The sequence below is a fragment of the Lepidochelys olivacea genome (genome assembly GCF_965140295.1).
Source record: "Lepidochelys olivacea isolate rLepOli2 genome assembly, chromosome: 7".
NCBI lineage: Eukaryota > Metazoa > Chordata > Testudines > Cheloniidae > Lepidochelys > Lepidochelys olivacea.
This window is the reverse complement of record NC_140417.1, coordinates 8,885,826-9,030,004: the sequence shown is the minus strand read 5'-3', so window position 1 is coordinate 9,030,004 and position 144,179 is coordinate 8,885,826. Positions and strand designations below refer to the sequence as shown.

General features: G+C 43.1%; 1 protein-coding gene across 3 annotated transcripts; it reads left to right on the top strand.

The window, feature by feature from the left end:
* Positions 1–26,812: 26,812 nt before the first annotated feature.
* TAFA4 (TAFA chemokine like family member 4) lies at positions 26,813–139,186 on the top strand. Of its 3 annotated transcripts, XM_084632833.1 has the most exons (9): positions 41,221–41,308; positions 42,066–42,318; positions 45,892–45,986; positions 63,155–63,290; positions 68,175–68,290; positions 120,464–120,619; positions 130,120–130,244; positions 134,744–134,813; positions 137,216–139,186. In XM_084632833.1, the coding sequence occupies exons 4-8, from the start codon at positions 63,211–63,213 to the stop codon at positions 134,765–134,767; spliced, it is 501 nt and encodes a 166-aa protein (XP_084488959.1). In that variant the 5' UTR covers positions 41,221–41,308; positions 42,066–42,318; positions 45,892–45,986; positions 63,155–63,210; the 3' UTR covers positions 134,768–134,813; positions 137,216–139,186. The 3 variants fall into 3 exon arrangements, with proteins under 3 accessions (XP_084488958.1, XP_084488960.1, XP_084488959.1); XM_084632832.1 differs by lacking the exons at positions 41,221–41,308; positions 42,066–42,318; positions 45,892–45,986 and adding an exon at positions 26,813–27,188; XM_084632834.1 differs by lacking the exons at positions 41,221–41,308; positions 42,066–42,318; positions 45,892–45,986; positions 134,744–134,813 and adding an exon at positions 26,813–27,188.
* Positions 139,187–144,179: the final 4,993 nt, after the last annotated feature.

Below are 144,179 nucleotides of genomic sequence, written 5' to 3'. Positions count from 1 at the left end.
TAGGGTGACATCAAGCACCGGCACTGAGATTTCCAAAAACAGCCGAAGGGAGTGAGGCGTTTAAATTGGAATGAAATTCAAAACCTATTCCCTTGTCAGTAACACAAATGCTACACCTTTAGGTTATACGCAGAAAGCATGAAGGGATCGCCGATTTGCAGAAAGAGTAGTCTGCACTTAGAGTACAGTGTAACAAAAAAAAAAAAAAATCCAGCACATTTTGCATAGTATTCATGAAGAAATTTAGCATGATATGAGTCAGTCCCTTTTCATCCAATGAAGACAGTAACTTTAACATTATCCTTTCTTGGCTGCTGTAGTCTAACAGGTATTTGGATGCAACACACTCACTGGAAGGGGATTTATTGCCAGCCCTCCCGCTGCCTACTTAGTAGCAACAGGAGGGAGGCAGAGTTCATTTGGGGGGCTACCTAGCTGGTCATTGATTTGGGTTATTTAGTCTGGATGCTGAATGCCGTGGGCCAGAGTTCTTTTGCTAAGTTTTTTTTTTGCTTGCTCTTTGATTATCATAGCTCTGAGCATTTGGGGGGCAGGTAAAGTATACTGTTTGCTAATTTATAGCAGGCATGGAGACCAAACATTGGCTTGTCTGCAGCAAGGGAAGGTCGTTCCCAGGGCACAGTGGCAGGTGTATATTTTGTGCATAGGGTATGCTCCTCAAGATGCTCTGGGAGTTATTGTTTTCTCCTGGTGATTACAGGAGTTAGGCCTGAAAGGGGCAGCACTTGGCATGAAATGGCGAGGCCACCTTGAGCAGATTCTCACCAGGTGTATATCATGATATTTCCACTTATATCCATGGAACTGCACCTATCTTCATCAAGTGAGGGACTAGCCTTGATTATTAATCCATTTGGGTTTGATGAACATTCATTTGCAACTTTGGTGGAGGCCTTAGGTGGGGGGGTTCCTGTTTTGATAAGTTTTGGGGCCTAATGATAATTGCAGGGTGGATTTAATTGTCTGTAATGTTGAAACTTACTAATAAAGATGCAGCCTCCTTCTCCTGCACTGTGCTGCTGCCCACCGATTCATTTCGTGGGGCTTATCCGTGAACAGAGAACTACCATCTGTTAGGTGATAAAGGAGCAAAGTGTGTGCATGACAATGATTGTCATTGGACATCATTCATTATTCCATCAAGAATGTAGTGTTGGTCAATAAAAAGGCATGTTTATTGAGTTGACTGCTCTGAATTGTTTTTTTTCACCACTTACCATGCCAAGGCCCTGATAATATAATGAAATATGCCTTTTACCTCTCATTTCATCTTTGTCAAACTGACCATACATTCTCAGTTTGTCATAATTAAAAGTACTTGAGCAGCATAAGAAAAATAACAATTAATTATGCCTTACTGCAGAGGGATCTGTGGAAGAGTCTGAGAGAGTCAGGACAGATGTTGCTAAATGAAGGTTTTCAAGACCAGATGAAAATGTTGTGTTGAAGAACATTGGTGAAAGGGTGAATCCCAAGCTCACTCAGAGCTGGGGAAAGTGTCTAGTGATTTCTCCTCCTTAGCCACCTTTACATGAAGAGTTGTATTCAGCCTCTCATCATTTATTTATCATGATGTTAAGTTACTCTAAAGTATTTCATCTTCCCTTTCTGCCCTCTTACATATACATCCTTTGATGCATCATAATTCATTATTTAAGAAGCATGGATTCTACTCAACTTCTTAAAGCTATTTTCCGCCCTGTAGCTTAATGTTGTTGGTCATTTGTATAATTATGTCAACAGCATTTCAACAGGCGACAAGTGTTGATGGTTAGTAAATCCCTCTTTCCTGAATTCCTCAACCCAGTTCCCATCCCCCACACACATCACCTGATGGTAATGAGGCATCAGTGTAGGCTTTTGAGAACTTTTAAAAAAAACATGGAGGAAGGGCAGTGGGCCTTGCATGAGGCTACCTCCGGTGCTGAAATATGGTCAGTAGAGCACCTAAATATGTGCTTAACTTTATGGAGGAGTGCAAGTGCTTTGTTGAATAGGGATTGACTTAAGCACGTGCTGAATCAGAGCCCAAATGTTCCTCTACCAAAAAAAAAAAGATGGAATGGGTTAGTGGTGAATGCACCAGAGTGGGAATCAGGAGATCTGGGTTCTATATTACTGGCTGTGTTGGAGACTTTCTTGGTCAAAATCAAACCCTGCACCTTTGGTCAAATTAAACCTTTTTGTGCCTTTGTTTCTCAATCTGTGAAATGGGGAAGTCTTACCACACAGGAGTGGTTTGAAGCAAAATGCATTTATGTAAAGTGCAGTGGAATCCTCTGATGGAAGGTATTGTCGAGTACAGAGTAATCTCTGTTGACGTTGTTAATTACTAATTTGGATAATAGCTGTCAACAGAAAAAATCGCAGCTGAAGAATGCATCAGCACATCTTGAGGACTGAGAGCAGTGCTATAATGTGAACTGTGGTGAGTAATCTATGTGTTCATTGGGTATAGTGCTTGAATGAATGCCAAATGTAGGCATTTGGTTTGTGTTTTTCTTGAAGCTTTACATGAAAACTCTGTGGGACGTGTGTGCAACAGGTTATCGTCTCTTCAAAGCGGATCTTAATTGTTCACCCTATGTCTTTTTCCTGACAAGAGAGAACTGCAGAATTAATCCAGTGCAGAATATTAAACATTTCATTAAAATACTGCTAAGTAAATCAAGAGTAACACAGATGCTCCAAATCTCCTTCCGGTGCCCTTGGTTGCAATACTGCCTTTGATATTATTCAGCATTTTTAACATTCAACCCTGTGGAAAAAAAATTGGGAACACTAGACTTTTTAATTCATGCTTCAAAGAAAACCATTTCTGAATGTGATGTAATAAATCAGTCATTACTTACTAAGTAACCTTAAAGCTTTCTTTTTGAAATCAAGAATCCAGAGGAGAAATAGGGATTTTAAAAAATTGACAGCTTTCTGGGCATTTGATGTAAAGCCTGTTTTATTGATCAGATTTCAAACAGTATTTGATATTAGTGCCATGCAGTGACATCAAATCAGAATGTTGTTCTCGCCTTAGAAACAACAGTAGAAAATATAGAATCCCTGTATGTCCCAGAAGCTTGATCTTTCTACAGAAGGGACTTATGGTAGTATTTGAGTATTTCTCAAAGTATTCCACTGACTCAGCTGTCCACAAGCCAACATCTTTTCCTTAGTTTTTTCTGCAATGCAAACATTAGATTGTGAGTTTCTTTTTTTAGGGCTTTTGTGGATAGCCCCATCTTGATAGACCAACATTTACTCGTTCAGGATCTCTTTCTCTCTCGATTATCTAGCAACACATCTACACTGTTTGCATAACCAATATTCTTCACCTTCTCAAATTAGTCAGGTTTTTTTCAATACAAAAATCCATGTTGAAATGTCATAGAGCCATGAAGTTTAAGGCCAGAAGGGTCCACTAAATCATCTAGTCTGGGACCTGTATATCACAGGCTGTCAACATCACCCAGTGCACTAAACCCAACAACCAAAATGAGACCAGAGTAGTCTCCTATGGGCTGTAATACACTATTATGTGCCACAGACAGAGAAGTTGAGGTATCAAGGTGTACCAGTGTCTGTGTCCCCCCCTCAATGGAAGGGAAATTATTACAGGAGATATATCCAGATAATCCTGGCAAGCAACCCAGATTCACAGGCTGCAGAGGAAGGCAAAAAATCCTTAAAGTCACTGCCAATCTGACCTGCCAAGACTTTGGGATTTCTGTAGGATGGATACATCCATGGATTTAGCAGCCTGTACCGTAAACTCTTGCTTGCACTGGAAAATAGATCCTTTGCTGGAAATGCTTTTCAGCAACACTTCCCCCTTAGTCACTTCCAGTGCTGGCTTAAGCATAAGGCCTTTTCTGTGTTAGAAACTGTAGAAATTGTGTTAATTAGCCTAACACCACTGAAATCTGTATTAGGAATGGTGGGATTTTTTTCTAGAACTTCCCACTGTATACGAGGCTTCAAACTAAAGCACACACATCCATTTTAATAGTTTCACAGAAATGTACTGGAGGCTGGCCTTAAGCCTCCGTTTTGAAATGGTGTTAAAATTAATTTTGCCTGCTCTGCAGTTCACATTTAAAATGTGTTTGATCATTTTCAGCAATCGTTATTGTAGTGTAGACGAGGTTTAAGCAGCCAGGTGTGAGACCCTCAACACCATCCTCTATATTATTGAACTACATCTCTTCACACTCTGAGATACAAGAGTACTGCTTTGATTCTCAAGCCTCTTGTGCGTTACAAATTTCCAACTGGGAAACAGAACCTAAATCTACAAGCTGCTATTCAGCATGGTATTTCCAGTCTATTAAAATGGCATTTCTCGTGGCTGCATCTCAGCCAGATGGGTTTCAGAACTCGAAACACTCGAAACACAACAAAAGTCACTTTTGTCTACTCAGAGAAGGCAGGGAAACAAAGTGAGTACCCCAAGTACCAGAAAGAAAAAGCCAGGCAGAAGAAACGCATTAAAATTATATACTATTAGCTTGAGGTGGGTTTTTTTTTGCAGGACTAATTCTATTTTCACATACCATCTGTGGTACAGGGGAAAGAAAGCCTATAAGGGTATTGTTGTCTGTTGGATATGAAACAGCATACTCAAGTCAGATACAGCACACGGTTTCTAAGCCCTTCAGAGCATATCATTCAGATCAAATTCTGCAATGTGGGTGTCTCTTCACAGCTTCATGAAATGTGATAAACAAGCTGGAGCAGTTCAGATCATTCCCTCGCATTTTTCAACAATGAAAGTTGTCTGCCTGTTCACCTACTTTGTTGGGTTTCTTTGGAGTTCTTCTGTCTTCTCAAATCTTTATCACATACTTTTCACCCCACTTTTCCAGCTCACTAACGAATGTATTAATCATTAGTGCAAATCATTTGGGCCTCTTCCCTCTTAACCCTTTTTCAGTGTTGAAAACAGGCCATTTATACCTCACTCTTTGTTTCTGTCTCTTAATCAGTTTCTGATCCACAACAGTACTTTGTCATTCATACCATGGCTGCTTAGTTGTATCAATGGCCGCTTGTGAAGGACTTTGTTCGAGACTTTTTGAAAGTCCACATAATTTATATCTACCACTTCTCCTTAACCACTATTTGGGGGTACACTCAAAGAATTCTAGAGTGGAAGCCACAATTTTCCTTTTACAGAGCCTAACGCTGAGTCTAAGGGTTTTAATTTACTCAATTTTGCACTTAAGGATTTCTTGATTAGCTTCCTCTTTTCTTTTTTTTTAATTCCCCCTTTCAAAAGTTGTCACCATACTCCTTTTTAGCACTATCCCTCCCACAAAGACATTGAATTTTATTATATTTTTGTCACTATACCTTGCTGTCACTAATACTTTAATTGCCCAACGGTAGTTATGACTTGAACTGTTTCCCATCATTCTCTCCCCGGAGAAAGGGCTGGTTGGGATACTTCAGTTCAGGACTGAATTCCAATGTTTGGGACTCTGAAGCCTGATGGCAACTCACTAAAGGATGGGATCACCCTGACCTGGATGTGGGTAGTGAGTTTTTCTGTGCATTGGAGTTTAGTAAAGTTCTAGCTATTCACTGAAACCATAGTCAGTTGTGGGGAGAATTTATTCCCCAACCTCTCCATGGCAGCACAAATGATAGAAAGGCTGAAGATGTAATGACGCTTGTAGTAGTATAAATTATTTACCGAACAATAGATAGGAGAATGCCATCTACTGCAGTGTGCTTAACGAATCTATAGCAAATACTTCTATAGTCATGCAAGATCATTTTAAATGCAATTTTTCCACCCAAGCATTTCTTGAAATATTTCTCAAGAATATTTTGTTTGCCAGGAAACCAATTCCTATCATACTCTTAACATGCTGCTGGATATGACTGTTTATATGTATTGTCACTTTGAGGGAGGCTTGTGTCGTTGTTGCTTTTTAAATAAAACTGGTATATATTTTGTCTTAGAGACCTTCATTCTTTTGGGCACCCGTGTATTAAGCTTCCATGTTTTCTGGCATGTGCTGTTTATAGAAGTTCATCAGTTAGTAATAAAAAGGCACGAGGAAGAGAAAATATTTGGTGTTAATTTGTAATAGATACAATGCAAGCTCTCCTCACTTTGCTGACATTCTACTGTATCAGTTAGTGAGGTTAGACTAAGGGGATTATAAAGGAATTCCTACCATTGGTTTTCCTGGAATAATCTTCTTTATGCAAGGGTCAAAAAGGATAGGGATTAATAAAGCAATTAGGAATCAGATACAACATGCCATTCTGTTTGCCTACTGTTTATAGAGTCCATTAAAGTGGAGGAGGGGGAATAAATCTAGACTGAAAAGGAAGGCCATTTACCTTTTTAAATTGAACATAGTCACTAGCACAAAAAAACCCACAGCTGACTCTGTGGACTTCAGCACTTTTGCTGACCGTTAAGGGCTTGGTCCTACTCCCACTGAAGTCAATGCAAAGACACCTCGGGATCTCAGATCCACCTGTTGATAAAAAATAACCTCAAAATTAAACGTCGACAGACTTTTTAATGTGTCTCCCCCAAGAATGCAGATCGGCTGAGTATGTACATCTCTCTAGAGAGAGTTTTACTTTTTTACGTATGGAGCACGAGGTGTGGCCCCTCAGTTCTAATTTTCCTTTGGGTGTGCCACAAAGAAAGGGTTTGGCAGGACTTCATTAGCAGAAGGATTGTTGACCTGGGTGATGCTGAGCAGTCATGCCTATGAGGAAAGACTTGGAAGGTTTGCTATGAAAAAAGGGTGTACAAATATTTGTCCTGGCAAATAGCTTTTTTAATATGTATTTGTGTCACAGTATTGAGTAGAAGCTCCCATCAGCGTCTGGGACACCTCTTTGTGCTGGGCACTGTGCATTCACATAATGAAAAGATGGCCCTTGCCCCTAAGAGCTTACACCCTAAAGCCCTATCCTGCAAAGACTTTTGCACGTTTTTAGCTTTATGTGCTCCTTGTGGTTCAGTTGACTTCAGTAGGACTACTCCTTTTCCACCAGATTAATCACATATGGTGTTTGCTGTATTGCCCTGTTGGAGCTGTTAAATTTCAGGGCAACTGCACCATTCTCTAGTCCAACAAGGGCACCCAGTGTAGGCTCCTGGCTCTTCAGCCTTCACTGTCTTGCCTCTCTCTCTCTCTCTCCTGACCAGGGTAGTTTCAGGCTGCACAGCTCCCTGCCTACACTGTGAATTCCCCAACAAAGTCAGACTCCTGAAGCTGGCCTGCGTTACTTTTTTCCTCAGAGATGGTAAACAGTGCAATTGCCCCTGTTAAGTTACCACCTTCCTAAGCAAGCACATTTATTCTTAAGGTTAAAGCATTACAGAGAAAACACTAAAAGAATCTAGAGGCCTGCTAATGAGTTTACCAGCCAGCCCCGCCCCCCACGCTAGCAAGGACTCTGGTTGGTGACCTTCAAACCTCACATAAGGGTTTCTCCTTTAGTCACAAATTGAGCCTTTGCTTGGAACTAGCACAAAGATGGGCCAAGTCCTTCCAACCCTTCCCAGGAAGAACTGCTCCCCCGCCTTGGACTGAAGGTGCTGTCCATATGTGAGATCAGAAGGGGGCCTTGAGTCAATTTAAACTCAGGCTACTTATTCAAAAGCCCTTTTCTTTGTATACTGGTCTCTGGAGAATCCAGTTTGAACCAGTAGATGCAAGTCTCTCCTGGGGGTGATACCTCTCTAGAGGTGTTACAATCTGAGTGAATTTGCCTAATCACCCCCCACCATTCTTAGTTCCTGGAAGGCTGTGGTCTCCCTTCCCATGGAATTACAAACAATCCCTGGCCCACAAAGATGCATAAATATTTGCACTTTTAATACAATGAGCTTGTAAAACACTTAAACTTAATTCAGTAAGATTTAATTTAATTTACTACAGTTAGTCCAGGGTATTGTGGGAAATTATTATATCTGGCACCGGGGCCTAACTCAATCACCTGTGTAAACAAACTTCCTCTGTCAGAATTGTTAGCTGCCCCGCTCTGAATTAGAACGGAAGTGCCAGAGGCCGTGCTCCATACGGGGGAACAAAGAGTAAGTCTAATACTGGAGAGAGACCTACACAGCACTCTGCACATTGCCTTTGGTTGCAGGCCCCACGGCCTGAAGGTGAATTTCACCCAGAGTGCTGTGTCAGTCGTTCAAACAGATCAGCAGTGCAAGGCCAGAGAACTGAATTTTAGTTCTGCTGCACTGACTGTGTTGTTATTCATAAAATGATAACATACAGCAGCAATCCAGATTACGCCTAGAAGACACAGTAACTGCACTAGCTTTTGATTATGCCCACTCTGAGGTGCTTCTGTGCTAGAGGATTTTCAGGTTCTAGGAGGTTGGTATTAACCGTGATATACATGCAGATGGTCATATAAAGAAAACATCTGTTAATAGTCTGTACTAAAAGCATTGTTACTTGAGTTAATTAAAAGATAATGTCAGTGCAATTGGACTGGGTGACTGTCTCCAGCACGAAGATAAATACTAAAAGAAAACCAAGGGGATTCGTAGAAAATAAATGTGGAAATGGTAGAATGCTTGTTTTCAGAAGTAGCAGGAGCCCACTCAGTCACGCTGTTACATGTCATTAATTATATTAATATTCCATATGATGTGCAGCATATCTAACAAGAAAGAGTGAATGTGGCCCTTTCACTAATCTGGTGGGTTACTCTACGTTTAAGTGGAGAAATGGGCTCAGAAAAGCACATTCCTTTTTGGTTTCCAGAACAGGTAAGTCTATTTGTGGGGAATATGGACATTTTTCACACATGGGTGTTTACTGTGTCCGTAAATGCCATCGGGTGTTTGGTGCTAAGTTTCATGCCCAAAAGAAAGTCTTTGGAGTTCCCTAAAAGTAAAGATTGACTTGTCCTTTTTCACTGAACCTGATGCCTACAATACAATACACTCAGCATTTCCTAAGGGGAAAAAAAAAACTGGGTCCAAACACACACCTTGTAATTTACAAACATATCATATATAATAAACGAGCCCTTTCCTCTGTGTCCATTTAAGTGGGTTGAGGGCAAAAACTATGTGAAATAAAGCTCTCTGGAACATAGAGACTAGACAACACAATGGAACAAAATCATGTGTGAAACTGCCTGAAAATGCTGACTAGGAGTTTCAGTCGATAGAGAGCCTTAAAGAGGAAATATCTCAGTAGCTGATAAAAGCACCCATTATCTTATGCAGCTTCTGACCTAGTTCTCGGAGTCCTACCTCTTCCTAAAAGGGATGAACCACACTTGCTTCCACATCCAACGTTACAATAGGAGCCATTTCACCCCGGCATGAATGTCAGAATGGCTGTCTCCAAAGCACTACGCACCAAAATGCCAAGCAGTTTAACCTCAGCCACTGCCGTGGCAGGAGGGAGCAGTCCTGCTCTCATGAATCCATGTGCTAAAGACCCGGTTACTAGATAAACTCAGGCTCACAGGGAGCAGGACCCGGAGCTTTCATCCCCTTTCAGTGGTACAGAGCCCTCACCACCGCTGTGTAATAGCTGTGTGAGGGGAACATGACACAGTGCCGGTACATGACGGCTATGTGACATTGCCCTGTCAGTGAACGTCAGAGCGGCACAACAGAGTAGCAGCAATCGGTTGCTTAACTAGACACAGCTGCAACTTGGGCTGATGCTATGCCAGCCTGAGCAAGCAACCCAGAGAAAGATTTTTATGTAGGAGAGAGGAAAGAGGTTGTTGAATTGCTATCTGGCCGCTGATACCCAGATGGGTCTGAAGTGGTTCCCCCAGCATAAGAGGTAGGGTCCTTAACAGTACAGTACCCAAATAAGGATGCATATTGATCACACTGCCTATCAGTTGAGTCAGGGCAGTGGTTGAGAAGGGCCATTGCTTCAAGGCCAGTTACTGGGGCTTTCTTGTCATCTCCACAGCATCCTCCAATTTAGGAGTAACTAGTTGTTCCAATAACAAGGTGACCGGCGTGGGCTGGAATTCTGGAAGTGACTAGTGACTTTGGGTGCCAGCTGTTTACACCCTGAACATCTGCATGGGTCAAGGGCAAATTTAATGGGTGTTTCTTGGTATAAATGTCCATTTTACAGTAAATACAATTATTCAGTATTGTTGAAAATTGGAAGTTATATTGACCTGTATCAACCTGGAAGGGCTGTGCTTTTCAGCTTCTGAAAAAAGTTCTCTATTGCTCTGGTAAAATGTTTGCTTCATAGAATCCCCCATTTGCAACAGCTGTAATAAATGTGTTTTAACGATTGTATCTCCTGATCATTCTCTGCAACGATTAATGTCTTGTTTAGCCCTTTGATAGTTTATAACGTGCTATTTTCATGCTTTTAAGACATATCTGCAGCTGCAGGTATTTTTAAAGACACTATTCCTTTAAAAGGTCGTTTTAAAACACAGTTGGCACTGGGGTGTGAGATGAATTTTTAATAGTTAAAAACCTAGCCAGAGAGCAAAGAAATGATTTAATGTTGTAAATAAATCTCTTTGTGGGGTTTAATGTGCAAAAATGGACAGCAACAACTTTAAAAACTTTCCACAAATGCTTAGATCTATACAACAGTACACGCTGTATATGTATATCCCTAGCCAGTAATGGTTTATTGTATCTTTTTAGTTTTCAGAGTAACAGCCGTGTTAGTCTGTATGCGCAAAAAGAAAAGGAGTACTTGTGGCACCTTAGAGACTAACCAATTTATTTGAGCATAAGCTTTCGTGAGCTACAGCTCACTTCATCGGATGCATACTGTGGAAAATACAGAAGATGTTTTTATACACACAAACCATGAAAAAATGGGTGTTTTATCACTACAAAAGGTTTTCTCTCCCCCCACCCTACTCTCCTGCTGGTAATAGCTTATCTAAAGTGATCACTCTCCTTACAATGTGTACGATAATCAAGGTGGGCCATTTCCAGCACAAATCCAGGACCTGGATTTGTGCTGGAAATGGCCCACCTTGATTATCGTACACATTGTAAGGAGAGTGATCACTTTAGATAAGCTATTACGAACAGGAGAGTGGGTTTGTTTTTGGGGGGGGGGAGAAAACCTGGATTTGTGCTGGAAATGGCCCACCTTGATTATCATACACATTGTAAGGAGAGTGATCACTTTAGATAAGCTATTACCAGCAGGAGAGTAGGGTGGGGCAAGAGAAAACCTTTTGTAGTGATAAACACCCATTTTTTCATGGTTTGTGTGTATAAAAACATCTACTGTATTTTCCACAGTATGCATCCGATGAAGTGAGCTGTAGCTCACGAAAGCTTATGCTCAAATAAATTGGTTAGTCTCTAAGGTGCCACAAGTACTCCTTTTCTTGTATCTTTTTAGGTAGTGAAGAAGGGTACGAAAACAATGGTTTCCTCTATTCTTGCTATGACAAAGTTCCTCCTCTACCTTGGTGGGTCTTGCGCTTATTGGTGGATTTGCTTGCCTTGGAGCTTCACAGCAACCCTCAGTTTGGCTGTTTTCGTGAACCCACAGTCCAGGTCAACTCCTCCTGTGTCTGACAAGGAGTTGGAAGGCTTTGGGGGGAACCCGGGCCCGCCCTCTACTCCGGGTTCCAGCCCAGGGCTCCGTGGATTGCAGCTATCTAGAGTGCCTCCTGGAACAGCTGTGTGAAAGCTACAACTCCCTGGGCTACTTCCCCATGGCCTCCTCTCAACACCTTCTTTATCCTCACCATAAGACCTTCCTCCTGGTGTCTGATAATGCTTGTACTCCTCAGTCCTCCAACAGTACATGTTCTCACTCTCAGCTCCTCACACGTGCACCACCAACTGAAGTGAGCTCCTTTTTAAACCCAGGTGCCCTGATTAGCCCGCCTTAATTGATTCTAGCAGCTTCTTGTTTGGCTGCAGGTGTTCTAATCAGCCTGTCTGTCTTGTCTCCAGAAGGTTCCTGATTATTCTGGAACCTTCTTTGTTACCTTACCCAGGGAAAAGGGACCTACTTAACCTGGAGCTAATATATCTGCCTTCTATTACTCTCCTGTAGCCATCTGGTCCGACCCTGTCACATTGCATAATAACCATTAGGTTTGGAGCAGCTAGTTTGGATCGTCCAGGGAATGTTCATTGTGGTTGGAGTTCATCTCTCAATCCTGGGTTCTCAGATTGTGGCCTGTGCATTACTGAGAGGGCCACGTACCCCTTCTCGGGAAGCCATTCTGAGACTCACATAGTGGAGGAAGAGATTGGGAATGTTGGGAGGGAAATTGTGAGTCCGTAGAACACCCTACTTGTACAGCATGATCCATAGGATTTAACACTGGAGATCTCTGCCCTGGAATAAGCAACAAATTGATACAAATCTGTGGTCACTATGACCAAATTTCCAGATTAAAATAGATGTTCTGCTACATTTCTGCTAAAAAAACAAAAAAACTCCTTGTTATCGGTGACATTAGCTCATGGCAAAAGGTAGAGAATTCCTTGAGGAAGAGGTAATGCAATGAAATTATTCGTGTAATTGATTAGCATACTAGTTTAAAATGAAGAATAAAGATAACTTTTTTTTTTAATTAACCAAATGTATTGGGCTGCATGTAATGTACAGCTCTGCCTAAGTTTCCTGTCCATGAGAACCCGGATTTCTGTGCTCTGTCAGCACAGGTTTCTTCACTTTCAGAGCACACGGGAAATCTATCTTTCCGGCCAACCCTTCCTCTAATCTAAGACTCTGTATCTTCACTTTTTCTGAGCCGTATTAATTCTTGTCGCTAATGGTGATGAATGTAGATGCCACAATTATAGTGCTATTGTAAAATAATAGATAAAACAATATAATGAAAGTTAATAGGAATTGTGCTCCTAAGTCACTTTGTCACTTTTGCAAATCCCACTGGTGTCTAAAATAAGGTTAAATATGAATTATTAGTGTGTGTGAGGTAGAGAGAGAGTTTTAAAAAGGAACTGAAGTTTGGGGGACTTTGTTTTTGGGCATCCACTCTGAGACGCTTTAAAGGGCAACGATTTTCAGAGGGCAACCGCTCAGCAGTTTTTGAAAATCAGGCCCTTTAAAGTGTCTCAGAGTGGGATTGGATGCCTAAAAATGGAAGCCTCCAGAATCACTAGTCACTTTTGAAAACACAGGCCATAAAAGTGTGTGTGTGTGTGTAAGTATATGTAATATATTAACTGGGGGCATGAGGCAAACTTAGCTATAGGAATCATCCTGTGCTTTTCCTGTAATATAAATATAAATCATTACTGTGACACTTTGGAGGTCAACTCAGACCAGTAAGGGGTTCTGCACCACCTGCCCGTAACCCTGGTGACCGTGTTGTGCAGCTTTGGCTCAGAGCCCTGAGACCACAGCAGCACAGTGGCCTCAGGCTGAATTCCCTCAGCCTGGTTATTCCTTGCAGGGTGACACCAACAGCCCTTCCATTCCTGAGTCTCCCCGAGACTGTCAGCCCTGCCATGTCCAGTGCCTCTCACTGGAACACTCGCAAAGCCTTATCTGGTTCACTGCTCCTTTAAAGAGACAGAAGGCAGCACCCGCCTGTTAGTGTGGCTGAGGATTTCACTCTTCACTTTGAAGCACAGCATTGAGATGCTTGTGCAATAAAACAAGAGTAAATGAATTAACAAAGAACAGAGCTTTCAGTGAAGAATTGGGATAGAAATGGCTACTTGCAACCAAAAGGAAAAATACATTTCTAAGACTTAACAAAGCTTAGCAAACTAGAGGCTTTTGTTCAAAGTAGTTTTCTCACTTCCCGTTGGGGCGGGAAGAGTGGGGGGGGGGGTCGAGCACCCCCTGGCACATCGGAAAGTTGGCACCTGTGAATGGGACTTCCATTGTTTTGGTTCCACAGTGTTTAATTTACATTGCCTTCCCTCCTGTCTGGCAGGAAACCTGTTTCTCCCTTTGTTTGGTCTTCGGCTTTCAGGGCTCTGAGCCAAAATGGCACAGCAGAGAGGCCCACAAGGTTACAAGGCAGGCGGTGACAGAACACCTTACAGGTCTGGGTTGACCCCACAGTGCCACAGATCCCTAAAACAAAACTATACTAACAAAAGCCATATACCAGCTAAAACAGAAGAACCACCAAGAACCAGTTAACTAAATTGATATAATTTTTTCCACCCTCTGCCCCCATCCATCCCCGAGATAACAAACCCAAATAGTTTGGGGTCCTGCCCTGCTTATGGAAGGCACTCTGCCCATCCCTGTGATATCCATGTTATGAAAATCTAGACAGAAATATAAAATACCAAAGATGCATGCTCTGGCTTACGTGGAAGCATAATCTCAGCCCTCGATAGAGAAGATATGAAATAGGTCCACCCTTGTTGACCTTAATTGCCACGGGACATAGATTAGCAGATGGTCCCATGGATAGACTGCTGCTATATTATTTCATTTGGAGTTTCTATAAATATCCCTAGTTAATTTATGCAAATTTATTCTTTTAACCTCCTCTAATGTGTCAATATCTTCCTGGCAGTCAGGTATCCAGAATTTAATATAATGTACAAGGTGTGGTTGCACCAGGGCCAAATTAAGGCATATGCACTATAGGATTTTCCCTTGAGCCTCAGGTCCTGCATCACGTGAGTACATCACAATCTCAGCTCTCCTTGAAGGAAAAAAGTAATTCTCTAGCCCTCATGACTGAAAAGAAAGAAAAGAAAGGCTTGAGAACTTGACCAGAGCAAACTGAAGCCAGGATGTTTGCCTGAGTCTGCAAACAACCTGAAACAATAGCTATGAGAAGAGTAAACGGGACCATGCATCTGAATGGCGTCTTAAATCCAGAGCTCCACCAGCAAAGGACTCTGTATGTGACAAGAGGAAAACACTGCAGCAGACCTACTCACCTTTCCAAGCAGATATGCCCTGGCTGCTGGGTAAATACTGGGCACACCCAGTATGTGTGTGTTTGGGGGAAAAGGGGGGGCGCTTGCACCTCCTGGGATGGAAATGAGACCCCATGTTGCTACCCTTGTTTCACTGATAGTGACCCCTGCTATCACCATTCCTAGTGAGAGGCATGTTCACACGGAGGAAGTGGGGTCACAGGTGTGCAGCCAAAGGGTTCCCAAATTCTGGTGTGTTTAAAATCCTGGTTTGCCTTAATCCAGCTGTGGGTTGTAACAATATTCTACAGAAACCTCCTAGCTCTGTGATGTGTGATTGTTTTATCTGCTGCATTCCCAAACTTCATCAGCCTTTTCTGTTCAATGTCCTATTGCAACCTTGTGTCCAATTTGCTGTCCACTGTCACCTCCAAGCCTCATCCAGTGGCACCCTTTTCCAGGGCTGTCCCTCCTGTTGAATATCTGTGTCTCAGATTATATCTCCCGTGGGTGGATTAACTTCCATTACTCGTGGCTACATCTCACCTTATTTTCTATGTGTTTTTTTTTAACCCTTTCTGCATTTTTGCTGTGTAGTTGATTCTGTATCGTTTGGTCTGGTCACCTCCTTGCTCTTCCATTTCCATTATAGTCAGATTTTTGGGACAGTCCTTTGTGAGGCCCTGCTGGCTGCTGCTCTTTGTTCCTTGCATTTGTCTTTTTCAGAGGAATTGCCGCCTATTGCACCATAACTACTAAATCATCATTGGGATTCCTGAGACTTCTGCCATACTGGTGGATTTCTGTCCTTCCTTTTATTACCACTGCTGCTTTGTGCATGTGTCACCTAACCCACTGACCTCTCACTGGGGCTGGGACCTGCAGCACCAATGTTCCAATTCGACAAGGTGCTTAGGCATGTGTCTAGAGCTGAGCATATGAGTAATTCCATTGAAGTCAATGGAACGACTCACATGCGTAAGTAACTTGCTGAATTGGGGTCTAGGGCTATAAGCATCAGCTTCCACTGATTGAGCTAATGGAGTAACTCCAACAGTTGGCAGATTTAGTAGGCTCTTATCCTCTAATTTCAACCAGACAAAATGGGGACAAAGACTCATGGTCTTCTTGTGTGGGATTCATTGATTCGAAGTCCAGAAGAGACCACTGTGATCATCTAGTCTGACCTCCTATATAACATGGGCCATAGAATGCCCCCACAATAATTCCTAGTGCAGATCTTTTAGAAAAACATCCAATCTTAATTTAAGAATTGTCAGTGATGGAAACTCCACCACAACCCTGTGTAAATAGTTCCAGTAGCTACCCACACTGTAAAAATTTAAATCTTATTTCCAGTCTGAATTTGTCTAGTTTCAGCTTCCAGCCATTGAATCATGTTATACCATTCTCTGCTAGATTGAAGAGCACATTATTAAATATTTCTTTCGCTTGTAGATACTTACAGACTGTAATCAAGTCACCCCTTGACTTTCTCTTTGTTAAGCTAAATTGAGTGAGTTCTTTGAGTCTGTCACTATATGACATGTTTTCTAATCATCAAATCACTCTCATGGCTCTTCTCTGAACCCTCTCCAATTTATCGCCCTCCTTCCTGAATTGTGGGCACCAGAACTGGACACAGTATTACAGCTTCAGTCGCAGCAGTGCCAAATATAGAGGTAAAATAACCTCTCTATTCCTACTCAAGATTCCCCTATTTATGCATCCCAGGATCTCATTAGTTCTTTCGGTCACAGCGTCACATTGGGAACTCATGAGTCAGCTGACTCCCAAATATTTTTCAAAGTTGCTGCTTCCCAGGGTAGAGTCCTCCATCCTGTAAGTATGGCTGATGTTCTTTGTTCCCAGATGTGTACATTTACAATTAGCCTAATTAAAACACATATTGTTTGCTTGCGCCCAGTTTACCAAGAGGTACACATGTGACTCCTATTTCTTTCAGTGCATGCAACAGCAGCAGGATAGGGCTCCAGATTTCTTAATTTCCCAGATTCTTTACCTTCTTGGCATTAGTACCATGGTATTGCAGCTGTCTGTGAAATAATTCCTATCATAGGAGCTCATGTCCCCTGTTACTAAACTTCCCTGAGTCTCTCATTCAGTTCCGCTATCTGGGGGAAAGCCAGGATGGCTTCTGTGGTAGAAGCATTTACTTTTTGGATTGTAGATTTAGCTTCTATGTCATTTAGGAGCCTCTTGGAATCATGTTTGGCTGTAGCTGTTACCCAACCATCCAGTAGCAGACTCTTATTGACATTTCGCTTTTTGCTTTTCATGCCTTGTGTTTCTTACCCAAATAATTTTCCCCCATCACTGCTCTTGAAGCAAGCACATCCATCAGCATGTGATAGTTATCATTACAAATAGGTTAAGTTCAGGGAATCTTTAAGTCCAGTTTTCCCCTTGTAATCCACTAGAAGATCCAGGAAGGAGTAAATAATTAATTAAAGCATTTGATAAACAGATTAGGCTGGATATTTGAATATGGGGGAGAATTTCAGGTTTATTTATACTAGGGTACCATCCAGAGGCCCTAATTAAATATCTGGGTCCCATTGTGCTAGGCATCTATATGCATGTATAAGATAAATAATAAAGACTTGCAGAGTGATAGTTTTTGAATCGTTATGTATCCCATCACTGGATCAGAAGCACATATTGAAAGACTAAGGTCCAGATTCTTCTCTCAGTTACTCTGGAATAAATCCGAATGAACTGCATTCACTTCGGTGGAGTTGCTCTGGATTTACAGCCATGTAACAGAGCAGACTTTAGTCCCTGTTCACTGTCATTATACTTTTCCATCCAGAAAGGAAGATTGTTTCCAATCTTACTTAAACTAAGCAGCTTTAATCATTCAGTTTGGACAGCACCAAAACTGGTGTGTGTGTGTGGGAGAAACAAACACCACAGACATGAGAATCCTATAATCTTTGGTTTAGTTGTAATGAAATTTTCCAGAATGAGGAGGAAACAGATGGATTCTGATTAATTTCTTACTGAGAAAATTAAGTATAGACCTCAGCATCCAATGCTGACATCAGTGAGGTGCACGAATGTCACTCATGCATCCAGAGTACAGAAAATATCACCATTAGACTGTATTTCATTTGCCTGTTAGATGCTGAACTCCGAAGTGCACAAGGATCCTATGCATTGCATTTAGCCATGAATTAAATATACAGACATATGTAATCCTTTCCGGTATGCCAGGTTGCTTATCAAAATTGAACTTGATGAACTGAACGAAAGCTGTATAGCTGCCATCTTTTCTTCTCACTATAGAGTCATTATTTACTGATAGACAGAATATTAAGACAAGATGCTCCTCCTAGAGAGAATATTCAAACGTCTCTCTATAGAGTTTGAGTCAGGAAAAGTAGCACCACTTACTCAACTCTGTCAAACGATGGGACATTAGCTTGTAGGGCTATATTTTGATCTCACATCAGTGTAAATCAGAAGATAACTCCACAGTGGCTTCATTGGAGTCATTCTGTGGTTTCACTCATGTAGTCTAACCCAGGGGTTCTCAAACTTCATTACAGCGCAACCCCCTTCTGACAACAAAAATTACTACACGACCCCAGGAGGGGAGACCTAGGCCTGAGCTCGCTCGAGCCTCACCACCCAGGGCTGAAGGCCTCGGGCTCAGGCTTTGGCCCTGGACCCCAGCAAGTCTAACGCCAACCCTGGTGACCCCATTAAAATGGAGTTGCAACCCACTTTAGGGTCCCGACCCACAGTTTGAGAACCACTGATGATTGCAGTCAAGTGCAATTAACTAAAACAATGTAAGTTAGTCATAATGAACATCTTTCCTCAACATGGATCAGGTCTCCCTCACTTTACTAACATTGTATGGTCCCCCGACTTCAGTGGGACCACTCATTGAAATAAGGCAAGCAGCTGTAGCCTCTTATATCCATCTGGCTTCAACCACATCCTAACAATTGGTGAATGAATTACATTTTCTTTAACAAGTATGTTTCTTTATTTAACATATAAATACATGTTAAAGAAAATGTAATTAATTTGAGGGAAACTTGAGGGACCCCTGCTTCAGCCCCACCGTGTGTTGTTAAATGTCTGCTCATCAAATGTATACATGTCCCCACTTCTCTTTTGCAGGATGCTGCTGTAGATCAAGATTTTTTGAAAAGATTCACATTTTGTTGCAAGTGAAATAAGTCTTTCATTTTTAGAAGCTAAACTTATTCTAGAGGCTAACTTCTGGAAGTAGAATAATGGCTGTTTTACGGTGGAGAAAAATTTAACAATCCAGGTTTGCTGCACTCGTAAAATCACTGAAGTCACATCTTTTAACATGGAGTGTTTTGAAAATCGCAGATGCACTGAATCTTGAGAATAGCCCTGAAATGACACTACTAAATGGAGTCCATCTTTTAAAGTCATAACCTTTATTTTAAGTGAGTCGTGCAGTTTGGGAAAACCTGACCCTGAGGTTCTTGGGGTTTTGGTTGTTTGACCAGGTTTTGCCCTGTGCTGACATATCATCTGTTCTTTGTCTGTGAGATACAGAGGAACTTTTCTCAACTTTCATGCTCATTAGAGTACAACTGATGGTTTCTGTGGCCAGAAATATGTAAGATTCTAAAGAAGATGGAGATTGATTTTCAGAAAGTTGAGGTTTGATACACAATCACATGTGGGTTTTGCACACACAATTAACAAAATGGCGTGTACACCCAGGTATTCATACCCATTTATGTCTGAAGCTGCCATGATTATGTGCCCAAAGATGGTACACAGCTTGTGCACCTGCAAACTTTCTGAACAGCACCATTCTCATTAATGATCTAGGCCTGTTCTCACTTCCTCAGTCGTTTCATAGTGCTCGATTGATGATTGATTGGAGATCCAATGCTAGACACTCTTAGACAAACAGCTTCCTGTCTTACATCCTCCTTTGACTTCGTTGCTAGTGATGAGAGGGCATGCTGCCCTTTCATTGTGTCACCTGTCGTGGTGTCCCGGGAGTGGCTGATGGCCTCTTTTGAGACTACACATTATTATTATTTATTGCCCTGATAGTGTGATAGGCACACCCACACAGGTTCGGTTTTGGCCCTCCAAACAAAGTCAGAATGTCTGTCTTTCCCTTAGAGAGACAAGGTGGCTGCGGTAATGTCTTTTATTGGACCAACTTCCATTGGTAAGAGAGACAAGCTTTCGAGCCACACAGAGCTCTTCTTCATATATTTCCCTTATTTATTTTAATCTATACTGGCAACCTACGTCAGTCCCAAGCTCCAGCTCTGCACTAAGGCTCCTAATTTAGGGCCTGATCCAACTCTCATTGATTTGTGTAACCTGATTTATGTCACTTACCATTAACCTTCCACATATTCTCCCCCCCCCAACCCCCCTCACAAGAATATGCCTCTCTTTGCAATGACAACCTAATCCATTCTGGCTACCTAACAGCCCTCTCCCTCTTTAGATAGTGTTTGCTGTCAAAGCTTTTACTTGAGGCTCTTTCACTCTGTGCCAAGTCCAGGTGGTACCCTGCTGCCTTCTTCCTTTGTTTTCTCTCTGTGCACCACTTAAATCCCACTCAAGCCCTATTTTGAGGATTTAAAAGGTGCATTGGCTTTGCTGCTGGACCTCTGACAAGGGGGAATTTCATCCTACTAGCAGAACGGCCATCTCCTACCACAGGCTGCACAATGCTTTTCCAATTCAATTACTGCGTTGCCTCAAGACCTCAGATGCTCCCAGCACTGTCCCTCCAGGATACAATACTTTATTAATGACCTGATTTACCCCATTGCTAGACACAGCTTTCTTGTGCTTACGGTCCTTCATTTGCCGTCTTTACAGATTATTTTTTCACTGAAAAATGCCTGGATTTTACAAAAACTATTATTTTTATTGATTTTTTTAACCCCAATTTTGGACCACTCAAGTACATGAAAATACTGATTATGTTAACAAAATGCAATACGCTACAGTAGGTAGATGTGTTTATATTCATCTATAGGCTAAGTGTCAATGGGAGGCTTTCTGTTAAAGTAAGGCAATGTAGTGGAAGATACACACACACACACATGCATGGACTGTTAATGAACCGTTCATGAAATAAACCACAGCATTAAACTGCTTTTACTTTCAATAGACTTACTTTTCTCTATTTGTTGCTTTTCCGTCCTCCTGTCCCCTGATATTAACCCCAACATGTACCCAGAAAACAGTGAAATTAATTTTTTGCACTGATTTTCATCTTCTTTAAATTTTTGTAACAAGCGCTGATACACTTCTAGGAAATTTTAAAGAAAATAAAAACTGAATGTGAAGGACCTTGCTCACGCTAGAGATGTGAAGTAATGCAAACTCAGAAAAAGAAAGATCCTGCTCACAACAGCAACACATAGGCCTGGGGAAGGATGTAAAGGAAGAAGATGCAGAGCTGTTAGGAAGAGGTGAAATCACGTAGAGAGACCAGAGGTGGATTTGTGATGAGGCTAACATTATGGGTGTGGAGCTTTTAATTAATTAATTTGTAAAGTGATCGTGCAATCGAGTATTCAACAACTACAGAAATGGGTCATGACTAAAAATAGTTGAGTAAATCAGTTAAACTGAGAATATACTTAGTCAAGTGTAGCCATTTCCAAGATAGAGAACGATTAAAATTGGACGTGAGCGTCAAGTCGCTTTTGTCTTGTTATGTAAGTGTCACACCTGAAAGACCCAATTAGCACTACTTCCCGTGTACAAGCAAGCCACTTTAGATATTAAAATGAGGTATAATGATGAATGAAAGTGTGGGACGTGTCTTGGTTATCCTAGGTTCATAACATATAATTGAATTATTTTTGTAAGCCTATTTTAAGACCTTTGATTTCTGGCTTCTGTTTTTAATTAATCAGCCTGCTCTTGCCCTTGTGCATTATTATGCTGTTCATTAGCATTCCATGAGACTGCAGAAGTTTGACTTCTGAATAAAGTAGTGTACAAAGAGAAGGGAGGCTTTTTATCTAACCACTTAATAATTTAAATGGAACTCTTCTTTAATCATTGTTTAACTGCACAATAGCTGTTTATTTAAAATGTGCATCAGCTAATTTTGCAAGCAGAAATAGAAAAATATGGATAAACATTTTAGAAATAATGAGCCTTTTAACTATTCTAATCATCAAAAGACTTAAAACGTATCCAGGACTTACTCTGGCTCATCTTGGTGAGACAGTCATAGAGTTCGGTGAGGTGTCAAAAGGTACAAGCCTACTTCTGTTCGAGGGAAGCAGTGGACCCTGGTAACTGAAAAGCTAAAAGCTGATTGGCAGCGTGAATATTGTTGGCATGGCCTCCAGCTGTGATGATTGGGTCTTGTGAAAGAGGAAGAGGTTGTTTGATCACAGGACTGGGGACTGGGGACAACTGAGTTCTAATCCTTTCCTATAGGTTTACTATAAGAAAAGGAGTACTTGTGGCACCTTAGAGACTAACCAATTTATTTGAGCATGAGCTTTCGTGATCTACAGCTCACTTCATCGGATGCATACTGTGCAAACTGCAGAAGACATTATATACACACAGAGACCATGAAACAATACCCCCTCCCACCCCACTGTCCTGCTGGTAATAGCTTATCTAAAGTGATCATCTCATTGGGCAAATCATGTTGGGCTAGAGCCAGCAAGGACTTTCCCATTAATTTAAATGGTGCAGGATTAAGACCTTAATCCCTTTGTGGGGTTCCCATCTGTAAAATGGGAACTATAATTCCCCTCACAGGGATGTTTTGCAGATTCAGTTAGATAGTATTTGAAAAGTGCTCTCAATATACTAAAAACAGTAAGCATATGTTCAGCATTTGTATGTTGAAAATGTTTTACAGCCATTACCTAATTTATCTGAACAGTACGCCTATGAGATAGGTATTAATATTCCCACTGTAGAGGTGGGGAAACTGAGTCAGGGCGAGAGATTTGTTCAAAGGCAGAGACTTCATCAGAGCTGGGATGAGTTCACAGGTTTGTCTCATGCTCAAAGCGCCTCCCACACAAATGCTGTGTATAACCTAGTACTCTAGTACTTTGCATAGGGTAAATAGGTCTGAAGCAGTGCAGACTTATACAGGGTGAAGTAGCAATGAGCTGAAGTAGTAAATTGCACACAGCCTAGCTATAAAGAAATTAAATTATAGCTCTGAGCAGCCAACAATTGTCCATATGGCTGCTTCACACTAAGAGTGAAATTCAGCACAAGGCCTACATGGGATGTAAGCAGTGCATGGGTGTGTGCTGTTCCTCTGGGCAGGGGTGAATTTTACCTTAACAGGATAGTAAGGACACCACAATACCACCTCCGCAGCCTAGAGAGTCTGTATGCGTCTAAATTTTCAAAAATGGCTAGTGATTTTGAGTGCCACCATTTTTGAGTCACCAATGTAAAATACCTTTCAAAGAGGCCTGATTTTCAGAGGGTAGGTGGTCAGCACTTCTAAAAAGCAGACCCCCTTTAAGCTACCTCAAGGTAGGCACCCAAAAATTGGCCTAGCCAAAATCATTAGCTGCACTTGAAAATTTAGGCGTGTCAGTTTATATCTAGTGCACCAATCACCATTGTACCTGTGTAAGAGTATTGGATTGAAATGTGTGTGTCTGTTTAAAAAGTAACTTGCAATTAGGTGCAAAGTGCATTTGCACTGTGCAGACCATAAATGTCACTTTAATGTTTTCTGTTGGAAAAGCAGGAAAAACGTTTAAACCGAAGATGTACATTCTTTCTCTATAAAATAGTTCACCTAGAACACAGTCATAACACAACAAATGCTCTTACCACTCCCCAGCCCGGATATTTGGAATTTTGCGCTGATGTGCAACCCCATTACAGTCATGATTATTTGTCAAATGCTGCCAATGAAGCTGGCACTGTATGAGCCAGAGGAGAAGATGTGGCTCTAGCCCCGAAGAGCTGACAACAAAGCAGGAGGACAACACAAAACTCACAGATAGAAGCTTCCTCTGGTTCTATCTCAAATCTTTTAAAATATGTATAATGGGTGATTCAGGGCATTTTTCTTGATAGGTTTCAGAGTAGCAGCCGTGTTACTTTGTATTTGCAAAAAGAAAAGGAGGACTTGTGGCACCTTAGAGACTAACCAATTTATTTGAGCATGAGCTTTCGTGAGCTACAGCTCACTTCATCGGATGCATACTGTGGAAACTGCAGAAGACATTATATACACAGAGACCATGGTATATAATGTATATACCATGTATATAATGTCTTCTGCAGTTTCCACAGTATGCATCCGATGAAGTGAGCTGTAGCTCACGAAAGCTCATGCTCAAATAAATTGGTTAGTCTCTAAGGTGCCACAAGTACTCCTTTTCATTTTTCTTGATGTTATTGTCCGAGGGCTTCACAAAAATTTGGAGGCAGGACTGAAAGAAAAAGAGAGTGGGAGCACTAAGCTAAGAATGGAGTCCCACTCACAACGGGCAGCATGGAGGAAGAAATGAAATCTGACACTAAGGGCTTTAGCCTGCTCCACTTTAAGTCACCATTAAAACTCCCATTGATTCCCCCTCCTTCGTAGGAGTCAGATTGGGCCATAGGGGTGAGGGGAGGCAAGGGATTTATTGGTGGAACTGGATTTTGTTGGACCCTCGCTCTCATTCTCTGCAAAATTATCTAAATGGGTTGCATTTGCCGCTGTAAATTTAATAATACAACAGATTGCGCTAGAGAAGGTAGAGTGATTTTTAAGGTCTTGCATATAGTAATGCTGGAAAAGTTAGACAAAGGTCAATTTGAAGGACCATACTTGGTTGAAATCCACAATATGAATAACTCTTCAGTTTTACTCAAAACACCTGTGGTGGTCCACTCAGTTTATCCACTATCTCTTTGCATTACATGGTGACGATGGCTGGTACTGCAATAGCACCTGAAGGCCCCACCCAAGATCAGGGTGCCATTGCACTATGCATTATACTCACACAGTAAGAGACAAATCCTCCCTAAAGAATCTGGAGTCTAAATAGACAAGGCAGGCAAAGGGGGATAGAGGAAAGTGAGCAGTGGAGTTGCTCAAGGTCACCCAGTAGGTCAGTGACCCCAAGTCCAGCCACTAGAAAACTGCCAGTAAAACATCATTTTTTATTAAATGTCATTGAATTTTAAATTTGACAGTCCATTTTCTTATGGATGCAGTATATTACTGACCAGACCTGTGACCAGAGGAAGGTTGGCAGGTCAAGCCTCTGGCATGCTAAAATGCTTGCCAAGTTGCCAGTGTTTTCAAAAGAAGACGCTGACCATATTTGCAGACCAACCCTTTGCTTGGGAATTGGCTTTATCCTCTTCCCCCAGCTAGGGCATGCCCAGCTCTCTGATCCTAGCAGTGAGTCTGCTAGACAGCGAAAAGCTTGGGCTGAGTGGGAGAGCTGCATGTGCTGTGCAACCTGGGGAAAACATCCAGATCTTGCACTGCAGCAACTTGAGTTTCCTCACTTGCAGGCCCTGGAGATGCAGCACGCATAGGATAGGGCACTTCCCAGAACCAAAAGGCATCTCCACTTGTAGATCGGCACTTACTGTGCGCTGTCCTGTGATGGCAGGGGCAAGAGGAATTGGGAACCATATGGAGTGGAAAGAGGGGGAAAGAAAGAGAATGGGGTGCCTTAGGAAGATGCTAAAGGAAGAACAACAGGTCCTGTGCTTCCTTCCTCCCTCTGAAAAGGTAGCAGGCAGAGGGACCCAAGTTTAAAGGAAGGGTTAGTGTATTTGGGAAGGTTGCTTGGAGCCTTTGTGGGCTCAGCTGAGCATCCATCTTCCAGGATGCTTATCTGAGCTCTGAGTCTTCGGAGTTCCCACATCCCTCACTGACCCAGGAATTGTTTGCCAGACTGAAAGTGGAGACTTCTTTGCCAAGGGGCATTTGCACTCAGGCATCACTCTTTATGTTGCAGGGGCCACGTAATGGAGAATGGGACTGCTTGTCAAAATGCGGACATGGTCCTACTGTAGGGTGAGGGAAAATGCATCCACCCTGACTAAATTGGCCTTCAACCTTGGTTCTCCACTTGTAAGGTAATTCCCTTCTCTTCATGTGCCAATATATATTTATGCCTGTATCTGTAATTTTCACTGCATGCATCTGAAGAAGTGGGTTTTTTACCCACACAAGCTTATCCCCAACTAAATCTGTTAGTCTTTAAGGTGCCACCAGACTCCTCATTGCTTTTGTGAATACAGACCAACACGGCTACCCCTCTGATACTTTTTGGGTGAGGAAAATTAACTGGAAGGCGGAGAAAAGGGGAAGGGCGTAGGGAGAAGATGATTTCTGAGGTCTGCTCCCTTTGGCTGGACCTGTTGCCCATCAGCATGACTTGCACCGCTATTCGACACGCCCCACGAGTGTGGGTTCTTGGGTCTCTCTGTCCGCGTAAGAGATCAGTGAGTTTGCAATCGCTCCCAGTTAGTGCCTTAGCTCCGGCGGCTCATGCTTTTCGCGCAGACGGCCCTGGCCCAAGGCCGGCAGCATCCGCAGTGTTGGTTACACCAAGACCCCCCCACCCCAGGATTTGCACGGGATGGGGGACAGCGGGCGCGGGTAGGTCTCAGGACTCAGCTCACCTATGAAATCTCCCCCCCCCCCGCGCCCCGTTATGAATGATCTGGGGTTCCCTTCTGGGGTTCCTCTTCCTTCCTCTTCTGGGGTTAAGGTGGCCACGGCGGGGCTCCAGCCGGGCGCCCGGAAAGCACGGGGAAGGGCACGGAGACCTGGGGGCCGGCCGACTGCCCCCCTCGCCCCAGTTCTGCAGCCAGCGGTGGTGACTCGCCTCCGGCGCGGGGGCGGGAGCGGGGCTGGCCAATCAGGGCCGGCTGCCATGGCCAGGGGGGTGGCTTTCTGGGCCACTCTAGTTTCAAACCGGAGCTGCTGCAGCCTCCCCGGCTGAGTCTCCGCTCGCCGCGCTGGGGCTCGCCCGGGAGTCGGGCGCAGCTGGCCGCTGGGGGGGAGTCCCCGGGGGGGCGCGTCCCTCCCCTCCCCAGCCTCCCGGCCCCACCGACCCGGCCGCTTCGGAACGTCCTTCCTCCCTGCCCGGCTCCGGCGGGCGCGCTCCGCCCGGGCCATGGGCGATGAGCCTGGGTGAGTGAGCGCCGGGACGCGCCGGCCGGCTGCAGCTGCGCCCCGGAGCCGGGCTCGGACCCCGCGGCCCCATGGCGAGCGCCCGGCTGCCCCAGGCGCACGGCTGAAGACAGGCCGGGAGAGGGCTGGGTCCGTCGGTCCCCGGAGCAGACAGACAGACAGGCAGCCCGGCTCCAGGTGAGGCCGGGGGGCGCCCCCCTGGGTCTCCTAACTTTCGGGGCAGGGGGAGCGGGCGGCTCGCCTGCCCTGGGTCCTCCCCTTCGGCTCCTTGGGGGTCCGGGGACCCCAAAGTCTGGGGAAGGGGCTTGTTCCGAAAGGACCCCGGAGCGCCTGTCCCCCGGTATCCTGTGGCGGCGGGGCTGGGGGAACTGGGCTGCTCGGTGCCGGCTCTCTGCTTCCCGGGGGGACCCCGGGGGGAAGTGGGGTGTATGTGAGCGGCCCCGAGCAGGGGGAAGAGCGTGGATCTGCGGGGCGGGGAGCGCCCCAAGGCGGGTCACCCCATCGGCCTCCCTCCGGGGAGAGCCCTTGCGAACGGCTGCCCGTGAGTTCGAGCCCGGAGCCCGAGCTAGTGGCTGTCGGGCGAGCTTGGTGAGGCGGCAGGGAAGAGGCTGCCTACGGCTGGCGGTGGGCTCTGCCCTGGCAGCAGGGGTAGGACCCCGCCGTGCCGGGGAGTTGATGCGACTAGCGGGGCACCAGCGGTGGCCGGTGGGAGCTGCCCGGGTGCAGCCGCGGCCGAACGGATCGGGTTTGCTGGGGGAGGGCGGAGACGTGCCGGGGTTTGTGGGGTACAGGAGGAGGGTCCCCCTCCTTCCTCCTCCAGCCTATTGGCACCCTGCAGCCGGGCCCGCTGAGGAAGCGCTGCTGAGGTCCCGGTTTAATCACGGGGAATTTTATCGGGGAGATAAGCGCCTCGGCCCCCAAGTCCTGGGACAGCCGCGATCCACCCTCCTCCTGGCCCAGAGGGCAGCGCTGGTTAGCCGGGCTCTCCTCGCTTGTCTGCTCCGCTTGTTCGCTTCCTCGCCTCTTCCTCCGAGCGCTCGAGATGCAAGACAGGGAAGCCCTGGAAGGGGCCGAACAAAGTTTCGGTCCCATCAGCCTACCGAGTTCAATGTGGTTACGGTTCCTCTTGCGGTTCTGCTATTGCCCGTCTCCGGAGTCCTCTCCCGGCCACTACGCGGGTGATCAGGGCTCGTGTCCGCAGCTTTGGGTTTACTTTTGATCACTTGCGTTTGAAGGGCTACAGAGCGGAGCCTGCCCTCGAATGAGCTTTCAATCGCTCCTAACCACAGCTGGATTTGTTTAGCCAGAGGGATTGCTCTGATTCTGGGAGACTCCAAAACCCACCCAGCGCCGGACTGAAATGTTCCCTCCCCTGTCCTGAACGCGTCCGCATCTGTCCGCTGCGCTCCGTTTTGTCTGGCAGTGTGTGTGCAGACGACAATATGTTAAAAATCCACAAAATCAGAAGGTTCATAGGATTTTTTTATATTGCCAATTTAAACTATATTTTGACTCTTTCTCACTGATTACTCGTGCGGTACAAAATGAATAACTCTTGACAGCATACTCCCCATATGCCGCTCAGAATCCTCCAAGGTGCATGCTTAATCATTGCATTACAACTTGAGCACAGATGTGTTTTGAAATTGCTTTGACATGTATGTTTTTCTGACAGTGTTTCATAGCATGCACTATGTGCATATTTCTGTAACTATAATTGCTATGTATAGTTAAAGGGCACAATAGGAATTTGCACTTCGCTGATCATTTAGTGTAAAAGTGTTATTAACAAAGTGCAACATTTGTTCTGCAAACCGGTAGTAATACAGTTTAATCCATGAATGCAATTATCAGAATCATTATGGATAAATAACGATTTATCTGTTCCCAAAGTGACCCTCTGAGTATGTGCAAGCTGCATCAATTCACCAATCAGGACCTCCATTACTTGAAGGTAGACCTAGCATTTTACAATGCTTTTTTTTAAGTACATCTGCCTTCAGATTTGACTCGTCTTGCCACCCCCATAAGAAAGTACCAGCATGTCAATTTACATTACTAAGAGTATCTATATTTGATGTAAATAACATACTTTCATGGCTGTTCTACCTGTGAAAATGTCATGAGCAATCAGAAAAGCTTATTTTTGCAGATGTCACGGTTACATTTTTGTTCCTGAGAAATGGATTTGACTTCATTTTGCTAAACATTATGGTTCCTGAAATAGTTTTTATTTCCTGGACCAATTGTCTCACCGCTGGCAACCTCTTAACATTTTCAAATGGGAGTTCTTGAACACATACTTTATTTTAGCTAGGGATATTACAATCCCCATTCCTCTCAATGAAGCAGGCATTCTTTGTTGACCCCATTCCACTCTGAAAATAAAAAGCACCCCATCCTCTCTCTTTCAACACTGTAGCTTTATTCTCTGCTCCAGTGATTTACTATATCACTTACACTGATGATACTTGCTATGTAGATGATTGGGGTAATGTGCATGATGTTAAAACTGCAGTCAGTAGGGATTAATGCATGGGTATGACATCACCAGCAGCCAATCAGGTGACTGCTTTGGACACACATTGACCAAAATTGTATTCTAAAACTGATTTAGTGATTCTGCATTGCTTCTGATGACTAGGGCAAGTGTTGACAGAATGGACTGATTCTTAACAAGTTTGGATTGCCTTTCCCCTGTCCCCAGAAGGAGTTGAAAAATACCCACTTTTCAAAGATTTCGGGTTAAGAGATCGGTTGAATGTTGATACCTTAGTTTTCAATAAACCAGACATTAGTACAGTGTGCTACTGCCTGATTATTAAAATAAAAAAACCAACTTGATGAGGTCTCAATCCAGACCATGAGTTGTCATCTGAACAATCATGTTTCTATACATCCTATATTTGCAGTTGCAGGCACTAAATAACATTAGTGCTCTGGATGTGATCCTACTGCAACCTTTATATGAGTAGCCACGAAGGGTTGCAGACCTGGGCCCTATCTTTTTATTACCTTGCTATACTCCAATTAAAAAAAAAACAACAATAGCTTTCGGTAACTTTTGCAGTATTGGGCCGATATTACTGAATCTGACCCAACTTTTGTAATGCACATAATGTCTATGTACAATCTGTTCTCTTCCACTTCATGACACTCACTTAAACATTATTGTTATGTTATCATTTTGGGCCTGATCCAATGAAAAGATTTTGATTGACTTCAGTGGAATTTGAATCAAACCCACGTGTGGATATACCAAATACGGTCTGCTTGTAACTGGTGTACATTCCTTTGTTACTATTTTTTTCACATTCCCTAGAGTTCACACTTTTGAGCCGATTTAAAAATATTTTGTGCACCAGGTTCAATCACTGGAGTGTTTAATTTATATTGTTTCTTAGCAATTATTAAATAATCACTGCAGTTTTCATATGTAGGAAGTATTAAATTTCAGTGACCCGCATGAAGTATTCCCGCATTGCCCTGATGCTCCCCAGGAGTGTGTGTTCTCATGCCTTGGCTACCTGTAAGAGGTGACAGGATACATTTAATGAATTACCTTTTAAATTAGAAGGCAGTAAACAACTCATTATTTGATTAGAGCAATATTAAAATTAGTAGAATGTTATAGTCTTTTCATATCCTGTGGCACAATTTTACTAGCTAGGAAGTGACATGAGTTACTGTAGAGAGGGGAAGTCTCTAGAGAATTGTAATGATTTTCATCTGTGTGAAATCTAATATATATATATATATTTTAGTTGATACTATTGCAGAGTTTTTGCTTTCTGGTTTAAATAAATACAGTTTGTTATTTTGAGTGAATTTAGCGCTTGTGAAGGGTGTTGGGTAGACAGCCTTGAAGGTTGAAATCCCCTAATTAGAGAACAAGAACAGCTTCGGCAGTGCTAAAGCAAGTGTGATAATGGTCTTCAGTTCTGTTTTGAGGGGTCCTCTGCCTTCTAGAAATGAGATGGTAGCTCTGTCCCCAGCCTCACTTAATCTTTGGCCTCTATTCAGGCTTCCCGCCTGTGGTCACTGTGGTTTATGTGATGTGCTTAACTGCCTGCTGAGGTCATGATCCAAAACTCGTTGAGAAGACTCCATTGATGTCAATGACCTATGGAACAAGCCCTAAGAATGTCATTTCAGTTCACATACACCACCAAACAGGTATCACATGGTGACATGGGGTGGATTTGAACTGGTGATCAGTAGCAGTGAAAGTACGTATACTGTCTTCATTGATTCTCCTCTGCCAATTTTTTTATTTAGTTAGGGTCAACTCCTGCAGTCCTCACTCAGTCAGAACTCCCATTTTGCCGGAGTAAAGAATGACGCTCTCAGGATGATTGTGCCTGAGTAAGGACAGGCTCTATCTGATACTGCTTCTGATTTTAAAAACATGTGTGCAGGTAAACGACAACGAGGTGTTTGGTTGAGGGTGGTTAATGACGGTAAACAATTTTCAGGTTCTCCTTGAAGAAAGGTCCCTATAAAATCTTGAAAGTGTTCCACTCTTGGAACTCCCTTTGACATTAATGCGTGTTCTTCCTGCTGTAAAGCCACTGCAGGATCAGGTACTTCATTTACAACTACGCTTAATTTTATTTTACCGTAAGGGGTGTATATAGTTAGTAACACCTGGATGCTGCAAAGCAAACATTTCATACTTCTCCTGCAGCGTATGTGTCCCTGCCTAAGCCATTGTATTAAAGAAATTTCCATGAGCCAGGAATGCTAGAATCTCTGCAGCATATATTCACAGAGCCAGCTACCATCCCTGCACTGGCTGGATGGTGTTTTCAGCTGTAATGCATGCTGAGCGCTTGCAAACGAGGGGGATTTACTTTGGATTTGTGCCACTGTAAGCAGAGTGTCCGTGCTGCTCTAAAGAATCCCAGGAAAGCCAATAGGAAACGGCAGGTTATTGCAGATTTCCACAAGCCACATCACTGAAACGGAACACTTTTTAAGTGATTGCTTTGTAGCTCCTTTATGCCATGGGCCTGATTCCTTACAGGAGTTACTCTATTGGAGTCCATGGTTTTATGCCAGTGGACAACCCAAATGAGGGAAAGTAGAATTAAATTTCATGGTGGTGCTACTAATTTTTGAAAAATGTAATAGTAATTGAAACACAATGGAAGGGAGAGCTTTGACCATAGAATCTTCATGGTCAAGTCTGTCTTCTTGTAGAATATTTTCCTCAACAAAGTGCCCACACAAAGAACGTCTCTCTTTCTTGTTTGAAATGACAGCTCCTGTGCTCTGGGAGACTGAGCAATGATAAATAAAGCAAGCAACGGTATTTATAAATCATGCTTTGCATGCAATGCTGAAGGTAACAGTTTGGTTAATATACCTGGTAAAAAAACCAAACAAACAGGTTTGGGCTTTGTTGCCTTTGTTTTCTGAACCACCAGCTGCAGTACAGGTTTAATTATGTTGGTAAAGTCCTGCTGATAAGAAGTGTGTGTTTTCAGTTGGGCTAAGCCTGGCCATCCTAATTGTGGGAACAACTTACACCTGGTAAAGGTAGGTTGGGACACTGACAGTTTGGTTCTTAAAGGGACAATAAGCAATTTTTCCACGCTGTATCAAGAAAAACGAAAACATGATTCCGGTTGTCAGAGCAAGCCCTAGGCATGGATAAAGCAACTAACAGATTTAACAATTTTGAAATGAATTGCAAACCTCTGGCTCATGTTTGTACAGTCCAGGATATCAGAAACTATGCTTGCATTTTACAAACTATGCACCACATTCTCCTTGGACATAGATTTCAAGGGTTACTAATTATGTAAGTCTGCGGAGAATTTGGCCCTTTGTTCAGTAGCTTTAGTAAGAGTGAGGGCCAAATCTAGACCTCTTGGAAGCAGACAGAATGGCACTGAATGTTTAATTCTTTGCAAAATTAAGTTTTGGTTTTTGTACTGAGATGCCTTTCAATGGCAAACGTTGCAATGCACAGATAATTGTGATAGCTTGAGAATCTGATACAGCAATTAAACAGCAGGATTCTGTTCTTCCATTTGTTGCAAGAGACATGGATGTATTAAGAATTCAAACCTTAGCATAAGTTATTGATGTGTCAATGGACTCCCATATTGTTACCCACCTTAACATTGTGGAGGTTGTGGTATTTTAGGATCAGGGGATGTATGACTGGTTGGGTCTAGTTACCTCAGGATATCTGTGGTGCTCCCATTACTCAGTGAAAAGTTTGTGTTTCTGGTAGTTTGATCAGTGAATAGAAGTACATTGCAGACGTATTTATGTAGTGAAGTGCAGACGTTTTCATTACTAAGGAAGGATTTATCTTGTTACAGTAGTGAATTTAGGATGCTAAGCTGTGATATTTTTCCTGTTTCTAGAATGTTATGTTGCATTAAAATCAAATCCGGGTGACCATCCTTTTCAATTTAAACCACTACAAGATGCTAATAACGTTGGAGACAGCAAGTTTCCAACTTCAGAAAAGAGCATCATTTATTATTTTTCCTGGTAAAATTCATTCAACCCGCTGAGATTAACTGTAATTATTTTTTAAAATAAAAGAAACTTGGTTTGGATCTTCAGCACCAATAACCCTTGAGGATCCAAGCCATGACATAGTAAATCCATCTTAGTAAAATTAGATTTTTGGGTCTCCCTAATCCCCCCTGCTTCTGGAAAAATAAAAGATCCTAGAGCACATTTAGTGGGTACCCCACAAACCCTTTTCATTCATCCCTGCCTCCTGCTCCCAGTCACTGGGAATGATGAGTGAAAAAATCTTTTTGGACCTGGCTACTTTCTGCTGTTGCCCTGTACGCCGCAGACCTTCAGGCTGGTGGGGGAAATTGGCTGAGCCATTCCCCCAGGTTCCTACTATTGCTGCTCCAGTGGATGGTTTCTGATTGAGCACCAGGGTTCTGAAGTTCCTTCTGCTCTCTTCTAATGAACAGAAGAAGTGGGATGCTTGGCTTTGCTGGTCTACATGTGCAGCTAACTACATGCCTTGCCCCTGTTGCTGGAGGCTTCACTAACTGCTCTTTAGAGGAGCTGTGTTTCAACAACAGGCAAACAGCTGCTGTTTCTGGATTTGAAGTGGTCCGTAGAACTTCTTAGGAGGTCTTTGTGGCTGGTAGGGCCTCCACAGCCACCCCAGCCTCGCTTCACGGGTGTTTTGGGAGGAGGTGGGTTACGAGGCTGCATGCTGGGATATATGGGGTTTAACTCATGGTGGTTGTTGCTGGGCCTGACTCTTGCCTTTAGTCCTGTGGCGTAGTGCCTTACTCCCAGGAGTAGTCACACTGATTTCAATGGAACTACTTATGGAGGAAGGATGCAGCATGAACACAGGTGTACAGGACCCATAAGGATTATCTGCTGCGCTTGCGTTAACAGAATTTGAGCTGTTTGATATGTTAATTTTTGTATCAAATATTGTGTGCTTAATTCCTGCGAAGCACCTAGAGTGTAAGATTGGTGCAGTAAAATTTAAACAAAACACAGGTTCAAGCCCATTTGTATATAAAAGTACTCGGGCAATTGAATCTGAAAATGGTTTCATAACTTGTTGGAATATGGAAGAATTGCTGTAAGGGGGTTCAACAGATGGATTCACTTCCGTTATTTCAGTTCCTTAAGCAGCCGTTCTGAAACTTCAGGTGAACATGCATTATTCTGAGGAATCGGATAAGAGAACACTTGAAACTTGCATGACTGAAGCCGAAATATATTTCAGGTGGGTTACTGGGAAAATATTTACCAATTGCAGGGTTTGCTTGATTCCAGGCTACAAGGGAAAGAAATGGGAAAAACTGAGTTTTTTAATCTAACATTGACTTTTAGTCTGGTGCTGGATATTTTATTATTTTTGTTTAGTTTTATAGGTTTTAGCATAAATGAGTAGGTATTAACATAATCCGAATATCTTCACAAACACCTACTTTTAAAAATCTGCAGTGAGTCTACTATTTAGGAGAGTCTTACCTGAGAAGGAATCTTCCCCCAATTTCTAGATGTACCTGACACAGATAAATGCAGGGAGGGATGGTTTATTTTATGGAAGGATTAATGGAATGCTCCAACAGAGGAATGGATCGCTACGTTGCAAATAAAGTATGTTTTAAAAATGAATGGCATTCAGGATGTACTCATAAATTAAAAGCACTTCTACCAAAAAAAAATCTATGTTCGTCTTACTGTGCATGTTGTTAATAGTTCAGGACATTCATTATTTAGATTTAGCAATAAAAAGACCATACAGAAGCTTTGAGCACCTCAAAAATAATTAAACTTATCATAACAATGATAACGTGTATATTAACTTCAGCCTGCTTGCAGCATTAAATAATTCAATGGAGATAATTTACCTCCGTCAGCTGATAAATAAATAAACTCCCCTCCCACCCCCACCAACCTGGAAAAATCCCCAGAACATCTCTTTATGTCCATCCTGTGCAGAAGCATACCTGTTCTACCGCCCACCCCGAACCAAAACCCTGAGAAATAACATCAAAGTTATTGTACAAATGTGAGAGCTTATTGCAAACGTTGGGGAAATATTCCTTCCAATGACTTGTTACATGACTTCCAGTTCTTAACAATCTTGCATGGGCTCCAAGCCAACCAATAATGTATCCAGAAATGTCCAAATTCCTGCATATGATACTCTAAATCAGTTTTTCAGCCCCATTTCATTTGCACTAGTCCACCCCCCATGCATGTATGTAGCGAAACCAATTAAAAGGGCTATACAATTGTTTAGGATTTAAACAGTTAATTACGGTATAATCCTGCATCCCCCTAGGTATCCAGTACTCTCAGACTTTAGCAGAGGTTACATATGTATAAGGACAAAAAAATTCTGACCCTGTTTCTGTCTACAGAACCCTGCAACCAGAATTGGGTTCTGCAATGGGACTTACTCGCATGAGTAAAGGTGAAATGATCAGGCCCATAATTGCTTCATCTTAAGAAGTTGTATCTAAATTTGAGTATTTCTCAGATAATGTTAATTTATTTGAAAAACTGTAGATCACATTTGTTCTCTAGTCACAATCTATTCTCCAGCTTTCTGTTTGTTGTTTTTGTTGGGAGGATTAAGGGGACCAGCATTTAACCAGCCTCTTTGCAAAAGGCCATGAAAGCCAGAGGAAAATCAATGTTTTTAGCACTGGTAGGCTTTTGAAGTGTGGAAGTTGAACATATTTCCCAGTGAATTGGACTTTATCAGCGAATAAGCTATTAATGTTAAATCTTGCTTAGGACTGTAGCAGATGATGGCAGCTATATGTAATAATTGATTGTTACCAATTTGGTTCTCCTCTTTGCTAAAAACACCATACTAAATAAACCAATTTGTAATGTTGGTGTAAGTACATTTTTATATACAAATAACATGTTCTGTTACAGTTATGTACTGCAGTCTTTTGTTTAAAGTCTTTTTTTTTTTTTTTGCTACACAGCGGGTTAAAGCAAAAGATGTAACAAAAGTTAAATTTTGAATACTTTACTAAAATTGCTGCTGGTTATGAACAGTAAGGTTTAAGAATAACATTATAAAATGGGGTTTTGAATGGATCTTTCTGTATTTCTAATTGGAGCGCTAACAGTAAAACTGTACCCTCCATATAATACATATGCAATTTGTTTTTAAATGTCAAACCAATTTTTGCTGCTACTTTAAAAAAAAATCACAAGAAAATAATTCTGTTCAAGTTCCCCTTAAATATGACCAAAATGACAATGACATTATTAAGGAGAAGGACCAGACTAGCTGGAGGATATGCATTCGTCACATGAGTTTCACAAATAGATGTTGATTTAGATATTGATAGTAAAGACACGTTCTAGTCATTTTATAGAATTAACAATTGATCAGCTTGTTATGTCCTAGTCCTTCGTTACAGCGTGTTTATTCATTATTGTCATTACAAAGTGGAAGTAGCTGAGATCATGATGATTAGCAATGCAAAATCTAAAAGCAGTGAAATCTGTTTTAATATTAAAACTTTTGCACGGATACACCCTTTTGAGTAATGTATTGATTCCTGCATTTCACAACACGACTTAACTTAAACATCTTTGTCAATTTGCAGTTCACTTACATTTTTCAGAAACTCAGGCCTATGTGTTTTCACAATATCAATGAATCAGGCTTGTAACAGTGTAATGTGTAGTGTAAAACATTCTTTTCAAATTATATTAGGTTATGTCTTGGTCTATGTAAATATACATAGATATATAGTTACAACTGATACACTTAAATATGCTGGCATAGGTGAATGCAGAGATGGTATTGCAGCAAATATATTCATGATTGTTTGTTTGCTTGTTACTAAATGTGTCATTTCTTCTAAATCAGCGGTGACTTAAGCTTGGGCAAACTTCAGAACAAAAATACCCAAAGAGGCTTCTCCTGGTATATTTGACTAATATATTGAAGAAGATAAATAGTTATTTTTAAAATGTATTACACAGTAGAACTGATCACAAAGGGAAACCATTTTACAAATCTGAAAGTTAAGGTCACCCTGAGATGAAAAGGACACTTACGGTGACTAGAAAACCTCTGCTTCCTGAAGAAATTGAGATTCAAAGTTTACTCTTTTCACAGTTTCTTTTATAAAGCTTTGGGATCCCAAGTGTAAAAGCAGAGTCTGTTTTGATGTTCAAATATTTCAAACTATATAGTACATGGAAAATAAGATTCTATCTTCCAGCCAATGCTATAGATTAGTTTTAGTATCTTAATTTATCTCAGTGTATCAAGCTCTAATGATGAGTTTTATAATACAATATCATACTGTTTTACAATAAAATTGGTAAACATTTAATTTAAAACTTTTAACCAATACTTCCCCCCCATCTCTTCTTTACCTTTCCCAGATAACCCTTCTTGTTCTAAAAATCCAGCATATATTTTAGTCATACACATATCACGGAGCAAATAATGCATAATTCACACTTCTTGTGTGAGTATGGAGGTATGCTCAACAGCATTTTATTAGGATTTGTTAATTACACTAATGAATTATTTTCTGTCTGACTGTCTCATCTTAGCTAATATTGCTAACCTGTTTGAGCTGAAGCAAATCAGGACAACATTGATATATATATTTTTGAAAACTGAATAATGGTAGATCTAGACTCATAATTTTTTAATTAGGTCATTTATCTTCATCTATGTTTATCAGTGGAAAGTACTAAGATGTATTAGCAGTTTTTTATGACATGTTTACATACATAACAAAAGTTAAAATGTAACCGAGTTGTGTATGGAATATTTCTGATTTCTTCTTTAATTTTCAGCACAACTTTATAGTGGTTTTTTGTGTACTAGAGGGGTTTAATTTGCTGCTTGTTTTGCTGTTTGCAGTAGTATGGCATGTCATTGCTTATACAGTAGTTTAACTTAGGGTGTAATTAATATTTGAGTTCAGACTTTGAGCCTCATCCTGCAAAAACACTGCAATGCTCCTTACTGAGAGTAATAATACCTATCTTTTTGTTTAGTGCTTTTCATCAGCAGATCTCGAAGTGGTTCAGTCCTTTAATGTATGTATCCTCACAATCCCCCTGTGCGGTAGGAAGATGGTGTTATCCCTCTCTGACCTTTTACAACTGAGGCACAGAGAGGCTAAGTGACTTGCCCAAGATCACATAAGAAGACTGTGGAAGAGAAAGGGATTGAACCCAGTTCTAGGTTAGCACCTTAACCACTGGACCATCCTTCCTCTCATAGTCCCTTTCTGGTCAATGGGACTGCTCACTGTCGTAAACACAATATGGGTTTGATCCTGTGCCCACTGAAGTCAACAGTAAAACTCCATTGACTTTCATGGTGCAAGTAAGCCTGGTCCTGTTTCTAGGACTGGGTCCATAGCCATTATGTTGTGGATGGTATTTCACTGTACAGAAACTCATATTCTGCTCTTGGGTAAAATATACTATGAATGTTAATGCTGGCAAAATACAGGGCCAAATTCTGTTGTTACACTTGTGGAATCCCATTGACTTTAACCCATGCACTCAAATCCATCCTCATTTGTTTTAGTAAATAAAAATATGAACAGCTGAAAAATTTAGGAGATATGTGATCTCTCAAAAGCCATTTAAAATATATAACTTGCAAGATCAACTTGAAAAAAAAAGACAGAATCCTGCACTCCTTATTAAAGCATAATTCCCATTGTCATCTCTGGGAATGTTACCTGAGTAAGGACTGAATCAGAACGTGGGGTTGTATTTCCTATGTGCAGTTGTATGCAAAACAAACCAACCAACCTTCCACATCAAAGAGACTGGATTATGTAGTACTGAACTGCTGCGGTATTTTTACACATGGGAATCTCAAATTTGAAGCCGCCGGCATTTTTTTAGGTTTATATTTACCTTATGTAAATTCCTTCCTACTATATGAATTAAATGTTTATTTGTTGTGAAATGGAGGGGTATAACTATTCAGTAGGGGCCTATTCTAAAGCCCATAGAAATCTAGGGTAAAATTCTGGGGAGAGGAGAGTAGTAGGCTGACAGGACAAATTATTTATAGCTGGTCAAAATGTTTTTCAATTTTTGATTGGAAAAAGTGCCAATTATTTTTTTTTTTATGGGAATCTGCATGAAAACCATTGTCTGACCAGCTCTGCCAATCGTACCCGACATGCTGCCATGCTAAGGTCTCAGTCTTGCAGTTGATGTGGTACCGCCTCTGTATCAGTGCAGAGACCCACTGATGTGAATGGGGCTCTGTTTGGGTGCAGGGATCCATCAGTGCTGGCTTTCATTATGTCAGAGTGGCCATATACTCCTGTAAAATTGTCTGCTGTCCGTGGCCTTTGTTCTGGCAATGTCCGTCACTGGAGAGGACCACTGCCCTAGTGAACAATAGCTGATCTGATCTGCGTTTCTTTGACAGAACGATAGAAGGGGATAAGGGCATATTGCTCATTGTATTTTTCATCTCACTTTTGTGTGGCAGCCAGAGAACTTGATTCTGTGGATGCCCTCATGGGAGGAATCCCATATACGGTACAATGCCGTGAACGAGAAAGCATGCTTAAATTGATCTCCTCGTCCTTAAATTTATCAAGAAACTCCCAGGTCATGGTGGTTTTCAAAGATGAAGATCCCATTGCCCAGAATAGGATGTAGCTATATATGAAAATTGGGACTAGAGCAGTTTAACTCCTTGTACTTCAGGTCAGTGGGTCACTGCCCCTGTTGTTATAGCATTGTCCAAAAGCAGTGTTGCAGTTCAGTGGTTTTCATCCTCTCCAGACAACTCTATTGCTTCTCTAGCACGAGACCTCAGCTGGCTCCCACTGCTGCTTATCCAGTTGTGCTTGGAATTGTGCTTTGGCTTCTCCTGACACCAGTCTCCCAGCTGCCAGTCTCCCAGCTGCAACTCAAGCCCAGCCAACTGGAAGTGGGGACGTCTCAAGGCCAGGCACAGAGGGTCATAATTACAATGGCAAAGGGACCCTAGAGTACCATTCACAAAAAGCCTGAGGTAAGGTGCTAGCACTGGTTTGCCTAGCAGTGGTAACGAACTGTTGCTATAGTTGAGTAATAAGTTTAGGGCCAGTGGAGCTCTTGGCTGATGGTGGGCAGGATTCGACCCTTGATAACTTTTAGACTAAAACTTTCTTTTTCAGGAAGTTGAAAAAATGGTCTCAGCCAATGACATGGAATATCTCTTCCCTTTCTAGGGAAATACCTGCAGGAGAGGGTCTGGGCTGCACAGAACTATGGGAGGATCCCCTTTTAGTGTTTTCCTAGGGTGCATGGCTTGTTCTCCCCACCCCTTATAGGTGGTCATGTCATCAAGGTTTCCTTTGCCTCCGTTAAAACCCAGGACCATCTTTTAAGGTGATTCCTCCAGGATGGAGGAGCTGTGATGCTCCAGTTGGCAGTAAATCTCTGCCAGTGTTTCTGTTGGGCTTCTGTATGAGCAAACAGTCCACGCCTCCTAAATCCCCCTATCTCAGAAAAACATCCCCATATCCTATAGAGTTGGATGCAATTCATCCCAATTACTCTCTGTGGGGTGGGGAGAGAACCCTCTCCCCGAGTATTACTGGTAGCTATCTAAGTGTAGCGGGATGAGTGTTGGCTCAGACTCGGCTTTGATTTTTCTCACTTTTATTGGTTCATCTCAAACTTTAATTTTACTCATTTCATCCACACAAATATTCTGTTTAAACACCAGCCACGTTATGGACTTTGCTACATTCGAAATAACAAAACGGGAGCTGGTGTTCCTAGTTCAGAAGAGGAAAACTGCCAGAAGCAAAGAGGTAAATTAGAGCTGATGAAAATTAATTGCAAACCTGTTCAGTCTGGTCTGTCTTATTGTACCATTATTAAATGGTGTTCAGAAGATCTTAGTCGTAAAAAAACAAAACAAAAACACGTGCTGACTTGTGAGAATTCAGCAAGCAACAGGCTGGGACTTGAATTTCCTTCAGATGTTCCCACTTTGATCTTCACTTTCAATTTTTCATATTGTTTTGGGGCCTTATTGTACTGTGAGAAGAAGACCCAGATCTTTGTAAGCTTCATGCTGATAAGTTTCTATTGAATACTCTCCTGAGTGGTTGAGTTGCTTGTGACTGTGTAGAGGGGCTGAGGGGTGTGGTCCTGAAAACAGATGGAGCCCAGGGATCTATGGGGGAAAAAAAGCTTCAATCTAAGGGATCCCAAGATCTTTACACTGTGTCCAGACCCCATTCCTAGGTGTCTCCCTAGAACAGGGGTTTTTTCAACCTTTTTCTTTCTGAGGCGCCCTAGACATGCTATAAAATCCCCCAGCCCATCTGTGCCACAATGCCTGGCTTTCTGCATGTAAAAGCCAGGGCTGGCATTAAGGGGTAGCAAGCAGGGCAATAGCCCGTGGCCCCAAACCACCAGGGGCACCTAGAAACTAAGTTTCTCAGGTTTTTGCTTCAGCTCCACTTGGCAGGGCTCTGGGCTTCAGCCCCATGCTGCGCGGCTTCGGCTTTCTGCCCTGGACCCCAGCGAGTCTAATGCTGGTCCTATTTGGTGGCCCCCCAGGGACCCCTGGATGAGAACCACTGTCCTAGAAGATGCTCTGCCATTAGCTGCCCTGACAGGATTGTGCCAACCTACCTGAATGGAGAGAAGACTGCATGAAGCAGAAGTTACTACGTATTTTTCCTAGTAGTATTCACTTTCGCTGGACATTCCATTACCAAGCCAGAGACTTTTCATAATCTTCAAGATTAGCTGTGGAGACCTTGGAGGATCAAAAGAATGTTGACTATTCATGAGACACTGCTACTCAAAGGTATTAAGTTGATCAGGGCTCCTGCCAATGGAGAAATAATCAGGAAGATCCTTATGTATTTGAAAGGCAAAATTAAACAGCGCAGAAGTCTGGGTTAGGAAAATGAACATATTTGTTGTGGGTAACCAAAATTAGCCAAGATCATAAACCACATCCATGTCTCCCAATGTGAACTGCATCTTCTGACATACAGATGCTAGTGAATATTTCATACTTGCATGTGCAGGTCCTCACAATGGTGGAATATGTACAGGAGTTAGAACTGACTTTTCAAAGATGCAGCAAAATATTTGGCTTATTTCTAACCCCCCACCCCTTCCGAAAACCTCTTTTCATATAATAGGATTCAATATTGAGATAATGCAGCTCTGTTTGACACAAGCAGAATCAGTCTGTTCTCAGGGTCATCTGATACTGTGTACTTTTGATTAGCAAAGTGTGAAGGAGCACGTGCACACAGAGTGTTTTATGTATTGAAAATGTTTGCGCTATTATAAACATCACAGTCCTCTGCTGAATCTCTTTCAATGATCTTGAGGTAGCTTCTCCCTTTGATTCTTGCCATTGGTGCATCACATTGTCGGAGTATGTCAGGGTGCATCACATTGTCAGGGAGGGGTTTGATTTTTTCAGAAGGCTTAAAAGAACAGTCCTTGCAGTAATGTGGAAAAGGAGACTTTTGTATGTCCAGAGAGAGATTAAAATAGAAGCTTTGTGCTGCGGTGTACAGTGACTTACAGAGGTCTTTTGACTTTATTTGAGACTAACCTTCTAGTGAAGAAAAGGCAACAAGAAACAAGGGCATAAAACAGAAAGCAAGCTGCATGGGCGTTGCATACAACCTCTATTGGAAGGGAGTGGATTAGAGAGTCCTCTGATCAATTTGAGCAGCATTTGGGAGTTTGACAACTAAGCACCTGACAGTTGTTCGGGTGGCAAGCGAATCGTTAAGGAGTGGGAGATATGGGAAATCTACAGGTTACCAGGTGAACTCATGCCAACTGCATATCAGAGAAGGCTGATGACCGTTCTGAACTAAACGCTTCCCCTCCATTTTTGAATGCAGTGACACCCTCTGCTGAGTGAAGATTTCATTATCTGCAGGCTGTCTTCTTATTAATCTTGGCCAAGTAGTGTGTCATTTGTAAGGGGATGTTTTCATTTGGAAAGGGGGCGGGAAATCTAAAACTATTTTCCTCATTGCTTTTTGCATCTAATTAGTAGCCACTAGTAAACTAAAAGACCCTAACAAATTTCTGCTGTGGTCCCTGAGACATGGTGCATTTCTAATAAGAGCATGTTTTCATTAAATAGTCCTGTTATATTTCTTGCTAATGGCCCATTCTCCATTTGTATATCTGCTCTGCATATTACAATGCTATGGAAGTACGGCATGCTATAAACCTAGAATTGGAATCGGTGACAAACTCAAAATGCCTTTTAAAAATGTCTCCCATGGAACTTGTACAGTGAAGGAAATTCAGATGGGAGCAGTTAAAGTGAGTGGGTTTCACTTTTGTGTTCCAGCTCATCAATCATTAAAGAGATGCTGGCAGGTCAAATGGGCCTAAAACTGATTGATTGATTTATGAGAAGAATCCTTTTTTTTTTTTTTTTTTTTTTTTTTGAAAGAGTCTAAATCTCCAAAGTTAAATTAAAAACCACAAACATCCATACATTAGGGTCCTAACTAGGGAGTGATTAATTAACTCAAACCGCACCTGTCCATTAAATCATCTAGTCTGACCAGTTTTTCACAGAACATTAAATTTCTATTTGAGCCCAGTAATGTGTTTGAGTAACACATGCCTTCCAGAAGGGCATCTTTCTGTGTTTGGAGAAAGGTGTTTTTTGTTGGTGTCCCTAGCCTCTGTTTGCCAGAAGCTGGGAATGGGCAACAGGAGGGATCACTTGATGATTACCTGTTCTGTTCATTCCCTCTGGGGCACCTGGCATTGGCCACTGTGGGAAGACAGGGATACTGGGCTAGATGGACCTTTGGTCTGACCCAGTATGGCTGTTCTTATGAGAACCTCCAAACCACAACCTCAGCTAGACACACACCCTTTCCCTGTGACCTCCTGCCAAAAGCAGTGCATTGGCTGGCCTGCACCTCCACAGGACCTGGGCTGCCACGTCTCCCCGGCCCAGAGGCCAAATACCTATTTAGAGATTTGTTCCAGGATGCCGCTGCCTCTCTGGGGAGCTGTGGATAGTGCCGTTACCAGATCTCATTTGCTTATAGATGAACTTCAGGGATATCCAGTGTCTGGGGCTAGATGGGTGTAAGAGCAGGGTGGAAGTGGATGAGGAAGTGGGCAGAGGGTTTTCACAGGATGACTGATGGGGACCAGTTGGGAGAAGGATGTCCCATTGGGAAAACTCAGAAGGCTTGCGTACTTAGGGACCCATGGAGGTTTTGTACCCATTACAAATTCTAGTGTGAACAACTTGTGCTGCTCTATGTACCTGGCTTAGCACACGTGCGCTGGTTCCCTTGAGTTAGAATGCACAGATAACCCATCAAGTGAGGTGTAAATGACAGCATGGGATTAGGCAGGCTTCTGAAAGAAGAGTCGGGGAACGCCTAGATTAATGTTAGGGATGTGAATGGCTTCAGCAGTTTGTTTTAAATTGACGGATAGCCCAGGTAATAGCTAGTCAGCCCAAGCTCTTTGGAAATATTTGTCATTAATCAGAGCTCCTTAATGCAGCTCCCTTGGAAAGGGCTCCAGAAATGCAGTCCCAATTAGAGCAATTGTACTCGCTTTATTAGCTCCTTCATCATGGGCACTACTGCAAACAAGCAAGAGTAGGGATGGGAGAGTGAGATCCTGCTGGTGCAGTTCTAATTCCGGAAGCTGAGGAGGGAGGACCGTGCTACTGGAAATCGGAGGTGAAGTGAGCTGTGGCGGGGAAGCAGAGTCACTCTGGGTTACAGGCCTGAGGCAGTGGTCTCATTGCACTGGCAGGTGGAGGGGGACTTGCACAAGCTCCTCATTAACAGAGCCAGGCATCTGGGCCCCACAGGAGAATCTCTCCGCTTTTATTTTATTTTATTTTTTAAAAAAACCACCCCAAAGGTAAGTTTCTATCCTTTTCTCTTGTGAAGAGAGAAACCCATGCAGCTTGATTGCTAGGGCTGAAAGGAGCAAGAAGCTGAGCTCTGCTGCTCCAGCTGGAGGCTGGGCATTGGGGCCTAAAGCTGTCTTCCCCCGCTGCCTCAACATGCGCTTGTGTACACGGGATTTTCACTGTACTGTGGCAGTGTCCACATGGGATGTCATTGCGCGGAGTCATGCCCTGGCTTGTCCTGCAGTAACTTGCTGTGTAGCCCAGCCATTAACGTAAAATGAGTGAGTGAAGGATCACTCTCGCCTGTTCCTACTGTTTGTTTGCAGGAGTGCCCATGGAGTAGGAGCTAAAAAGGCAAGCTGCCAGCGCGCACGATCTTTCCATGCGCCTCGCCGTTCTATTGTTTGTAATAAAGCCCTACCTCCTGGAGGCATGTGGTTGGGTGAGAATCTCACATTTAATGACAACAACAAAGTTTTTTTTTTTTTTTTTTTTAAGTCCTCCTGATGGTGGAGACAAGCTTGAGAACATGACCCACATGCAGCCTCAAAACCAGAAAGTGAACAAACAGAGCCCACAATTACATTTTTAAAGTAAGTCACAATTTTTTTAAGGCAGTCACGTGATTTTTGAGGGTCTTGACTCATGGTTTTTGAATGCTTAGTGTTGGCAATACTATGTATACCAAAGAATCTTCTCGCTGACTTCCCCCGCGCACCCCCCATCCTTGGTAATAATGTGATAATGAAATTAGCTATGGGGTGTATATGTTGGGGGAACTTACCCAGGCTCTTTCCAAACTATTAGGCCTGGCTTGGCTTAAAATTTTAGCCCTCTCTGAGCCTGGGATGCATCTGACTGCCACTCACTCAGGGCCTGGTTTCACTCTCAGGGCAATAATGGGAGCTGGCTCAGACCCTCCGTCGTCTGCTACACCGGGGTGCACCCGCTGCAGCTGGAGAAAGTTGCTTTTGGCTCCCCTGTCGCCTTAGGATCACATGGGGAATGTGCCGGTGAGACAGTGCTGAGGCCTGACAGGTGGGGTCGGCTCTCTGATGGCTATAGACTCAATTAGCTTCCCCAGTGATGGCTGCAGCCAGCCTCCCCATGCCAGTGCCTGCCTGCCCATCCTCAGCAAAGGGCTAGAAAAGCCAATACTGGGAGCAAGCCTGGAGACCCTCCTCACCACCGATCCTTCACCAGCTAGTTGAGGCCCCCTTGCGCCACCTGAAAATACACCCAGACAGGGGTTCTCACAGATCTTTACTTATTTATGGATTACCAGCATCACAGTGGATAATAATGTCTAACATTATACAGGTGCTTTCAAAACCAACGGCTTACCTTAAAAAGGTGATTTGTCTTTAATCCTGAAGGAGGGGTGAGCAAACAGGTAATGGGAACAGCTGATGTAACGCGGCAATTGGGCATTCAGGATGAATACTGGACTTGACTCGGTGCCCTGCTCAGGACCTCACTGACTTCAATTAACATTGGACAAGGCCATTGTTGCATCGTGTTCATGCCATGCTGTTCTGTCACTGGAAACCTCATCAGGACTGGAAACCTCACCAAGACTGGCTAGGGACGACCGCCCACAGTCAGAGGATACTTGCCTTCCCCAGAATAGATGAGTGTTTCCCTGCTGACTGCCGCAGGGGGCTTGCTTCCCAGCCATCCCACTGATGGCAGGGCACCCACCATGAGGAACGGATGCTAGGTAGGTGAGCTACATAGAACAGCCTACATGGGACCAGAGGAAAGTGCAGGAAATGAAGGGGAGGGATAGAAGGGTCTAGGAGTTTGCATAGAGGAGGAAGAAGGGGAGGGAGATTTTGTTTTTATTGGGGAGGAAACTGTATGGAATTTGCAGGGCTCCTTGGGGTGGAGGGGGCGTCTTCTAGGACATGTCCTGAATCTCTCTAGTGGAGGTGGAAAATGGCAATGCTTTTGGCAGGGCAGTGTTGGTGGCTGGCTTGAGGGGATATCCTTAAACTAGTCCCTCACCTTTCCAGTCATGCTGCCATCCTCCATACACCCTATCTGACTTCTCAGCAGCCTGTTGCTCACTGCTAGGAAACCTGATGAGGTTTCCAGTGACAGAACAGCATGGCATGAACATGATGCAACAATGGCCTTGTCCAATGTTAATTGAAGTCAGTGAGGTCCTGAGCAGGGCACCGAGTCAAGTCCAGTATTCATCCTGAATGCCCAATTGCCGCGTTACATCAGCTGTTCCCATTACCTGTTTGCTCACCCCTCCTTCAGGATTAAAGACAAATCACCTTTTTAAGGTAAGCCGTTGGTTTTGAAAGCACCTGTATAATGTTAGACATTATTATCCGCTGTGATGCTGGTAATCCATAAATAAGTAAAGATCTGTGAGAACCCCTGTCTGGGTGTATTTTCAGCCTTTTAACTAGGAAAAAGATTGGACAGGATTGGGATAATCTTTTAAATGCAATTATTTATTGATCTCACTTTGACTCATCCTACTAGCAGGAATGCCCTGCTAACCTATTAGCAGTATTTTGCTTTCAGTCAGTGATTATTGAACAATGAGGAGTGGAGTTTAACAAACCCTTTTCAGGAATAGTTGTTGAACTGCAGGATCTGTAGAGGGAGGGAAACATGGGGCTTTCCCCATTTCACAAGGAACAGCTTTTTAAAAGTGCATTCACTCATCAGAATAAATTTTATGGACATGCTCCCTTAGGTTAGATGAGCAGTTTTTTAGGCCTGGCAGCAGAATGCTTTCCCATTTGGGGGCACTACTGTCCCCCCCAAAAGAACCATTTTAAAGGATTTCTAGACAGAATGCTATTAGGATGCTGAGGGTTGAAGGTATAGCCATTTGACCCTATGCTTCCCTGACTTCTGCATATTGCATTTCTCATGGTTATTTAATGTTTATTTTTGCATAAAGCACCATGTATATCTTTGACGGTATAAACAAAGAAATAATCCTTGGTTTCTAAGGATAAATTTTCAGCTAGTCCCAAACTGATCTCATTGCAATAGCTGCTCTGCACAGAGATGTGGCTGTAGATCTGTTTTGGACCAGGTCCTGCGTTCCTTACTTGAAATGTACTCTGGCAAAACTTCCACTGAAGCCAGTGCAGCAAATAGGGTCCTTCATGCATGCAGAGCATGTGGTTGGGTGCCCAGCTGCCCTAGCTGAATGCACTAATTAGCTCAACAGCCATTTTTGCTGGCAGGTGCATGTGCAGAAACGGGTAAGCTGAAAATGTCTGGGCTTGCTATAGATTATGGGGACTGGTGCGTTAAGTGGTGCAGTGGGCTGTGAGAAATGAGATGTTCTGTTGCTGGCCACGTTCATGCTAACATGGCTGCCAGAAATGTGTGTCCAGCCTGTAATGACACTTCTGGAAGTTTAGCACTGCATTTCTGAAATGCTTTCCATTACTTTTTTGTAACAATTAGCTAATGAGTCCCATGTGGCGTGATTACCCCTCCGCAGCAGAGACTCTGCCAGTCTGACTCTCTTGCTCAGAATGGATGCATGCGTTCGACAAGCACACGGTGCGGCGTTTGCACCTCGAACCGTAGCTATTGCTGGGCTTTTCTCTCCTTGCATAAAGTTTTAAGAACTTGGGACAAAATGAGCGGCGGGCCCAGGTTGAGACTCTGCTTGGGGCTACTGAATGAGGGAGGCCATCAGGCTCAGCCCTGGTCCTGGTCCCAGGGTATGATACAGCAGCCTGTGTGAGGGCCATGCCTGTGGCAAGCACCTCCTTGCCCCGACACTCCCCTCTCCAGAAGTGGGGCTGGTTTTGGGGATAGCACAGGAGTAGGTATGTTGGCGATGTGACATCAGAGAGCTTCCTTCCATTAAGAGAATTTTGTTGAACTGTCCAGATCTTGCCACCAGAGAAGCATTAAAAGAGGCCTAAATACACCCAAATCGTGGCCCTGTCTCTGTAACACAGACTTGTTGTACAGTGGCCATTCACTCAGCCTCTACATTCCAGCTCCATTCCTCTACATACCCTTGCTGGGGTTTCCATGGGGCCATCTTTCCCCTTCTCTTGGCTTTAGGATTGAGTGTTATCCTCCAGCTTATTCACAGCCAGTGACCATCCACATCTTGTTTGTGATGGGCATGGCTAGGAGGAAGCCACTGGAAGACCTTTACTCCTTGAGCCATGGCTTGTCCTAGCAGCCCCCACGCACCCACTGAGGAGGGCTGCATGCAGCTTCCTCTACAGCCCACCACCTCTGCCTTGCAGGGCCGCCTGGAGAATTCAGGGGACCTGGGGGCAATTCAGGCATTGGGGGGGGGGCACTGAAGGACCCCCCCGCCACCAAAAACTCTCGTGGAGGCCCCTGTGGGGCCTGGGGCCTGGAGCAAATTGCCCTACTTGCCCCCCCCCCCTCTGGGTGGCCCTGATGCCTTGCATGTCTAGCCGCAGAGCAAGGCAGTGATGTGAGGGGACCTCTCCCCCGGGAGCTGCACTGGGACACCAAATGGCTGCTGTCTTGAGGGTCTCAGGGCCCACACTTGGGTCTGCAAGTGGGATAGTTCACCGAGCGGCCACAAGGCTGCAGGTCAGCCATGCTTTCCTTTAAAGGGAGGGGGAATCTCGCTGGCATTGCTTCCAAACCATGGATATGAACCGGCTCATCCTTTTCAACCTGAGTGATGACTGCAAAAGCTGCTGACTGGGCTACATCATGCCTGTTAGGCAGAGCCCATAGTAGGGGCCAAAGGGGAGCACCAGGAGGCATCCTGCTGGAAGGAAGCAGAATTCCTCTTTTGCGTGCAGAGGGAGCATGCCCATAGGTGCTGGAACTTAGGGTGCGGGGGGTGCTGCCGCAGCCCCTGGCTTGAAGTGGTTTCCATCATATACGGGGTTTACAGTTTGGTTCCATGGCTCTCAGCACCCCCACTATACAAATTGTTCCAGCACCCCTGAGCATGCCTGCATTTCCTTATGTACCCCAGCCCTGCTCTGGGGCCAGTGTGGAGTGGGATGGGGGCTTGTTTCCTTTCTGCCCTCTCTAGGTGTAGGAGAGGAGCAGTCCCTGTGCTTCTCTGAATGCAGGGACTGCGTTTCTGCATGGCCCTTTTGTGGGCCCTACAGCTGGGGAGTGGGGAAGGGTTTCTGAGCCCTTTCCCGCTCTGTAATGGCCAGGTCTCTTGACAGATCTCCTGGGGGAGCTAGGAGCTGTATTTATACTTTAATGGCATGCTTCGCTTTTCATTACCCTTAGAGTTCGTATTAATCCTGCCAACTCAGTGTAATTACAGTCTGATTCCCTGGATCCTTCCTGGGATTCCCTGTGGGATAATGTAGTCTTGGCTTAGACTCAGCACCTGTCTGGAGGGAAACACGTCTCCCGCTGGATCACCCGCGCCACTTCCTGCGGCAATCTACGTTTCCCTGTAACACCTCCTAGCCAAGCCCTGCTCAGCGCGTGTGATTGGCTGGAAGCACTGCCCAGGAGCGTGAGGCTGCAGAATAGCTTTGCTTGGCTCTCTGCAAGTGGGGGGAAAAAAAAATCTCCCTGGTAAATCTCAATGAAAGACTTGAAAGCTTGGACTCTGAGAGATTCTCTGCCTTTGGTGTTTGCGTAGGGAAGCTCTGATTTCTGGCTCTGTAGCCTTCCCAGTGGAGCAGCGTTATCTGTGTTACCTCTCAGGTAGGATGATGATGAATAATAAATAACGCTATATGAAGGAGGAGCCCTATTCTGACTCCCATCCTCACACTGAATTGCACTTTATTGTATGAGTCGTGCTGTTGATCTTCATGGGATGACTCATGGAGTGAAGGCTATTCCACGAGATCTGAGATGGAAATTTTAAAATTTTTCTACCTGGCTTGAGAAATTTGGCTGTTTGTGGATCTTTGCAGGGAAAAGGGGGATGGAATCCTCTTCATCTGGCTGCAGAGTGGCTCCTCCAGGTCTAATGTGGTCATGCTGCAAGGGATGGTGGCTGATGCATTTATACAGTGGTAGACCCTCAAGCCCCAACCTTTATCTGCTCCAGTGCCTTGCATGACCACACACAGGTGCAGCACCCATGGAGCAAGGGAACACACAGGACATGTGTGTGCCTAGCATAGACACCCCTGCTCCAAAAAATAAATCTTGCTCTGCTCCTGTAGGTGAAACCTTGTTGGCCCTCTGCGCCATTGGACAGAGGGGGAAAAGGATTTCTCCCCATGCAAATCCATGATTCTATAATATTTTTGACAGGCTGTAACTTCCGATTGATGCCTTGCTGAGTAGCTGGACAGTCACTATAATATCCATATTACTTGGTTTGCCTAAATCCATGATTCACAAGCTGGAAGAGGTAGGTTTTTGACCTTATGGATGATGATGTGGTGTTCAGAGTTTGTTTAGGGATCATACTTTAGTTAGAAGGCTTTCTGTTGCATCCATCATACGGAGAGACTAAGCTCTTAGAGCGAGCAATAGTAATTTCTTAATGGTGTGTACGCAGAAAACACGTACCTGCTCAACTGTTACTAGGCCAGTTCCAACAGCCACACAACTTTTGAGTCCCAGCCTCACTCTTTAGCCCCAGATTCTCTCTGCATTCCACTTCTGCAATTTTAAAGCAATGAGAACAGCGCCATATTTCCCAAAGGACTGCACAGATATTAGCTGGTCCTTACAATGCTGCTGTGAGGTTGGTAAGTAGTATTGTCCCCCGTTTTCAGTTGGGGAGGCTTTGGCAGAGGGTAAAAACCATTTTCATCTTTGGGGCCCTCCATTTGTGCGTGCCCAACTTGAGACCGCGTGGGCCTGATTTCTAGTGGTACGGAGCATCCCACAACTCCCACTTGTTTTAAACTGCAGTGTGTCAGGCTAGTACGTTCAAAAATCAGGCCCCAAATGACAAGACTGAGGCCAAAATTTTCATAAGTACACAAGCGACTTGATCCAAGGCTATGCCAGGAGGTGTCAATAGAGATGGGATTAAGAACTCAAGGTTTCCCAGGCTAACGTCCAGTCCCCTTGGCTTCATTGCCCCTAGTGACATTCAAAGCACAGAAATGACCTCTACTAAGAGCCCTGTTGTGGTGTTTAGTCACTGGCTCACGTTGGGAGTGGCGTGGAATTGCACCAATTGTACGGGCCGCTAAGTGGCACAGTCCAATCCTGAGTGGCCTGATATGTTGCAGGACCCTCAAGATGGTGTTTCCTTGAGCGCCCCCACACTCTGTGTGTAGCTGGGAGCTGTGATTTGTGAGTGGCCCTTGTGTGGGGTGTGCAATATGTGAAAGACTTTTCGCCCACGTCCCCATTCCACAAGGGCCATACTGGTCATAAGTGCTTTCTAATATATGCAACACTTGTAAAATGAGCTGATTCAGTCACTCGGTTAACTTGGATTAAATACACTACCTTGGCTTGATAGGAGCCATTTTGGTCTGCCATGTTGTAATCCAGATGTCTCGTTTTTCCTGCTAGACTTGTGCAGTAATCTGAATCTTCAGGAAATTTTTCTCTGAATGCATTTCCAGGCACTCAGCAACTTCTTTGCCTTGGTGTGGGGAAGAGAGAAGTCATCCCTGTGCCCTTTGCTCCTTCTCTTAACCCCTCTGTGGGCCTGTGTAGCGTCATTCCAGCTGAGATGTGCACAGAACCCCTTTCACATGTGTTAGAATGCTCCTTCATCTTCCAGAAGGAGTCCACACTGAATAACACAAAGCAGCCTCCTATCTCCCAGGGCTGAAGCACGCCCAGCCCCCTGCTAATTTGTTCTGTCTAGACAAAAGCAACTAGAATACTCCACAGACTGCTGCTGCCACTGTTGTTTCGCTGGGCATGGTACCTTTATTGCATCACTGGTCCCGTTCATTTGCACAGGACTGCCTGAGGAGTAAAGTCCTACTCAGGGTGAGTAAGGGTGACACTGGGAGCTGGCCATGCATCTGAGTACAGGTCTTCGTTATAAAACTCTTGAATGAGTGGATCTATAGGGTAAACACTAGCAGACCTTTCTCTGTAGCCGTGCTAATGGTACCAGGAGTTATTTAACTGTATTAGCTGTTTCCTTGCCTGCCCTTGGGGGCATCTTTTTGTCTTCAGAGGCTGATGCTGTATTGGCCTATGTTGGGGCTGGGTGCTCGGCAAAAAGGAGACTGAGGCACCCCGGATGCAGGGTATTTACTCTGTATTCTGGGCACCCAGTGTTTGATGCTCCTGCTCTGCTCTCTACACCTACCAGGATTGCGCCCTGGAGACAATGGGGCAAAAAGGGGATTGATTAGAGCCAAGCATCCCTGTGCTCGATTTTTGGCTCCCCAACATGAATTCACAGAGACCATTTCCCACCTAACAAATAACTTGCTCTGTTGCAGAACTAACTACAGACACATACCGGAGGCAGTTGGTAGTGACTAGGAGGGGATTACGGCTGCTCAGGTGTCTATCACCCACTCCCCCTCCCATAATCTTGAGAATGAAGAGTCTTCCTGAGAGAGAACATCACATGTCAATGAAGACAAGAGCAGGTGTTTCCACACAAGTATATGGTATGCGATAACGCAGCAGTTCTCAAACTGTGGGTCGTGACCCTGTTTTAATGGGGTCACCAGGACTGGCGTTAGACTTGCTGGGGCCCAAAGCTGACGCCTGAAGTCCCACCACCTGCAGCCGAAGCCCAAGGGCTTCAGCCCTGGGTGTCGGAGGGTCAGAATACAGCTCCCCGCACCTGGGGCTGAAGCCTTTTGGCTTAGGCCCCCACAACCGGGGTGGCAGGGCAGACAGGCTCAGGCTTCAGTCCGCCCTCCTGGGGTCATGTAGTAATTTTTGTTGTCAAAGGGGGTTGTGGTGAAATTGAAGTTTGAGACGCCCTGAGATGGCATATATTCTGTGTGAACAGCCCGGATGCCACAGGGATGGACACCTCAGGGCTCTGTATAGATAATCCCATATTCTATGTGTAGCGTGCACTGATGGGCTGGATGGCTTTATTTTATTTAGGTCTCGTTAGTATTGTCTTGTTTGTTCCCCCAGTCGTTGTTAAACGGGGCTTTGAAATATTCCAGTGGAAAGGGCTGACTAGCTGTGACAGGTTGAAAGGCTGCCAGCGGAGAGTGAATGTGACGTCATTAAAAAGCACTTTGAGAGGGTTTGTTTTGCTTAGAGGTTTTAAAAATTGCTAGTAAAGCCTGTTGTGTTCCTGCAGAAGTCTGAAAGGTGCTGGGAACTGTCTGCAATCTCTTTGTAACTGAATTTTAGGCCGTGTGCCTAGTTTTTGTGTGTGTTAATGTTAACAGAACATTTGTAGCTTCTATTACCTCACTGTCTGAAGAGCTTTCTTACTTCAGTTAGATGTAAGGTAGGCAGTTGGAAGTGATAAGGCCTGACTTTCTCCTCCTGTATTCTGGTGTAAATAAGGGGCAACTGTACTGAAGTCAATAGTTACCTGGTGTAAAATGAGAAGAGGATCAGGCCCATTGTATGAAGGGTACGGTGCTCTTTTTGTCCTCTTGCACACACAATCTCCAAATCATCTCAGTATTTATTAAAGGCACAACCCTGCCAGCCTCACCCATGCGGGGTCATGTCTTATTACACAGGACCTCTCATGTAGTAAGATACTACTCCGTGAGAGTCCAGTTGGCAGAATCTGGCCCTTAAAGGGCTTGCCTTTTACAGTGATGGGATATTGGGGGAATGTCTTGGAGTTCAACTAAGGAGATGTTACCCGAAGCAGAGTCATTTCCGTTTTCCTTTAAAGAGTATTATAGCACCATCTGCAAGGGACTTAAGGGTCATGGTAGCAAACCAATTCAACACGCTCTCTAGTAGCTTAGAGGACTTGCGCAGTCATTGGACGGATGAGATGGGGAATATCACGTAGGAATAGGAAGGTGTTATTACTGCTGTATATGGCATTAGTGACCCACTTACTGGAATGCTGTGTCCAGTTCTGGAGTCTGCCCTTCAAAAAGGATGTTGGAAAGGTTGCAGAAAAGAGGTACAAGTGTGGAAAACCTGCCTGACCGGGAGAGACTAAAGTTTGTGAAAGAGAAGTTTAAGCAGTGACTTGATTCCCATCCGTAAGTACTGACATGGAGGGAAAGATTTCTGGTAGGGGAGGGCTCTTTAATATTTCAGAATAGGGCATAATGAGATCCACTGGGTGGAAGTTGAGGCTGGACAAATTGAGCATAGAAAAGGTGCAAATTTTTCATAATGAGGTTAATTAACCACAGGAACGACTTATCGAAGGATGTGGTGAATTCTCCTTCACTTCAAGTCTTTAAATCAATAATTATAATAGACTGTCTAGCTCTCATCTAGCATTGTATGGCTGTCTTTCTAAATGCTGTGCTCTAGCTCTAACAGAAGTTACCGGCCTGATGCAGGAATCACCAGGTGAGGCAGGAAGTCAGACTAGACTAGATGGCACCTTCTGGCCTTAAAAAAAATCTATGAAATGTGGTTGGGGTGGCTACAGGGGGCTAGATTGTGTCACAAGAACATGGCCCCTAGGAAAGGGCGACATGTTGCTTTTCCACTCCAGGAGCATAACAAGGAAAGAATTGTGGCTCATGGAGCCACAGTCCCCCTGCCTGTTTCACCCTTGCTTCTGGGTGGAAGGTAGTAACAGGGCTGGATTTAGGGCCAGGCAACCCAGGTGACTGCTTGGGGGCACCGGGCTTGGGGTGCTCTTTTAGTTGTTAGCAACAAAAGGGAAAAGAGAACTTTTTGAAGTAAAATGTTTCAGGTATTCCGTATGTGGGTTCATTTTTCACTAACCTCCTAGAATGTCCTGGACCTTTCTAGAATCTCATGGAACCTTCCAGGCGTTCTTAAAATTAAAAAGCTTCTATAGAGGATACAATTTTTTTTTATTTGCTTATATATGTCATGCATAAATACATTTGCACGGTAGGATCTGTAAATCTGTATCCTCTTAAATGTCTGCGATAAATCATGCATACAAATTGTTTCTCAACGTCATGAAATGGGCTACAAATGCAATAAAAAAATAAGGTATTCAAAAGTTTAACAAATGGAGGGGAGGGGCACCAAAGACGCTCCTTGCCTGTGGCACCATTTGGTCTAGGGCCAGCTCAGGGTGGTAAGTACTTCTCTAGTCGCCTATATTATCTGCAAATCATGACCCCCTTTGCCATGCGCTGCCTCAGCTCTGCCTACCCTCTCTTCACCTGCTCCCCAGGCTCCTGCTATGGGGGGCAAGGAGTAGGAGCTGTTCACCTCCTACATAGCCAAGACCAAGAGGATAAGGGACAAGGGTCTTGATCCCTTTTCTGCCACTGCACCAGTATGCAGGCCAAGGTCTTGGGCAGAGTCTTCAGAGACAGCCAGCTATGCAAGAAGGCCTGCAGGTAGGCGGGCCACTTGTCCAGTTTTAAACTGGGCAGTCCTCCTTTTGGATGGTTTGTCTCCTGTGCAGTACTGAAACAAAATGGAACGTGAGGTTCTGCCCCCGCTGGTGTGACCTTACATCACCATGCATGCGAGGACACACTGGTGGTGGTGGGCATACCATTCCTGGGAATATGTGAGTGGCCTCCCTGTAGTTCAGGACTGAATGGACAGAGTGGATCTTACTCGTGGCAGAGAAACGGTGCTCACAACATTTGTTTGGTGCCGGGGGCGGGGGGGGGGGGATGACTGGAGGAGTCTGACACCAGCACATTAATATGATTAATGACAAAACTTAATTTGCACGGATGGCTCATTCGAACACAAAGGAGAACTCTCAAATGAGAGGCTTTGCAGCAAGCAGGCGACATTGAGGGGATTTCTCCAAGGGAGAGGCTGGTTCTGAGTTAGAACAATAAGGAGTGAGGTTTCAGAAGGAGCAGTTGCTGCGTATTCTATAGATGAGAGTTAATGAGATTTTTTTTCCAGTAATGTCGAAAGTTGGAACGGTTTAATATCGCTTTGCTAAATTATGTATACACAGTCCAGGGCACTGCCTTATTTCACATCAGCCTGGGACAACTCTTTTTTACTATAAAATTGCAAAGAATTCCATTTAGGCCGTTTCCGATATCTTAAAACACAACTGTAATTACAGCGAATGGAAGAGTCAAGTGGCTTTGCTGGCATGACATTCTTTGGAAATATGTTTCTAGCCCACTAGGGGGCACCCATGTCCCACTAAAGGAAGGCTGAGCATTGTGAAGTATCTGCAAAGTATTTTCAGACTCTGTTTTTTTTTTTTTTTTAACCTGCTCTTACTCTTTTAATCTGAACTTCGCCTCAGGATGGTTTGAAAGAGAAGTGATCGTATTATCTATTGCCTTAAAAATACTTGGTTTGCTACACATTAAAAGGAAATAACGCCTATGTGGATGGCATTAAACAATTGCAGACGTGTCTGACCAAATGATCTTAAATACAGTGAGAGAAGAATAGATTGCAACACCCCCCCCCGTTGTATGAGTTTTGATTTATTTCAGAAATAAATGCTACATGTTAGTTTATTTCTCTTCACAGCAAAATGTTGTCAGTCACACAGGCATAGCTCTTATGTATGAGGACCTTCCCCCCCCCATGCAAGGTGCTGCATTCCCTCAGTTCCCATTGACGCCACAAGGAGGTGCTCTGCACCATTCATGATCAACTATGAAATACCTGGCGCTTATATAGATGCTTTTCATCAGTAGATGGCAAAGGGATTTACAAAGGAGGTCAGTGTTCTTATCCACATTTTACTGCCTTATCCTCCATTTTAGATGGAGAAGTGGAGACACAAAGGGATGAGATGTCATGTCCGAGATATCCAGCAGGTTAATAGCAGAGCTGGGGATAGAACCCAGGGTTTGGGACTCCTCGTGCAGTGTGGTAGCCACTAGACAAAATTGCCTGTCATTAGAGTCATAAGGAATGCTTGCTGCATTTAAAATCAATTCACTGAATCAGGTGGTTTTAACTGGTGGAAACATTTCCTGAAGAATAAATTAGGTTTGGGATTGTTTTGAGAATTGCATCTTTGACACTCCGTTTAGATTACATGAAGAATTAGAGATGAGGGACAAAGTCCAATTAAATAACCTGGACTAATTAAAACAAACACACACAATTTTCTCTAGTAAAGATAATTAGGCCTTTGGCGATTAATAGCTAAATATCCACTACTGGTCACATTTGTTTAGTTCTAGAAATGGGTGGTCTCTCTTTAGGACAACTTGGACATTTTGTTTTAGCACTTTTAATGTCATGCCAGATGTTTTCCAATCAAACCTTAGCACTGAGCATGGATGGTTTTGAAATGTGTGGCCTGTAAAACTTGGACCTTAATCTCTTCCCCCGCCCCCTCCACTAACAAATTGCATATCTTGATAGCTACCCCCCATTATGCTTCATTTACTAAAATGTAATGGTTCAAAATGGTTAAATAAAGACCTTCAGTAGTTTAAGGAATTTCTCAGCTCTCATGCTGACAAATCTCCTTGTACAATATATGGCATGTGAATTTATTTCATTTATGCAAATTATTTTACAGAAGAAGAGCCTCTTAAGAGATGGGCCATCTGTCTCTGTCTCTCTCTCCCCCCCCCCCCCTTTTTTTTTTTTTTTTTAAATTGAGGACATATTGGGTACATTTCAAATTAAGGTCCTATTTATAAATTCTTGGACACCCTTATCATCTTTTAATAGCTCATTATAAAGGATGTTATAAAATGCACTGGTAATAACCTCTTCACAGATGTTAAAACTAGCTATAAAAAGATACTTTATAACATGCAACTATTGGCAGGAAAAAAGCCCACTTTTTTTTTGTACTTCTGTTTAGTTATCTGCCCCCATCACCATTAGTGTCTCAGCACCTCACAATCTTCTAATGTATTTATCCTTACAACCTCCCACTGTGAAGCAGGGCAGTGTTTTGCAGTTAGGGAATTGAGGCACAGAGGGGCTAAGTGACTTGCCAGAGTCTGTAGGGGAGCCGGGACTTGACCCATCTTATTCAGCCTTTGCTCATGCTGGTAAGCTTTTACTCATGTGAACAGTCCCATTGGCTTCAGTGGAACTACTCATGTAAGTAAGTGCTCACCTGCATGAATAACGGTTGCATAATCTGTTTCAATGTCATAAATGGAAGCTTAATGTAGGAATTAGATAAGTTCATGGAAGATAGCCATTGATGGACCTATTAGCCAAGATGGTAAAGGATACAAACCCATGCTCTGGTGTCCCTAAGCCTCTGACTGCCAAATTCTGGGAATGGGCAACGGGATGGATCAGCTGATGATTGCCCTGTTCTGTTCATTCCCTCTGAAGCATCTGGCCTTGGCCACTGTCCGAGGACGGGATACTGAGCTAGGTGGACCTTTGGTCTGACCCAGTATGGCCTTTCTTGTGTTCTTAAGTATTTATTAACACGACAGTAACATATGTGGAAGTAAAAACCTTACGTTCTATGAAAGAACAGTTAAATTTCTGTCAATGTGCATCTAAGAAAACAGGTTGCTTGATTCAGATTCAGTTAATAGATGGATGGAACACTTACTCTGTACAACAAACCATCTTCATTTCACTGGTAGGCTAAAAAAGAATGAATTGTTGGACACCTGTTGTCTTGTACCATGTTGTTCAGGACAGGGAGTTGTCACTGGGTTCTGTAGTACTATTCTAGAGCATGAGGAGACGGAGGTTAAATGGACTTTGCGTTTTCCATGTAACATGAGAGAGCTTTACAGTCTCCCCATTAAGTTAGGTTTTGAAATCAGGTTAATGAATAAGGGCATGATCTTACATTACTTACACATCTGAAAACCCCATTGAAAGGGTGCTCAGGGATGGCAGAACTGGGGTCCCTAGAGAGCCCTTCAGACTTACTGCAAACCCTTACTTATGCAAGTATATCAGGGGGCCAATCCTGCAAATTTCAGAGTGCCACTTACTGGTACTGAGCACCCACAATGCCCATGGGCCGGTTATTGCGAAGCACATCTCCAGTGAAGTAAAGGATCTGGCCCATTGAGGCCAGTTGCCATTAAGTCGCTTGCTACCTTCCGGGATCAGGCTCTGAGCCTGTAACTGGCCAATGAGAGTATCGTTACCTGCCCCTGGCACTGGGGACTGGCTGCATTAGAAATCCAGACTTCCCCAGGAGAGATCTTGACTCGGAAGGTCAGGAGTAATTGTATTGTTTGTGCAATCTGTAAACAAGTAATTGTTCTGCTGCTGAAAGCATTGCCACACCCGCTGGGTGATGCAAGAACCAGCATTAAAATCTGCCAAGGGGAACATTACTTATATGGAAAACAGGCACAAAACCCAGTGTCAGGACTAAAATCTTGGAATTTCTTTTAACATAATCAGGTGAGGATTTTTTTTTTTCTATTTTCTTTCTCTTATTGACCTGAAGCAGCTAGTCTCGGCCCCATGACTGGATTGTGGCAATCCCGTCCCCACAAACAACCCCATTCTTTCAAGAAGTTTTGCATCCAGATAGCATGGGGAAGCCTTGAATTATGGTAGTGGCAGTGTCCTCAGTCTTTCTCTCTCTGTTTAGTGACTGCAAATTGGAATAACCCATACTTTGTTTTTCTTTAATCAGTAAACACACAGAGCAGGTTACAATAAAATTCTCTTTGCTTCTAGACAAACCTGCAGGATATATACACTACTACATTTGAGTAGGAAACCGGTATGACCTAAAAACTTAGTAGTATAGTATGGTATTGATTTCTGAAAGGGCAATGTAAAAATATCTGTCTAATTTGAAATGGACAAACATGTATCGGACACAAAACACATCAGTCATTCTCTCTTGTATTTAAAAAAAATCCTAGAATTTTTTTTAACTAAAGCTGAGAAGTTTGTTTTTTCTTCACTCATATTTATAGAAGAAATTATTAATAAAGACAATAGATCTTTGTCTTCAGATGCCACCTTACTAAAACCTTTCTTGAATAGAGTTGCTGCATTGTTTGGATGCAGGCACATGCCAATACTCTCCATGTTGGTCAAACAAGGAAGAGGAAGAAAGTGATTTAATTTGTAGCTTGTTATCCTGATATTACTTTAATTCCAACAATTTCTGTTTTTCTCACTGCAAACTGAACAGCAAAAGATCAACATTGCAAAGCATGGGCTTTCCTGCTCTGAGCATCAGCCACTGAAAGGCACCTGCTAACATGCTTTAATGACCCCAGAGATGCTATGCCCTCCAAAGGAAGGGTGTAATTTTGTATTTCTTAAAAGCAAATTCCTAATTGTTCCCATTGCGTAGCAAAATAAGAATAGTGGTGATAGAAGAAAATAAGAAAAGGTCATTTTGATCACTCGGTAGGCAAAGAGCACATTATTGTGAGCGCTGACAAATTACACGGTGTCATATTTCTGATAGTGGAAGGTCAAGTTGAGCCCGGGGTAGGAGAGAGAACAAATATAAACAATAAAAGCAAAGGGACTCGAATTTTTATGCGATGAAATTTTCAGCTCATTATTTTATGGAACACATGTCAATAAAGCTATTAGAGTTTCTCTGCAGAACAATTTCTTGAAAATGCAGCTTCTGGAAAAACACACTTATCAGCATGAGATCTGGTGACTGTCACTGACTAGTCCTGATAGCAGACCCGGAGAATAATGTGATCCATTGTCAAAATGTAGCCATATGCGATCCTTCGGAACCTCTGTTCTTTAGATCCAGGGTGACGCTACTAATGTTGCAGTTAATTCAAAATGGGAATGGTGCAAGGTGTCATAATTGCAACTTGGTTTCAGTAAATGGAGTGCTTACTCCCCACCCATCTCCTACCCCTCCCCACCCTGAAACTGAACGGGGATGGGGGTGTGGATGTGTGATGCTGTCTCTGAACAGCTGGGATTTGGCCAGATGTGGAAATACTGGGGTTCTTCCAGTATTTCTGTTTCAACTGGACACCAAATGCACCAGGAATTTCCCAAGAAAGCCTTTTTAGTGAGATTTCCAGCCCAATTCTGCAGGCACCAGAGGTTTGGGTAATTCCTGAAATGCATCTGAACCTGTGGGACTCCAATAGCCCGTGGAGAGTTTCCCCCTGTGCTGGGGAACTCTTCTCTGCATCCTGCATTGGCCCCACCCACATCGTAAGAGGGAGGAGCGGGCATGACAATGGGTGGGTGGGGAGGTGGCCCAGCAGAATGGAGCTCTGTTATGCCTGCATAGAAGTTACAGCTGCATGGAGCAGCTCTATCTTGCACTGGGGCCAGGTTGCTGAGGAACAGGGAGAGAACAAATGGCTCTCTGCAATGCTTAGGTGGGATGCAGAATGTGCCCCATGGTCTTTACCTGATGGAATAAGAGACTGAAGTCAAAGGGCCTGATCCAAACCTTATTGATGTCAATGGGATTTTTTGCAGGGACGCCGATGGCCTTTGGTTTAGACCCTGAGCAGGACAGGAAGCAGACAATGTTTCAGGTGATCATGGGATCATAATGCCATTCCTAGGTCCCAGAGGGGTGTGGAGCCCTTCCCAATCCCTAGAACTTGCTTGGTGGCTGGGCAGCCTTATGGCTATAAGGAACTACATGTATGATCAAATACTGTATTCATTGTATTTATTATTTTTGAATGGGATGATCTCTGCATAGTTAATCCAGTGATCTTTCAAAACTGCCTTGTAATATTTTCTCTGTATACTTGAAAACAGTTTAACTAGCTCTCCAATACTTTGCTGCCTTTTGACTCTCATTGCATTGTAGATGGCACTGTACAGCAATGATTTTGTTGACAGAACTCTATTAAACATCACCACTCCAAATTCTAATTGCTGTCTTATCTGGTTTCCTCTGCAGGTCCCCAGAGTGAAGGAAAATTTCTGAAATGCAGAAATGCTTGTTTGTAGCTGCAAATGGGAATTTGGAATAACTGTGAAAATCGCACTGAAATAATTGTGTTTGACTGGAACAAAATTCTTGCAAAGTCCCCAAGGTAAGACAACTTTTTATCTTTGGAATTGGCAATGAAGATTTGCCATTCTGGTTAGCAGTAATGCCCATTTGAATCTGTCAAAGGGAACAGACAACCCTTTAGCTCTCACCTTGCACGGGGGAAGGGCCCAGGCCCTCAGTCGCCAGGAAACAGGGTGTTGGCCATTCTCTGTGTCCAGACCCCTGCACATACCTGCCCTCTGCAATGATCATACACCCTTATCCCACCACCTAGATACTTAGAAACTGCATAGGGGAAACTGAGGCACCCCCACACTATTCAGAGGAAACATTAAGAACAGTCCCGCTTCGTCACATCTCTCCCCCCTTTGAGACCGAACTGAGCAGGGTCACTTTAACTGAAATTCAAAGTCACCAACGTTCCCATGGATGCCCCAGCATCTCTCCCGTTCCTTGGTGGGAGTTGCACCAGGCCCTTCCAGTTTCACGCCCTCCCTTAGGTTGGGGGTGGTCGATAGCACTCGCATGCCGCATGTGGGAAGGTTTATGCGGCCCGTGCCCTTTTGCCACCCCAAAATCCCCCGGGGGTCAAACTGGGATCGGGTCTTCTCCCAGCGCTCCAGTCTGGAGGGCTGCAATTCGGGCTCTCTTGGTTAAGAGCCTGCATCTTGACCTGGGCCACATACTGTTCACTTCCAGAACTAGCATGGAGGCATTCCTTTCTCAACAACCTTGTCTCCCCAACAAGCTGGCCAAGCACAGCCACTTGGTTATAGGACTGTTTAACTTTCTTAACAGCTTTCACCTCATTTTTGAGAGAGTTCTGCTGACATCACCTGCTGCTAAATGTGGTGAAATGCCCACCTCCTATTATTTAGTGTCATCTCACTTCAGTTTTTTTTTTTCTTTTAAAAGAGATCTTTATACTAGTGAGTTGTAGACAACACCTTAGTCATTTTCTTATTCATGCAAAGGTTGTAATGCTTAACTATACAGGTACAGTTAAATTGGTACAATACCCCCTAGTGGCAATGCATTTATATCCGTCTAAAGGTGCTTTATATTGGTACAGCTGTTTCTATATGATAATGGGAATAAGCTCTGCTGGTATAAGGCATCTTTTATACCAGTATAATTGCATCCATAGTACGAGTTGTAACTACATTAGATTTTGTACCAGTATAACTATTTCATTTAGGGAGTTGATTTTTTTTATTATGTGTAGGCCAGGCCTCAGTGAAAGAATTTGTCTCATATTGGTCAAGAGGGCCTTGAACTGAAATCCTGGATTCACGCCTCCTCTGACCTTTGCAGGGGTTCCATATTCACATCTACAGCCCAGGCTCCTCTCTCTAGATCAGTACATTTAAGAACTTTTTGCCTTTTTTAGAGAGTAATTGCATGATACCGTGGGCAGCAAACTGCTCCTCCCTGCACTACCTAAAACTTGGCAGGTTGCGGAGGCCAGATTTTCAGCCAAGTCCAGCACTCCTAATTGGAGCCAGATTTTTAAAAGAGCTCAACTTCCATTTAAGCACCTACATGAGGGCTAGGTTTTCAAGAGTGCTCAGCACCCGGCTGCTTTTATCGAGAACAATGGAGAATCAGCTTCCTCCCTCAGTGAGAATAATGGGAGCTGCGGGAGCCGGAGCACTTTACTTAGATGTCCAAATGAGGTAGGAAGAATTTTCAAAAATCTGCCTCCTTATGCCTGATTGTCAGATCTTGGAGACTCCCCTTAACTTCGCCTGGAGTTGTGGGTGCCCAGCAGTTCTGAAAATCAGGCTCCAAATGTTTAAATTCTAAGGGTCTAAGTCTGCTTTCAGTTACACTGTTGTGCGTCTGCAGGAACACCGCTGGCTTCAGTCATGCTCCTTCAGGTTTACAGCAGGGAAACTGAGGTCTGAATTGGGTTAGCAGCAGATAGTTTGGTCTGTTTCCAACGTTTATGCTCAGAACAATTGAATGATCTTGATGACCAGAATAACCGCATATATCCAAGCTACATATTTTGTGTGCACTATTAAACACCGTGCTAATCATGGGCTCCAGATCATGCATTCAGGGGCATTTGAAGCAAGGGAAGTGTGAAGGTGAAATTCTGCTCTCTGTTAAGCAGTGACTCCCCTTCGAAGACTATGGGGATAAATAAAAGAAGGATCTGGCCTATAGTTATCTTGGCAGAGGTAAGCGGATTCTAAAGCCTAGCTGAGTAGGTTATTATTTTTTTTCCTGATTGCCATAGACTTCAACCAGGATCAGGCCCTAGCTGAAAACACTGATTATCCCTCTTACACCAGATTCACAGATTCACTTTAATGGAGTTGCTGGATTCAGACTGGTTTAAGTGAGAGGTGACTCAAACCCCAGACTGATCGGCGGAAATGGAGCTCCTCAAACTTTAACAGCTGGCCCAGTCCTGAATGAGTTCCACATGGGGAGTACTTCCAATGCATGGCCCAGTGTGAGTCTCCATTTTGTGGGTCTGATCCTCATTTACACCAAGACTCCTTTTACACCATTGTAGCTGTGTAAATGGGAATCAGGCCCTGTGTGTTTCCCCTTTTACAGCTTTGTTTGCACAGCATAACCACACACTGGCTTCAAGAGGCAGGTAGCTGCTTACGATAGGCAGACATCTCCTTCCCTTTAAAGAAGATCTTAAACTCTTGTCTGGCTGCTCTAAGTATAACTCCATTTTCTTAAATCAATAGACACTATTTACTTTTTAAATAGTCACCGTACAACAAAGATGGTTTATAAAAGAAATTTGCGGGGAGCGGCAGATGCTGCAAGGACAGCTGAGCAGGCACTGATCAGTTTACTTTTCACCAGTAAAAAGAAAAGGAGGACTTGCGGCACCTTAGAGACTAACCAATTTATTTGAGCATAAGCTTTCGTGAGCTACAGCTCACTTCATCGGATGCATACTGTGGAAAATACAGAAGATGTTTTTATACACACAAACCAGGAAAAAATGGGTGTTTATCACTACAAAAGGTTTTCTCTCCCTCCACCCCACTCTCCTGCTGGTAATAGCTTATCTAAAGTGATCACTCTCCTTACAATATATATTATAACAAGATCATAAACACCCATTTTTTCATGGTTTGTGTGTATAAAAACATCTTCTGTATTTTCCACAGTATGCATCCGATGAAGTGAGCTGTAGCTCACGAAAGCTCATGCTCAAATAAATTGGTTAGTCTCTAAGCTGCCACAAGTACTCCTTTTCTTTTTGCTAATACAGACTAACACGGCTGTTACTCTGAATTCTTCACCAGTGTATTTTTTTTTTCAATCGTAAGATAATGGGTGTTGCTAAAATATATTTACAACAGGCTCTTAGCCTGATGGTTTGTGATATTGCAAAGTACTCCTGTGAGCTGTTTGGGCCGCACCAATATTGCCACTAATGAAAAAGCAGAGAAGGAAATGCAGGAAAGGAAAAAGAGGCAAGTTGTTCTAAATGAGAAAACATGAGATCTGGGTTTTGATGGGGTATGTATTTTAAATGTTTAAAATCAAATGGAAATGCTTTCTCAAGCCGTTATGGTCGAGGTGTCCAGTTCGTGAGGTCTCCTCTTTATATAATTTGTAAACATTCAGAATGTTCGCCCACTTGCGTGATCTGATTAGCCTTTAGATTATAAAGCCTTTAGATTAGATTACTATAGCCTTTAGATGATAAAGTTTGACTTTATAATCGAATAAACAAACTGCCTTGCAATTGCGTCGGGAAAGCTGAACTGAAGTCTGCGCCAAAAAAAAAAAAGAGGACCATGTAGTTTTGTGGTGTTCATTTTTTGAGTGGTGGTTTGGTATCAATAAGAATGCTCAAGGTAGACTTTTCCAAATCCCAGCATGCTGGTTAACTGCAGATCAGGAGTTGCTGCTCTGAAAACCGTATTTAGTTCAATTTATGCACATCCATAAACTAATTTTGAATTCGTTTGAGACATTCTCGCGTACAGCATTTGCTGAAAAGATGGAATCTAAGGGTACAAGTGCACAGCACGCTCTTGGGTACTTTGTATAAATAATACATCATCATAATTCAATTTAAGAAAATGATCACATTACCTTTCCATACGATGAATGCTACTGTGGAAGCCATGGCAGAGGAATGAAAGCCGGGAAGACCTGGGCACTAACGCTGCCCTCCATTGGGCCTGATTCTGCCACCCTTACATGGCAATGTATCTTACTCCTCAAATAGTCCCATTGATTTCCTTGGAATGAGCTGTGGAATAATTTGCTACTCAGCATGAATGAGAATACAGGAATCTGACCTTTTATATTGCAGCAGTGCTGTGAGGAGCAGTTCCCCAACACCTTGATGTGGTAGGCAATGCTCGCAAAGCAGATTGCGGCCAGGTTTCTACCCAGGCTCAGCCCCCATTATTCTCAATTGGAGCTGTTGCATACTGAGTCTTTTGTAAAAAACCCAGCTACTTCACTTAAGTGCCTAAATGGGAGCTGAGCTTTTATTTTGAAAATGTGTTCTGAAAATTTATTAACTCATAAAGGGATTTTCCTGTTCTGTTTCTGAATCTGAGCTGGGTCCAGTTTAAGACCTCACCTGCTCAAAGTAACATTCAATCTGTAGATATTTAAATTTAATGTTGCTTTGAGTGTGCAAGGTTCTTACTTTTAAACCTCAGATTCACAGAGCCTAATGAAGTCACTAAGAACGTACATGGGTGTGTCAATAACCACTGCAGCGCTTCTAATGATGAAACACGCTTAGCAAGGAATTGATCCCAACCCAATTGTGAATTTGATTTTTGTCAGTATTACCTGGTAATAAACCATTTCAATCACTCGTCGGCATCTTTTCAGCTTTCCTCTTCCCAGAAGCATTTTTACACTGTTCCCTAGTTATATTGTTCTTTCACGCAGCTGCTTTCTTTTCTGCCTACAGGATGAGATTCTGTGCCAAATCAATGCTGCTATCTCACTGGCTCTTTCTGGTCTATGTGTTAATGGTGTGCTGTAAATTGTTGTCCGCCTCTAGCCACCATCCCCGAGGGCACACAGGTAGGAGCTTTTAAACTCATTACATGCCACTGAGACCAATTAATAACACTTGCGGAACGTTAGAGTCCACTTTTTAGCCATGGATAATTGATGAAGCTGTTGACAATGTGTTATAATCAGTGTGAAAGGTTAAAATAACAGCAAAAAAGAGTTGTTGTAATTTTATGTAGTGCTGTTCACAAGGCAGTTTTGGAGCAACTTCACAGTTGTTAAGATTTTGGGACTTTATTTTTTATTTTCCTTTTTTTTTTTTTTTTTTTAAAATCTTAAACAGTTATACGGATAGTTTCTGTTAATGTAGGCCCTTATCAATGGAAAGATTCCTATTGGATCAGGCCCTTAGTGCTACCCGAGTCAATCCTTCCATTAAATTACCCATACCCTTCTTGTTAAATTAATCCTTACTGTATATTATCCATTTCCCTAGCATGGGTATTGAGGCAAACAGTGAGAAGATATGATTTGAATCAGAAGAGGAAGTTGCTTTCTTGCTATGTTAGATGGTAGCACTCTTATCTCTAAATGAGAACCTCAAGTCTGGCTCAAGTCTGATTCCCAGACTTGGGCTCATTCCCAGTGCTAACTCTGCTGTTCAGTACTAAAAAGTGGAGCTTCATTTGTTAGAGGTTCCATCTTTTAGGTGAAACAATACATTGATGATCTTCCTAAGCCTCTTCCAGTGATTTGTCCAGGTGGAAGCTAAAGGATCCCTGTGTTCTTGCCAAAACCTTCTCTAATTAAAACAAGTTCCAGCAACCTGGATTTGAACTCCATACAGCTGCTGTATTTGTCTACATGCTCATGCTAATCAGCATTGTTGCGTCTTGAAGAGTTGTACAAAGCACTAACTTGGATTTGTACTATAAATAACAATCAGCTGCCACCCAGGTATCACCTGGGGTTCTCCAACATGTGAAGCCTCTTTATCAGGCTGCTATGTGTTACCTGGCACTGTTTTTGCAACTTGAAAACATTGAGTGCACTGATTGATTCATGAGCTATTGCAATTTAACCTTTCTGTTGTTCAGAAAAGGTCTCAAGCTCACTTTGATGCCTGGAGTAGTAGGATTTATGGGAAATTAAACAGAAAAGAAACGGTAAACATTAGTTATTTGAGGACTGATATTTGCTGGGGAAAACTGACATAGCTCCAGTCATGTCAGTAGGAATGAACTGATTTACACTAGCTGTGGATACGGCCTAATATGTATGGTTGGATGTAAATCTGATCTGAAACAGACGTGATAGCTTGGTAGTACGTGTGCTGGAAGTGCTTGGTTGCTGCTGCTTGCACCAACTGATAGATGACCTTCTAATTAGGTAAGACACACTGTAAAATGTTCTGTACCTGGCTAAAAAGTTTCAGCACTTCAGTTAATTGAACATCATAGGATGATCTAGTGCTACCCTTGTCTCTCAGGTAGTCCTTTTCCTCCTCTGTGGAAATGGCTCACATTACAGGGGAAAGATTGGTTACAGACAATTGCACATTGACCAAGGGAAGGATTGGATGCAGACAATTGAGTGTGGCCTCTCCTGAAAAGTCATTTCTGAGCAGCAGGTTCCTGATCCGACCCAACAGTTGAATTTTCTTTCTAGAATGCAAGAAAATTAGCAGTCGGAAAACACGCTTCTATAGATGTTGTCATTCAACCAAGAATTCAATCACAGCCTTGTAAAAATTAGCTTTTTCATGCCTTTTAAACTGCACTTTACAGACAATCCCAAGGGAAATACCTGTGACAGGAAGAGAACATCTATTATGTGTATGCATGATGGGTGTTTATGAAACAGTGCAAATGATGTCACTTTGCATGTCAGAATAATTAATTGCATATTTTGAGTTGACAAAAAAATTCTTTCTCTCCATATCAAGCAGCTATTGTAGAGTATAAGCAACCTACTTGAAAATTACATCAATCTGCTTAAGTGGATCACTCTTGGGTTGGTCCAAGACACATACAACTAATAGACTCTTAAACTTTTGCTTTTTATGATAAATTAGGCCAGAATCTGTGGTGCGAACTCAGGCAGAGCTCCCATTCAACTGGAATTTGACCTTTGTTTTATATAAGACTGTGTATTTAAGTGATTAAACTTATCTATTGGTACAGAAGCAATGACCCAATTCTTGGGTGGAGGTCTAGGAAAACATCGATAGGCTGCTTTCAAAGTGGCTGGGAGAAAGTGTTAACCATGGAGGCACTGAGAGGGCATAAGAACAAATTCAACCTTTCATCTCAGTGCAGAAATCGTCCTTCGCCCCTTTGTCAAATAGCTGCAGTGTGTCGTTCACATGGGGAGATAAGAAATATGTCTCACTACAGTGACATTACAATGGAAATCTGAGCAAAGGTTAAAACTGCACCATCTGTGTTCGAGTTCACTGTACACCAGGAATGATCGAGGGGAAGAGACTCACAGATTAGACCTTCCTTCCCGACATTCTGCTCCCAAAGAGCTGTTCTTTAGTTCCAGCAACTTCTGAGGATTTTGTACCTTCTCCCTCCAGCCCCAAAACAGCACCACTGTTTTTCAAAAGTGATCGTGTAAGAGGAACCTTTTGCCAGTAGGTAGTAATGTTCAGTCTCCCTTTTAAGAATAGTTTCACTTTAACAGGAGTCCACAGAGCTTGGTCTGGATAGACTCCAGAAGGAGAGGCTGCACACCTTCTGAGAAATGCTTATGCACACTGAACAGGTAACATTACAGCATGTTCATAGTATCCCCCAGGGGCCTAGCTTTTCAAAAGAAACTAGTGGTTTTGGGTTCCCAGTTTGAAACATCTTAAAAGGACCTGACTTTCAGAAAGTGCCGAGCCTCCACCCCTGAAAATCAGGCCCCCTAAAATGTCTCAAGTTCCCAAAGCACTGGTCACTTGTGAAAATGTAGATCCAAATACCAGTATTATTACTGAGGAAGGTGATTAACCCCTAATGACAGGGGCTGGTAGGATTCAAGCTGGAAAACCCTGTTAGGTTCCCCCCCCTCCCCTTTTTAAGACCCTGATTCAAGGAGAGACTCCCATTGACCTCACTGGTGTTTGTATTCTTTATGGCCCAGACCAAGTTCTATAGCAGTCTCGCCAATACTCCGCTTGCACGAGTGACTCTGTCCATAAGAAGCCAGCAATCAGCAGAATGCTGTCAAAGTGGAGAAGGTATCCTGGAACATCTTGTCTGAGAAATAGGATCTAGGCACTACAGTAATACGAAGACTAGAAAAGCCAAGGGTTAATCTTTGCACCCTCTCTCTGTACTGCCCCACTGCTCTGTCTCCTTTGTTTTGCAAAACATCCTTCACTGCTGGAAGGCAGCAACACAGCATAGACTGTCCAGATACAATGCATTAAAACTAGAGCTCCGCGATCCTGATCTTGACCCCAACATAGAGGCTTGGGCTTGTTTGTACTTAAAATAGTGTAATCTGTTTGACGTACATTTCGAAAACATGCTTTAAGACAGAGGTAAATAAGCAACAAGCAGGAAGAAATATCATCCCTATACTGTGCTGGAATGGGGTGGGGCCACTTTTACTCCAACAAGGTATCGTTTCTGTCTTTGTTCAGCAGTCCTAGATGGCAAGTTAGAATGTGTGGAATAAATGCTTTCTCAGCTAACCGCTAATTTAGAGGCAAGATTTGCAGGTCAGTTATTTTTTGTTCACTGCCTCTATCACAAGCCAACTGGGTAGCTTTGGCTTTCTTCATGCTGTGCCTTGTTCCTTTACTAGCTACCTGAAGTGCTCCCACCCTGGGTCTGCTTGCAAGTGGCTGGGTAGTGTGACCAAATAATACTTGGCTTGTTCTTACCCAGCAATGGAAAATCCGTGTTCTGAAGCCCGCAACCTTCTCTAGCGACTCCTTAAAGCAGAGCCCTGCTCTGTATGGTTTACACAGGAACAGCGATTTATAGTGAATGCAAGGGCCAGCTTTCATTTGCAAACGCTGATGGGGCAGGATTGTACTCATATTGATGACCATTTTCTGGGATTCCACTAGTGTTCTACTTTGCATTTTTTAAGTGTAACCCTTCTGCCCGTCAGAGTTGGCAGCAACAAGGGCCAGGTTCAATATCTAGGGGTTCCATTCCAATAACACAATGCAAACCGGCTCGAGCCCCCACCCAGTGACCTGGGACAAATATATACCACCTCCGCTGGGCGCCTCCAAGAGGCAATACTTCCCCTCTCGCAAGCACATAGTCTGAGTGTAGCAAAAGCCTTTTAATAACAGAGAGAAACAATGTGGCATTATGTTGGGGAAACACCACCAACAGGATTCATAACACAACCCATGAGCAAAAAAAAAACCCACCCCAGGCAAATTGGGGCATGCCCTTTTCCTTTTGGTTCTTGAGTCCAGCAACCCCAAATCACCCAAAGTCCCAAAGGTCCAATGCCCCAAAAGTCTCTGTCCCTGGTCAGGGCAGCCCCAGAGTTCGAAAGTTTATCTGCAGAGCTTTACCTCCCAACCTGGGTGGAAATGGGACGGGGGTAAGAGGCACCTTACATGATCTGAAGCTGACTGCTCCATAGCGGCGCTCCACTCCGCCAGCCGCCCCACAAACTCCTTCGCTCAGCTGCACTCCGCTCTGCCAGCCGCCCCACAAACTCCTTTGCTCAGCTGCGCTCCGCTCCGCCAGCCGCCCCACGAACTCCTTCACTCAGCTCCATGGCCCACAAGCAGCTCCTGCCATCCACACACTGATCCGCGTTGAACTGCTTCACCAGCTGTCCCGCAAACTGCTCCACAATATATCTTCAGGCTCCCCCACTACTTAACACAACACTCAGTGATTTCAGCTCTTAGGTGAATTCAGTTTGTAGTAGGGGAGCCCCAGTGCTGGTGCACTATCAGCCCAAAGTGAGCTCAGCAGCCTCTAACTAGACTTCTAACGAAATCAAAATTAGCTCTGATATTCCACAGTGGAGAGAGGAGGAAGTGCAATTAGCATGTAAAGCCCTCACCAAGGGGCCTATGCCACCAAGTATTACTACTTGTCCCCAGCCTCTCTCCATTCACACAGTTTTGGAACCCATGACCCTTGCCTAGCGAGTGCTACTTAGTTGATGGTGAATCCCTCCAGCATAACAAAAGGCCACGTACAGTTCCAAGCACAGTTCCCATAATCAGGGTAATAACAATTTATTCTTCCTGCCCCAATAACAGAGACACTGGGGATCCCACAGCAGCCAAAGTGACCATTTGGGCAGCTATGGTCTCATTCTAGGCGTGGTGGGTGTGCCTATGCAAATGAGATCGGCCCCTGAAGTTCTTTTCCACAAGTTGCCACACCTCACCACCAGATGTCAGGGTGGAGCTCATCCTGACACTGCTTACATAAGTGATGCATGAATAGGGAACACCAAGATATGTAACGGCTTGGTTTTTATACAAACCATCTTAATGAATAATACAGGAGACATCGAAAACAAAGACTCTCCCTTCTTGCTTGCTGGGCTTAGGGAAAGAAGTGGCTTTTTCAAATGTGCTTTTCCCCCTTCTCGCAGTGCTTTCCCGGGAGGTGTTAGCTCTGCCTAGCAGTGGGACCATCAAATTAAGTCCTTCGTCCGCCATGCGAGAACCTCCTGTCATTTAGTGTGTGCGAGTGTTCTATGTGTATGGGCAGGGAGCAAAGAGCTACCGTTGATGGACTGGCAGACTGTCTGCAGCACCAGAAGAGAATGTTTGGAAAATCATATCTTTAACCAACTCCCTTTCTGTTCAGCAAACCAAAGCTGAAGAAGCAATCATCAGCCTGGCAAAAGCTAATGTAATGCACGGGCAAAGTGTGTACTGTCCCCCTCTCTAGTGGTTAGTTAAGTACAAGATAACGGCCTACTATAGCTGACAGCCTAACTGCTGTCAGGAGTTAATGGGTGTGTGTGTGTGTGTGTGTGGTGTTGGGGAAATATTACATAAGTAAAGTAGGGTATGGTTTTGGGAATCTGATCAGAAACAGGGGAAAGAGTAGTGTAGCAACACAGTAAAAGTCTGAAAGAGAGTGTGTGTGTGTGTGTGTGTGTGTGTGAGAAGGACTGGATGTTGTTGGGGTGGATTAGGGAGCCGAGTGGCAGCCAGCAGAACAAATGAAATCTTTGTAACCAGAAGGGCAAAAAACAGAGGGTCATTCCTTAAGCACAAAACTGCAATTTGTGTTTCAGTGTATATGTCTAACAATGTTTGCTCTGCTGAGATTCCTTCTCATTCCTATGAACTTGAAATGTCATTGTCACTGAAACTGAAATTCAAATGTATCTTTCTAGTAAGATCAGTGAGGGACATTCTCCTCTCTTGATCATGTTTTTGTGTCAGGCTTTTTTGCTGCAGACTCAAGACAACAGTTCAGCTCAGCCATGAAGACTGTCAACTTCATGGGTGAAATCCTGCTCCCATTGAAGTCAGTGGCAAAACTCTCATTTGACTTCACTGGTGCCTAGACTTCACCCTATGTGTTTGATTGAACACCTTAGATTCCAAAAAATGCAGTCATGCAATGCATGCCACCAACAATGCAGCTTTCTGGCAAGAACCCTCCTGCTGTGGTTCTCCCCATGACATTTGCATGTATGGGGACAGTCGTCGTTCCAAGCTGAAGGTGCTTTAGTCAAAGTGTACTTCCAGCAGCCTTTCAGTTCCACTAGAGGGCCCTGTGATGCTAAAAACCAGCTCTGATAATGCAGAATAGCAGACAGGCAGGAAGCTCTGTCTCATGATCTAAGTCATAACTGTGCATTTTACTAATTAGAATTGTGAGCCCTTTGTATTTCCATGAGGCAGACATGGTTAGTGCACAATATGCTTTAGCCCTTTGTTCCATTTAGCTCCTCCTATGTCTTAATGTTTTATTCAGTGTTCGCAAAAAGAAAAGGAGGACTTGTGGCACCTTAGCGACTAACCAATTTATTTGAGCATAAGCTTTCGTGAGCTACAGCTCACTTCATCGGATGCAGTATGTGGAAAATACAGAAGATGTTTTTATACACACAAACCATGAAAAAAAAAAGAGTGTTTATCACTACAAAAGGTTTTCTCTCCCCCCACCCCACTCTCCTGCTGGTAATAGCTTACACTCTCCTTACAATGTGTATGATAATCAAGGTGGGCCATTTCCAGCACAAATCCAGGTTTTCTCCGGGAGAGGGGAACGCGACCTGGATTTGTGCTGGAAATGGCCCACCTTGATTATCATACACATTGTATTGTTTCATATTCTCTGTGTATATATAAAGTTTGCTGCAGTTTCCACGGTATGCATCCGATGAAGTGAGCTGTAGCTCACGAAAGCTCATGCTCAAATAAATTGGTTAGTCTCTAAGGTGCCACAAGTCCTCCTTTTCTTTTTGCGAATACAGACTAACACAGCTGTTACTCTGAAACCTGTCATTGTAAGGAGAGTGATCACTTTAGATAAGCTATTACCAGCAGGAGAGTGGGGTGGGGGGAGAGAAAACCTTTTGTAGTGATAAACACTCATTTTTTTTTCATGATCTGTGTGTATAAAAACATCTTCCGTATTTTCCACAGTATGCATCCGATGAAGTGAGCTGTAGCTCACGAAAGCTTATGCTCAAATAAATTGGTTAGTCTCTAAGGTGCCACAAGTACTCCTTTTCTTTTTGCGAATACAGACTAACAGGGCTGTTACTCTGAAACCTGTTATTCAGTGTTTGTTTTATTACACTGCTACCAAATATAAAGGTAGCCGCAATATGAAGTCCTGGCTCTTCAAGTACTAAAGTGCGAAAGGCAACTCCGTTTTAACAATAGGATCCCTTTACAAAGACAGAGTTCTCTGCGGGAAATTTTTTTATGAGCAGAAATAGAAGGAAAAAAACCTTGTTCCTATTTTCTGTAGTGTTTATTCATTTTAAATAACAATAGGGGCTTGGTACGCGGAGGATAGATTTTGACAAAGACTTCATTTTGGATGCATGGGTCTGCTACCACTAGGAAGTAATTCAACGTTAATTTGGTCTTTTTATAATGTGAAATATAGCCTCTGGTGTAGTTTTCCACAAAAGTGCACTTTCGCCTTGTGGAATGTGATCGTATGTGAATAGACTTTTGTATTGTAAAAAGCCAGAAAAAATTACAGATTAACTGATTAATGCAAAGCTTTTGCATAACGTGTTTCAGGATCCTGAAAAAAATACTGTCCTTTCTCAAAGGAAGGGGGGCTTTCTGAATGATTGTCTCATTTAACATACACACGGCCAACTACAGTGTAGCAATCTGTGTAGCACGAGGCTGAAATTATGCTCTTTCCCACAATATCAAGGTGACCTTATTCTAAAGCCATTGGGAAAAGCTTGTGAAAATACCAACTTATTTTATTCATTTTACATTGACAGCGTCATTTTTTATAAGCGAGCTATCTGCAATAAATGATACAGCCTCACATCTCATTGACCAAAGTCCTCACCAAGCGGTTTTTTTTTCCTCTTTGCCTGATCTATTTTTTATAACTGTCTGGGCTTTTTTTAAAAAAAGAAAAAGCTGTAAAAGAGCAGGATCATGCAAATATGAAGGGAATGGAAGCAGTTTCTTCTGTTGCACTAGAAGGCTGGTGTGGCTGGGGCCTGGACCTGCTTGATAAATCAAAATCCTCAGCCAGAATGGAAAGGAATCTCCTCTTCAGCATTCATATGAGTGAACTGAGCATGGTAGCAATGGAGCATGAGGGGGAGCAGGTTTTACTTCTTGGATGGTGGCTGGCACCCATGACAACCTTGTGAGGTGTGCCGGGGAAGTCAACCAGTCATTAATGTGTCCAGTATTTCTAGTGAAGACAGAACTGGGGAGGAAGGAAGGTTCTGGGGCCTTGAACTGGAAATCAGACAATTCCAATTCGATTCCTGGCTCTTACAGGCTTCCCAGGTGACCTGTTGCTTTAATTTAGATGTTCTACATAGGCCCAAAAGGTCAAAAGTTTTAACATGACCCTGTCACTGTCCAGCATTAAACCATTTTAAACAAGGTTCAGGGTTTGATATACAGAGACCTCAGGGCTGCTTAGTACCATGGCAAAAATACCATTAAAATCATTTAAACCTTTTATTAAAGATACAGAAAAGATGGAAAAAGCATTGACACGTTTCAAATGTAAAGTATGCCTTTAGGCTTTTGTTTAAACCATATCCTAGGTTTCTGTTTCCTTTCCCTTTTAACTGGAGAGGTTTTGTAAGGAAAAGTGGCTTGTTTGACAGTCTTTGAGATGGTAATACCTGTCCTTTCTGGGGAAAGGAGGAGAAGTGAGTTGGGATGGGTATCGTTAAAGTCTGATTCTGTTTCCTGGAAGATAAAACGAGATGCACGTGGAAGGGGAAAGAAAAGAACAGTGAAGATAGAAAATGTAACTATCTTTGGTGTTGAGTCTCACATGCAGCCTCGCTGCTGGAAAACCACAGGCACTGCACAATGTCTCATCAGCCACTTCGAGACCTGGCGAACTTGTACCAGCATTGGGCTGTTTAGGGCATTGCTTTTAGCAGCCTCTCTGGTCACCGGCTCAGAGAAGCATTGCAAAGTATACAGTCTTGGGTGGCTAAGCCAGTCTCTGATTAGACTGAAGGCCAAAGGAGAAGGATAGGAAAGAGAAGAAATAAGATGGAGAAGAAAAAGTACTCTGTGTGTGAGAGAGAGAGAGAGAGACACACACACAGTCTCACATCCCAGGTGGTGGTTGGGATTCATCTTGATCCGGTGGAACTGGTGATGTCATCACAGTCCCTCTCTTGGCCAGGTCTGGTCAGGACATTTCTTGAGACTCACTGTATACTCCTAGGGACATTCTGTGCCAAAACATTAAAAATCCCACACACTATTTTTAAATTCTGCAAAATTCTTCAAATTTTATTGATCAAAATAGCACTACATATTCATGCAGGTTTCAATTATTTGGGTAATTTATTTCAAAATACCTGTCAGCATGTATGTCTATAACAAGACCGACACTCACAAAAGTTCCCCCAGGAGCAGAGAGTTAAAGAAAACCCTATGCCAACCTAGTTCCCATTTCTCTACCCCCTCCCCCCAGAGCCCAGCCACAAGGCCCCCCTTCCCCAGATACCCACACCCTCTCCCCTCCAGAGCCCATCAGTGCCCCTCTCTCCCAGCCCAGATACCCGTCCCCTCCCTCTCCAGGGACCCAGAGGGAGAAACAGCCTGATGCTTGCTACCAGGCTTCCATGCAGTTGCCTGCTTATCACCCTCCGTCCCTCAGGGCATGCTGGGAACTGCAGCTGCCAGGAACCCTCATTTCCCCCAGCAGTGCCTTCTATGTGTGCGCTGGGCTCTGCTGGGTCTAGTGGCCCCTAGTGGCAGCTAGCAGCACTGCAGCCCATTTCTGTGGGGGAAAGGGAATTCCATGCGCATGTTAATTTCTGCAAAATTGTGCAGTGGTGCAGAATTCCCGCAGGAGTATACACTCTGCTCTGCCTGAGGGGAGAGAGCCTGCCCCACTCCTACCTCCTCAGAAACACCCAAAGCCCTGCCCTTCCACGCTGGGCATGCTACAGTAGCAAGCGAGCGGGACAGTGTGTCACTCTCACACGCATGACTGCCCATCTTTCTCCCCCACACCCACCCCAGCAGTGATTTACCTTTCTACGAGCTGCTCCGGGTGCCCAAACCAACCTGCCTGTGCTGCCAGGAAGGGATATGTGACTACTCTTGCTGCTTCCTTTTGCTTCCCCATCAGAAGTCATTTTTCTGCGGGGAAGTAAAGAAATCTGTGGGGGACATGAATTTTGTGCACATGAGGTGATGCAGAATTCCCCCAGGAGTAACTGTAACATCATTGAGCCTTTGTCATTCTGATCCCAGCATCTCAAGAGATGATGTGGGTGGTACTCATGTTAGGGAAACTCACTTCTTCCCTTCTTTTAGTCAGCAATGGTGGAATAGCTCATCCCCTTATTATTTCGTCCACCAATTAGACCTAATTTCCAACACAACAATTTTGGTTAATTGAATTTTGGTTCCACGCTTTGTTTACCAGACAGGATCTTAACCCAGTACTTCAGTTATATCAGGAGTCTCTTTGTTTGGACTAATTCAGGTTTTCAGAATTCTCAAAAGGTTCTCAATCTTTTCCTTGAATGTCAGGTCCCTTTCATCCCACTGTGTAGTGTCTGTTTAGATTGTAAGTTGGTCATGGCAGCAGGGACTGTCTCTGCCTATGTGCCTGTACTGTGCCTGGCAAAGTGGATTTCTGAGGTTGGTTGGAGTCTATAGGTGCATCTGGAATGCAAATGATGATGATAATGGTAAAGGGTATAATATTAACTTAACCGGAACTACAAGAAACACAACTGGAGATTCAGCTGATTTTGCCTTTCTGCCGAGTGTTTGGAAATTATTGTACTTGTAAAAAGTAGGATGAAGGAAATCATCTAGATTAATGATTAACAGGTCAAAACTTTTCATTAATTAATCTGGGGGGTGAGGGTGGGGGGCGGGAGGGTGGTTTGTCTGGAGCCTAGAATGGCCAGGGAAAGGGGCTGAAGACCCTTTCACTTCTGTTTAATCAGTTTGAATTCAGCCTAGTGGTGCTCAGTGTTGGCCATCAGAACACTATCATGGGGTTCAAAAGGGAGCTAGATAGATTCATGGAGGATAGGTCCATCAATGGCTATTAGCCAGGATGGTGTCCCTAGCCTCTGTTTGCCAGAAGCTGGGATTGGGTGACAGGGCATGGATCACTTGATGATTACCTATTCTGTTCATTCCCTGTGGGGCACCTGCCGTCGGCCACTGTCAGAGGACAGGATACTGGGCTTGATGGACCTTTGGTTTGACCCAATATGGCCATTCTTATGTTCTTAACAGTGTTTGGTAGCCTGTGTCTATTGAAATCCGTCCTTTTGGTCCAGTTCCCAGTGGACAAACATTCACCTCTCTCACTTCACCAGTACGAAGGGCCCACTTTGGCAGCTTTGTAGCTAGTCTCCACCGAGATGCCCAGGACTGAGTGGAAAGGAGAGTGAACCTGTAGAGGTGATCTCTTCAGGTCTGAGCACGTTACGGGGTAAGTAGAGAAGCTCTGTATTGCCAATGCACATGTTGCGGCTCGTCTGTGGATAGAGGACTTCACACTCCAGAGCTGTCTGTCTGATACCTCTCACTGAAGTTTGTACAACCCAGAATATTTGGGACAACAACTCTCAGCAGAAAAGGTTAGATTTTACAATATGACCTTTATTGAAGAGGAGACCAGTCATTGTTATGGAACTCGTAGCAGAGGTACCGACTTTCTAATATGTCGGTGGGTGCTCGAACCCTGGCTCTGCCCCAGGCCCCACCCCGCCCTGCCTCTTCCTGCCCCCGCTCCACTGCTGTCCCATTCCACCCCCTCCCCTGAGTGTGCCTCTACCCTTGCTCCTCTCCCTCCCCCCAGCGCCTCCTGCATGCCGTGGAACAGCTGATTGTGGTGGGCGGGAGGCGCTGGAGGGAGGAGGAGGAGCTGATGGGCGGGGGGGGGGGCTGCCGGAGAGTGCTCAGCACCCACCATTTTTTCCCCCATGGGTGCTCCACCCCCGGAGCACCCCCAGAGTTGGCGCCCATGACTCAAAGTGCAGTGCGCTGCAAATCACTGCTGTGTGGAAGGATGGAAGTTGCTCTAGGGCCTGATTCGGGTACCCATATTCATGCTGAGTAGCGCTTACCTGAGTAGCCCCGGGTTATCGAATAAGGGCCTTAGAACGAACTTCAGAATAGGACTCTGAAGTGGCACTTAAGTGATACGTAGGCCTTGTGCGGCACAGGGATGAATTTCACCCTGAACAAATACCAGCCTACAGTCTGATAACAAATCCATGGAAATCAATGAGTCTTTTCATTGACTTCAGTGGGTTTGGATCAGGCTCTTCGCGACTGTCTGAATATTTCTTGTCCTGACCTCTGTTTCTGTAAACCAAAGAATAGCTAATTTATAGTGGGTGAAGCTGTCAACAGTTCCTTGGCATTTTGCTTTGGTCAAAGAGCCTCTCCCAAGTGCTGCTTTTCAAAGTGAAATGCAGCTGTCTGTTTTTTAGTTTACTGCGGTAATCTTGCATTCTTTCAGAAAAGTGACAACCCCTGGAGGACAGTGGAGTCTAAATGGGGAGATTAAGCATGTCTTGTTGGGTTCAGCAGGGTAATCTCTTCTCATCAGACTGGAAATGATATCCATCAGCACAAGAATGGATGCCACGCTCAACATTCATTATCTTCCTGGATAGCAATCTTTAACAGTACTCGCTAGAATACAAAAAAATTATGAGCAGGCAACTCCAGGATCAACATTTCTATTACCTGGTATCTGACCCACCTTCCTTTGGGGGTTTCCACTTTCATTTTCCTGCGGGGGCATCATCCACATATCGGTGGATCCAATGATGTCCATTGCTGTCATGGTTATATTAGAATTTTAAGCCATATTGTTTGATAAGTAGGAGGAAGAGTTTCTATTTGTTAGTCTCTAAGGTGCCACAAGTACTCTTTTTTTTCTTTTTGCGGATACAGACTAACACGGCTGCTACTCTGAAACCTGTCATTAAGCTTTTATGTACCTCTTGCAATATTTCATCAGCATCTCTCCCCATAATCCTCCTAAAGGCAATCTTCTCAAAGGGCACCATGAGACCCCCCCATAAGTGCTATGGAAAGATATACCCTGCTTTTATTTTCTGCTTTGAGTGATGACGCGAGTCGCTAGTATATTCAGTAGGTCACAGGTAAGGCTTCTGGTATGGAATGGCACAATCCTCATCATAAGGTATTTTCGTTATGTTTTTGTCTTTGATTTTGTTTCCTGTTATGTTTGCTTGAAGTCCTGCTTGGCAAAAATAAACGTACTTAAAAGATTTAACGTAATCTTTTGCGCATGAGGGCGATCAGCTAACAGCACAGACTCAAACCCTGAATTGTGCAAACTGCCATAGACCATCTACTCCACCTACACCCTTGCTCGTGTAAACTCGTGTGTCTCAAGAGAAGCTCTGGGGAGTTTCTGATGTGCTCAAAGATTGGACAATGCTGAGACTGGTAACCCCATTTTCAGTTGTGCACTGAAGTGACATGCCTAGTGCATCTCTTAGATTCTGTTCTTTTTCAGCCTACATTTTCCACCCCCCCCATGACTCAAGTCCTGTTTTTTCAGCCTACTTTTTCCAGTTCTCCGCCCCCCCCCTTACTCAAGTCCTGTTTTTCAGAAGAATATTGGCTCAGCTGTGCCGAGCTTTGCACAGGCTGTAGAAAGCACAATGAGCCTTCCTCATGCCTCCCGCCCTTGGGCAGAGGCTGGAGGCAGCATAAGGAGTTAAACACAAGGACGCAGGCTCGAATGTTAGCCTCCCCAGAAAGAGCCAAGCTACGTCCCTGCCCCCCTTCACATCAGCTGTTGCTGAAGAGCCAGAAATTGAGTCCTACGAGATCTTTGTTGGATGTCAGACAATGGCTGATGCAGCAGGTTCAATTGCTGTGGGACACCTTTGAAGGAGCAAAGACCATGCCTCTTGTAAATCAGCCCCCGCTGTGTGCACCCATTCCCCACTGTTTTACAGTGTCACGCACACAGTGTCATTAGAAGGTGTCATAGCTTTCTTTGTTCCCTTTAAAGAAGTCCTCGGCAAGGTCCAGTTGGTACACTAGGCACGGTCTGAAAACGCAGGAGCATTTGGACCCATGTGATTACAGTTCACATGAACAGTAACTTTGGGAACATCCTGATTTGTGCTTTTTTAAATGACAGAGTAAATGTCACCAATGGAAATGATGAGTTTCCTTCAAAGACTTGACATTTTTGAAGTGGTGGGGCCCTCTTCAGATGAGATGCACCATATAGTCTCACTGGCATTTGTTGTCCTTTTCAGATACCTTTCCCGCCCCCCCCCCCAAATCAGTTCATTTGAGAATGAAAGAAATAAAAAGGTAGAGTAATTTGGCATAGTGCAACTGACATCACATTGCTCCAGTGATTTACACCAGCTGAGGATCTGGCCCAAAGTCTGTGTACATAAATATAGATGTATCTTTCTCTTGCTAAGTCATCTAGCTGTAACAAAAGGGTTCAAATTATTCAGTTTTTCTCATCCCAACTGTTGTGGCTGTACAGAGGGGGGCCTGCTGGCTTCTGACTCTGTTCTGTTTGGAGTTGGTGTTGCTAGAATTCTGAAAATTCACGTTACCTGCAGTGATTTTTTTCCTTTCAGATTTTTTTACATTTCTAAGACTCTTGCTTAAAAAACAATACCATGATTGTGCTGGAAGTTGACTTTTAGAGATTTCCCCAGCTTGGCTGTCTGTCAGGATGAGCTGTCTGAGTTTGGGAGTGCCCTCTCTTGAAGATTTTAATAACTTCCTTGCATTGTGCTCACCTCTTTGATTTTTATCATTTCATGGAACTGGGCAAAGGAGAGGGAGAGATTACAGTAATTTTTTCCAGCCTGCCCCCATGCTATGTTTCTGTGTCTGAACTACAGAAGAAAGCATTTGTGTGATATTTCTGTTGGTAATACCGTGACAGGGGTGTGGTGATTTTGTTGTTGTTGTTCGTTATTTCCACCGGAAATGCAAAAAATGCCACCGAAGGCAGACATTCTGTTGAAACAGTGTGAAAATGCTGGCATCAGCAAAATGCAGTTTACTCTGAGTGATGTCCCAGTCCCCAAACGAGGAGCCAAGATGATTAGTCTGCAGCATACGAATAACTCTGCTGTGCTGATGTCAAGAAACATCCCTTTTATCTGACTGAATCGCATGCTAGTTTGTGCCAAACTAAACAGAGATATACAGTTTACTGTGAAAGCATACCCCCCTCCAATGGGAAGAATCCACCTAAATAGTGGAACAGTGACTATCAGTGGGACAAAAACTAGAAGCATTTATCCAGCTCCCACAAAATGTGGAGATTTGGATTAGCTGGGACCTGGATCAGAACCAAACCTGGTTTTGGTTTTGCAAAACCACTCCAATTTTTGTCTGATTTCTAGAAGTGACCATATTAGGCAGTACCCGGGCTACAGTACTTCGTAGACTGAAACATGGGCTTCTTGACACATTTTTCTAAGTTTCAAAACAGCGTTCTGACTTGAAGAAAATAAAATGCAACACATGCACCCATCATTGGAGGATGAGCTCCAAGGCCAACATTTAGCCATGAATGCCTAAAGTAAAGCACCAGATTTAGGCTCCTAATAAATGGGTTGACATTCAGAGGTGCTGAGTACCCAATGGACTAGATGTAGGTGCTCAGTACCTTTTGAGAATCAGGCCACTTGTTTCAGTGCCTAAGGAAGATGCTGCTTAAATGCTCAGTTCTAGAGAGAAACATTTGGGGTGGCATATTCAGCTTGGCCCCAATCATGCAAAATGCTCAGTATTTCTTGTTTACATTGTGATAGCTCCTCAGAGCCCCAGTCATGGACCAGGATCCCATTTTGTTAGGTGCCATTCAAACACAGAACCAAAAAGTTTTCCTTACACCAAAGAGTTTACAGTCTAAGGGGATGTGGGCAGTGCAGACATCTGCCAGCAAAGCTATGTGGGTGCAGGATGTGAAGAGGTATGATCCCTGACTAACACAGCTGGGTTGGCAAAAGCCCCCAGTGCAGTTTTACCAACTTATTTTTGCCAGTATAGTTTTTCACTTTGGGGGTGGTGGAATAAGCTATATTGGTAGAAGTGGTAGGAGCACTTTTCTGATAATACTATACTGGTAAAATGCTCCTGTTTTAAACATGACCTGAGTAAACACTTGTCCATGGGGTAACTTTACTCACGGGAACAGATCCACTGAGCTCAGAGACTACTCATAATAATAATAATGCCTACCTACTTATAAAGCTCTTTTCATCTGTAGCTCTTTAAGTGCTTTACAAAGGAGGTAGGTATCCTTATTGCTCAGATGAGAAAACTGAGACACACTCAGGTGAGTAAAATTATCCATGTGCATGTTAGGTATTTGCAAGTTCAAGGCCTAAGGGATGAGCAAATTGGATTAGGTGCAGAACTGTGCCCAAGATTTTTTTAGTTTGCCTTGTCTTGGACTTTGCAGCTTAGCTCCTGTTTATGCAAAGTATAGACCAATTGCTTAAATAACATCACCAAACTAGTTTTTGATAGCTGCATTTGCTGGCTAGCTGCTCCAAAGCTATGCAAAATTCCAGGCTGACAAATGATTGGTAAGCGCCGACTGAAATTATTTTCAGTATTTCCTAGGCGTCAGTCCATTAGCTAAGTTGGCCAAAAGGCCATGAACAGAAATGGTATTCTTGAAATATTATTAGCATTTTGCAGTGAATGCTAACTACTTACGTTTACAGTCTATTACGTTTTGCTCACTGTATTTTATTATGGAATGTGACAGGGGGACTCTTAGACAGAGTGTTGTGACATAGTAAATAGTATTAGCAAGTATTATTTTATGCCCGATCAAGGAAAAACTGAGTTGTGAAATGATGAAACCAAGCAGGGAACAGACAATGCGGTGGGGGGGAGGGGGAGGAGAAGAACAAGTTTTTGGTGCTGCTCTAGCAGATGGTTGTAATAAGAAAGCGGACATTGCTAATCACCAGACTGTGGTTTCCCCAGGATGGGAGTGTGTTGGAGAGAAGAAAGCAAAGCGCCTCAGCTTCTCTTGCACTTCCATTGCAGGGATTGGCACAGCTGCTGAGAGTCTACTCCAGTGGGTAACAATTCATCTCCTGCAGGGGGCCTCTACAAGACCACCTGTCACTTAAGCCCCATTCACGGTAGTATTGAAAGGGTGCTTGCCCTGGCCCCCTGCACAGGGGTGATTTCACCTTCATGCCTGTCAGCACTACTCCTCATTATTGCCCATAGCGTCGCTAGCCAGCTCCAGAAGAGCTGGGCAGAGGCAGGGCCGTGATCCAGACTGCCCACTGTACCAACCAGCAGAAATGTTGGTTAGTGCCCACTGAACCCCCTCAGGTGCGACACCCTGGCCAAAAGGGCAAATGTGATCCTTGGATGAATAACCAGAAGAATCTCAAGTAGGAGCAGAGGTAATTTTATCTCTGTCTTTTGTATCTGTGGTGTGACCGCTGCTGGAATGCTGTGTTCAGTTCTGGTGTCCTCAACTCAAGATGGATGTTGGTAAACTGGTGAGGGCTCAGAGAAGAGCCATGAGAATGATTGGAAAACATGTTTTAGAGTGATAGACTCAAGGATCTATTTAGCTTAACAAAGAGACGGTTAAGAGGTGCCTTGGCCACAGTCTAGAAGTACCTGCATGGGGAGCAAATATTTGATAATGGGCTTTTCAGTCGAGCAGAGAAAGCATCATCCAATGGTTGGAAGTTGAAGCCAGACAAAATCAGAATGGAGATAAGGTGTAAATTTTTAACAGAGAGGGTGATTAATGATTGGACCAATTTACCAAGGGGCATAGTGGATTCTCCGTTACTGGCAATTTTAAAATCAAGATTGGATGTTTTTCTAAAAGATCTGCCCTGGGAATTATTGTAAGGGCAATCTATGGCCTGTGTCATATAGGGGGTCAGACTAGAAGATCACAGTGGTCCTTTGCACAATGGTCCCAGAGTACTTCAGGGGCAGTACAGTTCCCCATTGCTCCTAATGCAGGGGTCAGTGCCTTAAAATTGGGTCCTAAAGCAGAGTTGGGTTCAGTAAGATTCTGGTTCAGATGCTCTGATAAATCCAATAATCTGTTTTTAAGTCTGACACCCTTCTTTGCTTTTGGCTCTGGAGATGCCAAAGTTGCAGTGGGGGAGGTTTAGATTGGATATTAGGAAAAACTTTTTCACTAAGAGGGTGAAACACTGGAATGCGTTACCTAGGGAGGTGGTAGAATCTCCTTCCTTAGAGGTTTTTAAGGTCAGGCTTGACAAAGCCCTGGCTGGGATGATTTAACTGGGAATTGGTCCTGCTTTGAGCAGGGGGTTGGACTAGATGACCTTCTGGGGTCCCTTCCAACCCTGATATTCTATGATTCTATGATGCTGTTTGGCTGGGGAATGAGAGGCAAGTTTACAGGAGAAGGTATTTTCTGTCCATGCTGGAAGGCAAATGGTGTAGAAGCAAGGAAGTGCACAGATCTAATCCTCCTGCTGCTGGTGCATTTATTGTAGAGTTTTGTGTGTCACTAGAGGAGTTCTAGGCTGCAACTCACAAGTATATATTCATTGCAAATCTTATTTCAGAGCATTCTTTTGTAATGTGTTCCTTAAATATCAGACTGTCACTTCTCTCCACCCTTTGGGGTTTTTTTCTCCTCTGTATCTGATTAAAAATTGATAAGTAATAAACTAAAGAAAAATTGTCAACGGTGCTGTAACATGCTGTAAATAAAGTGTAAAGGAAAAAAATGGATGAAAATGAAAGACAAGGGGATATGACACACACCGGGATAAACACTGAACCTTGAGAGGAGTATTGGTGTATAAAGAATGTCATCCAATTCCAAAGAGCTCTCTTGTGCTATGAGAGCTACTTGTTGTTTTTTCTGCATAAATCTGATGACATAAACTATCCATGCTGTGACAGAGAGAGAATGTCAAGCTGATTGATAAAGTGAGCAGGACATGACAGTCTGCAAGGAGGACGAAAGGCAAAAAATCATTTTCGGTGGAGACAGGGTCTCATGATAATGTTTAGCGCTTGATAAGCGGCTTGAGGATCAGAAATCAGATTTAAATTACTGGGTGATGAAATGAGATGGAGATAAATAGGTCTGTTCTAGTGATTACATCCCCTCTTGACTAGAATCAGAGATTAAATAATATATTGCACTTCTTCAGTTAATTCCATTTTCCTGTTTTCAAACAAGGGTTGGAATCCAAAACAATTTTAAGCAGTAACCCACTGAAAATGTGCCAAGACAAAGATGATTTTTCATGTTACACACTGTAGCAATCTTGTCTGTATAATGTTTATATGCATTTATTAATTACTGGCTCTTTGCTATTATAGAGCCATCTTGTTAATGTTTATTTTTGAGAGGTTTTTTTATAAACCACAGCTTCGGTAGTAAAATCCAAGACATTTGTTTACTGACCATAAAATTGAAAAGCTCTTCAGAAATATAAACTAACTGGACCGTAGTGCTGTAAGAATTAAGCACACTGTTGGGGACCTTGGGCACAATTCTCTTCTCGGTCCAAGTGACACTGAACACAGGAGTGGTGGGGCAAAGGCAGGTATAGGCTACACTTGCAGATCCCTGCCCTGTGGCTGACCAAGGTCTAGTTTGGTTTCCAGCAGCCTCAGGGCTGCTCTAAATTATGCTTAGCTGCCCATAAGCCCAAGGGAATATTCTAGAAGCTAGGAGTTGCTGGAGAGTAGAGTCACTCTGGCTGTGTTTCCACATCTCCAGGAATGCCCCCTATACGAAGAGCTTCAAGGGGAGGGAAGCATAGAATCACTGTGCTGGCTTTACATTACTTGGGACTTGTCCTTAAGCAGAAGGAAATCCTGTGTGACCAGGTAAACTGGCTTTATAGCCCCTTTGCACCACGGTGAGTGGAAGGTTGTTCCTGGGCTGAAAGTCCAATGAGCATGCGAGGGTCAGGAGTTGGCAAGCTAAGGGGTCAGCGGGCATTTGGGATCCACCACCAAGAGAATCTTGATTGCTGGCTATTGTTTGGGAAAGTTCCGACCATGATAAGAACAAATGGAGGTGGGACTGTTCCAAGACTGGATGCAATGATAATTTTAAATCTGTTGTATTTCCATAACACATCTTATGAAAGTATACAAAGGATAGGGGTGGGAGAATAACACACAGGTGCAGCAGTGTTTTACTGGCAAAACCATGCTGAAGATATGGCCTGACAGATTCATCCTCATGTTCTAGCCTCAACATGAGGCGCCCCCCCCCACACACACACTTTCACATGATTTGCTGCAGGAATTTCCACATGTTGATGCCTTGTTGTAAAAGCCCATTAACATCAGGAATTTACCTTTGTCATAGATTGTTCTCTGGCAACTTGTCTTGGCTTTAAATTATCATGGCCTCTGTTTCATTATTCACCAGTAATGATGTGGATGATGAAAATGTAAAGCTGTCATTTATCAATTCAGAGGCCTTCAGTTACCTACCATGGGGTGTTTAAGTAGAGAAAAGAGAGAATCAAGTTTTAGTATTTTATTCAGCTTTGTTGTATTTCAGAGCCATGGAGCTTCCAAGTATTACGACAAGGCAGAGACAGGAATTTAGGACCAGATTTGTAAAGGTATTTAGGCACCTGAAGATGCGGATAAGCACCTAGTGGTATTTAGATATTTACAAAAGCCTAAGTACCTAAAGGTGCCTAAATAGTGTTGTAAAACTGGCCCTTAGAGCTCAGAAACTGATATTTTCACTTGGTGAATTTAGGTGCTTTACAAAGATACGGTACTTAGGAGGGAGGCTTTTCATTCTCCTAATTCAGGGGAAAAAAGATATATTCCCAGTATTTCTTATGGGTTCTCTGGGAGGCCTTGCCCCTGATACACAGATTAATGTAGAAAACAGCCTTTTCTTCCACTTCATCTTTTAAATTCCATCGGTCTATTCAGGCCAGAAAGGATCATTACTATGTTACAGGCTGATCTCCTGTATGATACAGGTCATAGGACTTTGCCCAGCAATTCCTGCTTTGAGCCACAAAATCTTATCACAGCTGAAAAACACATAGGATCAAAATGGAAAGAATCAGCAGAGCAACTCTCACAGGCAAAGTACTTCTTCCATCATAGTACAATAACAGTAGACAAGCGCAATTATATCTCATTAGGATTCTTTAGGAGCTGACTTGTTCTTTATTCCTCTGAAAGTGACAGCTATGCTGAGTTTTGATGGCAAGATGCACAATAATTTTCAGCTAAGCATATGACAAGAACCCACATCCCATACCTTATAGTGGTCAGCCATCTTTACTCACTGATTTAAAAAAAATCATCTTCACCACTAGGAGGCAGTACAGGAATATAGCAACATGTTATGTTCAGCTTCTTGGCTGAATAACATACAGAGCTGTCCAATTTAGAACATATTTCCCCCAACGTTAAGGGGTTTTGTTCCTATTTAATCTTCTATACTTTGTCACTCTGCATCCATGAGACACAACAACTATCTAATTTCCTCTGTTGCATCTGAAAAAAAAAATCCCTGTACTGGTTGTTAAAAGACCCAGGTGGCTGAGTAACTACATAGTACATTAGAGATGTACCAGGGTGAATTTCATGGGTCATACTGCAGCAATGAACAGTCCAGACCATTGAACATTCAGGTCAGAATTTTACCTGGAAAGATAACTGGCACTGAATATGAACGTTTCCCCTCTGGTTTTTATTAGGCTATATCAAAAGCAATTAAAATATGCAGGAATTTACTTCCAGATAGCTCAAACAAATAATTTAATTGATCACCGCTTAAAAATTATCCCCATCTTAGCTGGTTTTGTAAATATATTTGCCCTTCAAAAGTCCCATTGTTGTTTAGAGCAGCTTCAGCACGGATGTGGTGATTTAAAAAAAGCAATCTACTTCACTAAAATTTGTAACAAAATTTTGTATTGCATTGCACATTTGCAGCATAAAATGTTTCATAGCTAAACATCAAGGTTTTATGGTGTAGTTTTGTGCACACGCTCCTTCATTTCAGAGTGTTTGCATTTAAATGGTGGCCAGCTAGTCTCTGAAGTTAACAATCTATTAGAATGAAAATATGGGAAATTGACATCAGTGTTGGTGCTGTATTTTCAGTCTATTTGTTTGTACAGTCCATCTAGCAGGAGGGGAGAGATTCACGTAGTAAAGGCGCTGTCTGCAGTGTGATAGATTTGAAGTCTCCAGGTTCACGAAGGTGAGATTTCTGAGAAATGCAACATTTGGGAGTGACCCTAAATCAACAGCATGAGTTTTTTTTATTATCCTTGGATTTCTAGTCTCCTGACATCTGTGGGTCTGGTGACAATGTGTTCTCCTGTATTCTAGATTACTTTGTAATAGCTGTGGTCAATTTCAATTCATGTTCATATGAATATCATACTCTCTATCTTTGGAGTTGGTTCCTAGTTTAAGAAGAAGTGATCTTATTTTTCCAGGGCATCTGAAAATGGTATTAGAGTCCAGTGGATAGGCAGTGCTATATATTTCCAAACAGGGAATACAAGTTTGAATCACACCGTTTATTTCCCCCTACAGGCAGCAGGGTCTCCATGCTGTGCAGCCGGGAATGGAGAGTGAACTGTGATTCTACAGGTTTCAGAGTAACAGCCGTGTTAGTCTGTATTCGCAAAAAGAAAAGGAGGACTTGTGGCACCTTAGAGACTAACCAATTTATTAGAGCATAAGCTTTCGTGAGCTACAGCTCACTTCCTCAGATGCATATCGTGGAAACTGCAGCAGGCTTTATATATACACAGAGAATATGAAACAATACCTATTCCCACCCCACTGTCCTGCTGGTAATAGCTTATCTAAAGTGATTTCCAGCACAAATCCAGGTTTTCTCTACAGTAGTTCTAGCAGGACCGTTAGGAATCCCAGCCAGAGGGTATCTGTTATGACACCAGGCGAGCGTGTATAGATCAGGGGTAGGCAAACTTTTTGGCCCCCACTTTGGGGTTCTGAAACTGTATGGAGGGCTGGGTAGGGAAGGCTGTGCCTCCCCAAACAGCCTGGCCTCCTCCCCTATCCACCCCCTCCCACTTCCCACCTCCGACTTTCCTCTTCAGAACTCCTGGGACACCCCGCCCCTAACTGGCCCCCCTGGGACTCTCACACCTATCCAACCCACCCTGACCCCTATTCACACCCCCGCCCCCTGACAGGCCCCTCAGGACTCCCATGCATATCCAACTGCTTCCTGTCCCCTGACTGCCCCCTTACTATGCCACTCGGAGCGCCCGGCTGGAGCCAGCCGCGCTGCCCGGCCGGAGTGCTGGTGGCATGGTGAGCTGAGGCTGTGGTGGAGGGAGGACAGCAGGGGAGGGGCCGGGGGCTAGCCTCTGCGGTCGGGAGCTCAAGGGCTAGGCAGGAGGCTCCCATGGGCCAGATGTGACCTGCAGGCCGCAGTTTGCCCACCTCTGGTATAGACAGTGAAGTGAGGGGAAGTTATATGAATTTTCTCCTTTAGGCCTGTACAATTAATTTGGTCCTTAATTTCATGACAAAACACATTCTTTGCAACCTATCTCCAAACTTGCTTGGACAGATGGAGATAAAAAACCTTTGTGAAATTTATTGGTGTGTGTAGTAGCCACATACACTGGCTACATAAATTATCTTGTACTGCGCTATGGAAATCGCGGCTGTCAGGCTTATAAAATTGTCAGAGCTGTTTGGGTCCCCTGGTTAGTTTAAAAACCCAAAGGTAGAAATCTCTTTGAAGGAGGATTTCTAGGAATAAAGAGATCTCTTAATTAGGGTTAATTGTGTCATCCAGCTAAGGTAACTGGTTATCCGTATTAATCTAGCCCTGCGATTGACCCTGTGGGAATGGTGCTGCTGAATGCCCCAGGTAGCTGATGATGAACGAATGCACATGTTTTAAGGTCCAGGGAGAGGACAGTTGGAGTCTATTTTGCTGACAGGCACACATGCGTGCGCACACACATAACTTGGGAGTTTTAAGGGCAGACCATAACTGTCGACTGGGATTCCCCTTGTACATTTGCTAGAAGAGGATGCAATTGCACATCTAAAGAGATGATTAATGTAGTTGAAATAGTTATGTGAACTGGTTGCTATTAAGTAAGATCCCTATGTTGGTGTCATCTGCTGTGCAGCAGGAATGTTTGGAGCTTGGGAAGGATACTCTTTTGGTTGCTGTCATAAAATAGCTTGTCTTCCTCGTGTCCGGCTGATGTATTTCATTACAGTTCATTCTGATGTAGGATGATAACTCTTCTCAGGTGATCTAATGGCTAGAACAATCTGACGAATTCAGGAGGGACCTTGAATGTTTGCACGTCAGACCAAATGGGTCTGTTGCAGAGCAAAACTGAGAGCAGTGGTCTGCCATTTAGGGGAGGGTGGAGGGATCAGTATTCGGGCAAGCAAAAGCTTAAGGCAATTTTCAAAAAAACGTGAAGAATCAGTTAAGTTTCAAAACCCCGTAAATTATAAACTTCTGAGTGTTACCCAAGCTAGATGAGATGGGGAGTTATTTAACATCAGGAAGGTTGGCTTCCTTTTGCGGACGCTGGCACAGGTTTAGGACTCAGACTGGCAATGGAAAGCTAGCTGAAGCAGCTATGACTGCTCTGTAATTTCAGCCTTTGTAGCATACCTCTCGAGCGAATACCTGAGCGGTCGACTTATCAGATCTCTTGATTTCTGCTCAGGTAACTGATTCTAGTGCTATAAAAACTCCACGGCCCACCTGTGCCACCACTGTTTTTCTCATATAAAAGGCAGGCCCAATGTTAGCGGGTAGCAAGCAGAGCATTTGCCCAGGCCCCAATGCACACAGGGCCCCCAAAGCTACGTTGCTCAGGCTTTGGCTTCAGCCTGGGGTGGTGGGACTCAGGGCCCCAGGGATCAGCCTTGTGCGGTAGGGCTTCTTTCAGCCCTGGGCCCCAGCAAGTCTAATTGCCAGCCCTGCTTGGCGGCCCCCCCGAAACATGCTTGCGGTTCCCCAGGGGGCCCCAGAGCCCTGGTTGAGAACCACTGACTTAGATGCTTCTGAAATCCCACTTGTCGAAATCTGCCCCCTGTTAGTTGCTTTGATTATGCTAGTGATGCCACTTTTCATTCCAAAATGACAGGGAAACAGCGATGGCAACTTGCCTATCGCATCTTGTTCGTCATGTTCAGTGCCAAAGCTGTGAAGTGTATTTTAACAGTACGCCATAAATAATTTCAAGATGGTAATACCGTAACGTTGGAAAACAAGTATTTAGTTAGCCAAACCAGATGACTGCAGTGCAATGCACTGCTCGAGAAGAGATGCACTTTCATTTCTCAGTCTCACGTTTGAATCCCAGCAGGCAGAAAGGAAAAGTCTACCCTTGAAATCTGAAGGAGGCTAATTTGAGACGTCTTGTAGCTTTCTTTGTGTAACGGTTCTAAGCATTCTTGCCCCTCGTGACCTAATTATGTCACCTGCATGCTGCACAACTTTGTGTTTGAAGCAAGACTGCCACAAGGCATGTGAGCTTTGTAGTGAAATTCCCCATAAATTGGATTTCGTCTCTTTGCTTCACTATGAGCTGCTGACTTCAACAGTTTACCAAAGGTTGGAAGCTCAACTCTTTTCGTTTTGTTTTGTTTGTTCCTTCCAAAAGGCCAAGGATGTGATGATAAAACCCGTAAGTCTTTTTAATCGTTACCGTGTAATTAGAGCTCAGAGAGGCTGGAAAAAGATGTCCTGTGAGGAAGCTATTTTCCTTTAAAAAACTCTCCGAACATGTAAGTGAACCTTGATAGAGCTTTAGGGGAAAAACAGTCGTGGAAGTTAGGGAGGGAGGGGAAAAATATCCAACAAAATCAAGGCTTACATGTGCTATTTTTATTTAGGGCTGGAAAGAAAAAAAAATCTCTGGCACCACTCGGACTCATTTGCAGATAAAAACAATTGAATACTAATTATTTCGAAAACGCCTTGTCAGAGCAAGAGAGACTGATTCTGTAGCCCAGTGGTTAGGGCCCTGATACGGAAGATCTAGGTTCAAGTCTCCGTGTCCTAACCACTACACTGGTGGCTATTCTGGGGTGGGGGTGTCCCTCCGATTTACTGTGGAAACATTTCAATAAATTCTTTGGTTTAGTCTCTGTGTGGGACAAGAAGAACATTTCTCACCGAGCGCTAATATTGGCAGCTTTCTCCCTTTGTTTCTCTCCACTAATCTCACGATCTCTGAAGTCTTAAGCATTTGAAGACAATCCTATCAGTGCTTATATCCCTGGTTTTATTTCACACCTTAGCCAGCTTATTTCAGCTTTACATGCAGATAGCTCTGTTTTTTCAAATGAGGTTAGTTATTTTTGTGGGGGTTGGGTTTTACATTTGTTTTCATATGAAACACATAAAACAAAGCCCCTGAGTGACAGCCCTGGAGAACGACAGCTCTATTTAGTCAGAGTCAAGGCTTTCCCACAATGCCTTGCCGATGTACCTTAACTCGAAGCTGCCTCTAGCAATGAGATGGAGGTGTGATTCTACCTTTGCTCTCTCTCTTTGTGTCCATTACACCTGGAAACTGGATTGAGACTGATTTCCCAAAGGGCCAGAAGATCGATTAGATATTCATTTTTTGGTTGCTACTGACCTGAGCCACATTTGAATCCGGTGAAAGGTTCTAGGTCCCATTGCCAGTTCCTGGAGCCATCCAGTCTCCTGCTGCCTGGTTTTCAGGTGGTAAAATTATTCTTTCCACAACACACACACCTAACACATTACATTTTAGAGAAGCTAAAATAAACAGAATTTAAAGTTTTAGGGCCAGATCCTCAGCTGGTGTAAATCAGCCGAACTCCTTTGGCTGAGAATATGGCTCATAACATTTCGAAGGAACGCACAAAGGTGCATTGATCCAGATTGATCTTTGATCTTTCATCTGTCATGAGAGATTCTTAGTTCCTGTGAAAGTTGTGTGAAATCTCCATTATTTGTTACGTTGTGAACAAATTTAATTGCTCAGGGTTTAGCTGATCGCCATATTTGGGGTCGGGAAGGAATTTTCCTCCAGGGCAGATTGGAAGGCCCTGGAGGTTTTTCGCCTTCCTCTGTAGCATGGGGCACGGGTCACTTGCTGGAGGATTCTCTGCTCCTTGAGGTCTTCAAACTACAATTTGAGGACTTCAATAGCACAGATATAGGTGTGAGGTCTTTTTTAGGAGTGGTGGGTGAAATTCTGTGGCCTGCATTGTGCAGGAGGTCAGACTAGATGATCATAATGGTCCCTTCTGACCTAAATATCTATGAATCTATGAATCTATGAAAATAAAGTTATTGCACCAAATGCTCCACAGCACGAAAGCACCAGACTATAAGGTCTGCAAACTGAACCCCTAAGGGTATGTCAACGTTTGGACCAGGGGGGTTGAGTCCTAGCTCAAGGGGACATACTCATGCTAGCTCTCATTGAGCCAATGTGCTGAAAGCACTAGTGTAGCTGCAGCAACTAGTGGTGGGCAGGGTTAGCCGCCCTGAGTACAAACCTGTCTGGACCCCGGGCATACTTATGTGGGCGGCTAGCCCAAGCCTTGTGTCATAAATATAAAGGGGAGGGTAAACCCCTTTAAACTCCCTCCTGGCCAGAGGAAAAAATGCTCTCGCCTGTAAAGGGTTAAGAAGCTAAAGGTAACCTCGCCGGCACCTGACCAAAATGACCAATGAGGAGACAAGATACTTTCGAAAGCTGGGAGGAGGGAGAGAAACAAAGGGTCTGTGTCTGTCTATATGCTGTTTCTGCTGGGGATAGACCAGGAATGGAGTCTTAGAACTTTTAGTAAGTAATCTAGCTAGGTATGTGTTAGATTATGGTTTCTTTAAATGGCTGAGAAAAGAATTGTGCTGAATAGAATAACTATTTCTGTCTGTGTGTCTTTTTTGTAACTTAAGGTTTTGCCTAGAGGGATTCTCTATGTTTTGAATCTAATTACCCTGTAAGGTATCTACCATCCTGATTTTACAGAGGTGATTTCTTTACCTCTATTTACTTTATTTCTATTAAAAGTCTTCTTGTAAGAAAACTGAATGCTTTTTCATTGTTCTCAGATCCAAGGGTTTGGGTCTGTGGTCACCTATGCAAATTGGTGAGGATTTTTACCAAACCTTTCCCAGGAAGTGGGGTGCAAGGGTTGGGAGGATTTTGGGGGGAAAGACGTGTCCAAACTACATTTCCCAGTAAACCCAGTTAGAGTTTGGTGGTGGCAGTGGATATTCCACGGACAAAGGATAAAATTAATTTGTACCTTGGGGAAGTTTTAACCTAAGCTGGTAAAGATAAGCTTAGGAGGTTTTCATGCAGGTCCCCACATCTGTACCCTAGAGTTCAGAGTGGGGGAGGAACCTTGACACCTTGCCTGTGCGACGCGACTATTTTTAGCATGCTAGCTCAATGAGAAGTAGTGCAAGTATGTTCCTCGAGCTGGGGATCACGCCCCCCGCTCCAAGTGTAGACCTATCGTTTGTCACAGGACTGCTTAGGAAACAGTGGGATTGCCATTCTAATATGTTTGCCCTTAGTTTTTAAATCAACAGCTGTTTGTGGAATAAGTACAAGATTGCAGAACTTTAAAATGAAAACCCTGGCTGTTTTCCCCCAAATATTCAGTTGGGCCAGAGATAAGCTGTATTTTTCCTTGGCATATGCCAACATTTGTGTGGCTTGAGTTTTGCTGTGCATCTACAAGAGATCACTGAGCAGCAGGCCAGAAGGAACTCAACATAAGCATCGGTTTTGCAGAGAGCTTCTTCACCATGCCTGCATGCTGTAAGGTATGACAAATGAAAAAGAATGCAAGGGGGTTGCTGTATCACTGAACAAAATTTCATTAACTATCAGTTAAAATGAATATCAAACCCTTCCTTCTCAGCTGAGGACTCAGCAGTTGGTATAATATTGTTAAGGAAGAAAGGATGTTCAAGTGGACACACTGGGCTCAGCTGGCATTATCTAAAACTATGATTAATATAATTGATACTTCAGGAGGGATTTTAGGTTATGCTGCTAGATTTCTTTCCTCCTATTGTGGGTCTAGTTCTGTGGTGATTTTTTTACAATGATTATCTTTCCCTCTTTTTTTTTTCTTTTCTTTTTTTCTTGTTTAATATTTTGGATGTCATCCTTTGTCAGCCATACCGTAGATGGACTTAGGAATGTTTTCCCTTTTAATTTTGTGCTTTGCTTTGAGTCCTATGTGTTTTATTAACTGGGTTTATTTTTGCACTAGTTTTGGGGGTGGCAGCTACAGGCTTCATTAACGGAAGTCATCTGTCCCGCCATCCTAACCAGAGGAAGAGGCTGAAGACAAAAAGGAAGGATAGACTGGCTTAGTGGCAGAGAATGGCCAAGGGCCTGCACTAATGATTTGTCAGCTCATAGGTGGACAAAAGGGGAAAACCAGTTTTGAAGATGAGGGTCCCGATCCAGATCCAGGAAAGCAGTTAATCACACACTTAACTCATATATTGGAGGATCTGGGACTGAGTGATCACTGAGCATGACAGTTACCTGCTTAAAGTTAAGCATGTGCTTAAGTGCTTTCCTGGGTCAAGAGGGCACCTTGTGCATTCATTTACATTAATGCAGAGTGGGTGTAAACACTACCATTAGGACAGGGGTGGGCAAACTTTTTGGCCCGAGGGCCTCATTGGGGTTGCAAAACTGTATGGAGGGCTGAGTAGGGAAGGCTGTGCCTCCCCAAACAGCCTGGCCCCCTCCCACTTCCCGTCCCCTGACTGTCCCCCTCAGAACCCTCCCTGCTCCTTGTCCCCTAACTGCCCCCTCCTGGGACCCCCGGCCCCTAACCGCCCCCCGGGACCCCAACCCCCCTGCTCCCAGTCCCCTGACTGCCCAGACCCCTATCCACACCCCCGTCCCCTGAAAGGCCCCCGGGGCTCCCACACTTATCCAACTCCCCCTGTTCCCCGTCCCCTGACTGCCCTCTGGGACCCCCTGATCCTTATCCAACCCCCCCCCCCCGGCCCCCTTACCATGCCAATCGCAGCAGCATGTCCGGCCACTGCGCCGCCTGGCCGGAGCTAGACATGCTGCCGCTCCGCTCGGCAGGAGCGCGCAGCCCCACTGCCCAGAGTGCTGCCCACGCGGCGGCGTGGCTGCGGGGAAGGGGGAACAGCAGGGGAGGGGCCGGGGGTAGCCTCCCCAGCCGGGAGCTTAAGGGCCAGGCAGGACAGTCCCACGGGTCGGATGTGGCCTGCGGGCTGTAGTTTGCCCACCTCTGCATGAGGATGTTTTCAAACTGCTGTACATTTTAATTCAGTATCTCTCCCTTGTAACCCTGTGGTATGATGCAGTATGCAGATAGCTGAGTAAGAGGAGGCACTAGTTTTCAACATGAACAAGTCCACTGGGTCATATTAACCTCCTTCAGTCTCTGTGCTAAATAATTAAAATAAACGAGGTAGTGTTTAACTATATGCATTTAGAGGGTTTCTGGAAGAGCTTGTTAGTTCAATACCCTAACATATTGTCTTCAACCTTCCTGAGCTCCAGGATGCCTTATTAAATATTTAGTGAATATTGCTGAAAAAGTCAAGATTTGCCTCTCTGTTTTTGGCAATTGATATTTTCAAATGGCTTTTTTATCCCTTAAAATACTGGCCACATATAAATAAGTAGCTTTCCAAATTTGTCAATACCATATGCCATAAAGGAAGGAAGTCCAGTATTTTTCATTTTGTTAACCTAGATCTTGATAGTACAGCAAGAACAAATACTCTCAGAAATCTTTGTTAGCCAGTCTTTATCCCTGACTTACTGTAAAAACCTATCCAATACCTTTTCAAGTGATTGATGTGACAGCAATTCCTTCAGATAGAAGCAAAATATGTGTCAGTTGCTGACCATGGTTTGAAGCTGTCGATATCTTTCTGCTCGTTTCCAAAGCAGTCAGAATGAGATTAGCTAATTGAACAGTAATTATATGTATTCACTGTTGAATGGTAGTTATGGGTGACAAGTGCTTAGTGCTTGTGAGCTAAATATGTGCATCAAATAATTCAGAATGTTACATTTTTAAAAGTTAAGGCATTACCTTGCACTAGTGACATCACTGACTTCAGAGAGCTTAGACTCGGGCCCTTAGAGGTGAAGTTTTTGCGAGGGAAGAGGGGAAGATTTTTTCTTTATATTAAGCGGTTTTGCTGTATAACTGGGCACAAGGTAGCTTAATGGATTAAAATGGCAGCAGTGATCTTGTGTCTTGATTGCAGTGAATTAGGGGCAAGGCAAAGACCTCTAGGAAAGGATTTTATAGTTGAGCCCCTGCTACAGCATACTGGATAGTAAACAACAAAATAATTTATCATACCGAGCCCAATGGCATCTGACAGTTGCTTATCTCTGCTCGGTGCTGGTGAAGGGGCAAGACAGGACATAAACCAAATTGTATCTGGTCTCCTGGCTTCTTACCGGGTGAAGTTAAGACCATGTCTCTTCTGCCAGTTACTGTAAAATACTCTTTTTTTTTTTTTCCTGGTACTGGTGCCTCATCAAACTCCTCTTGCTGTTCCATAGCCCCAAACTGAGGTTGAGATGCATTTCCTTTGTTTGGATTCTCAGTTGAGAAGTCAGGTAGGGCAAGGTGAATATATTTTATGGAGCTGTAGAGAGAACCTTATGAGCAAAGATATTTTCTGTTTCTAATGTTAAGCTAATTGATTGTCTGCATCCCTTGAAACATAAACAAGCCAATAGTCCAACCCTCCTCAAATGCTTTAAATTACCCTTTATATGCTCTTAAGGAAGGTACTGGACTGCTATCATGTTGAATCTAAACATAGGTTATATTCATTCTAGTATATTGCCAGGTATCCTTATTCCGGACCTTACCTGTTCTTCCAGCTGTGCATCGTGATCAGTCACAACATGATGATTGCTACTGTTAACAAGGAAGAGTGAGGAAATCCTGTAAAAGAAGACAGTCCCACTTTTGACAAGATAATTCAAGGGAGGATATGTTCTGGTGTTTCACTGAAGTGCCCCCGTGCTCTACATGGTTAGATTAGCAGTTATCTGTTACTTTTGTTTTTTGGCTGAATTGCTGCTTTGAATTGACAGACACTTTAAAAGTTTATCTAAAGAAAAGACCTACCTGTAGTTGAAACTGTCGAGTGTTTAAAAAATTATTCATTTCAGTCTCCTTTACCTAATTTCCGTGTCTTTCCTAGCTCTATATGACTAAGCATTCCTGATGAGAAATTTCAATGATTTTAAATAATGAAAAAACCCCCCAACTCATGCTTTACAGATGCTGTGTACCTTTTAATTGCTGAATACAAAACGTCTTACTGCAGGGGATAAACAACACTATTTTTTTTCTAGTACATTGAAAGTAGCTGTCAAATTTGCTGCTGAATAGCATCTCTGATTCAGTGTCTAGCAGTTAGCAAAATTTAATGAATACTTATTGCAGACTGCAGTGGCTCCCAGTAGGAGGGTTGCTGGGTTTTTTCTTTTTGACCCACTTCGTTGTTTGTTTTTTATATTCATTCAGTTTTGTGAAATACCCCTATTGGTGTCCCTTCCATAAATTAAAAAAAAAAAAAATCACACCATGAACATAGACAAAAGGCTACCCATAAATAAATCCACCTCAACCTAGACCCTCCTCAGCTACCTTAGAGAAGGGGGGTGGAGGGTAGACTTTGTGGCTGACCAGAAGGTTAAGAAATCTGGACTAAGGCAGGGAGGGAATTCCAAAACCTGGTTCAGAAAAGAAATACAAGGATGATTCAAGGTCTGGAAAACCTGCCTTGTCGTGAGAGACTAAAGAAGCTCAATTTATTTAGTTTATCCAAGCGAAAGGTAAGAGGTGACTTGATCATGGTCTACAAGTACTTACATGGGTAAGATATATTTCTGTTACTAGAAGCCTCACTAATCTAGCAGAAAAAGGCCTAATGACAGCCAGGGGTTGGAAGCTGAGGTTGGACAAACTTAGACTAGAAAGAAGGCTCCATTGCTCAAAAAAGAGGGTATCTGGAATAAGTTACCAAGGGACCGTGGTGGATTCTCCATCTCTTGAAGTCTTTAAATCAAGACTGGCTGTCTTTCTAAAACAGCTGGCATAGCTGAAATAGATGTTATGGGCTTGATGCAAAAATTACTGGGTGTGGTTCTGTTATGCAGGAGGTCCGACTAGCTGATTCTAATGGGCCCCTCCTGGCCTGAAATTCTAGGAACCAAGGACCCCTTTCGGAGAATACTCTGCCCAGAGCTGCTGCTTGTTTGTACAGAGGAGGCTCCCACACAAATGCCTCTGCTGATCTCGGGCTGGGCAGTATATCACAGGGAGAGAAATGCCTCTCTGGTAACCAGGTTCCAAACCGTGTAAGGATGTATTGGTTGAACCCAGCATCTTGAGTTCTACCTGGAAGCATGTGGGAAGCCAGTGCAGATTACCGAGGGTTTAATGAGCTCCCAGTGTATAACCCCTGAGTGAGCCGGCTGTAGCATTCCATCCCCAAGCATAGCCCCAAGTAGAGCTCATTCGGGCAATCTGATCTTGAGGTGACAAAGGAGCGGATACTTGTGGCAAGGTCCGCGTTGGAGAGAGCGGCCCACGCTCATCTTGCCACAAATGGGAAAAGTGCTTTTTGCTACAGAAACTAGCTGGGCATCTACAAGCAGCCCACGATCTAACCTCCCCTCCCGCCAAAATAGTGGGGCACCGAGATGGTTCAAATAGCTCCCCACAGCCCTGTGGGAAGTGCTGGAATCCAGCAAGGAAATGCGATTTGAATCTCCCTGAATCATTGCATCAGATGGGGCTTCTGAACTCTGTCCTGGAAATAAAGGAGATGGAGTGGCTGTCTGGTTAAAGGGAACTAGAGAAGTCTCTGCAGGGAAACCCTAGGAAAGCCAAGCTTAGGAAGAAAGCCTGAGATTTTCATTATTGGTATTTGAGCTACCAAATATCTAAACGGCAGGGAGGAGGTTGTGTGTGCACTAAATAGTGTGCCAGATCCTCAGGTCCTTGATTTCAGGGCCAGTTCAGAAGCCAGGCCTATGGGCTGCTCTAAATTATGTTGGCTGGCCATGGCCATGCCTCCTGTACTGCATGGTGCATGAAGTACACCACAGTAGTCAGTTACGCTGGCTTAGTTGGGGACTTGTCTGTTTTCTTCTCCCTTGCACCATCCATCAATGCAAAGGGAGGTGGTTTGGGGCCCAGGATCCAGCCCAGTGGATGTAGGTTTCCCAGTGAGGTGGATTACTTGGTGGATTATCATTGTCCTTGTGTTTAGCGACAATACCAGTTTTATGTTCTCACTCCTCGAATGTATTAGCATTAAAACTGACATGCAGGGATGCAATGGATGAAGCTAAAATGATTATATATAGCTGATCATAGCTCAGGTATCCCAGGACAAGAATTTGTAACTGCTGGGAACAGGTTTGGATTCTGACCCATTCTCAGTGAGGTAGTAATTTAAATTCTTCTTAGTGTAAACAAAATAATTGAAGTGAAGTACATAGGCAAACTTCATTTTTATAGGCCATGCCCAAAGGCCCAATTCTATAAGGTGCTGAGGCTCTTAAACCTATACTTTAAGCCAACGGGAGCTCTTCACCACTGAGCACTTCGCCAGTTGAGCCCTAAATCCATCAAGATGTAGCCTTTTTAAACGGAGCCGGTTATGTAGTTTCAGGTGGTTGAGATTAAACATGTATCATTATTTTCTAGATTCTCAAAATACAGTATGTTCGGGACACTTTCTATGGGGTGAAAAAACTGCTTTGAAAGCAACCATTTCTGTGCTACTGTTGTGGAACACAGCTGCCTTGTGAAAGCTTTTCAACTAAGGCCACTGCCAGGGCTTGCATATTTATGATCACCCCAAGCCATCTCCTGATCTGCCACTGATCTCAGAATGAAGAAGAATCATAAACAGAGCCTCATCACAGCAAAGGACTCACAACATTGTATATCCGGCACTGTATTTTATTGTTTTAAATCCAATGACTGGTTTGTATCTATGTCAGAATCTTTCAGCCTGTTCTTCTCTCTCAATCCCCCCCCACACCCAGCAAGGGCAGGAAAACCATGAAGGGGGAAATTTTACTTTGACTTCTGTGTTGTAATATTTATGCTTTTAGAAGCAAGAACATGGAAACCTACGTCAAAATTTTCTTCCACTTTATATCTACGATCAGTGAGTGGCTAACAATATGTCAGCGGGAAGTTTTGAGGCCATATATCATATATAAGATGACAAATCAGATAAAAAGCTTTTGCAAAGCCATTACTTTGTCAGCAGTTTTATGCTGAATGTTTTGCCAGTTGTCTAATAACAACTGAGGTTCTTATTTAATAAGCTATTAGGTATTTTTTACACAGTGATATTAAAGTGCTCGGGTTTTTTAAAAATACAGTTTGGCATTATAGTTTCATTATTTAATCTCCAGTGACTGGTAGTGTGTACTCCAAAAATTAAACTGGATGTTTAATTTCCCCCAACAGCAAGTCTTCTAATTTCCTGTGTTCAGAGGAACGTTTTATATAATCACAGATGCAGTTGCAAGGGGACTGGATGGCTTAGGGCATTAGTAATAAGATACAGAGCCTTTCACCTCAAGGTCACTGTTTCTAATCCAGATCTGATTGGAGGGATTGCGAGTACCTTCTGACAGGTGTTTGGTGTGAAATGAGCTGAAGGTCTCAGTACTGTTAGTGAATAGATAGCCCCATCGGAAAAGTCACCATCACAGGGGCTTTCTTTTTGGCAGTCTCTTCTGGGAGGTTCTGGGATGAGTGCAGATAGACTGGAAACTACCCTCTGGCCTGTACTGGACACAGTGCTTCTGCTGCTCATAATTTTGGCAAGCAGCAGTGTGAAATTAACAAGATTCTGGACAGATTCACTGCTGCTGTTCAGAATCTTGAGGGCAGCCGGGGGAACGGTCCAGAATCAATGTTACTTTTCTGTGGCTACGGCTACTACCGCTGCTTGGAAAGGTGATGAGTGGCGGTAGGGGAAGGAAGTGAAGTTATTCATGGGGGAAGGCCCATTAAGTAGAGGCTGTTAGAGACCTAGAGTGGCAGAAGTGCCCCAGCGTGGAGGCTCTGGAGAAGGAAGGGGTTAAGTGTGTGCCTGAGTGAGCAGGAGGAGGAATGGTACTCTTGGGGAAGCCTCACCTATAAACACCACCTTGCCCAATTGAGATGCCAAAACAAGCCTACTTCAGAGCAGTGTGTGTGTAGGTCTTCATAATATGAACCTCCATCTTTCTTGCAGATTTTGATCAGTGATAAAATCATTAACAAAGTTGATTGCACCTGCTGTCATGATTCAGCAGTAATTAAACTGCACTTCATGCAGGTCTCAAGCACCTGCAAACCAGATGTCTTGCAGAGACCCGTTGCATTCTGCCCTCTATTACACGGCGGCACATCTGTCAGGAGCAGGGCCTTTTGCTCGCTTCCCTCATCAACCCTGCTTCAGCAATGAAAATGAGGGATTCCATATCCCATGACCATTACCCCCTCATCTACTCACTTAATCCAAACTCTATCCTTTGGTGCATTGAACTGGATAAGGTACAGAGGGGCCTAGTACATTCTTAAGATGCCTATAGGTCTAAGAACTTGGTTATCATTAATATGACTTGGCTTGCAAATAAGGTGATAGCCAGTTTAAGATCAGGAAGAAGTATCCCAACCATGTTAACAAGAATTTGATATTTCTTAATGAGACACAAGCAACAGGGATTAAAACAAAAGAAAAAACAAAACTGGAACAGTTGAGCTCGTCTTTTGAGAATATGACCAAAGGGAACATTTTGAGAGCTTCTTTTTTTTTTTTTTTTTTTGGTAACGTGCACAAATTACAATGGAAAATGACCATTCTAATTAGAGGAACATCTTTGTCGAAAGATAGTGGAACTAATGACCACTGAACGAGGTCACCTTTAATCTTATTCTAAAAGGGGAGATGGCAGGGCATGGCTGTTAAAGTCAATGGCTCTTCGGGGAGCGTGAGCAGCACTGCAGAAGTTAATGGTGTGCCCTCTCACGCCACCTGTGGCTGCTACGTTCTCCTTCAAAGCAGCCGTCGAATGTCTAACAGTTTCAGAAATGACATCTGCTTCTCTCCCCTAGTTGTTTCCCTCACATCTGCAGCGACTGTGACAAAGCACATGCTCCTCTTCGTTCGCCCTCATTGCTCTGACCTTTCCTGTGGCTCATTTTTTATGCTTTGCCTCCTTAATGGCTATCAGCAAGTGCAGAAATGAATTAGAATAGTCTCATTAGGGTTTGGGGAACATTCACCTGGTGAGAAGCCCAACGTTTTCTTGAAAAATAAACATTCTTCAGAGCGGAGACACTCACCAGTGTGCTTTGAAAATGCCATTTCCGTGCAATTTTTCTGCCTCCTCCCCCGTATGCTGAGTGTTTTCTGCTTAGAAGGAGCCGGCCCTGTTTTCTTCAGCAGGCCATTTTCTGTTTTTCACACACTCCTTCTAGAAAACTCTCCTACTCCTTTGCGTTTCAGTGGAGACCAAAATCCAGATATTCAAAAATTTTGTCTTAACCGCTGTGCCTGTAGCTGCTATCGCTGTGGTAACAACTGACCTGCTGGCTACTGTTGCACTGTCATTGTTTCCTGTTACAAACGTAGGTAGAAGTAATCACAGCTGCTTGGCTTCTGAGATGAGTTTGGCTGCTTCAGCTCAGTTCACAGCAAGTGGGTTTCCACGTTATGGGGGCAAAAAACCCTCCTAAATATTGCAATCTGCAATAGTTGTCCATCTTGGCAGTGCTTTTAATGAAGAGAATAAGGATTGAAATGCCATACTGGCTTTCCCCAGAAGCGATCTCTCTAGCCCAGGCGTAAGGCACGGGCTAGCGAAGCTTTCTACGGTCTGTTCTTGTTGCATGGATTATGGAGGTGCCCTGGTGACTGTGTAGTTAGGGTGAGATCCACAAAGGGATGTAAGCATTGCAGTGCTGAGTGTCTATTGTTCAGGCTCCTAGAAAATCACAGGAACACTCCTGCGATCCCCAAGGCTGAGTTAGGTGCCCAGGCGCCCTGTGCCGTGAGTGGGGGGAAGAGTGGGGGTGACAGGCAGCTAAGGATACAATCCAGAAAAGCTAGCTTAGGTGGGCAGCCACCTAGCATGTTAGCCTATGGGAGATGCTGCTCAGAGGGGTGTGTGCTAAGCCCTACCTCTCTCTCTCAGAAGTAAGCGCCTTTGTCAGCTTAGTGATCCACAAACGAGAACCTGCTGCCTCAAGACAGGATGCTTCGGTGCCTGAGCTGGCTTTTGAGAGAGGGAACTAGGCCCCTGCCTTACTCCATGCAAAAGAGGAGGGCAAGGAGCAGATCTTACTTCTAGCCCAGTAGGTAGAGCATTCATCTGCAATGTGGGAGGTTCAAATCCTCCTTCTCTGCTGGTGAGGGAGAAAGGATTTGAAGAGGGATCTACTACTCTCAGGAAAGTGCTCTAACTTCTTAACTATGGGATATTCTGAGGTGGGGCCCCCTTAGCCTCTCCTGTTGAAGCTGTTGCACTCTGGATAAATAATGAAAGGGTGGTTAGAACAGGGGGACTAGAGCTGGGGTCTCCCATCTCCGAGGTGGGCTTCCTAAGCACTGGTCAATCCGGTTCTCCCTCTCTCTTTCTCTGGTCTAATGACCGTTGTAGTATTTATCCACAGTGGAATAGTCTGTGGAGAGCAAGTGCGCCTGAGAATGCGAATGACTCATTGTCGGACAGGGTCTGTTTCAATTAAGAGGTTGAACTTGAAGGCCCCGATGCTGAAGTGTTCTTGCTGCAGGACCTGAGAGTTAGAGAACTAAGATGCCTTAGAATTTTGACCTATCAATGTTCTGGCAAAGTCTCTTGTGTTCCGAGTGGGATCTGTAAGTAACTACTGCCATCTGACTACAGGAATGACACACATGCGTGCGCACACACCCACATGCATATATGTAACTTTAAATGGTGCCTTCTTCATAGAAAGTTGTATTAACCCATCATATTATCAGCCTGGGAAAATATCTGATACATAAATATAGCTTCAAGAAATATTCATTACTGCAACTTGCCAAATGAGAAAACTACCAAATTAGGATACAATGTACCGCATCGTTAGAGACGGCAGGTTTTTGCACTGGAAAATAAAAATGCAGTTATTGGTCTAATCTATGCACAACTCTGGTTAACACTAAGGGACTAATAAGGGGAATCTGGCATTTTTCTGCGACCAGGAAAAGAAAACCCCAGAAAAGAAAGGAAAGATAACTGTCAGGCAGCAATCGCGGCCCATCCCTGTCTTCCAAAACCACCTGCAATGTCTGCTAGTGAACCTGTGGCTCAAGGATTGGACTCCTCAGTCACCAAAGGACCCATGAAAAATAAAACATGTGAAAGAGATCAGCCTCGACCTCGAGGGATTACCAACGAATAAGGGGAATAGAGAACCATTAATTATTTGTATTACAATAGTACCTACATATTGAATTGTTTTAAGGGTCCTTTTCTAATGCGTAAGTTTGGACATGTGCGGAGAGGCTGACTATTGACCTAGACTTTTTTTGGCCTGGATGTTGTTGTGTTTATAAGTTGCTATGTGGAATAAAGGTGATGTTTTTTAAACCAGGGTGTGCGTAACGTATCTATAAAATGTTCTGCCTGAAGTAACTGCGGGGTGGGTGGGAAGACCAGTGGGAAAGGACTGGAAATTTTCAAAAAGTCCCTCTGCAGAGAAACTGGTCAAAATGACCTGGCCAAACTTGCACAAATAATGTGTAATCGATCGTGGTAAACCAACCAGAAAAGAGAATAACAGCACGAAAATAGCTTGGACAGCACAAACAGAAAGTTGATTCATGCATATTGTATGACGTATGTAAGATACTTAATATTCATGATATTCAGTGGTGATTGGAAGAGGAACTAATAACTATGTAATTTGGATGAGTATAAATATGAGAGAGAGATTGTAAGGGCTGTCGGAACATCCTAGAATAAATCTAACACGACCTGTCTGCTCTCCAGGAGAATGGAAAATTTCCTTTTTCTGTACGTCTGTCATTTCCTACTTTAATAGTAATTATAATTTCAAGGAATGCTCTTGCTTAAAATACAGGTTTGACTTAAACCTGAGTGTGTACCTCTCTCACAGGCTCCAGCTGAGAGCAGGGCTCATTGCGCTTGGCCCTGTATGTACATACAGAAACAGCCAGGTATTAAACCTAGATCTTCTGAGTCCAGTGCCTGGACTACATCATCATTCTTTCTCAGACTTTAACTGAACTGAAGCACTGAAATTTTCAAGAATTATTATTCAAAGACCAGGCAGATAAAAAGGGACGGTTGAGAGGATCAAGTGCTCTGCAGCTTCTTGGGAGAATATTTTTACATGGCTCTCTCTCTTTCACAATTGCAGAGTGGCATAAAATACGATGCAAATGCAGCGGGGGGGAGGTGGGTTAAAAATAAAAAGCAGCAATAAAAAATGGCTGTTTCTTTCTTCAGTGTGCTTGAAATTTCACTCGTGCTTTGCACTTAAAAAAATGTACTTGCTAAAATATCCCAAGTCCAAATAGTTGTATAACCAAAACAGAAGCTCTGGTAGATAATAAAACCTTTTAAAATGTTCTCATGCCACTCAGAATTAAAAACGTATTTGCGCTGTTTAGTTTCATGACCTATTATTGCTTAGCTGGCAATTGGATCTTAAACTTAGACTATTCCAATATCATGCTTGTCTATTTCATCAGAATACACCCAAGACAACCATGACAGCTATATAAAACTTGTTTTAAAACAAGGCAAACTCTGAACATCATTAAGCAACAATGATCAAGGCACAGGGTCTTTCCCAGAGATTTTGTTGGTGGCCCTCTGCCCGGTATGTTAGCCAATCTGATTTCTTGTAACATCTCTTTACATTCCAGTCACCTTATACTTTAATATGTGCCTGTTGTTTTAAAATGTCATTTCACATTTCCCAGCCAAATGTGTCCTACTCATTCACAGTAACCTCCACCAGCTCTTGCTTTTCCAGGAACCAGTTCTGTTAGTGGCATCACATGGTTTGTAATGAACACAAACCAATTAACAGTGAGAAGGAATTACTGTTGAAGCTGTTCTTTCCAATTAAGAATAATAAAAGGAGAAATAGGAAAAGAAAAACCTTTATACAACCCCACCTTTTAAAGACAAACATCACTCTTAGATCTTTCATGTGCAGAATCTCACATGATGGCTAAATAGTGAGTAATTATTTATCTACTTTTCTGTAGAGGATGTCCAAGTTAATAGGACTGTGTCTGAATTTGGCAAACTGATTTTATTTAATAGGTGAAATACACCCTCGTATAAAGGACCAGCACAGGTTCTTTGCACTGCTTAAATTCCATTTAAATACTATTCTGAGTGCTTCAGAGAGATTTAATTAGCTCATATGCCTTGTGTGGGCTGTCTGAGTTTCACCCCTCATACTTGGAGGCTACGGGGCTGATTTTCATTTAAAATTAAGGAAATGTTTCTTTCCAAATGTGTTCTGTTTTCTAGCACGTGACATTTACTTAATCTACAGGTAGCTAAAGCAATATCTTCGGAGCTAAAAATGCTGTTTCACACTCTCCAAGCTCACGTCATTGCTGTCGCCTGGAGGATGATACATTTTGAATTGACTAGATTAATTGTTCAATGCAATAAGGCCAAAACTGGCCACTTGACATCCCAGGTGATGGGGTATCCAAAAGGCTTGATCCTCAAAATTTGTTTGGTTAAAAGAACTTAATTTCCTTTTTGTGTTGCAGAGAGCCATATGTTTCACAAAGGAAATAACAGGTATGCAAGAGGCACATGATTATGAATAACCTAATGCTCATCCATTGTATATGATCTGACCGGGAAGTGGATGAGTGGTTATATGTAGAAATAAATTATGAATACTACATCAAAAAGGGGGGAAGCTCACATAATATATATAAGCATATTTTAAAAGAATTCTCTGCTGTATCTTTGAATGATACAAAATTTCCAGAACAATCTGAGACCATCACAAGAATAAAACAAAAATCAAGGATGTCTCTGAGGCTGACGGGTGGGATGGGTGAGACCGTGATAGAAAAATATGGGAAATCTATTTGATGATGGAAAAGAGCAAATGTATTTCTAAGCCTTTTCATCTGCCTCACTGCAGTTCTCTGTTTGATTTCAATGATGTTACACTGGCATAAAAGTGGGGTAATTTGGTAGTGAACCAGACCCAAGGAATAGGATCTGTGCTTTTATATGAAGGGACTGCTTTCCTGCTCTAGTCAGATATTGCTTGTATCTGTACATTAGCAGCATCGTCCACTTAATTATATTAATATTGTCATCCTAGCATTTGTTTTCACTAACAGGTGAATTAAGGGGCTATAGACCCAGTCCATCATGGTACTTAAACACTGAATCCAATGAGACTACTTGTGTACTTAAAATTAGGCCTCTGTTTAAATAACTTACAAAATCAGGACCTCCATACTGTATTCTGTGTATAGTACGTAGCCACTTCCATCAAGGTGGGTGCCTTACCCCGGGAGCTGAAGAGTCCTCCAGGGTGCTAGTCACATTCCCTCTCTCTTTCACTCACGATAAAAGTGTGAAAGAAGGGGCAAATAACAGGAAGAGGGCTGCCTATATATATGCTAGTGAGTGAATGGTAATGGGCCATGGGGGAAATATTGATGCAGTGTAGAGAAGAATACTGCTTGTTTGCTACAAGATAGACTGGAAAATGCAATCCTTTCCCTGCATTCCTTCAGAACCACATGTTCACAGAACTGAAAAGAACTGGACTAAGATGTCAAGCTCCAGACAAGAAACAGTTAGCACCCGTGTACTCTGAGGTGCAAGACACTTTATGATCTTAGGTTTCAGAGTAACAGCCGTGTTAGTCTGTATTCGCAAAAAGAAAAGGAGTACTTGTGGCACCTTAGAGACTAACCAATTTATTTGAGCATGAGCTTTCATGAGCTACAGCTCACTTCATTGGATGCATACCGTGGAAACTGCAGCAGACTTTATATATACACAGAGAATATGAAACAATACCTCCTCCCACCCCACTGTCCTGCTGGTAATAGCTTATCTAAAGTGATCATCAGGTGGGCCATTTCCAGCACAAATCCAGGTTTTCTCACCCTCCACCCCCCCACACAAATTCACTCTCCTGATGGTGATAGCCCATCCAAAGTGACAAAAGAATTGGTTAGTCTCTAAGGTGCCACAAGTACTCCTTTTCTTTTTATGATCTTAGATTTCGTTTATATAAATGACACACGTTTTGGGCCAGACTGATTACTGATACCTGGATGAGGAAAATCCGTATTCATTAACTTTACCTCGGTACCAAAGCATGCAGGGTGGTTCATCTTCTAATTCTTCATTTGCGTCCAGGTCACTCTCCAATCACTGTCCTTTTTTGTGCAGCAACTTTCCCCGCCCCCCAGCCCCCCCACATTTGCAACACCTGCTTCTGTCACAGCTGTTTTGATTTATCGACCACTCTGATTTAATACTTTGTTCCTTGGTGAAGCCTTGGAGCTCGTGTCTGATCTAAAGTCACCTACACTACTTATTTTAGGGGATTTTAATCTCCATATGGATGTGCCCTCTGACACCGGCCAAAGAATTCACTGTACTACATGATTCACTCCAGCTTTGTCAGCACGTCCATGCGCCTGCATATCTGAGAGGTCATGCTTTTGATTTGATTAACTTCTTGGGTCTCTTCTGGCTTGCCAATACATTTCTAGATTTATTGTGCCCTTAGGATTCCACACAAATAAGTTGCTTGTTTGAAGGGAGTTGTCGCCTCAGCTCATCACGTCCAGCCCAAAATGAGGAATGTGATCAGCGTTCATTCTCCAGCTGGAATTTTGCAATGCTGGCTTGTTGTTCTTTGCATGTGCTTGTATCATTTACGCTGCGTGACCCAGGGAGTGCAAATATATTCGAGGGAATGAAGGCTTTAACGCTTTGAGTCTTATTCACGTTGTGGTTTGGGTTAAATCTTGGTGTTATGGGCTGCCGCCTTTCATTCAGGATAAATGCAATGAACTGGCTGAAAGAATAGCAGTAGCATCTAAAACCCAGGCACATGGAAGGCTTGAGAAGAAGCTGAACTAGGGGGCCCGAGGGGTTTCAGATGAAGGGGTTTGGTTTGGTGGAGCTGTTTCTGTCTGAGAGCGTGTGAGAGAATAGGAAGTGAAAGTCATAGAGTTTAAGGCCACCAGATCATCTATCTGGCCACCAAACACCACCGAGCACCCTACCCTAAACCCAGCAACCCAAAATATTACAGCTTACAGGAGACTGAATATGTGCTCCAGATAGAGAATAGAGACCGAGTGGCCAGAAGGCAAAGTAGACAGCACTGGATAATGTGGCCCCGAGAGAAGGCTAAGAGAGGTAGGCTTGGGACATGGGGAGCTGGCTGGAAAGGCAGGTATGGAACAGTGACCAAAGGAAGTGTCTCCTGCTATTTGATTTCTACTGCGTTCAGGGAAACTAGACTTTATACATAATTATTGTAAATAAACAAGACTGCATCAAAGAAAATACCTGGTTCTATCATCAGTTTCTCCTCATAGTGGAAACAACCTGCATAGCCCCAAACTTTTGACTAGCTGCTCAAGGCAAAGAGGTTAACAATATAAATGCTTTGGGACTCAGAAGTCCTTAAGCATTGAAATCAGTTTTTAAAATAAGGAGTGCACCACATCTTTGCTTGCTTGCTTTGTGTAGATGATTTTAGGGCACCAACAATCGTGGTAGAATAGCTGGGCATCAGCTATGTATTTAAGGAGCACAAGAACAAGGAACAACAGACTTAGCTCCTTGCTGTTTGGAATGGCCATTATTGCCTAGTAGACGTTTTTTGCACCACGTTGTCTTTTGTTCATTGTGTCCAGGTCATTGTTAAAAGGCCCATCTTAAATATTTACCCTGAAAGCAGCTGGGCTTGAGCTCATTCTAATCTCTTGTGGTGAGGTGCTCCGCAGTCCAGAGCCCTCCTTTGAGACTAGCATCCTGAGACTTTCACACTGGCTCTCATCAACTTCATAGCTCTGACGAGTGAAATTGGACACAGTTGGGATGCAGTGGTGATCGTTAATATAGACCTTCTGCTTTAGTCCTTTTACAGCTTGGTCACAACCCAATCTGCTGGAGCTCCCAGTGGCTTCTTGCATAGTCACTCGTGCTGGACTCCCCACCCCTCACCCTGCTCCAGGGGGGGCATTGAGTGTCCACAACTGCGACGCCCCGCGCTTATTGTGTATGCTGGCCACATGCTGCCCTTCCAACCACCCTGTGCTGCTGTGCTCATGTTCCAGCCACACCCCAGGCCAGGGCCCCCCTCCTGGCCTGACCCCCATGTGCCTCCCTGACCACAGCACCCTGGGTGGCTGCCCAGGTCGCCTGTCCCTCAGAGCATCCCTGAAGGCTAATTCAGAAAATACTCTGGGTGCAATGCTTTCCTCCCATTCTCTGGGAGGGGAATCTGGTGCTGTGTTGCGTGTTTTCTTCCCTGGGAGTCGTGGGGACCTTCTGCAGCAACTCCACATAGTTGGGCCTATGCAGAGTGGGAGGAGGGATTCTGGGGGTAGGTACATGGGAGCATCTGCTAGCTGCAACATACTTCCTTTTGGGACTTGGTGAATTTCTGAGCAGAAATCTGCAAGTTAGTAGTGCACCAAGCAGCATCGAGTCCTCTCCTACATTGCTTCTCCCATTTGGAGGGCGAGTTAAGGCCTATGTGAAGAGTGAACTGTCCATTCTAAGGGAGCCAAGATACAAGGGAATAGGGATTTGGTGGCCTGCATAGGTGCCCAGTTTCTGTGGGGATGGAACCGCGGGTCGCACAGGGTTTCACACCTTGTCTTCTCTGCCAGGTATGAATGCCCTCCTCCCTGAATGGAGGTGGCCAAAGAAACTCCCTGAGGAGAACCTTGCTCTTGATCTGTTACCAACAGAATGTATCCCTTCTTGGTGATTTCCCCTGTTGGCATGCCAGGATGTAACTAAGGGCAGTATTTGGATTGCAGCTCTTAATAGGGGAACAACTGTGAGTTCTGAGCATTTTTATAAGAGAGCTAATAGGGGCTTTGCTCTTCAAAGTCTGACTCTCTAGAGATCACCTTCCCCTACCCCTCTTTGCAGTTCACTCTTTAATGGCTTTCCTGATGTCTTCTGGCACAGAGTTCACTTCCTATGGTCTTCAGTCTTTTAAAATTCTTTAATCCCTGCTTCTCTATTGTGTTGGCTTCCCAAGAGTGCATTGATTACAAGATATTTTTGGGCTATTCATAAGCTGTTCTGTCCTTATGCTGTAAGCTGTGCCTTAAAAGCATGACAGGAAGGTTTCTTATTCAATGCAAGATGAAGATTAAAATGTGCAGAAAAGTGGAATCCCCATTCTTAAGTTCCTCCTTCATGGGGTTCTCTGCCTTTGGGTGGGTGCAATAGGTTTCAATAGATCTAGGCAGAAGAATAGTCTGTTTGAGTTGGTCGTTAGTTTTGTGGGTTTTGCTAACTCTAAAAGCTGCACCACAAGCTAAAGACTCAACGCTCCAGGCTGCTGAGCTCTCAGGAGCGGAGTGTGGAAAGCCAGCAAGCTAACACTGAGTACCGGGGGGTAGCCGTGTTAGTCTGTATCCACAAAAACAACAAGGAGTCCGGTGGCACCTTAAAGACTAACAGCTTTATTTGAGCATAAGCTTTCGTAGGTAAAAACCCCCATGGGGTTTTTACCTACGAAAGCTTATGCTCAAATAAAGCTGTTAGTCTTTAAGGTGCCACCGGACACTGAGTACTGAGCATTCGCTCAGCACCTGTTCACAGACATTTCCTTATAGGTAGAAGAAAGTGCCTGCTGCTCAGCAATCAGCGTAAATACCTTTAAAGATGTGCATGGATGAGCAAAAAGTAGGCATGACCATGAGGATGGAGAAAGGGCAATGCAGTGAATGCAGATGATGCACATAGCAGACATCATCTGGCTTTTCAGTGACTTCCACTGCTAAGTGGGAGGAATGGCTTTACCCCCAACGAACTAAAGAGCTGCACTAAGAAGAGAAAGGGCAATCAAGAAGGTCTTTTATTCCACTCTCAAAGCTGAGCACCCTACCTTTACCAAGAGACAATTGGAGGATGTCTTTCCTAGCCTTCTTGAGCAGTCTGGAAATATGAAAAATTGTATAGTAATGTAGTTGTGATGCTGGCAGACCAGATGCCAGCTCATGCTGAAGCCCGAGGTCAATTCGCTTGTGTATTAGTACAGATTAAAGTAATTGTATTTGTAAACTTCATGAAAACTAATAGGTTGTTACTTGCATTGTTTTCACTTATTTGTATCCTGTTATAATGTAGTAGCAAGTATTTACATTGTGCATACCCCTGTAAGTAAATAACGCACCAAATGCGGAAGAAGCCTTGTGGAATGCAAATTAAGAATTTTAACAGAAGAGTGCTAATTTGAAAGCAAGTGGTCATTGTGAGTGATGATCGGAGGTCAAAGGCTCTAAATACATTCCTCACTCAGTGTCATCAAAGGAAAAGACCATGTAGGTAGTGACAGTCAGCTTGTTTTCCGTGAGAAGAAGCTATAAGAATGGATTAAAAGAAAGATCCTTTATCTCTGGACTGTTTGGATTCTAACAGGGCAGAATAACTGAATGAGAAGATGGAGATCCCCAGAATTATTCTGGGTAGCTCTGAGAGACTTTTGGGAAACTGGCAGATTACAACATCTCTGCTACCCTTTGGAATTATAGACTGTGACTTATCTGTATATATATTTTACCTGCTTTAACCTCTCAATAACTCTCATTTCCTTTTCTTAGCTAATAAATCTTTAGTTAGTTTACTATAGAATTGGCTACCAGTGTTGTCTTTTGTATAAGCTATGGAGTACCGATTGATCTGGGGTAAGTGACTGGTCTCTTGGGACTGGGAGCACCCTGACGTGATGTGATTTTTGGTTTAAGTGAGCTTTTATCATAAAGTCCAGTTTATCTGGGTAGCAAGCGTGTCAAAGGGGGACTCTCTGTGACTCCATGGTAAGACTGGTATAATGATCCAGGAGTTCACATTTGGTACTGGTTGGGTGAAATTTAATTGTAGAACACACCACCAGTTTGGGGTGTCTGCCCTGTTTTCTGACAGCCTGCCCTGAGGTAGGCACTCACTATTGTGAGCTACTCCAGACAGAGTGACAGTAGCTACCAAGCCAAGGTACAAAATTCAGTTTTGCTTTCTTCAAGTGTCCTGTTGTCACTGAGCACCAGCATGGCCTAAACCCTGCACTTTGCTAACATGGTGTCATGGCTGTAAACTCCACACACACAATCATTTCAAAACAGGTCTTATTTTTTTAGGCTGCATGCCTAAGGCTGAATCCTGCTAGTCTTAATTAGATGAATAGCCCCATTGGCTTAACAGGACTACTCATGTAAAATAGGCAGGATTTGACTTTTAAAATGTATGTTCCTTCAGCTACATATTTATTGTTGGATATATTCCATCCATATGATATACAAATCTGTGAGGATTTGTATCTCTCAGCATAACAGGTTAGCATCTTTTCCTAGTCGTTAATTGCTGGACACCAGATGCTAAGCGTTGATGTTTCGTATATAGTGCATCACAGATTCAAATATGTACATTTATGTAACGTATGTGTACCAATTCTTGATTTTTTTCCTCACTCTGTTTTAAGGTATCATCTTTTTGGGCCCAATCTAGGCCCTGATGTTGCTCAATTAAAGACAATGGGAGTCTTGTCATTGACTTCAATGAGCACTGGATCAAGTTCTTATTACCTATAGAACATAAGACTGGAAGGGACCATCTCAGTCATTGAATCCATTCTGCTGCTACTGCAGACAATGGGAGTTTTTACATTGATTTCATTGGGCATTGGATCAGGCCCTTTGTTTGATTCTATTTAACAATAAATAAATAGCTCTTTTAAACTAAAAACAAGCTTCTATAAAATCTTGCAGATCTTCAGGCTTCTGTTTATTGTGGCTAAAAATTACTACACAGAGAAATTATGTAGAACAATCGTTTGGAATAAAGTGGTGTGGCCAGTTTCATTCTTTATTTTATATATTGACTTATGGAACACCTACTGTCCTAGAAGCAGGGTTTTTATTTATTATTATTTATTATATGACTATTAGGGACTTGCATGAAAATACACAGCCTGCCAATAAATCTAATACGGTAACTATAAGAGAGATACTTTTATGCTGTGTTCAACATTTTTCATTCTATAAAATGCCTTATGTATTTTACTGTGGTCGCATATTTTGCTTAAAACAGTTGTGTGTGTGTTTTCCCCCTCTCTGGAAAAAATAATACATATATTTTACATTTTGAGTCTCCAAATGGAGGAGTAAATTTCCTTTTTCAGTATTATATATATCTAGTTTTCTGTCTATTAATATTGTTCTACATACCAATTTGACAGCAGAAATCAGACATATCTCCCACTGGATTTGAAATACTTGTGAAAGCAAAACACACACACACAAGGAATCGAAATAAGCCAATCTAATTAAAAAAAAATTTAAATTTTTTTATACTCTCCATGTGTGAAAAACCTCCTTAGAAGCTTAAATATAATATTCCCAGCTTTGCTGATTTTTTTTCTGTGGCTTTCTGTTTTGCAAACTCTGGGCTGGATCCTGGGTATTTTGCGCTTGCAAGTGGAAAAACTCCATTCATTTCAACGGGATGTTTTTGCGTGAGTGAGCAGAGCAGGATTTAGCCCACTGATATTTGCTGATGCATGTTAATAGAGAATGCATGTCTGCTTTGTGCACTGCTGTCTTCATGTGTTAACTAGAGATGGGTCAAAACTGCAGAGTTCTGTTCTAGGTTCACTTTCCCTAAATTTAGGGGTGTTCAGATCAATGATTTTGATTCAATTGATATTAGAAATAAGGGACAGGCACTAAAGGCCTGATTCCGATCTGATCACTCACGTTGAATGTTACCTTAGGGGTAGTTAAAGTCAGTGCCTATGTGTCTCTCCTACACAGTCCCCAATAAGGGGCGATTGAGGGGTAGTAGGATGGCTCTGGCCAGAGCCATGCTGTAGGGTAGAGCAGTCACTGAATGGCAACGTCTTAATATGACAAGTTCCTTGGAGCGGCCTTGTGGTGTAGTTAAAATGCACCAGGGCATATTTTTCCCATTGTGGACAATGTGGTTTTTTTTTTTTTTTTTCAATTTGCTGGCACGTCATGATCACTTAATAATCAAACATATTGTCACTGAGTACTAGTGGACAATGGGGAGGGAATTTCTTGGCAGTTAATTGGGGAGCTAATTCATCTTGGCCCAGATGGTCATTAGCTTTTAGGAACTGTCCATGCTACAGTTCATTACTGCTACTGACTTGTGAGCTTTTCTGTGGCTGGGAGAACAGAACAATTCTCCAGGGCTTGTCGCCAGAAAGTTCTCCCGCTTTTTTGATGTAGCTGATGTACTATTTTGTACGGTCTTCGTCTAGGTTTCACTTTCTTTTTATTTAACCAGGCCTTTGATACTATGTACCTGCTTACACTTATGTGTGCACCTTGCATTCTTTTCAGACAAAGTCCCAGAGCTGCTTTGATGGCAAATACTTTCCGACTCTCTGCCTCATCTTTGTGTCTAGCTAACTCATTAAAAAAATCTTTTATATGGCATTGGTAATGGACAGGGTGCTTTACAAACATAGATAAGACCCATCCAATGCCTTTAAGACCCTGTAATCTAAATAAGACAAGACAAACACAAGGCGAGGCACTTGTCAGCAGTTCAGGAGATTGAGAGTGTGGAGATAATTAATGATGAGAAGGGGAGAGGGATTGTTTGAAGTGGTGGTACTGGGGAGGAGTTGGAAGTCGGAGAGCGGGTGCTTGGCAGATAGGGAGAAGGAAATCCTCCCCTGCATAGTGGGGGACTTGATAGGAGGCATGAAGATAAGTGGGGGGAAAGAGATGAAGGGGAGAGTAAGAGAGGAATTGGAGGATGAGTAGGGGGAAAGGAGAGCAAGGTAACATTATCATAGATGAAGGCAAGGAGCTTGAATCTGATCTGATAAGAAACAGGAAGCCAGTGGAAGTATTTAAGCAGGAGAGTGATGTTTAGATGTATTTGTAGATCTCTCTGTCTATATCATCCGCCTGTCTAGTCTATCTAGTAAACTTGTCATTCTCTCTATGCGTTTATAAGGGCTGGCTAATTGATGGAGGGAGGCAGATAGAAAAAACAAGCCCTGTTATGATGAACTAATCTGAAGTAAATATAACATGTGATGGGCAAGTCATGTGCCTGATCCTGCAGGGGGCACTTTGTGCCTTCCTTTCCAGGGGCTCCAGCGAGAATCAAAGTGGCTCATCGTTTTGCAGGACTGTGCGTACTCTCGCCACAGTAAACTGCTACATTTTCCTTGCATTGATTCCCTTTTGGCACCATGACAGTAATACCCCTCTCCTCTAACACTTCTACCTCTCTGATTTTTAGGCCACCACCAAGTCAAGCAAGGAACGTGTGAGGTCGTCGCAGTGCATCGTTGCTGCAATAAGAACCGAATTGAAGAACGGTCGCAAACAGTCAAGTGCTCTTGCTTCCCGGGGCAGGTGGCTGGAACAACAAGGGCCCAGCCCTCTTGCGTCGAAGGTAAGCAATCTCCCACTCACTCCTACTGCTCTTTGGCTCTCTGAGATGTTTAGTCTCCTTGATTATTTGACTTCTTGCTGTCTAGAAAGCATAATCCTTCCTTTTGTTAATTTTGGAAACATCTCTGTTTGTTGATGATAATGAGTGCGCATAAATCTTGGTGTAATTAATCTCCTTAATATATGTTCTTGTTCATTTCATGTCTGTGCCAATAAAACTTCTTAGTTTCTCCACATAAACAATTGTACTTTAAACTAGCCTCAAAACTACACAAGTCAAGACATTTTGAGTTTAATCATTAACGCATCCAGTTGCCTCTAGACATAGCAGCATGGCCATGGAATCATTGGGATGTAAAGAAACCACTGGCTGGTCATCGATCCAGTACTTCGTAGCCATGGGCAAGCAGATTAGTACTGGGACATCTGGTTTGTGCGAACTCTCCTCTAGGCTGGCGTAATCTAGCACCCTATATTGATGATGAGCGTCTGCACTGGACCCCCATGTGTCTCCTCTGGCCTATATCCAATCAACTTTTTGTGCATTCTGACCCAAATGAGATGGTGGGCGAAGAATCCCAAGAGAGTTGATTATGTACCATTGAATTGGATACCACAAACAGTAGGTGGCACCCCTATGATCTGATAAATGCAAAAGCATAGTACAAACTGATCTAGTCCATCACCCTTGCCTTCGGGTTAGTTTGAAGAACTTTACAATCCATAGGCACAATGGCACAGTTTAAAGATAGATTTACAGTCTTCAGTTTGTTGGGACTGCTAAATATCTCTTTTTTTTAAAATAATACTGGACTAGACTGATTTATAAATTAAAAAGTTATGAAAGAAGAAATTTTCTCTTGAGTTGAGATTTTATAATGCAGCCAGCTAGAGTGAATTTGTGTAGCTGAAATATCAACCCCCAAAGACTCAAATCTATCTAAATATTTCATTGTTTGTCTCCGAACACATATTCTGCTTCTGGCCATGGGATGTTTTTATGTTAGGAAATGGCTAATATAAGTCTTCATTGGCTTCTTTGTCAGTAAGAATTAAAAGGATCTTTATGTATAAAAGTCTGTGAAATTTACATTTAAATTGAAATAAAGCAGAAATTTTTTAGTAGTTTACTGCTAATTAATATTGACACAGAAATCACTGTCCTACATTTTTGTTAATCCACAAGTAAGATACTTATCTTCTGTTTTCATTGCTTTTCTCACAAAATCATGACCTTTAAAAGTTAAATATAAAATACCCTCGGTTTCTCTGACTTTCTATAATGTTTCACTTTAGGAACAATCCTACAAATAAATGTAACTGTCTGATTTTAGTACTTACTTTTACCTATTTATATGTTTTCTATTTCTGAGACCCTGTTATTTTATTTAGGAATTAGATTTGGCTTGATGTCTGAAATATCTTGTAATGCAGGGGCACAATTCAACCTTAATTTTTCAGTTTACTGAATAATTTTTCCTGTAGAATCATATGCAGTACCGGTACCTTTTATGTAACATTCCATGCAACAGTTTTACTGTTCTTTATGGTGGATAATAAAGTTTAGACATTTATGAAAATATACTTTAGCGTTACAAAGGTAACACTCTCTGCTTTCATGACAGAATGAAGTGCATGGTGCAGTGGAAGTCTAATTTATTTTGTCAGAGCAAACACTTGCTGAAACAATTTAATGACTTCTTTTCCTTCAAGTGTGCTTGAGATTAAATAAGACCAAACATTTAGAATGCAAGATTTTTAGTTATAAAAGCAGAAGCTCTTGATTTGTTTCCCCCTTAAGGTGATGTTTTAATATACTTTTATGTATTTTTGTAAGTGGATGACATTTTATTCCTCTCCTGTTGCGCAGAACCCATAACTATCTGCTCACAGGCTCAAAATTGGATTTTTGACTATATACACAGACTTCTGAAAGCCTCAACAGTGCAAAAGCCAGAAAGAGATAATGTTCAACATGGCCCGACTTGTATAACTAATTATTTTAAATATAATGAAAGAGATTCATTATTCTTTTTCCAGAGATTGTACCAAGGTCAAGAAGATTTAGTTGGACCACATTCTGCATGAGAGTTAAGGTCTTGTTGAAAGCGCAGTGTTACTGGTGACATTCTAACTGAAACAAAGTGTAATTTAGAGTGCTTATTTTGAGTGGCTTTTTAAGGTATCTTCTTTTAAACTTAGCTAATGTTATTTATATTCGGGTAGCACACTTCCCTTTGTGTCAAGCACTCCGTATACATGACATAATAATAATATTAAAAAGCCCGTTCCTGCCCCCAAATTCTTGACCATCTATACAGCCATAGTAGGAGAAAAGTGAAATACAAAAGACTTGACACACAATTTCACAGTGGGGTCCTGGTCCAGGACTAGGTCTCCATATTACGCCAGAACATGAAACCCTTGTTCAACCTGATGAATACTTACTCACATGATTCGTCCTATTGATTTCAGTGGTGCTACTCACATCAGTTTATGTACCGTTATGTAAACAAGGGTGATACAAATGGTATTAGTTCAGGAAGAATTATGATGCCAGAATGGAAAAAATCATTAAGGAAGAATAGGAAGCCCTTAGTAAAAATACCTTAAATAATAATAATCCCTCTCTCTTACCTAGTGATTTTTGTCTATAGATCTCAAAGCACTTTATACAGGAGGTCAGCATCATTATCCCCATTTTACAGATGGGGATGCTGAGGCCCAGGGAGGTGAAGTGACTTGTCCAGGGTCACCCAGCAAAACAGTGTCAGAGCCAAAAATAGAACCCAGTTCTCCTGAGTCCCAGTCTATACTTAGTAGTCTTTGTAATGGACATAATTTCATGCAGACTGCCCTAGGGCCAGGTACCCCAGGCTTCCAGGATCTGTGGCTCTGGTGAAGGTCTGCCATGTGGACTATCCTGGGGCCAGGGATCCCAGAGTTTCTATTTCTGTGGTGTTGGGATTTCTCTCAGGTTCCCAAGGACCCAACTCGACTCCGGACTCCTCATCAGGTTTCATTGTTGGCATACAATCAAACTACACAGAGCTGATCAGACTCATGGGTAGGGGTGGGTACAGGGCATACCACAAATCCAAGGAGTACAAATATTCGTTACTTTATATAAAAATGAAACCTATATTGACACATGCGTCTTCCATTCTACATCATATTGTGAACTTTATGATTGGCCAGGTTATTTTCAGGATCAATTCCTGTACATATCATCCGTTGTTCACCTGCCACATGCACACAGCCTGTTTTGTTAGTTTCCTCCTTGTATTTTGTTAGTTTCCTCCCCTTGTGCTTATCTTCCTGCTACACATTTGTAGCCATTGCTTCTGACCCAATTATTTCTTGCCCCTGTTTTTATAGCTTATCTCGTTCCTGCTCTTGGCTACTGGGGCCACTCATACTAAGTACGGCCTACACATGGCTCTTGGACAGGGCTTGTGGGGTTTCCAGGTTCTCTGCCGTGGAACCAGGACCCTGGAGGTCCTGGAGTAGGTTTCCAGGGTCTGTAGTTGCAGACCAGTCTTGCCATGTGGACTGCCTTAGGATGGGGACCGGAGGGCTTCCAGACTACTGGGCCAGTTGCTACCAATTCCTGAGCTGACCTGAGAGTCTGGAAGCCCTGGGGTCTGAAATTAACATTCTTGTCAGTTGCATAGCTGCTAGCAGCATGAGACTTTCTTGGCTCTTCAGCAAATTGGGAAATTATACTGGCTCCCGGGTGGAGTGTTTTTTTTTTTTTTTTTTGTTTGGTCTTTCTCTTGTTTCATTAACTTGTTTCTTGACCAGATCCCATTGAAGTAAATGGGAGCCTTTTCATTGACTTCAATGAGATCTGGATTGGGCCCTAAGTGACCTTTGTTATTAAGTTCTGTGTGTTATGGCTTTTGGTGTAAGTAGGCCATGAAATAGGTTTTTAAAAAAATAATCCTTATGGCATTTGGAGTAGAATCATAGCTCAGCTGGGTAATTTGAATTTTTAAAATAGCTTGGACAGATGTTAAAGAATATCACAGAAGGTCAAATTAAAACAGCAATCTTACTACAGGAATACTGTATGTTAAAATAGAGTACAATGTAGTGAACTGGTGGGTCAGACTTAAAAATACATTCAAACAAACATGGTGACATTTAGGGCCAAATTTTCAATGAGGCCTCAGTTTTGTGCTAATTCATAATGGCCATGTATGCACGTAAATTTGGGATTATGCGGTCAAGGTGAGTGCCCATGTGCATTTTGTGTAGACCTGGATATTGCATGTTTGCTCTAGAAAATAATGTCACTACAGAGTTAGGCATGGAAACTTGGTACTTCACTGGTCAACGAGTGTGGCAGTCACCTTAGCTGCATAAATATAGAAATGAGGCTTTGGGTGGGACACAAACTGGGAGTGAGAGAGATGGAATGCCACAATGCAGCCTGTCCACAGCAACTATCCAAACCCACAGGCTGGAATAGTGTCTACTGCTGCTCAGCATACCCGCTGTAGTGTATTAGGACCTCTGGATATACGTAGTCATGGATGCTTTGGGTCTTTACTCAGCTCAGCTCTAGCTACCAATGTGCATTGGCCTGGTTTTGACAAGCACAGAACCCTTTTTACAGAGCACAGGGCATGCAGAGGTCCATACATGGTCAATCCATCCACACCGCCACCCTGGGAATCAGGGGATACAGAGTGCCATAATGGAGTTATGCTAACTTACATCTGCTGGGAATCTGCCCCTAACTGTTATGTAGAAATTAAAATTTCCCAAGCAAATCTGGCGAGGTGAGGAATTCTACCAACGTGGGGCTAATTGGAAAACACCTTCTTCTGGAATGTGCCTGGAGAGGCGAAGGTTGGTCAGAAGATTGTTGGCAACTAACCATGTGCTACAGAAAGGAATGCAACATTAATTAAATCCTGGGAAAGCCTTAAGTGCCTTGAATGTAAGAAATCGAGCCTTAAATTGAATCCTCATTCATTTTACCCAATCTCATTTGTAAAATGGGTCTAGTAATATTTTCTGTGTTGTGAGGCTTAATTAGTATTTGTAACATGCTTTGCACTTCTAGAGTCTTTCACCCAGGGAACTTAAAATGTTGGTAGTAGCAGAAGTCAAAGTAGCTCTCTAAAATGAAGAGTGGAAAGGTGTATTTTCCCACCAAACACAGGAAAACCCCTCTGGTATTCCCTGGCAGAAATACTCTTAAAATAGGGTGCAGGGGGTAAAGAGTATTTTCCTTTTAAAATAAGGCATGGGGGCCGTATATTTTTATTCCATGTTCATGATAGCCAACTTATTACATTTTTTCTCACTAAGGTCATTGCACTTTGAGTACAGCAAACAAGGAACCATCTATTTGTGTGTACGCGTATCGTATATACAGAGAGAGATATTTTAGTACTGAACGCTATTGGCTAGATTTTTGAGCCTCCGAAGACAGGCCAGCCGCATGCTTTGAGAAATACTACTGTCAATAAATTAAGCTGCCAAGCTCAGAAGAGAGCGCAGAATATGAAAGGAAGAATTTTTAGTAAACAGTGAGTAAAAAAAAAAAAAGAGAACCTGCATAATTGCCTAGTGTTGCAGCTGTAAGATGTGATCAGAGCCATAGAAAATTTGGTTTAGTAAAGGTCAACTCCTTGTGCTATGAACAAGCGGTAAACACTTAAATTCAAAGTGATCATTATGACATTTAGTTTTCTCCCATTTCCTTTGTAGAAATAAACTTCCTTGAGTAAGTACTTAAAGCTAGGATGACAGACACTACCAAGAGGATAAAGCATTAATAATTATTCTCTGTGGTGAAGCTACCTTTCCTAAATGTGTTAAATGTATCTCTAAGTAAATCATCACAAGTTGAACTATCCTTCACCCAGGGCAATACACTATTTACTAGTAATGAAATCTACTATCACTTCCCTGCGGAGCTGTGTCAGCAGATTTATTCCAGGTAGGGCAGTCCACAGTCGATTGGTAGATGTCACGCCAAACTAGTCTTCTGTTCCCTCAAGATGTTGGTAGTATATGAGATTAGTATACTCAGAAATCAATTGTTCTCTATGTCCGCTAATGGTAGGACAAGGCTTAAGGTAAGTAGCATAATCTGAAGCAAGGGAGATTTAGGTTAGATATGAGGAAAAACTTTCTATCTATAAGGATAGTTAAGCTCCAGAGTAGGCTTCCAAGGGTTGTTTGGAATCCCCATCGTTGGAAGTTTTTAAGAACAGGTTAGACAAACCCCTGTCAGGGATGATCTAGGTATATTTGCTCTTGCCTCAGCACCGGGGGCTGGACTAGATGACCTCTCAAGGTCCCTTCCAGCCCTACATTTCTATGATTCTATTTGAAAAAATAGTTACTGAAACCTCTCCAAGAACTCTTCAATTTGGTAAGGGGAGGAGATATTTTGAATCACTCCATGATTCAAACAGTGGTAGGGACAGCAAAAGTTAAGTAACTGTTTCTATGAAGAAGAGTTTAGTCTAAAATCCAGCCTGAGAACTTTCCTATTATAGTAATACAGAATGCATTTTTCAAATGAGTAAATGTGCCCAGAGACCTAAGAAATACGGCACTACAATATAGACATTATGGACCCAAGAGAATCCTGGCATAAATTGACATAAGAATTGGTGCGATACTATAGCAAAGAATTGGTGGTTTTCTACATCAGATAGAGTAAAATATATTAAGTATATCAAGAAAGGGTTTCACTTATTCTGAAGAAAGGTATCAACACAGAGCAGAAACCAGCCAATGAAAGAAAAGAAATTGGAATATCATTGAAAAAGAATCACAACTAGAAATGAGCTGAAGTTGAAATATTTGGGCCATTTAAGAGCTTGCAGGTCCAATGCCTGATTTACTCTTTGGTGCTTTCAGTTAGTGGCTGTGCTGGCTTTTTATGGAATAGGGTACTTCTGGAAATTATGGGCCTGATTCACTGTCATATTTATTCCGTTTTTACACCATTTGAAATCCGCGGAGGTACTCGGACGTAAAACTCTAATAGTGCAGGAGTGAATCAGGTTCTATATTGCAGTGTTATTCAGCTGGCATTGGAGATTCATTCCTGAAGTATTGCTTTGAAAGGGATATTCAATCAGGTGTTGGAAAGGGGTTGAGAGGAGAATGTAGGTTGAGAACACAAATGAAAATAGCCTCACATTTAGTGATGCCCAGTGTGGGTTAGTCTCAAAACATATCATGACCAATTAATTATAATGGTTGCTCTCAGTACAAAAAAGAAGCTGGATAGAACAATGAAAGAAAAGAAATAATTGCATGTGTACATGGAAACTGGGAGGTTAATAGAGAGAATCTGTGCTCGGTTAGTGAAACAACTTTGTACTTAGAAATACATGCTTACCTAAATACATGTAGCATGGAAAACAAATCAGAATTTTGGCAAATAGCAAAGATATAAAACAAACTGATCAGCTGGTAATAAACTCAGAATGGAAATGATCTCTAAAGTACTACGATGCACAGTTAAGTTTCATTCAAATTAGTCAATCAATAATCAATCAGCTGGAGTAGAAGCAAATATCTGGTGACAAGAACCATGTATTTGTTCATTTATATCTCCGATAGGTTGAATGGAAAGTATCAAAAGTCAAACTGTTATTCCAAAAAGGTATTTTTCAGTCCACAGATGCCTCTAAATGCCACCTAGACTGAAAGAATACCTTGGAAAATAAGTAATTGAATCAGCATTTCAGCAACTGAATCTTCCAGTGTCAGCTTGCTGTTCGTTAACCTAATTTGACGGTTGCAGCAGTAGGAAAGTACCTTTGGACTAATGAAAAATTGTTTATCCTTTACATGAAGTAAACTGTGTTATTTTTGTACATCTCTTTAGAACAAGGTACTTTGTTAAGTATGAAGTTCAGTATTTTGTGCACATAGTAAAATAGTGCAAAGGAACTAAATCAACATTTGTCGCTTTATTTTATTTTGCAATCCACGTTAGATTATGTAAAATTGCAGACCCATGTCTTCCAAATTGTTTTCTGTGATTTGATTAATCCCACCTACAGTACTAATGTTAAGTCAGGAACGCATTGCAAAAGTTTGTAACATTTTGTGGCAAAATATATCTGTTGTTTGTTTGCATTAGTAAGAAGTCACGGCTACTTTTGTAAAACTAAAAAGCACAGTCGGAGACCAATTGTGTTGAGTAGAAAATTGTTAAATCTGCATAAAGTATAATAGTCTACTGTAAGAGTTACAGGATGCAATTGAAAGTAGATTCTTAGTTAACTATTCCTATTCAGTTTTTTTTCAATGGTATTAAAATAGAGTCCCCACTTCTGGGTCTTTGTTCTACGTGAATCTCTGAGAGAACTCTTGTAGCTCAAAGGTCTGAGCCATTATATTTTCTTACCCACTGACAGAGCTGCTTCCAGCCTAGCACATACATCCAGGTTAAACATTTACTATCCTGCACTCAACAGATCGACTCCATTTGAGTGTACACTTTTCATAGCAAACATGTGTGATATTCTCATTAGCTGCTGCTGTTCTTATTTATTAATTGTATTACACTGATGTGAGCATCATCTGCGTGTGCCATTTACTCTCCATCTTGTCACTAGGTTTTTGGGCCTATCAGCTGTGGCTGGGTTCAGGGCTCCCTTGGAAATCCATTTCATTAACAGTTCAGACCAGATTGGAGTGGTCATAAGGAAGTAATTGCCAGAATTCTTCCCAGTCCCTGCATGTCCTGTTTGGGACGATAGTTCTTTGGTTAGAGACAAGACCATGAGCCATGCCCAGTCCATCACAATGGGAAAGAGATGGTACCACTTCAGCCCCAACCTCCTCCTGACCATGTCAGCTGCAGGGTGTGAGGACTGAAGCCTAACTATGATCCTTACTGCCATTCTGACACCTGTTTGTCTAGCTAAGGTAGTTTATCACCATGATATCTAAGCGTCCATCTCCACACCAGCATCATGGAACCGATATCCTGTCTATCCTGAGACATGGATGCAGCAGTTGTGGACAAGTAGTACTTGGCTACACACTTCAGTAATGCTCAGCAGTGGGGTGTGACTTCTAACGCACACCAATGTGCTGCGCACTAACCGGCCTGTGTCCACCCTGATGGTGTGTACAAAAATCCCCTCGTGCCAGCTAACCTAATACTAGTTTTGGTGTGCATTATTGCACTGTGTAGACAAACTTGTAAGTGCTAACATCCATAGGCAAGAAGCCAGGGCAACTTAAACATTCGCTGGCTAGCATAAATAACTCAACTCAGGGAATTCAAGGGGACTGCAGTACTCATGCGAGTAAGGGTTTTAGAATCAGGTCTTTGCAGACTGGTTAATCATGGTGAATACATTTTCCGCCGAATGGATAAATGCGAGATTAAATATAAAAAGAACAGGACACTATAATTTTTAAACAAATAAGTGGCTCACAGGTCACTTTCCTGTAGCTGAAACGATCAACTGAATAGAAAAGATTGTGCTCTGTTTCTGTTTCTAGCCTCCATTGTCATCCAGAAGTGGTGGTGTCGCATGAACCCTTGCCTGGATGGAGAGGACTGTAAAGTGCTACCGGACTATTCAGGCTGGTCTTGCAGCAGCGGAAATAAAGTCAAAACCACAAAGGCAAGTACAGAGAGAGTGTATATTTAAAAGATATGCAGTGTTGTTGTAGCCATGTTGGTCCCAGAATATTAGAGAGACCAGGTAGGTGAGGTGATATCTTCTATTTAACCGGGTGAGAGAGACAAGCTTCCGAGCTTACCCAGAGCTCTTATCCGTGTAACCTCGTGTCTCTCACCAACAGAAGTGGGTTCAATAAAAGCTATTACCTCACCCACCTTGTCTCTCTATATTTAAAGGTGACAGTCTGGTGACAACATGCACTCGTTTCCATTGCCCCTGCTCCGCAGTTAGCATCAGTCTCGCCATCTTCAGTGTTGGGTTTTTTTAAAACAGTGATGTGTGTGGTTGCTCCCAGCTGGATCTTAGCTGAAGAGCAAATACTCCTCTCTCCAGCACCTAGCTTGATTAAATTAGCTGGGTGCTATACTGATCCGACAGAGGGCCGAGTTAGGGCCTGCACATCCCTAGCACCTCTCTCATTCTCAACGGAGGAAGGGCTAGGATCCTCCTAGTGGGTTATCACTTGGCTAGCTCTGCCTCAAACTCAAAAGTCTTCCCAGAGAGCTGAGTTTTGCACCGCATGGGGGTTAGCATCTCTTGCACTGTCTCCCCAAAATCCTGCCCTCTCATCCCTTTTCAGCAGGATGTCACCAGTGCCCTACGGCAGGAGCAGGATTTGCCCCTTCTGGCCGGGCTTGGTCTGTCCTGAGGACAGATTGCTGAGCATGCCTTATTGTGCCCGTCAGCAGAGAGGGTCATTGTCACGGGCAAATATTCAGTCAGGCAAGCCCACCAAATTCATTTTGGGCCCAACTCTTCAGCCTTTGATCGGTGAATAAACCATGCTGCTGTGAACAGTCCCCTGGAGGTCAGACTGTTTGCGTGAGGAAGGACAGCTCACTTGTATTGATAGCAGGATAATGACCTTGACTTGCAAAATGAGACTGCAGGGCCAAGATTTTCACAAGTGGCTGACTAAAGTTTGGTTCCCGACTCTGTGGTTAGACACCAAAATGAGTGACCTGACTTTCGAAGGTGTGGAGGATCTGCACTGATTTCTGAGAGGAGCCGTAAAGCTCTCTGCACCATGGAAGGTCTGCCCACCAACTTAGGGGCATAATTGTGGGCTTACCTTCAGCTGCCCATTTTTTAATGTCTTGGCCAAGGTCTTAGTTAGGAAGCCCAGATTCCTAACTAATGACCACTGACTATGAGGCAAATATCTCATCCCTCTGACTATTTAACAAGCTAAAATTAATTCAAGGAGCTAAGATTTGGCAACACATAGTGGACTGTGTGTCTAAATACATTGTGAAAATAGCAGGCAACAACCTGTAAAGTTAAATGGTTAGCCTTTGACCCCTCTCCACATCGCTTCAAATTGAGAATGGATTCGGCTGTTGGTTATGAGTTAATAAGCAAATGTTGCTGCCAGATTCCATTTGACAATGACTGTTTCACACAGTAGTGAAAGGATATAATAAATTCTATATTAGATCAGAAAAAATTAAATGTATCAGGCAACTGTTATGTGATACTGTGAGTAGTCATTAGCTGGGGGATAACAACCCAGTTCTCATGATGATGGGCTAACTAAATACCCAAGTAGAGAGGTACAATTCATAGTCTGAAAAACACTGCTGCTGTTTTCAAGGTTAGAGTAATTGTTAAAAATTAATATTTGCGTAATACTATAGTCCTGGTAAAAACATATAAATCATTGCCATACCCCTGCCTCCCGCAGCTTACCATCTCTGGCCCGGATCTTGCAATTGACAGTCCATATGTACAGTGCATTGTAAATTGCAGGATTGCGGGGGGATGGGTCCATTCCTGTGAGTTGCTAAGCTCCTACTGCAAACTGCTGATTATCTTCCATCTGTGTTAAAGTCCATAGAAGTGGCGTGCTCTCATGGGATCAGGCAGTAAGTCAGACATGGAATAAGGAGAGATGACTTCAAACAAAGGAGTGAGCTGGAGAAAGTAGAAATTATATATAGGAAGTAACAGAGCTACCCCCATTGACATGAGTGAGGGATCTAGCTCTATATATCTAGTAAAAGGCAAGTTAAAATAATTTTTAAAAATTAGGCACGGGTTAGGTATACTCAATGGCTTTAAAAATGAACAAAGGAAAGGGTTAAAAGGCCAAACTAGGAACATTGCCAGGATTAATAACATAAGGGCTGGTGCTGCAAGCACTTCAACGCATTTGGTTTCCTTTGCTCCCACTGATTTCAGTGGGACTGACCAGGCATCTGAGTGTAACTGCTGATGTATGTGAGTGTTTGAGGGGCCTGGCTCATAAACAGTGAAAAGAGGCAGCAGGAGCTTGGCGTGGGGCAAATTCAGCAGGTGCCGTTTATATTATTATCCCTAAAATAAAACACCCTGCAACCAGCAAACGAAAGAATAGGCTAATGCATTTTGATGGCCATGGGGATGTCTTCAGAAAGGCAGAGTGGGGCAAATCATTCTGCCTTCAGTTAGACCTGTGTGAATTCCTAGACCTACCCAAACCCATTGGGGTCCAACTGAGGGCAGAGTTTGTCCCTGAGAAAGCTAGTGTTGTTTCGTGAAGTCCCTCCTTTCCTTGGCTGGGGCGTGGAGTAAGTTCTGCACTGTAGCAGACCACTCTGGAGGGACATTTAATGGAAAGGGTATGCAAAGAACAGGTGCACGTCACTTGTTCTAGCATATTTTAAATATAAGAAATGTTCATTGTAAAATGCAGTGAGGGGAAAAAATTTTCTTAAATGGGCAGATATGTGAATTCATATATTGGCAAATACTTATCGATAGAAATACAGAGAGATAGGTATACTGGAATTAATGCTCTGACTATGCTGTGTGCATGCTTTTTCCCTTTTCCACTCCCTTTGGAATTTTTTTCTCCCTCCTTTTGGATGGTAAACTCTTGAGGACAGGGACTGCTTTTCTATAAGTGTATGTCTAGCATCCGCCACAATGAGGTCCCTAATTCTGACTCAGGACTTTGGGCACTGCTTTAATATAAATACAAAGATGAAGAATAAGTAGCGTTATGTTTCAATGTCACCTAAGCTTGGGATCCTCTTGAACCAGTGACAGGCTGCATTTCCTTCTGGGCACAAGACAATAGCTTCTTCAAAAGAAAGGCCACCCAATGAGCTGCCCAGCAATGCACATTTCTTAGTATGAACTCTATGATAGATCACTGCTTCTTTGTGGTTATTTTGTTTAATGTATTTTGCGTGCGGACAATGCAGACACATTACTGCTTATGCTCTGTATTCATATACATAGACACATCGATATTAAAGTCAGAAGGGACCATCATGATCATCTAGTCTGACCTGCACAACACAGGCCACAGAATCTCACCCACCCGCTCCTGCAATAAACCTCTCACCTATGTCTGAGCTATTGAAGTCCTCAAATTGTGGTTTAAAGACTTCAAGGTGCAGAGAATCCTCTAGCAAGTGACCTGTGCCCCATGCTACAGAGGAAGGCGAAAACCTCCCAGGGACTCTTCCAATCCGCTCTGGAGGAAAATTCCTTCCCGATCCCAAATATGGTGATCAGCTGAACCCTGAGCATGTGGGCAAGATTCACCAGCCAAACATACAATTTGCTTACCCATCCAGGCCTTTCTGTATCTATCTATGGTGCTGCATTCCTTTATCAGGAGGTAAACCTGTGAGGTGTACTGTGTGAGGTGGGACTATGAATGCAACAGTGCTAAATCCCCAGTAGTAGTGACATTTCATTTAGCACTGCAAAAAGACAAAATCTCATAGTACTGTTCCCCAAGTTGTCATGACACTATCATTGGTTTTTAGGATTCTGCCACTTGAGAATAATTCTCAAATAATAAAACTTTATTAATCCAGCCAAGACTGACTGGAAAGGTATAAAACATTTTATGTCCTTGATTAATTTATGCATATACAGTAAATTCATTTGTATTACTGCTTCCAGCTATCGTGTAGGGCCGTTACAAAAAATTATGAAGTCTGGCACTGCAGTTTCTAAATAACTGTGTACAGTAGAAGATTTTACTGTAAAATAAACAGGTTGATTTTACAATCATTACTGTCCTGTGGGAGAAGAATTATGTATGTTGTAATCAGCGATCAGGATTTTTTAAAAAACGAGTTAAGTAGAATTGACAAAAATAGCACTTCAATGGACAAAAATCTTGATTCCCCATTAGGCGAGTGGTACTGAAACTGGACACTAGTTGATATAAAATAGGAGAACATAGGAATAGCTGTATCTGATTAGACGAGTGGTCCGGGTGACCCAGTCACAGCAGCTGGCTGAATGCTTCCGAGGGAAAAGTTATAAGAAACCTCTAGATAGACAGCTCTAGAATGACCTGCCCAAAGGGGGAGATTCTTCTTAATGCCCACAATTTAGTGGTTGGCTTATGTCTCAAGTTGTGAAGGTTTAAATCCATTCCAAATTTAAAAACAAGGTATATTTAATTGATTTACATGTTTGATTCCTTTTTGAAGCCTATAAGGTCTTGGCCTCGATGATAGTTGGTGGCAGGGAGTTCCACAGACTAAATATGCATTGCAGAAAGTAAGTTCCTTTGATCACTTTTTACGTTGACTTTCAATTTCATCAAAATAGTAACCAGACATGCAGTCTGAGACACTCATATATTTATTGTGTATTTATAGATGTAGTTACAATGACTAATCAAGGAGAGTGAAACAAGTAAATGCTTCTTTCTTGGAGTAATTGTCTTGTGAAGTCAAATAAAAATGAATGGAATACTTTCTGCCCATGTTTATATTCATCAAGGAAAGCAGACCAACAGAGCTGTTTTAAAATACATTTTAGTTGTGATTAGAAACTAGATTTTTGATGTGCTTAATTGCTTAGCAGCTAGCTAGCAATTGAAAAATTTCTGGGAAACTTAACAGGGAGTATATACATGTGTTAAACTTCAAGCACTGTTTGTAAAGATACAAGCACTTGCCTGGGCAAAAGCAACATTCTCAAGCAGGGCTTCATCTCCTCTGAACTCAGGCATCTCATTTGCCCCCACTGTCCATCATCTCAGTGTCATTCATGAGTCTGAGGATTCCTTTAACTCCCGTGTCTGCAAATCTGCCCATCTCCCTCTCTGGAAACACTGTCTGTGTTTGCCACTGCCTCAGCTCCAACTCCTCTGACCTCCTCAATGCTTCCACCTTCTAGTTTGGACTATTTCAACTCCTTTCTCCAAGGCTTTCTCAAGTTGCCCTGGAGAAAGCTGCTGCCCACCTTCTCACACAGATATAGGAGCATGTCCACATTGACTCACAGAATCAGAGAAATGTAGAACTGGAAGGGACCTTGACAGGTCATCTAGTCCAGTCCCCTGCACTGAGGCAGGACTAAGTATTGTCTAGACCATCCCTGACAGATGTTTGCCCAGCCTATTCTTAAAAACCTCCAATGATGGCAATTCCACAGCCTCCCTAGGTAATTTGTTCCAGTGATTAACTATCCTTACAGTTAGGAAACTGTTCCTAATGTCCAACCTAAACCACCCTTGCTGCAGTTTAAGCTCATTACTTCTTGTCCTCTCCTCTGTGGTTAAGAAGAACAATTTATCACCCTCCTCTTATACACTTAAAGACTGTTATCACATCTCCCCTCAGTCTTTTCTTCTCCAGACTAAACAAAGTCATTTTTTTTCAATCTTTCCTCATTTTAAAATAATTTTTGATGCCTCCTCTGGATTTTCTCCAATTTGTCCACATCTTTCCCAAAGAGTGCTGCCCAGAACTGGACACAATACTCCAGTTGAGGCCTTATTAGTGCTGAGCAGAGGAGTGACTTCTCATGTCTTGCTCACAATACTCCTGCTAATACAGCCCAGAATGATGTTTGCTTTTTTTGCAACAGTATTACATTGTTGACTCCTATTTAGTTTGTGATCCTATGACCCCCAGATCCTTTTCTGCGGTACTCCTTGCTAAGCAGTCATTTCCCATTTTGTATTTGTGCAATTGATTATTCCTTCCTAAGTTCAGACTTTGCATTTGCCCTGATTGAATTTCATCCTATTTATTTCTGACCATTTCTTCAGTTTGTCAAGATCATTTTAAAATCTAATCCCATCCTCCAAAGTGCTTGCAAGCCTGTCCAGCTGATATCATCTGCAAACATTATAAGTGTATTGCTCTGTGCCATTATCCAAATTATTTATGAACATATTGAAGATATTGAATCTCTAAACTCGACTAGTTTCCATTGCCCATGTCCAGAATCCAGTTCAAAATGACCCTCCTTATTTATGAAACTGCACAGACTTGCTCCGCTGGCCTTACTGACTCTCTGTATGTTCTGTCTCTTTTCTGCCTCACATTCTTTACTCACCTAGCATCAGCCTCCTCTCCGAGGCCTTACACATGATCACTCTGGTGGTGCAAGTGCCTTCCACTCTGCAGCTCATGCCTTCCCGAGCCCTGAATCTCTCTGCGTCATTGACGCACCATCTGGTTTCCACATTTATCTGAAAACCCGTCTTTTCTCCCTCCCTAAACCGCTAGGTTGGCTCTCATTGTGCTTTTAGTGTTTAACTGGGCCTCATGTTGTCTGGCTCTGTAAAGCATTCTGGGATATCATTTTAAAGAAAGGTGCTATACAAGATAATGCCATAAGGAGAGGTTTTCAAAGGCACAAATGGCACGCAGGCATCTTATTCCCAGGAAAAGGGAATTAGGAGTCTAACTGTAAATATGTGTTTTTGAGAATCTTTCCTTCTATTGCCAAATAGCATTGTACTCTATACTAGTTTATATGACTTCTGGTTACATGCAAGTAATATGCAGTACATAGATATGCTGAATGTAATGTAATCATTTAACATGTGTTCATCTAAATAATTCCTTTGCAGGAACAAAACAGTTTTATCACCATTGCTCTGATAGTTTCTATGTGTGTAACTCTCTCTCTCTCTCTCTCTCTCTCTCTCTCTCCTTTTGTAGGTAACACGATAGCAAAGGATAAACCTGTGTGTCATTGCTGGAACAATGGGATTTGCAGCTGTGTTCCTTTTCTATTTTACATAGTCCCATTTTTTCCTGAGAATACGGTAGACTTTACACTTCAAACTTACAAAATTAGTGAGCTTAGAAGGGCAATACTTCTTTTGACTATGGTGGCGCTTCTTGATGCAGGATTTCCCCATGAAGAACTATACACTTTTAATTTAAAAAAAAAAAAAAGGGGGGGGGGAGAATTTTATGACTCTACTGAAAATACACTTTGGATTCTCCAGGATCCTACACCTGCAAGCAATTCATAGAAATGCAGACCTGTTCTTCTGAAGCACATCAACTATAAGACTTTATTTACGGCACTGACGGCTGTGAAATCATTTAAATGATTTTAGATCTTTCAAGTAGCTTGGGGGAAGATGGTTACATTAGAAAGAACTGGCATAAATTCATTAGACGGTACCATCTATCATGCAGTACAATGGACCAATGTAAAGCTGGTCTAAAAGCTAAATGAACCTAAGGGATAATGGTGGTAAACCATGTCTCAATGCATTTTCAGCTGTGATTTAGTAAATATTGGTAATGTATGAAGGTGAAAAAATGACTCTCGTAAATCAGTAGCATTTAGCGTATGCCATACGTTTTTTTACAATCTGTGCAATTATATTTATTTCCGTAGATAGTTCCAGCTATTTTAAATTTTACATTCATAAGTGGCAGTGAGGGAATGCAGGGAAGAGACTAAATCTGAAAGTAGATGCAGATTTTATTGTCTTAAATAAATCCGTTCTCTAAGGGAATAACAAAGTATAAATATTCCTTGCCTCTTTGATTCAAGATATGGAAGAGAATTTAGCCATTAGCTAGAAACATTCATTCAGATGCTTCAAAACAAGAGCAGAAACTAGAACTGCATAAGGAAAGCTTTCTGGAAGAACGGTAATCTGTTTAGATTTTCATAGCGTTGGTTGTATTCTAATAGGTAACTTACTTAAAATTCATAAGTCCTAGATAAAAAAGGGATCTTCACTTTCAATTAGTTCTAGTTTATAATGATAATAATTAAGTGTCCACTTCCTTGACAGACTAAATTTTCAAGCTGATATACTTTGTGACACATCATTGTTTCATATTATTTTAGATGTATCTCATTCTGCTTTTCTTACTTGCCTGACTGTTACACTTTTTTTTGTCATCAGACTTCATAAATAGAACTGTAAAAGGAGGTGCAGTTGCAGTCCGTCATTTCATGGTTGCATCATTTTATGGCTTCAGGTGCACTGGGACAGAATTAAATGCAATGATGCAGACAGATATCATGCAGATGAACTGCTACTAACCCAGCTATTGAATACATTGTTATGCTTTATGTAAATATTACTGTAATAACATGCAACTGGTTTTTTATATATCCAGAAATGCCAAAAAATTGAGACTGTTGCACTAATTTAGTTCATTGTGCACAAGCTTTCTAGCTTATGGGAAAAATACCATCAACAATGTGAAGCTGTTTAGTTTGTTTTGTTGGAGTGAGTATAAATATTGACCCAGTCTTACTCCCATTGAAATCAATGGAAAAACTCCCTTTTGATTCCTGTGGGAGGAAGAGCAGGGCCTATATTTTGATTTTGGTCTCTCACTTTTAATTATGTCCTTTGATCACTGCTGAGATCATGGTGGCTATTGTATTTGTTAATAAGTAAATGAGAATTTTTCTGCTACATGTTTTGAAAGCTGCATAGTTATTCCACCTAACAGCCTTTGCTCCTCGAATGGACTCAACATTTTGATTTTTTTTCATTGTAATTTAAGAGTAAATTTAAAGAATCACCTGAAGGATTTAAACTATTTGTATGCACACATGCCCAGTGATATAGTTTTAAGTGAAGATTGTTGTTACTTTGTCATGGTAGCCTAGGCTTGATTATTATTTATCTGTTGTGGTAGGCACTGAACATACGCAGAATAAAACACTGTCCCTATTTGAGAGAGTTTATAATCTAAATAGACAAGGTGGACAAAGGCTGGTAGAAAGAAGCTACTCTCCACTATGCCAGATTTGGAGCAGAGGCTCAAACGCAGCTTTCCCACCTCCCAGGAGCTTGCCCTAGCTCTCAGGCTACTGGCTAGTCAAGGATGGGTCTCAGCTTGCTGGCTTCTATGAATCCCTTTCTTAGGCACCTAGCTTTCCCCATGCATTGTACGGGGAGAATGGGCAGCTGTGGATTCACTGGGCAGCAAGGCAGCTAAAGTATGTCTACACCGTGCACTCCTGGTGGCGGCCCGTCGAGTATGTGCACTGCACGCTCACATAGCATGGGTCTAAATAGCGGTATAGATGCTGAGGCACTGCATAGGTGAGTGAAGACATGCCTGAAGCCTGTGGGTATATACCTCATATGGCACTCTACATGCCTAAGCAATCCCTCCCCCATCTACACCACTATTTTTAGCAGTGTAGTGTCCTGCTACTTTCCGGCTCCAGGAGCCTTTCCCTGCTGCTTCGTCCTTCCCAGGGCCTTTCACGGATGGGTGTAGCTGCATACTGCTGTGTGGACAAGCCTGCTTTTCACTGTGGCTTGTAGCTGCATGTACACGCCGCTGCCCGTGGTGTGCAGTGTAGACATAGCCAAAGAGTCAGGCATTGCAATGCTGATGCCTAAGGTCTGTTATGGATCTAGGCCTAAGTGACTTGCCCAAGATCACACATGGTCAGTCGGTAGCAGAGCTGAGAATGGAACCCAGGCATTCTGTGTCCCAGTAACCACAAGGTCATTCGCCTTCTCCATGGATGGAATAAAGGCAATACAGTACCTTACGTACCTTGACGCAGGCATACTGAAGATAAGATTTCAGAGCCACTAAAGAGGAAGAAAACAATGACATAAGTTCAGTAACATAGATTATGCAATGTACAGCTTGCCTTCCTAGAACATCATCCTATGATAATGATTTTATATTTATAAAGCAGCTTTCTTCTCAAAGGATCTCAGGTTGATATACACCCTTTCTGGATTCATTGCACATACTGTAATCTATCTAGCTTTAGGTATGGTGCTGCCCCTTCTTCTAACACCAGTGTCCCGTTTCTGACATCAGCATCACCCCTCTGCTGGGTGGTAGAATTACAGGGCCTTACAAGTCAGCTTCCTACTGGAGGAGAAAACTATAGTGCAGAGTCTGGGTATGTTCTAAATGTAACTTGGTTTATTTACCTATATACACCTATCCTGGAACAGAGATGGTCACAAACAGCATGCAGGCAATCCTCTCTTCCAGAAATCTCAGCCCAGACTGCTTTGCTCCTAGGAAGCTACTCTCTTCTGAGAATTGTCTCCAAATATAGACAATAATGGAGAGAGAAAACTCTATCTGCTGCAGCATCTCTCAAAAGGACCACAGCATATTAAAAACATACAATGATACAGCATTTCTTCACAGACTAAAACCTTGCTCACACACTAAGAAAAATATATGTAATCTGTAAGACTGTTTAATAGTACCATCTGGTGCCTCTCACTATAACAATAGGAATCACTTCAGTCACTACTGAAATACAGCAACTTCTGCACAAAACATTTAAACTGTTTGGTAGCGCACATCAACCCTATGAACCATTTTGGACTTGAAGTGAGGAATATAGTAGCCAGCAGAAACTATATGGAGCTTTTGGGTAGGCACAATGCAGTTGCTTAAATTGGAATTCAGAGAGACACTGGTATTAGCATATGTACTCTTGCACAATCTGTAATGGTATAATTAATGTCCACTAAGCAAACAGCTCATCTGAAAGACAGTACCTGCAGCAACATCCTCAAGCACCAGGCCATGGCCTTGATCTGGGTAGACTCAGAGAAAGGAGTGCTCATCTAATTCCTGTGACACTTGACTCCAGCACTTCAGGTATGTCTACACTGCACTGTAAACCCTGGGCTTGTGGACTTGGTCATTTCAAGCTCATGCTTGAGCATCCACACTGCATTATAAACCTCGGTTTACAATTGCTGGATGCAGGTCTCACAGCCATGCATGTCCACTCTGCACTATGCAGCCCTTCTGACTTGAGTCTGCAGCTTGACCTGTGTCCACACTGCAAAATGACCAGGGTTGGACCTGAATCACAGTGGTACTCTGACCCACCCCTAGTAGCAGGGTTCTAGCGTCTGGGTCTGACCTGATCGATGCGTGGACAGAAGGGGAGTTTGGGCTCAAACTTGAGTCAGAGCCTGGGCTTAAGGTAAGTCTACGCGGCAATAAAAAAAGTGTCACTGAGTCGCAGAGCTTGAGTCAGCTGCCTGGGGCTCGTGGAGCTTGGGCTACAGGGCTGTAAAATTGCAGTGTAGATGTTTGGGCTTGGGGCTGGAGCCTGGGCTCTGAGATCATCCCCCTGTCGCGGGGTCTCAAAGTCCGGACTCCAGGCTGACCCTGAATGTCTGTGCTGCAGTTTTATAGCCCTACAGCCTGGGACTTGCAAGCCTGAGTCAGCTCACCAGGGCCAGAGGTGTCTGTGCTGCCAATCTTTTATTGCAGTGTGGACATATCCCCAGAGGTCTCTCTTGTCCAAGTAGAGACGCTGACCTACTCTGCCTAACGTTGGAGATTTGACTACAGTACTTCTCATTGCATGGAAGCAAGGTTGCTGAGATCTTCAATCTATTTGTGGTGCTTGCAGTATATATTGAGCTCCACTTGAGCTGTATTAACATTTTAGCTTAGGGATCAGGACCCCATTACAATGTTGGGGCTTTTGGGCATTGCCATAATATAAATAAGTATAAAAGGGTAGGATGCCCAAAGTGCCTAAGGGTATGTCTATGCTGTGATTAAAAAAAACCCGTGACACCGAGTCTCTGACCCCAGGTCAGCTGACTTGGGCTTATGGGGCTTGCTCTTGCATGGGTACGAATAGCAGTGTAGATGCAAGGGAGGAGGGTCTCAGAGCCTGGGCTCCAGCCTAACCCTAAATATCTACACTTCAATTTTAGAGCCCCACAGTCCGATCCCTATGAGTCTGAGTCAGCTGACTCTGGCCTGCTAGGCAATGCCACGGCCCTTTTATTGCAGTGCAGCCCTACCCTAAGTGATTTAGGAGCACATGTTTCACCGATTTTCCAATGAAACGTGGGCTCCTCTGGGTATGTCTACACTGCAAAAAAGGTGTGTTCTTAAATCATGTTAACTCACCTGTGTAACCCTGAGGTTAAAATAGCTGGGAAGCACAGCACCTTGGCTTTTAAACTTGGATTAGCAGCGTGAGTTAAAACCTGTAGGGGAACCTGCGTAACTGAGTTAAAGGCTGAATTGCCGTGTCTTCCCTGCTAATGAATCCAAGTTAGCTAACCCAAGTTAAGAACACTCCTTTTATTCGCAGTGAAGAGACACAGTCGGCCACTCGTGCACTTTTGAAAGTCCCACCCAACATTTAAAAATTGTCTTTTACAAGCTAGTCCCCTTAGTCCAGTTCCATAAATGTAGGTGTCAGCTCCCACTCTTACTCATTTGGATGGAAATTCACATAGGTAATGGTTTAGAATAACAGCCTCATTAACGTGCAAGAGTTGTTTTGCATTTTATAAAGCCCTATGGCTCTATTATTGCTATGAAGACAAAGTCACCACAAGAAGAAATTAATTACTGGTAGAACACTTCAGGGGCTGTTCTACCTCAATGCGTGTGTGTGTAACTCCCGTTAATGCTAATGGAAATTCTGTGCACTTGAAAGGAGAACAGTTCAGTAGTGTAATCACGTGATTACAGCACGTGACACCAAATGATATTCAATGAAATCTTGCCACAGAAATAAATATGGGCTACACTGAGCTTTTGGCCCAGCCCTGGGCAAGGGGAAGCGCTCAGTTGTACCACACTAGGAGAACGCCAGAAAGGAACTGTGTTCCTGCAGAGAAGTCAGATATTACATCCTTTTATTGGGTGCAGGTTACTTCCCACTTCACATTGGCTCAGTGGCATAGTGGGAGTGGATGTGTGTGGGGGGGGGGGGGAAGGAGGAGTGACAAGGCTTTGGCCTCTCCATCCGTTACCGTCCCCTTCCAGCCCATCCGGTCAGTGGGTGGAGGAGGGAGGATTGGGCATGCTCTCCCTGCGTGGCTGAGGCTTTCTCGACCATATACCTACACAGTCCTATGGGTGTGTGTTTTTATGATAAAACACATTTAACAGACGCTGCCTGCCGAGTCGTTGTAACGCAGGGGCCTCTAAGGATTCGGCACCAGCACTGCGCCTTCTTCATTCAGCGCAGGGTGAAGGGGAGAAAGCTTTTAACTCCCCTCAAGGGGAATATCCTAGAGCTGACTACTCCCCATCTCAGAAATGCCGGAAGGAAGGTGTTGGGGCCAACAAGGCATGGGGCTCGCCATCGGATGGGAGGTTTGTTTCGTTACAGACTTTGGCCAAACCGTGCTCACACTTGCAGTTGTGACTCTGTGGACCTGACTGAGGTGGCACAATTTACTAGAAGGCAGAATGTGACCTATCAACAATGACAGGGACCAGTTATCCCCTCTGTGCTTTGATCTAGGAAGTGGGGGAAAGATCAGTAACTCTGCTCACTGGTTCCCCCACCCCCTTCTCTTATTGGCTGCAGAGGAGACATCATGCGTGTTCTCTGCAGTTGCTGGTAGAGGGAGTCTCCACGCTGAACCAGCAGGGAATTTCCTTACAGAAATGTTCTCTGACATGAGACTCCCTCCATGCTTACAGGCTTCCACCTGTTTGGGAAGGGTTTGGCACAGGCATGGATAAGGAACTAATAGGAGCATGGCAGATGGTGGGAGGTAGGGGCGGAGGAATAGTAGGGAGGTGCAGGTGGAATGATTCAGCCTCAAGAAACAACATGGTCTCAGGAGCACAGATCTTTCTGCCTGTCCTTTGCCTGAGCTCATGATTTAGCCCATAGTAATTATCCAGCGGGATATTCTTTTGATAGTCT

Excerpts from the sequence above, each read along its gene's own strand:
- TAFA4 (XM_084632832.1), top strand. The coding sequence starts at position 63,211 with ATGGGAATTTGGAATAACTGTGAAAATCGCACTGAAATAATTGTGTTT. Across the intron at positions 63,291-68,174 it reads ATTCTTGCAAAGTCCCCAAG|GATGAGATTCTGTGCCAAAT; the intron begins GTAAGACAACTT and ends TTCTGCCTACAG. Across the intron at positions 130,245-134,743 it reads ATAAAGTCAAAACCACAAAG|CCTATAAGGTCTTGGCCTCG; the intron begins GCAAGTACAGAG and ends TCCTTTTTGAAG.